The sequence below is a fragment of the Rana temporaria genome, chromosome 3, assembly GCF_905171775.1.
Source record: "Rana temporaria chromosome 3, aRanTem1.1, whole genome shotgun sequence".
NCBI lineage: Eukaryota > Metazoa > Chordata > Amphibia > Anura > Ranidae > Rana > Rana temporaria.
Genome location: NC_053491.1, coordinates 293031295 through 293175473, shown reverse-complemented (window position 1 = coordinate 293175473; position 144179 = coordinate 293031295). Strand labels below are relative to the sequence as shown.

The window sequence follows — 144179 nt, the reverse complement described above, 5'->3', positions numbered from 1 at the left end:
ACGTAGGAGACTTACGCGGCTCGTATCTTGGCCAAATTTATGCGTAACTGATTCTAAGAATCAGGCGCATAGATACGATGGGTCACATTCGGACTTATGACGGCGTACGTGGAGATACGCCGTTGTAAGTCCTTTGTGAATCTGGCCCATAGTCTTTAAGCTTATCTACAACAGCCCATTTCAGCGCCAAAAATTCAAGTTTGCGGGTGGGGTAGTTCTTTTCAGATGAAGTTAGACTCCTGTTCACATAGGCTACCAGGCGTAAATAACCACTGTGTTCTTGGTATAATACCCCTCCTAGTCCCTCTCTACGGGCATCCACGTGCAGCTCATAGGGCTTGGAGGTATCAGCAGTGGCCAATACAGGAGCAGTGGTTAGGTTCTTCCTGAGCTGAATGCATGCCTCTTCACACTTGGGATTCCACTGGTCACAAATAGACTTTTTGGACTTCCGAGGCCCCAGATTGACCTTCACTGGCTTCTCTGAGTCAAGAGCATCATCTTCATCTTCCGTCTTCAACAGTTCGTTTAAAGGCCTTGCGATCTTGGCAAACCCTTCCACAAACCTCCTGTAATAGGAGCAGGAACAACCGCAATTCCGTCACATTGGTGGGCCTGGGCCAAGAGGTCACTGCCTTCAACTTCTCCGGGTCGGTTGATATCCCTTGTGCAGAGACAATGTGGCCAAGGTAGTGGACCGATGGTTGGTAGAACTGACACTTTTCTCTGGAAATCTTGAGGCCTTCGTCAGGAAGCCGTTTTAGTACTTTCTCCAATCTCTGTTCATGTTCTTCCAGAGTCTTTCCGAACACAATAATGTCATCCAAATACACCAACACTTCGATCAGGTTCATGTCCCCAACTGTCTTCTCCATCAATCTCTTGAAAGTGGCTGGGACCCCTGACAGTCCCTGTGGCATCCGGTTGAACTCAAAGAAACCCACTGGGGTAATGAAGGCCGTCTTTTCCCTGTCTTCTGGGTGCATGGGAATTTGGTAATAACCACTCTTTAGGTCCATTACACTGAACCATTTGGCTTCTGACAGACTCTGTAAAGCATCCTCAATCCGAGGTGTGGTGTATTGGTCAGGTATGGTTCGCTTATTGAGGGTTCTGTAGTCAATGCATAACCTCAATGAGCCGTTCTTCTTCCTCACCACCACTATTGGAGAAGCATAAGGGCTCCTGGACTCTCTGATGGTCCCTTCCTCTTTAACTCTGCTAGTTGCTCTCTGAGGTCCAAATCCGTCAGAGGGACTCTCCGGACTCGCTCCCTGAAGGGTTTATCCTCCTTGAGTCGAATCCTGTGGGTGGCACTCTTCGCACATCCAACATCAAACTCAGTTTTTGAAAATATCTTCTGCCACCTGTCAAGTTGAGCTTTTGCCCTCTCCTCCCACTCTGGTGGGGGGCCGGTGCCATCAGGTTGGTAACCCTTCGTTAGGTCTTCAATCTTCTTTCTCTCCTCTAGGTCAGAGGGGGCGACTGGGGTGGCTTGGTGTACCCGGCCCAGTAGCATTCTGGCTGGCACCTCCAAAGGGCTGGCAGTAGCATTCCTAATGCTGACGGACACCCTTCCACGATTTCTCTCTAACACCTTCAACGGGATCACCTCAGGTATCACGTCCACTCCTTCCGAGAGTCCGGCAGGGTCAGGCTCAAGGACAAGAAACGGGCCTGGCTGAGACCAGGTAAGCTTTACCGAGACCTTCAAACAGGTCACTTCTCCTGGTTGTAAGATCTTCTCTGTCTTGTCCAGCCGCCAGATCTTACCCACTCCTTCTTTAGGGGCCTTCTTCTCCATCACTAACTGCTGGTAGACCCTCCGCAACATTGGGTGGACTTTTTGGGATGGGGTCTCTGCCGCTTCAGCCAAAGGGATCAAAAGTCTCCTGACCAAGTAGGTGTTTGTCCCTATAATGAGGGAGCTCTTGCGAGCCACTGGTGGCCGAGGGCAGACTACTGCTAAGGTGTCAAAGGTCTCTGCTGCACCTGCCACCGAAGGATCAAAGGTCAAACGGATTGGTAAGTACCCGTCGTAGGGGAAACTCTGAGTTCCAATCCCCCATATTTCCAGCTCTTCCAGTTTCTGTAGGGGCAAGTGAGAGAGGTATCGGTCATAAAAGTCTCTGTACAGGAGGGTCACTTGAGCTCCGGTAACCAGGAGGGCCTTTGTGTAGATCCCTTCCACTTGGATGGAGACCAATGGGGAAGGCCCCACTAAGTTTTCGGGAAACTTCTGTGGTGTTTATTTCCCTTTTTGCTCTGTGACCTGCACCCTCACTCCCTTCTTATTAGGGCTTTTTCTGGCTTCCACCCATCCATGCAGGTGAGGGGTATAAGGTGGCCTTGGATAAGGTTTTCCTTTCCTTTGCCTTGCCTCTCTGCTTCCTTTGTTACTTTGGAGTTGTCTACAGTAGGCGGGCACCCGGTTGACTCCCTCACAAGGGCGGATCCAGAGTCTAGTCTCGGGAGGGGCACTGCCAGAAAGTGTTGCTAACAGAAATCATTAGGTGTCCGCTGCAATGTTGCAGTACCGCTAAAAAATCAATGATCGCTGCCATTACTAGTAAAAAATATTTAAATATAAATGCCATAAATCTATCCCATAGTTTGTAGACGATTGTCAGGGACTGCAGACATGGTACAAGAGATGGTCAGAGACTGCAGACGTGGTACAAGAGATGGTCAGAGACTGCAGACATGGTACAAGAGATGATCAGAGACTGTAGACATGGTACAATAGATGGTCAGAGACTGCAGACATGGTACAAGAGATGGTCAGAGACTGCAGATATGGTACAAGAGATGGTCAGAGACTGCAGACATGGTACAAGAGATGGTCAGAGACTGCAGACATGGTACAAGGGATCGTCAGAGACTGCAGACATGGTACAAGGGATGGTCAGAGACTGCAGACGTGGTACAAGGGATGGTCATGGTACAAGGGATAGTCAGGGACTGGAGACATGGTACAAGAGATGATCAGAGACTGTAGACATGGTACAATAGATGGTCAGAGACTGCAGACATGGTACAAGAGATGGTCAGAGACTGCAGACATGGTACAAGAGATGGTCAGAGACTGCAGACATGGTACAAGAGATGGTCAGAGACTGCAGACATGGTACAAGGGATCGTCAGAGACTGCAGACATGGTACAAGGGATGGTCAGAGACTGCAGACGTGGTACAAGGGATGGTCATGGTACAAGGGATGGTCAGGGACTGGAGACATGGTACAAGAGATGGTCAGAGACTGAAGACATGGTACAGGAGATCAATGCAGCCTCATCAGTGCCCATCATTGCAGCCTCACTGTACATATGAACGCAGCCCCACTCTTGTATATTAATGCAGTCACACTTTTGTATATAAATGCAGTCCCACTTTTGTATATAAATGCAGCCCCACTTTTGTATATGAATGCAGCCCCACTTTTGTATATGAATGCAGCCCCACTTTTGTATATAAATTCAGTCCCACTTTTGTATATAAATTCAGTCCCACTTTTGTATATAAATTCAGTCCCACTTTTGTATATTAATGCAGTCCCACTTTTGTATATAAATGCAGCCCCACGTTTGTATATAAATGCAGCCCCACTTTTGTATATAAATACAGCCCCACTTTTGTATATAAATGCAGCCCCACTTTTGTATATAAATGCAGCCCCACTTTTGTATATGAATGCAGTCCCACTTTTGTCTATGAATGCAGCCCCATTTTGTCTATGAATGCAGTCCCACTTTTGTATATGAATGCAGCCCCACTTTTGTATATTAATGCAGCCCCACTTTTGTATATTAATGCAGCCCCACTGTTGTATATTAATGCAGCCCCACATTTGTATATTAAAGCTGCCCCACTTTTGTATATTAATGCAGCCCCACTTTTGTATATTAAAGCAGCCCCACTTTGTCTATGAATGCAGTCCCACTTTGTCTATGGATGCAGTCCCACTTTTGTCTATGAATGCAGTCCCACTTCTGTCTATGAATGCAGTCCCACTTTTGTCTATGAATGCAGTCCCACTTTGTATATGAATGCAGCCCCACTTTGTATATGAATGCAGCCCCACTTTGTATATTAATGCAGCCCCACTTTTGTATATGAATGAAGCCTCACTGTGCATGGCACTCACCATGGCATTGCCTCGATCACACACAGCAGGTATCTCCTCTCCCAAAGTGTGTCATGGAACAAACAGGAGCTGTAGGTCTGTGTTTGGCAGGGCAGTGTGCTCTAGCAAGGTCCCCCCCTAGACGGGCTTGTGTGATAGACAAAACACTGATTCAATCAGTGTTCCATCTACTATCACATGAGCAGGTCTAGCACAGGCAGCACAGCCGAACACAGACCCAGCTCTCACACACAGCAAGAGATGCCCGGTGTCATACACGCAGGAGAGAGGGGGAGCGCTGCAGTCAACTACAGCTCAAAGCAGCCTCAGGACAGGCAGCCTACCGTGCTGCGCCAGATCGGCCCTGGTGATGACAGAGAGAGTGAGAGACTCGGCAGCGGCAGCTGCAGGCACTGCAAAGCAGTTTTAAAAAAAAATTATAAAAAAAAAAAATGTGACATGATTGTCTCGGGGGGGGGGGGGGGGGAATTGCCCTGTTGCCCCCCCCTGGATCCGCCGTTGCTCCCTCACCGGGGCCCTCTGCAGTTTTCCGCCAGCTTGTACATCTGTTGACTAGCCTTAGCTGGGTTGGGACAAACTTCTCTTGTGTGTCCTACTCCTCTCAAGTTGAAACAGAATATGAATCTTTTTGGTCTCCTTGATTGATCACTCGGCCTATAGGCTGGCTTCTCCGGCTCTTCCCTTTTGGTTTGGTAAGGAAGAATCTCCGCTTGACTGGTCAAGGCAACCACCATTTCCATCATTTGGGACACTTGCGTCCTCAGAAGCTTGACTTGGGGGTCACTGTCCTCTGTGGCCACTACACAAACTCGCGCTGAGGGTTCCGGAGGTTGGTACCTATTCTTTTGATCCAGTAAGACCTCCTCCTGTCGGATCATCCGAATCAGGTCAGGGTATTTCAACACTCCGCCTCCTTGTTGGGTTCGTAACTGAAGGGCAATGAGATCCATGGGCTGGGCTCCCCTTATAACTTGTTGAGCTCTGATCTTATCCACTTGCCTTGGATCTATTCCCTTCTTCAGAAGGATCTGATGCAGGATTTTATCTAAGCGGTCGACAAATTCATATAACTTCTCCCCTTGTTTCTGAAAACAGTGCTCCAATTGATAGTGGAGTTCACTGGCGTTTTCAGTCCTTCCAAATACACTCTGGAAAACATCTAGATAGTCCTGTGCAGCACAGTCCCTTTTGCTGAGTTTAAGGTTACGTATGGCCTCTAATGCTGGTCCCCTAAAACTCTCCATAATCCTTTGCTTTTTATGCTTCTCGGGAACCAGCCATTCTTCAAATCCATCCTCTGAGGATGGCACTGGTTGTCTCCCTGAGAAGGTTCTGAGCTTCCTGTATCCTGTTATCAGGTAATCTGGGGAATCCTTCTTACACTGAGCCACACTTTCTCCCAAAACAGCACATAATTCTGGGCCAAGAGTTTTAAATGGTGTGGGGCCAGGCCCCTCTGTCTTTTGTTCTTTAGCCCCTTTTGGTGCCGATGCACTAGAAGAAGTAGAACCGTCTTGTTCTTCTGTAGGATGTATTAGAACAAGTTCTACACGATCTGGAGTGTTTACACTGGCTCCTTTAAAACAGTCTGGGAGTTCTTTTTTCCACTCACATAAGGCATAGGTGTGAGGGTTTGTACTATATGTCTGCATGTCTACTATCCATAGTTTCCTGCCTACGGACAAAGTTCTCAGGACTGGGAGCAACCTTTCCTCTTTCCAGACTTCTCCCTTAATTTCGACCACTAGGCCATTCTTCAAGGTAACATTTTCTTCTTTGCACCACTTGGATGTGGCAGCAGCATCCATGGCTGGTCTTGGCAAGTAAAGTTCAAAATTAGGGGAATTTTGATTTTTGAGAAGTAGAATCCCGGACGAGCCCTCACATGTAGTGCTACCCCCGCAGGAGCCGCTGGTTAGATTTGGGATCTACTCTCACTAATCTATCCACCCCCTTTAAGTGGCTCGAGCCCTCCCTTGGCACACCAAGCAAATTGCAAATATATTGCGAATCCCACGTGTAGCTATGGGACCCCAATAATACACAAATAAAATATCTATAGTGACATGCAGTATTGTTGTTACCTTTCCTTTGATTGCAGACTTCAGGAGCAAACACACCTCACAATAAATGCAGTTTAACCAAGAGTAACTTTACTTGGCATGTAAGAATAAAAAGAACAAACAATGATTTACACACACAAATATATATATATCTCTGCCTCTGAAAAGGGCCCTTTGCGAGAGTCAATAAAACAACAAAAGGAATGTTAACAGTATAAACTCTATAATTAACTTTAAATGATCTATGCTCACGAGCTCCCCTAGTGGGTAGTCTATTGAAGTGCAATTGCTACTAAATCTCAATCAGGCCTAGCCTGCTTCAGAAAGTTCCTCAGCGTCGAAGTCTATTTCTAGGCTTGTTGGTGCACTTTTTAATATATTTTTAAGCCACAGGGGTCTTTAAGCTCAGTCTAAGGTATAATCAACACAGGTATAATGTACCAATCCTCCAGTCAGCATCAGTCAACGTGGCCAGCGTGACTTTCAGATATTCCTTAACAGATCAATAAACAGTATGCCTTTCTGAGATGTGAGGCGCTGTAAGTCACAAAAGCTATTTGGGTATGGAAACTTGGGCAAGTGCCCTCTCACCCGGACAGGCCTAGTCCGCCTGAGCTTCTTGCTGAAGATAAACTGTTCAGTAGCACGCCACAGCACACAATCTCCAGTGTCCTGCTTTCTGCAGCTCCAGTCGTCAGTCAGTCAGTCTGTCCAATCTCCTGGAACACAAGCTGGATACACTTGATCTTGTCCCCTCCGGATGGTTGGTCTCCCGGTGGATCCAGGCCCAGGCTTCAGGCCTAAAAGCTCAGTTGTGGTGCTCTCCACAGCTCCACAGACGGAGAGATGCAGATCCCAAGAGAGCGAGTTCGACTCCACCCAGTCTTTAAATAACCTCCCCCATAAGTCTGTGCAGAGGTGTCATGTGTTCCAGGAAGACAAGGCATTGTGGGAACTGTAGTTTATTTGTACTAATTGTCAATGGAGTCCGTTTCTCCTGGTACCTCTAGTCCCACAATGCATTGGTTTCTTTAGAAAAAGATAAACAAACAAATATATACAGGTAACTGGAACTCCAGGGAAGGGATTTAGGTATGCAATATTACCACAAGTCTTTGATAATATGACCCCCGCTACACACACACATATATATATATATATATATATATATATATATATATATATGTGTATATAATTTATTATTACCAACAGTTTGTGCAGCACTTTACATCGGGGTATATATAATGAAAATTTGCCATCATGATATTTGTATATATGTATGGAAGAATAAATGTGCCATCATGCATTTGACCACTTTACAAGCTATGTGTCATGTGCTTTATTTAAAGTCCCAAACCCTTTCCTTTTAAATTTCAGATTCAGGAATGGAGGCGTATGACTATAATATGTCATGGGCCTCATTTAAAGTCCTAAAACCCCTCATATACCCACTTTTAGTGATGGACGAACATCGGACAGGACGGTTCGCGAACGCTAACCGCGAACTTTCGCAAATGTCCGTGAACAGAAAGTTTGTGGCGGGCCCCATTGACTTTAATAGCAGGCGAATATTAAAAACCTTCAGGTCATATTTGCAGCCACAAAATACTTACTAGCTGTGCACAAATAGTCCCACAACATGGACACTGACCTACCAGAAGTATTAAGTGAAAAACCGGACTTACATAAGTAAGTGCCGGCCATTACAAGCCCCAAAAATTAGCCGACAGGCGTTCACCTGACAGCAAACAACTTTGTATTCTGTGGCTGGTGGTACATTAGACATTCACCCGATACAGAAGTAAGTGTCGGCCATTACAGGCCCCAAAAATTAGCGCACGGCCACAGGCGTTCACCGGACAGCAAACAACTTTGTATTCTGTGGCTGGTGGTACATTAGGCATTCAACGGATACAGAAGTATATGTCGGCCATTACAGACCCCAAAAATTAGCCCACGGCCACAGGCGTTCACCGGACAGTAAACAACTTTGTATTCTGTAGCTGGTGGTACATTAGGCATTCAACGGATACAGAAGTAAGTGTCGGCCATTACAGGCCCCAAAAATTAGCCCACGGCCACAGGGGTTCACCGACAGCAAACAACTTTTTATTCTGTGGCTGGTGGTACATAAGCATTCACCGGATACAGAATAAAGTGTCAGCCAGTACAGACCCAAAAAATTAGCCCACAGGCGTTCACCAGAATTTGAATGAAACATGGTCTACTGGTCTACTGTTGAATTCCCCTGAGATCCATGCTTCATTCATTTTTATAAATGTGAGGTAGTCAACACTGTTGTGAGCTAGGCGAGTGCGCTTATCGGTCACGACCCCCCCTGCTGTGCTGAACGTCCTTTCGGACAGGACACTGGATGAGGGGCAAGCCAACAGTTCCATTGCAAATTGTGCAAGCTCTGGCCAGAGGTCAAGCCTGCCCACCCAGTATTCCAGGGGTTCATCACTTATCAGTGCATCCACATCGGCCGTTAACCCGATGTAGTCGGACACCTGTCGGTCTAGGCGTTCCCTGATGCTGGATCCGTCGGACAACTGTCGATGGGTCAGCTGAAAGAATGATCTCATATCATTAGTGACTAAGACATCTTCAAACCGCCCTCTTCTTGCAGGCGCTGTTGGATTGGTACCCAAAATTGTTTCTCTGTGAGTGGAAATTCCTCTGCCAGCGGACGCAAAAGCAGAATGCAGCATTTCTCGAAGCAAGGCCTGGAAGTGCTGCATTCTGATAGCCCTCTGTGATGGTGGTAACATTTCCGCCATGTTTTGTTTGTACCGAGGGTCTAAGTACGTTGCCACCCAGTACTGGTCCTTGTCCTTTATGCTTTTTATACGGGGGTCCCTCTTAAAACACCGGAGCATGAAGGCCCCCATTTGCACTAAACTGGAAGCGCTGTACTGGCCTGGCTCCTGCTCATCATCCAGGATAATGCAGTCCTTGTTCTCCTCCACCCATCCATGGACAACACCAGGGATCCCAGAAAGGTTTAAAGCATGCACTTTTTTTCATCCTTCTCCTCCGCCACGGCACCATCCTCCTCTGACTCCTCTTCAGACTCCCGTTGTAAACTTGTCTCAAGTGGAGTAGCCCACCCTGGGAATTCATCCAGCATTGCGACTTCCTCATCTTCCTGCTCCTGCTCCTCGACGGCTTGATCAATGACACGACGCAATGCACGCTCCAGAAAGAAGGCGTAAGGTACAATGTCACTGATAGCGCCCTGGCTGCGACTGACCAGTTTGCTGATCTCATTAAATGGCTGCAGAAGTCTGCATGAGTCGCACATGAGCAGCCACTGGTGCGGTGCAAAAAAAACAAGCTCCCAGAACCTGTCCTGCCGCAGAGTTCGTACAGGTAGTCATTAACTGCACGTTTCTGCTGGAGCAGCCTATCAAGCATATACAATGTTGAGTTCCATCGCGTCGGGCAGTCACAAATAAGACGTCTGATGGGCAGGTTGTGTCGCCGCTGAATGTCAGCAAGGCGAGCCATGGCCGTGTAAGATCTTTTGAAATGGGCCGAGATTTTCCTGGCCTGCCGCAAGTTGTCCTGGAGCCCAGGGTATTTGGCAACGACTCGCTGCACGACCAAGTTCAGGACGTGTGCCATGCATGGCACGTGTGTAATTTTGCCCTGTTTCAGCGCGCTCAGCAGATTGGCACCGTTGTAGAACACCACTTTACCAACTGTCAAATTGAGCGGTGTTAGCCACTGATCTGCCTGTGAACGCAAAGCTGAAAGGAGTGCAGGACTGTAACGCCATCAGCGTTATCTCTTGCAGACCGGGCGCAGCTGTACTTCTCTCGAACAGCTGCGCTCCATTTAGCATGACGTGCGCTCCAATCACTAAGACGTCCGCGTCACTTCGGGTGCGCGGACGTCTGCGGTTCACGCTGGAACGCGGAAGTGCGTCCCAGCGTGCGGCGCTCGGCATCCATCAGACCCGGGCTATTTAAACCCCCAGGTTCGGCGGCAGGGTGTTCGGTAATTCTCGTTGGACCCTGCCGCCACCTGGAACCCGGAACACGGACCCTGCACTGTAGGTTCTCTGGTGAACCTCTAACCTCCGGTCCCTGCTCTCTGCTCTCTGCTCCCTGCTTCCTGGGCTTTATTCCCCGCATTCTGGACTCAGCACCCCGGACCTCTCCTCTCTGGGCTCTCATCACCAGTGGACCTCACATTACCCCAACTTCAGGACTACGGGAACAGGATCATCATCCCTCCTTTTAAAGACAATCCGCTATAGTGGAAGCTCCTAACCGCAAGTATTACCTATGACAACGATATATATTGTTTATAGCTGATGCTAAACAAATTCAGGACTGTCTTGCCTATTAGTTTTAGTAGACTTACTAAAGAACTCTGCCTGTTTCATATATACGCAAGTAAGATTGGAATAACCTGCAGCAATACCAACACCAGCTTGATCTAATAGTAGATCTCAATTCAAACATAGCATTCTGTACTACAACTGTTACAGACTGTTCATTTGTTGCACTGTACGTCTAAGCTTATGAGTTAATAAGCTATCAATTATATGTTTTGTTCTCTCTGGAGGCTGTGATGACCTAACCCCAAACTCTCTATATACCTTGAGAGTGAACCGGTGGTTGAGACCTGAGAAGCCTCCTCAGCTGAGAACCAAACTTATAGTCCATAGTTCTGAATATTACAGAGTCGTAACAAGGACCAGTGTGGCTCTTGTCTTCCACACACAACAGACGCAGCACAGCATGACAACGTCTCACCTGGCATGTCGATTAGGTTCTGGGGATCTTGGGCGGCGCAGCGGAAGAGACGGCAGCATTGGAAAATGAGGAGTCAGCCGAGGAGGAGAGGGAGGATGGAGTAGGAGGAGGAGGAGAAGAAGAGGCAGGCCTGTATGTAATCCGTGGCAGTAAAACCAAATCTACATGGGTGCCACGGGTTACATGCTTGATGGCCGTCAGAAGGTTCACCCAGTGGGCAGTGAAAGTAATAAAACTTTCCCTGCCTGTGTTTGCTAGACCACGTGTCTGTGGTCAGATGTATCTTGGCACCGACACTGTGTGCCAGAGATACATTCACTTGCCACTGAACATGGCCATATAGCTCTGGGATGCCCTTCTGTGAAAAAAATTTCCTTCCTTGGACCTTCCATTGTGGTGTTCCAATGGCCACAAATTTTTGGGCAAGAGGGTTATCCGGCATCATCTTTTTTTTTACGATCAAACATTTGGGCCACTGAAGCATGCCTTTTTGCAGAAAAACGTGAGGAAGGCATGATGGAGGGTGGAGGACAATTGTGAGCATAGAGGGGAAGGAGAAGGAGATGGGAAAGAGGCTGGACGGTGAGAGCCTGGAGTGTGGCTTTGTGGGCTCGGTGATGGGAGGCTAGGTGCCTTCTTAAGGCAGTTGTCCCTAGGTGAGTGTTGGGCTTACCGCGACTTATGCGTTGACTGCAAAAGCTGCAGATGGCAACACTATTGTCTGCAGCAGACATGTTAAAAAAGCCCACACTGCGGAGCCATGGGCTGGCATCCTGGGAGCGCCAGATGTGACCGTACATGGTTGATGGCTCGCTCCTGATACATTAGGAGTCTGTTTTGTCCCTCCTGTGCAATGTAAGTTCGGCCTGCTTCTCCTTCCTATATGTTGGTCCATCTCTCCCTCTGAACTCCCCTTCTCTTCCTCTCTTGTGGGCACCCATGAGACGTCTGTAGACATGTCATCATCGACGTCACCTTCCCCATCACTAACAGTAGAGATCTCGGAGTAGGCAGCAACAGCGGGCACCAACCTCCTTGGGCTGATCTGAGTACTGTCGTCAGACTGCTGAGTGACGGCTGTTGCTACCTCCTCTTCCTGATCCAATGCCAAGAATGGCTGCGCATCCGAAATGTCTTCTGATGGATCAGAAAATAATTCCTGTGACTCAAGCGGAGGGTATATGGTGGTGGTGGTGTTGGTGGCGAGCCACTCAACCAAGTCTGGTGCGTCCTTTGATGTAATCAAACGAACATTGTACCACTTCCCACTTTGGCTCCAGCCTGGTGCTCCTGCCCTACCCCTACCACCCCTGTGGAAGTGCCTGCCTCCTCCTCTGCCTGTCATTTTTTAAATGACCCTATGACAAAAGTCTCTAGAGAGAGTATATGTGGAAGAAGGTATATAACAAAATCTGTCGTTTTGGGGGGCCACTGGTTTATTTCACCAGTTATGAAACTTTTTTTTCAGGATTTTTTTTTTAATGTGTGTAGCAGAGGAAACGCAGCGAAAGAGGCAAAAATCTAGCAGTAACCAAATACACCGCCAGTCACAATGCTGCACAATACAAATCCACCATAATATGCTTTCTATATTCGAAAGTATATTATAAGTATATATTACACCTATATACTGCAGTGCACAGCAAGTAGCACACCTATACCAATGCTTCAAAGGACTTTTGTGGACCTGTTAGGTAGCGATTTTTGGCGCTAAACGCTGTCCCTGCTGGAAACGCCAACCTTGCCCAACAGTGACAAAAAGTATATGAATGTATTACACACTATCATGTACTGCAGTGCAGACCGAGTAGCACACCTATACCCAGTGCTTGAAAGGACTTTTGTGGACCTGTTAGGTAGCGATTTTTGTCACTAAACGCTGTCCCTGCTGGAAACGCCAACCTCGCCCTACACTGACAAAAAGTATATGAATGTGTTAGACACCTATATAATAGAGCAAGTAGCACACCTATACCAGTCCTTAAAAGGACTTTTGTGGACCTTTTAGATAGCTATTTGAATGAATACAGCCTGTCCCTGCGTCAAACAGCAGCCTCTCCCTACACTGACAAAAAGTATATGAATGTGTTAGACACCTATATAATAGAGCAAGTAGCACACCTATACCAGTCCTTTAAAAGGACTTTTGTGGACCTTTAGATAGCTATTTGAAATAATACAGCCTGTCCCTGCTCCAAACACAGCACCCTTTCCCTACACTGACAAACAGCAGAATGTAAGATGGCCCCCAGATCAGGTCTATTTATAAGGTAGGGGGTATGTCGATGTGATGAAATGTCTCAATTGGCTGTCCTGCACCACCTGATGGATGTGTCATAGGTCAAAGTTCTTACCCATGTAACATTGCAGACCGCTGCGAACATCGGCAGATGTCCGACGGTTTGGCGGACCGCGGACAACGAAAGTTTGCCGCGAAACTACCGCCTGGCGAACCGGCAGGCCATCTCTACCCACTTTGCTATAGTTCTATATCAGATAATGCTTAACTTGGGCACAAATAGTCTGAACTTTATCTATAAGGACACCCATAATTAGGCAGCCATCTGAAAATTAATTATTAGCTAGCATCTGCCATATCTACAGCTCAAATACTTATGACTTTTGCATGCTGTGTACATTTAATCTACTATAAAATAACTAATTAAAATAATTGTATGATATTTAGATTCGTAGTTTATCTCAAATTTCACATTTTGGCTTGAAAGACTAAAACACTGCTTTGTGCTTGTATGCTTAGAACTTCCATCTATTTTCTTTTTGTTTTCTGCAGTCTTAAAGACAAAAAAAACTATAATTAAGCCTGTTTTAATTATAATTTACACAGCTGCTACTGTAAGCCATTTGATATGATCAACACAGAACTTGATAGTTCAATTGTTAATTTAATGTAATGCAAAATGATGGAGTTCTAGAAATGGGTGTGTTAAATACAGCCATTATCAGGTTTTGTGGCACAGCTGTGTATGCCTGGCATGCTCTGCTCATCCACAAAATCATATTTTTTGTTCTTTTTTTTAAAGAGACCTTTTATCATATTCACTGAGAAAGCTCTCCAGAAGAATACAGAAAGGTAAGATAACTTAATACATATGATGACAAAAGGAAACAAAGAGCTGGAACAGAAAAATGAAATCGCTACCAATGTGAATCAGTGGTAAGACAATGCGTGGCTGATTTGCCTGGCATTAGATAACCCTCAGTTGAATGGACCAGAGAGCAGAACAAGAAGTATATTATTTTCATTTGTGTGCTCGTAAAGACATTAAACATATTAGTAGGATAGTTTTTCATGTGCTATTCAAAATGGATAATGATGTAATTAAAGCGGAGAGGATGTATTTTACAGTGAGATCTGGCATAAAGAATGATTGCCCTGTGTTTTTATTCAGATATTAATATTAAAAAGTCAAAGCACAAAGTGCTACATATGAGTTCACCCCATGAATCAAAGCAATGGAGCAGTTTTGTTTTATTTTTAAGGTTTTTAAAAATGCTAAACTGTGCTAGTAACAGAAGAGTTGAAAAGTATGTAAGTCAAGGAAAGGTAATAATAAATGTACCTGACAGTAAACCTATATTAAGCATGAAAAAAAAAACATTGGATTGATTTAAAGCAAACTTGTGCTTTGCCCACTTAGGGCAAAGCAACAGGTTTCCATTATGCTCTAAACCCAAGTAGTTTATACTTGTCTTTTCTTCATGCCCCCTCTGATTTGTTACGTGTAGGAGCCAAGGGCAATACCTGGTACTTTCAGGTATGGAAGAGGTATGTGATTTACTATATGTGACTTCTGGGAAAATTTGTAAACCAATCGTATACACTCATTGGCCCGGATTCACAAAGCACTTACGCCGATGTATCTCCAGGTACGCCGCGTAAGTGTAAATATGCGCCGTCATATCTATGCGCCGGACTCTGAAACCAAGATACGCCTGAAAATACTGTAGGCTTCATCCGACCAACGTAACTTTCCTACGCCGGCGTATCTTGGGTGCATATTAACGCTGGCCTCAAGTGGCTCCCATTGATTTCCTATTCACATATGCTAATGAGGGAGATACGTCGATTCACGAACGTACATGCGCCGGCGCATAATATACGTGGTTTACGTAAGTCGTAAAGTTATTCCCCATATATGAGGCGCAACTCATGCAAACGTATGGACCAGGGAACACAGCCGTTGTATTTTACGTTGTTTATGTAGTACGTGAATAGGGCTGGGCGTAGGTTACGTTCACGTCGTAGACAGTGATCCGTCGTATCTTAGGGAGTAGTTTCAACGTGATTCTGAGCATGTGCACTGGGATACGTCCACGGGACGGCGCATGTGCCGTTAGTTTTAAGTACTTATATGACGCTTGGCCCATCATTTGCATGGGGTCACGCCTCATTAGCATGGCTCACGCCGAGGGAACCCAGCGCAGATTTGGCAGCACTGGCTTTGTGAATCCAGTGCTTGCCTCTCTGCGCTACGTCGGTGTAGCGTATATTAAATACGCTACGCCGGTATAAATATGCGCCGATGTATATGAATCCGGGCCTAGGTATTTAAGGGGGTGTTCCATACACCAGTAGTTTACAGAAAATTACAGTGCTGCAGATTAAAAAGGAAAGGTAATTTTTTAATAACATTCAATTACAATATGGCTTAAATAGCAATAGTATGCTGTATGCTTTTTTTAAATTTATTTTTAATTACTATTTTTCTCCCATGAAAGTGGTGTTAAGCCCTGTACACACGAACGGAATTTCCTATGGAAAAAGTCAGACCGTGTATATGCCCCATTGGAGAAATTCCATCGGAGTTTAAATATAGAACATGTTCTATTTTACTCTGATGGAATTCCGTTGGAATTACGATGTGCTTTTGGCTGGGCAAACCAGTCCACGGGAAGTATGTACTTGAACTTGGGAGAGTCTGGAGAAGGGCAGCAAAACTAATAAAGGGACTGGAGGGCATTAAACTTATCCTCTCTAGAGAGGGGACACTTGAGAAAAAATATGATCGTGATATACACATACCTTAATGGTGATTCTAGCGTAAAGGAGGAAACTATTCAATTGCAGCGAGTTTAGAAAGACGCGTCTATTTATTGAAACTGGAAGAGAAGCGATTTAAGTTTAAACTGCGTAGAGGGTTCTTTACTGTTGAAGTGGTAAGGATGTGGAACTCCCTTCCACAGGTTGTGGTGTCAGCGGGGAGTGTTGATAGTATAAAAAAATTATGACAACATACAGGGATATGGGAATTGTTAATGACAAACTCGTACAGGTTGAACTGGATGAACTAGTGTCTTTATTTAACCTTACCAACTATGTAACTATTTGCATATATCTTGTTTTTTTTTTTTTTTCATTTCTACTGCACCGGATTGGGCATTCAAAATAAATACAGGTTCACTTGATTACTAGGCCAAGTAAACTTTGGCATTGCAAAGTGAACATCCCCAAAAACTATTTTTTTACACATTACCATTTAAATTTTATCATCTCCAAATGAGTATTTCCAAATAAGTATGCAAGATAAATTTGTTACATAAAAACAATTGATACATCTCTTAAACAGTTTACATTATGAAAAATAGCATACATGTTTTTCCCAAACAATTGTGGATGCTAGTGTAGCCGGGTGCTACTGCAGCTGAAGAGTGGACTGTGAGCTCCAGTGCCTGTTCTCCCCATTACGATGTGAATGTGTGTGTGTGCAGAGCTGGAACTTGTGTGTGTATTTTATGCTCACCCCCTCCCACTGTTGGGGTCTGTGTGAAGAGCAGGCTGTGAATCGCTGTCCCCTGTTCACTCCTGCTGATAGGAGTGGCTCTGTGAAACCCCCCCACTCTTTCCTTTCCCCTCCCTTCTGACAGCCACTGACCTGAGCCAATCAGTGGCAGGGAGGGGATACAGAAGCCACATGGAACACTGGGATATGCAGCTCTGGACAAGCGCTGTACATTGCCAATGGACGGGCAACAGAACACATTAATTATGGATACCTGCAAACAGAGGAGGAGAGAGCAGGACATTTTTGCGAGCATTATAAAAGAGAACTAAATCTTGTCAGAGAGGAGACTTGGGAGTGCAGATTTGTAACTGGGGTTTCTGCACCTGCGTCTAATTGCCAAGAGACTGAACCTGTGCATGGATTGGGGTGCAATTGCAGTTATCCGTGAGTCCATAGAGCCTGAAGACTGAGCCAAAGCAAGGTTGTTTCTTGTCCAGGGACCAAAGTTGGAGGGACCCATCACCAAGTTTGCCTACAGCCAGGGAGAACCAAGAGAGTCTTACAACTAGAGGATCTGATCTATTGCTTACCAGGAGTAGAGCTGGGCCGTAGGACCCCCTGTTCGATCCGTGCTAGAGCTCTCAAACATGCCCAACAATAACGTCTATGGGACCCGAACTGGAAAAATCAAATGCCCATTTTGAAGGCTTATATGCAAGTTATTGGACATACAAAGGGTATGGGGGCCTGGTTCTGCCCTGGGGGACACGTATCAGTACAAAAAAGATCATTTTTAAATAAGCAGTGCTTTAATGATGCTTAAAGTGAAACAATAAAAATGAAAAGTTCCTTTAACCTCTTGACCACTGGGCACTTAAACCCCCTTCCTCACCAGACCAATTTTCAGCTTTCGGTGCTCTCACAATTTGAATGACAATTACTCAGTCATACAACATTGTGCCCATCTGAAATTTTTGTCCCTTTTTTCCCACAAATAGAGCTTTCTTTTGGTGGTATTTGATCACCTCGGCGATTTTTATTTTTTGCGCTATAAAAGAAAAAACACTGAAAATTCTGTAAAAAAAAATAAAAATAAATCTTGTTTCTGTCATATTAGCAGGTATTGCGGAGTATTGGGTGGTATTGCGGAGTATGGGGGGGATATTGCAGAGTATGGGGTGGTTATTGCAGAGCATGGGGGGGTTATTGCAGAGTATGGGGGGTTAATTGCAGAGTATGGGGGGTTAATTGCAGAGTATGGGGGGTTAATTGCAGAGTATGGGGGGTTAAATGCAGAGTATGGGGGGTTAATTGCAGAGTATGGGGGGTATGGGGGTATTGCAGAGTATGAGGGGTTAATTGCAGAGTATGGGGGGTATGGGGGTATTGCAGAGTATGAGGGGTTAATTGCAGAGTATTGCACAGGGAGGGAGGGAGGGATCTGTGACTGCATGTGTCACAGATCCATCCCACAGCAGCTGCTGCTGCTGCCGCTCTCCCCCCTCTCCTCTCACACTGTACCGATCGGTACAGAGAGGAGAGGGAGGAACCGGCGTCATGACATGACGCTGGTTTGTTTACAAGTGATCGCTCCGTCATTTGACGGAGCGATCACGTGGTAAACCGCCGCTATCAGCGGCGATTTACCGCGATCTGTGATGCGCCGGGTCTTCTAGACCCGGCGCTCACAGATGATTCCGGGAGCGCGCCCCAGGGGGCGCGCGAGTGAAGGATTCTGGGAGGACGTCCCAGGGACGTCGTCCCGGAATAACTCCACCGCGCTGTAGCAGTATTTTCGCTATGGTGCGGTGGGGTAGTAGTTAAATATAGTGCCTGGCGGGTCCCCATAGTCTGCATGTAAAGTGTAAACCTCAGAGTCAGAACCAACATCAGAATCAAGTAATGCCTGTGCATTGTCAAGGAACAAGTGCAGCATTATTTTATTTGATTAAAATACAAATTGTTGACAGTATAAGGTGCTTGTGCGGGTGGAAATTTCATAACTTTAAGACAGTATGCAAGCACTTGAAGAAGCAACAAATACAAAGAGACAAGTTTTATCTTGTAGTAATAAAAAAAAAGTACTCATGTTATTTTTATTTATTTATTATATTTTATTTTCTATCTATATTTTCTTATAAATTTATATTTTCTAAATAATCTGTCTGGTAAATAACCACTTGTTTAACCTCCTTGCTGGTATTCCCGAGTGAGGCTTGAGGTGAAATTTCAGTGCCATTAGCGGTAACCCAGAGCCACACCCGGGATTGCATCGCTGGATCCTGGAAGAGGTTACTAACCTTGTCCCGAGATAACGCAATGTACTACTATGTGCCCTGGCTTCCGTTCCCCGCGAGCATCACGACACAGGGAGGAGGAACCAGCAGAAAATTCAAATAGTATAAAACACAACACACGATACATTGTAATCCTATTGGCTTACATTACTAAATAAAATAAATTGACCTTAGTTTGCCCCCCAGTGCTGTGTCCAGTGCCCTTGTCTGCAGTTTTACTGTACTTTGTGATGGTTGGTGAACCACAAAGGGGTTAATATGGATTCTACTGCTGTTCCAAAATTCTGGAGTTCAGATAACAGCGTGCACGCAGGAATAACTCACTGATACAACCGTCTCAGTTGAACTATACCGTTATCTCTGTTTTATTGCAGGCAATACAAACTTCTGCATACAGCATGATATATCAGTATTATGTTAATGTAAACTAGAAAGCGCATCTGATTGTCTGAGATACAAGAATAATACAAAAATGGGATGTCAAGCTTAGCCGTCCCTCTGATGTGTCTTCACTTCTGCATTCCTAAATATGTGTGGGAGAGGAGGGTATCTGCCATCTTTGGTCTTCTCCAGGCTTCTCGGTGGGAAGGGGTATTATTAGGAGCTGATTTGAGTAAGGAAGGATTACAGCAGTGGTGTACATGAAAAAGCAATATAGACTTTATAGTACAGAAAAGATGCATAGAGAATAGACATTTTCTAATTTATCATTATGCTCATTGCATTCCTTCACACTTTCTGTGTGGAAACTGCAGAATGATCATGGCATCAAAAAAGCGTGCCTCTACCTCAAAAGTGGTTTATGACCTGCTGGAAAACAGCGATTTGTGGGTAAATTCGTCATCAGAAATCGATTTCAGCGATGATCCTGCGACTGTGCTCAGTGATGTGCGGACTTGGTACTCTATTGACTGCGGTATGGATCACGTAGCGCCCCCAAGATTTCCATTTACTGAAGCACCTGGTATCAAAGTGGAGGTTGAAGATGACAACCCCTTGGCATACCTCCAACTTTTTTTGACCGATGAGGTTATTGAAAAAATTGGTACCAGGAGCAACAAGCTGATACGTATCAGAGGTTTTCAAGGAGCATAAAGTGGGACATTTGGAAGTTTCTGGGACTAATAATTCTTCAGGGAGTTGTGCGGAAACCCCTGAAGAAGTGTAATTGGACAACCAATAAATTACTAGCCACTCCATTCCTTGGCGCGGTCATGTTGGAGTACAAATTTTTGCTGATAATGAAGTATTTGTACTTTAAAAATAATGAATAATTTGATTAGACTACTCATCCAGCACCAAAACTCAAAGATTTGGGAGGTATATCAAATGATTCAGAAGAATTTACAGCAGAACTATGTACTAGATAGAGACATCAGTATTGACGAAAGTCTAATGGCCTACAAAGGAAGACTCAGCTGGATACAATATTTGTCGTCAAAGAGAGCACAATTTGGCATAAAATCATTCATGCTATGTGAATTGAGCACTGGTTACATATGGAATTCGGTCCTATACACCAGGAAAGGAACCACATTCAATGACAGATTCAGTAATTATGGTAAGGCAACATCTTCAGTTCTTACTTTGATTAAGCCATTACTAACTCTGAGTTCCTTCTACAGAACAAGACGGATGCCTATGGGACAGTTAGGGCTAACCGGAGTGACATGCCACTAACCCTTGGCAATAAAAAGCTCAAGGCAGGAGAAATAATTGCATGGCAGAAAGGGAAATGATGGCACTGAGATGGCGTGACAAAAACGATGTGTGCCTAATGAGTACTATTCATAACACCTCTACTGTCATGGTACACACAAAAGGTGGAAAAGACATAATAAAACCACAAGTCGTAATAGACTACAACAAAACCATGAGAGGTGTGGACAGAACTGACCAGGCAATGAAATTTTATCCAGCGATGAGAAAACAACAACAAAAATATTACAAAAAAATCATCAGGCATCTTCTTGAACAGTGCCTGTGAAATGCCTTCATTCTGCTAAAAAAAAATAGTGACAAGCCTATGGTTCATGCTGACTTTGTTTGGAGAGTTGCCAAACTTATATTTCTGAAGCACCAAACACCAACGGCTGTAAATAGAGCTGGACGTCATGCTGCTGGCATTGTCAAACCGGAATGCCTGACTGGTCGTCACTTTATGGACCACATTCCTGCTGCTCTAAGCGTGATAACACTGGAAGGAAAATCAGAAAAGAAACTAGAATCTATTATCCTGATTGTGACGTCGGACTTTGTGCTGTCCCAAAATGTACCATATCCGGGATGTTTACTGAAGCAATATGACTAGTAATATTGCACCCTTGTTTGGCCAAAAAAAGAGGCAGTGTTTTTGATTATATTATATGATATGATTATATTATTAACTAAAATGTATTGAATACAAAGTATTATTATTATTATTATTATTATTATTATTATTGTTATTATTTATAGTTATTTATTATATTATCATTTATGATTTTGTGTTTCAAACTTTATCATACCCGAGATGTCTACTAGACTCTGGTTTGGACAGATTTAAGTGAGTTATTCTTAAGAATTACAGGCCTACAATATAAAATGCCAAATTTCCATGCAAAATAATTGTACCACCTTCAGCATCAAAAATTTGACCTAATCATACCGGCAGGGAGGTTAAAGGATTAGGAGGCATAATTCATGCCAACACGTATGCTGCACATTTCAGGGTTACTACTACCACAATCTGTAATCTCAATCAAGAAGCCAGCATAAGAAAACATGGATAACTGGTCTCCAGCCTACAAGACCTGCACAGCAAATTCGTAGGTAGTTTTAAGTCATGTCTGCTACATCTTTTATTTATGTTGCTTAATAACAAATTGAGATTTTAGAACGTAGGTGCAGCAAATTCCTTTTGTTTTTTAAATGCCCACTTTGGGATGTCTCACAAGCCTACTGTTTTGTTCATGCACTTTCAACATTGCAGCTACCTTCACTTCTTCAGATGAAACCTAAATCAGACCTCCACCACTAATTGTATGCCCAGGTGATCAGCAATGAAAAGTATAATCCTCCTCTAGGTTATTTTGGCCATCTATGTGTCTCTACTGCTTACTGTCTACAGTAAAACAGCACAGACAATGTGTTCACTACTGACTATACTGTAAGAAGTTGTTTGGTAACACTATGTGGAAATCTCTGAGCTAATCAATTTGTCTTTTCAATTAAATTTGCAGACTGTTTTTACAACTAGCTTTAGACTAGCTTTAAACGGGCCGCTACACTTTTGGGCAGCTAACCTGTGGTTTTTGTGTGGGTTAGCTGCACTTTCCTATATAACTTCTGTGAGGTCCTGTGGTTTTAGTGCAGTTTGGTGTGGTTTCAGGAAGCATACCTTTGGTGTGCTTTCTGAAACTGCTCCAAAACTGCAGGACATCATAAAAGTCTATGAGAAAGCACAGTTAACTCACAAGAAACCCATGGGTTAGCTACAATTTTTCCCAAAGCGCAGTGGGACTGCACCGGGGCAGTTTTTTGCCTTCCTCTGGATCAACTGGATCAACAAATATATATAGGGGTTCATATAGTGAACTTTGTGTTGAGTTATTCACTTTATGGTCAACACTGAGGACAAGGGGCAGTCTTTACGTCTAGAGGAAAAGAAATTTCACCTCCAAATACGGAAAGGTTTCTTCACAGTAAGAGCTGTGAAAATGTGGAATAGACTGGGGGTCTGTACTAATGGGGGGTTAATCCTTGGGGGTCTGTACTAATGGGGGGTTTGCCTGGGGGGTCTGCACTAATGGGGGGCTTGTCCTGAGGGGGTCTGCACTAATATTGGGTTTGTCCTGAGGGGGTCTGCACTAATGGGGGGTTTGTCCTGGGGTCTGTACTAATGGGAGGTTTGTCCTAGGGGGAATCTGTACTAATGGGTGGTTTGTCCTGGGGGGGAGTCTGTACTAATGGGGGGGGGGTTTGTCCTAGGGGGAATATGTACTAATGGGGGGGTTTGTCCTTGGGGGGGGTTGTCCTAGGGGGTCTGTACTAATGGGGGGTTTGTCCTGGGGATTCTGTACTAATGGGGGATTTGTCCTGGGGGGTCTGTATTAATGGGGGGTTGTCCTGGGGAGTCTGCACTAATAGAGGGGGATTGGTTTGTCCTGGGGGTCGGTACTAATGGAGGGGGGTTGGTCTGGGGCAGTCTTTATTAATGGAGGGGGTGGTTTGTCTTGGGGGGTCTGTACTAATAGAGGGGTTGGTTTGTCCTGACGGGGGTCTGTACTAATGGAGGGGGGTGGTTTGTCCTGGGGGGATCTGTACTAATGTAGGGGGTGGTTTGTCCTGGGGGTTCTGTACTGAGGAAGGGGTTTATACTTAGTGTGGAATCTGCACTGATGGAGGGGGTCTATACTTAGTAGAGGGGGTCTGTACTGAGGGTGCGACTATAGGTGGTGTCCTGCTCCACCAGAGGGAAAGCCACACAGCCTAGTGCCATCCCTGGCGGAGAAAGGAATGGAGTCATTGCCAGAATACAGATCTGGGCTCTAACCAGTGGAGTCGCTACGGGCAATTCAGAGTGAGCTGACACCTGACCAGAAGAACCATTGTTGCTGTATCGCTGGATCAGGTGAGAGGGCCGATCGGCCATTATCTACTTACGTCCATAGGAACTGCAGTCTCTGACCATCTCCTGTATTATATCTCCAGTCTCTGACTCCTGTAATATGTCTACACTCTCTGATCATCTCCTGTACTATGATTGCAGTCTGGCAATCTCTTGTTTCAAGTTTACAGTCTCTGACCATCTCCTGTACTATGTCTGGGGCACTTTCTAACAGACTCTCTAACAGAAGCCCTCTCTGTGTGCATCAGAGAGGTTCCCCTCCAGGTCTCATTAGTGTACGCTCTTTCTGTATTTTCTTTATTGTTAAAAGATCCTGGGAGGATCCCAGGGTAACAAGGACTTCTTAGGGGAGCATCTTTGTGTTTGAGTCATTGCCCTCAGAAACATTTGTAAATGGGAGCAGTTGGTAAGATGACCACGCCCATGTTGGGGCGCCAGAAATATTTCTGCACCCAGGCTTCTGTGACCCTAGGATAGGCCCTGGAAGGTCCCTCTATTATTTGTAGCTTAGACCCAAACGGAGCATGTTCACTTTCCTCCTGCCCAAACCCCTGGCAGATACACCCAGTCATGACGAGAGAGAGAGAGAGAGAGAGAGAGAGAGAGAGAGAGAGAGAGAGAGAGAGAGAGAGATCCTATTTATGCATTTAAAAGACCAGGTCCAGCTAGAGTTAAAAACATTAATTGTCCGGATGAACAGTTCTAAATGTGAAAATATAAGATTAATCCCTGTGCTAAAAAAAGAACATTCTAAGTATGTAGAATTTTATGAAAAAAGCAATTTTGGTTTTACAAATTTTCTGCTCTATGGACATGTATTTTTTAATACAGGTCCTGCACTGTGGGACCAAAGAGGAGGTTTATTGATGGTGGTTCCTTCCGATCTGCTTGAGAGGTGGGTGACCTGAATGCCTTGCGGACTGCTTTTACTTCCATGAAAGTTTAGTAAACCTTTTAATCATCTAAAGTAATGGAGATACTTATCTTTTAATGGGAGAAGCCTTTTTGTTATATGTGTATAATACCTCAATTTGCCCGTACAGTGCGTACCGACTACTTTTCGAGCTCCTCTGTTCCAGGACATCTCTCCAATACCGTGTAAGGAGAGGCTCCCTCCCAGCTCCTGAGCTCCTCCACGGAGGCCGTCACCCCTCCCAGATGGGGGTGGGCCTCCTGCTGCAGTCTAACACTCCACTTTACCCAGCTGACAACTCCCCTCCAGTGGGCTGGCCCTGAGTTTATGCAAGAGGTCTGCCCCCTGCCAATTCCAGTTGGGGATTGGTCAGGGCTCCTCAAATGAACTCCCTGTCACTCAAGTCCCTAGCCCTACACCTCTTCCAGAACATTCTCCCAGGAAGCAGGGGAGGCGCCCAAAAACTAAAGGACATGCGGTCACACCCACTGCTACACTAACCACTCCCTGCCCTCCAGATCAAAACAAGCAGGCCTAGCATACAGCATAGGTCTGCCTAAATGTACCTGCCTGGCAGCTATCACCCAAAACACCTTACCTCTAGCACCTACCTATGGTAGAGGATGCTACATCTGTTTTAATTCTGGTCTGAGCTGAAGAGTATTGGAGACAATCTGGAATTGCAGCTGAAGTAATACAGAAGAGGAATGGGAGACAGTGTGAAGTTCAGCTTTTACTCTATGGCCCGTACACACGAGAGGATCTATCCGCTGGAATTTATCCGTGGATCACTTTCAGCGGATAGATCCGCTGGTGTGTACAACCCAGCGGATATTTATCCACGGATATTTTTCGGGCCGATGGTTTTCCAGCGGATCAAAATTTCTTAGCATGCTAAGAAATCGATCTGCTGGAATCCAGTCCAGCGGATTGATCCGATGGTCTGTACAGACTCACCGGATCAATCCGTCCGAATCCATCCCTCGCATGCGTCGTAATGATTCGACGCATGAGTGGAAGTCCTTATATTACAGCGTTGCGCACGTCGCCGCGTCATCATCGCGGCGACGGCGTGACACGTCACCGCGGAGGGAATTCCGCGCGGATTTTGATCTCATGGTTAGTACAACGATGAGATCAAAATCCGCCAGAGGATTTATCCGCGGAAACGGTCCTCCGGACGTTTCCGCGGATAAATCCTCTCGTGTGTACTAGGCCTTAAAAAGAGCTTTGACTGAAGGGACTATACTGATGTCCTGCCAACTATATTAATCTGAAATAAGCATTTTACTAAACAAAATCCAATAAATGTTATCAATATGAAATATTGCATATGCAGTTTTGTAAATGTCTGGTAAGAAGTTTTTTTACTGAGCTGACCTTAGCTGTTTTGCTTAAAAATGCTGCCTATAGATCTCAATAGTTCAATAGCACAGTAGTGAAAATTTACACAAGAAATTAAATGGGGTTGATTTACAGTACTAAAGGAGTAGGCTATGTTTACTTATAAAAACACACTCTTCAATGTCAATGTTCATTTAACACTTTAACTTAAGTGAAGTTATATTTACTATGTGAAAGGAAATTTTGAAAAAGAATAGTTTTGTTTGCACATGATTAGATAATCAAAGTAAGCCCAGCTCCACTTTAATCACCAAGCTAAGTGCACATTTACTGTACTTTGGAAAGCAAATATTTCTATTTCTTTTGTAAAAAAAACTTCACTTAGCTGCAGAAGTTATTTATCCTGCTCTCCCTCCCTCCCTCCCTCCATCCCTCCCTGCCTCCATCCCTCCCTCCTGGGGTCTGTATGGAGAATCAGTTAAATAAAGATTTTATATGATTAGTAGAAAATATATAAAAGAGTATACACTAATAATATCAAAATAATACTGGCGCCAAAAATCATAATTTTACTAAAGGAGGCATAGCTAAAATTACTAGCCCCACATAGCATTAGGAATATTGGCTTTGAGATATACAACTTGAATTTGATTACACCTCTTTAGAATTTAGACATTCATTATTTTTGCAGAAGATAGCCCTCATGTCATTGTAATATTTAACACACCAATTTATGGAATGCTTTAAACTGCAGACATGTGATTTGCTTTGTCAAAACACTCCATGCTGTAGATTTTCCAGTTTACAGGACCACAGTCTCTATGTCAGCAGACTGAAAAGGATTGTAACTTGGGCAGGTTAACTGAGCTGTTAATCTCTGTCACAGTAGCCACCACATGTTTTAATGGTGCACCATTCATATCTTCTGCTGTTGCAATTCTGACCTTACCTGTGTTGCTCACTGCCACACTTAGACAGGCATGCATCAGAGTTTTAGACTAAGGTAGCAGAGGCAAAGTTCTTTATTTCTATTTATAGTGTTGAGCAATTCAGCCTAAATAATTTTAAAATATTTAAAAAAAAAATTGTGTTACATTCATTTAATGTCCAAAAAACAAATAAAGTCCATAAAGTGATATGATAAAATGTACAAGTGTCCTCCGTTTCTTATTAGGTGCAACACCCAGTGCTCCCCATAGGAAAAACAGGGCAAATATATCCTCTTACCAAATCAATAGACCTGCCAAGGTCGGTATTCGCATCTGTGAGCTTTACCCCTCACACTAAGTTCTGTGGAGGGTGTGGGACGAAAGTTTTTTTTTTTTTTCCAATGCCTATTTTAACTTTGCTGCTGTAAGTTGAATATTTTATTAAACTCCTAGGTTTTAATTAGACGCTGCGCAATGATTTTCTTCTCTTCTCATTGTTACACTGTATGACCGGGCTGAGGATTCCTTAAGGGTATACGTCTTTGGGAACTTCCATCATTGATTTCCACAAGTTGGCTGGAAAAGCAGAGGTGGCCTAAACCTAGTTACATAGTAGGCGAGGTTGAAAAAAACAAAAGTCTGTCAAGTCCAACCTCTGTGTGTGATTTTATGTCAGTATTACATTGTATACCCCTGTATGTTGTGGTCGTTCAGATGCTTATTAAATATTTTTTTTTTAAATTCTCAATGCTCCGAGGTAAAACCACTGCCTGTGGAAGAGAATTCCACATCCTAACTGCACTTAGTAAAGAACCCTCTACGCAGTTTAAGGTTAAACCGCTTTCTTCTAATTTTAGTGAATGGCCACGTATCTTATTAAATTCTCTTTCGCAGAAAGGTTTTATCCAAATTCTGGGGTCACCAGTACGGTATTTGTACATTGAAATCCTATCCACTCTCAAGCGTCTGCTCTCCAGAGAAAACAAGTTCAGTGCTTGTAACCTTTACTCATAACTAAAGTCCTCCAGTCCCTTTATTCATTTTTTTCCCCTCTCTAGACTCTCTCCAGTTCCAGCACCTCTTTCCTGAGGACTGGTGTCCAGAACTGGATAGCATACTGCAGGTGTGGCCAGACCAGAGTCTTGTAGAATGGGAGAATTATTGTTTTATCGCTGGAGTTAATCCCCTTTTTTTCCAAATAACTATTTTTATTGGTTATCTCAAAAGATCAACAGTACACAGATACATGTGAAGTTAGAGAAAGCAAATACAGGGATATGACAATGCACTGTATATACGCAAAAGCGTTGAGGAGGGAAAAACCTTCTTCGCAAGTTGTGCATTATATACCTGTATATCAACTTCACTAATAACATTGCTTATAAAAACAAACAAAATAAGCAGTATCTTAAGACCGAATTCACACATACCTGTAACTTTGCATAGATAGATTGCAGAACAAGAGAGAGAGAAAAAAATAGGGGAAAGAGGGGGGAAAAGAAAGTAGGAGAAACAAGATAGGAGAAAATGTTAGGTAAGGCCTCTTTCACATGGGGCGGATCAGTAATGATCCACCTCCATATGCTCCGTATGCTCAGCGGGGATCGCTCTGTTGATCCCCGCTGAGCCGGCGGATGACAGGGCGGTCCCCGCACAGTGTGCAGGGACCGCCCTGTCTTTTCCCTGCTCTCCCCTATGGGGGGATCGGATGAACACGGACCGTATATCTGTGTTCATCCGATCCGCAGACGGAAGGAAAAATAGGGTTTTCTTCCGTCTGCAGAATCGGATCATTGCGGAGGCGGACGAGATCGGGTGTCAGCGGATGTTAATCCGTTGACACCTGAAATCTCATTGGGATACATGTATGTACCTTTTCCATCCGCAAACAGATGGATGAAAAAGCGGACATACGGTCCGCACTTGTGAAAGGGGCCTTACCGCGATGGCTCTGTTACCGACTCATGACAAATCCTCCCAGAGATGCCACCTCTCCTAGACCCTCTTGTCGTCGTCCAGCATATCACGTATTCTGGCCGTCATTTTTTCCATAAGTTTAACATCTTTGACCCTGGAGTACAGGGCATCTTGGGTTGGGGGTGAATTTTTCTTCCCGTTTAGGGCAATTAGGCACTTTGCTGCTGTGAGAATGTGTCTGAGTAATGTATATGAGTAATTTCTTATATGGTTTGGCTATTTTCAGTTGAGACAGGCAGAACAGGAAGAATTTCCGTGTCATAGGTATTGGAACCTCAAAGAGGCATTGTTAATATGTTAATAATTGTTGTGTTGAGCTCCAGAAAGGCGCTATGAACATGACCAGTAAATGTGGAAGAGAGTACCTCTGTCTTGTTGGCAGCGCCAGATAATCCTCTTTTTAATGAATGCCACCAGGGATGGACTGGGCCGGCTTCAGTGACAGCTGACCGCCGTGCCCCTCTGCTCCTCTGGCTCTCCCTCCCCGCAGCGCTTGCCCCCTCTCCCTCCCTGCAGCGTTCACCTCCTCTCCCTCCCTGCAGCGTTCACCTCCTCTCTCTCCCAGCAGCACTCGCCTCCTCTCCCTCCCAGCAGCGTTAACCTCCTCTCCCTCCCCGCAAGGCTCGCCTCCTCTCCCTGGCTAGTTAACTTCACTGAATACAGACATGCTCCTCGGGAGTCGCACTGAGAAGCTCATCATACCATTCGGAAGGGCGGCGGCCACACACAGCTGTGACATAAGTTTCCTCGGCACTCATTCCGCTGGTCTTTCCTTCCTCCGCTTTCCAACATGTTTTCTGCTGCCACGGAGATTCTATATGGAGAGTGAGAGAAGGAAAGACCAGGAGAACCAGTGCAGAGGAAGCTTATGTCACAGCTGTGTGTGGCTGCCGTCCTTCTGGTTTGTCCGGCCGCCATGGGAGAGACCTGTCAAAGTGGGCCAGTCTGGATGAAGTCCAGGGCCACATTTTTGTTCCAGTCCAGCCCTGAATGCCACTATTGTGTTTGCTTTGCTTGCAGCAGCTTGGCATTGCCGGTCATCTACTTGGACCCCCAAGTCCTTTTCCATCCTAGATTCCCTCAGAGGTTCTCCCCCAAGTGAGTAGATTGCATTTATATTTTTGCCACCCAAATGCATTATTTTACATTATTTTACATTAAACCTCATGTGCAATGTAGTTGCCCACCCCATTAATTTATTCAGATCTTCTTGTAAGGTTTCCAAATCCTGCGGAGAAGTTATTGCCCTGATTAGCTTAGTATTATTTGCAAATACAGAGATTGAGCTTTTTATCCCATCCTTCAGGTCGTTTATAAATAGATTTTATTTGGATTGGTGCCAGGACAGAAACCTGGGGGACCCCACTTTCCACCCCGGACCATTCCGAGTACTCCCCATTTATCACTACTCTCTGAACTTGCCCCTGTAGCCATATTTCAATCCATGTACTCACCCTATGATCCATGCCAATGGACCTTACTTTGTACAGTAAATGTTTATGGGCAACTGTATCAAATGCTTTTGCAAAATCCAGATACACAGGCCTACAGGCCTTCCATTATCTAAGTGGCAGATCACCTCCTCATAGAGGGTTCATAGATTGGTTTGGCAAGAATGATTCTTTATGAATTCATGCTGATTATTTGCTAATAATACTGTTGTCATTACTAAAATATTGTATATAGTCCCTTATCATCCCCTCCATGAGCTTGCATACAATTGATGATGTTAGACTAACTGGTCTGTAATTCCCAGGGATGTATCTTGGCCCTGTTTTAAATATTGGTGCTACATTGGCTTTTCTCCAATCAGCTGTTTGTAAAAATTAGGAACAATGGGCCAAATTCTCAAAAGAGATACGCAGGCGGAACTGCTGTTCAGCCTGCGTATGTCTGTGCCTAACTTTGGAAACGATCCTCAAAAGGCTTTTTCCAAAGTTAGGCAGAAGATCTGACATGTGTAAGACACTGTCAGATCTTAGGATGCAGTACCGCATCCGCCGCTGGGGGCATTTCTCATTGAAATGCCGCTTTAAGTATGCAAATGAGGACTTAAGCAGATCCACAAAGCTTTTTAGCTTTGTGTTTTCTGCGTAAGTTACGTTTTGCATACGTAAAACTAGGGATGCTTTTACAAGGCCTAAACTGTTTAGACCTTGTAAAAACAAACCTTTTTTTCGATCGCCGCTTTTTTTTTAAAATTTCAAATTTTTTTTCCCGGCGCGTATTTTTTTTTTTACCCGACGCAACTTTATTGTCCCGTCGCGATCCACAAAGCCCGGCGTAAAGTACGTTCACGCGATGCACGTCGGGAAAAATGACTTTTAAGCATTGTGATTTCTGCGTAAGTTCCGATTTGCTTGCGCAAAACTAGGGCTGGTTTTACAATGTGGAAAGTTAGTAACACCATGTAAAAGCCCATTCAAGCGACGGCATTTGGTATGCATTCCTGAGGGAGAACTCCACGGCAATTTGTGAAATCAAAACCGGCATGGGTTCCCCCCCCAGGAGCATACCAGGCCCTTAGGTCTGGTATGGGTTGTAAGGAGACCCCCCCTACGCCCAAAAATTGATGTAGGGGGTCCCCCTACAATCCATACCAGACCCGTATCCAAAGCACGCTACCCGGCCGGCCAGGAATGGGAGTGGGGACGAGCGAGCGCCCCCCCCCTCCTGAGCCGTACCAGGCCGCATGCCCTCAACATGGGGGGGTTGGGTGCTCTGGGGCAGGGGGGCGCACTGCGGGCCCCCCCACCCCAGAGCATCCTGTCCCCATGTTGATGAGGACAGGACCTCTTCCCGACAACCCTGGCCGTTGGTTGTCGGGGTCTGCGGGCAGGGGGCTTATCGGAATCTGGGAGTCCCCTCAAATAAGGGGTACATCGTACCCCTACCCATTCACCTGGAGGCAAAGTGATAGTTATTAAACACACAACACAAGGGTTTTTAAAATCATTTATTAGTCTGCTCCGGAGGCCCCCCCTGTCTTCTTTAGCTCTAATACCAGGGGGGGCTTCTTCTTCCACCCTCCGGGGGTCTTCTCCGCTCTCCGGGGGTCTTCTTCTATCTTCGCCGCTCTCCGCTGTTGACTCGGCGCACCCCGGTTCTTCTCCAGCTGTCCGGTGCCTTGTGGGTACCACGTGGGTACCTACCGGAGCATGATGGGACGGTGAGGCCTATATAAATGGGATGCAAGGCGCTCTTCCATCATTGCAGTGAGAAGAGGCGTCGAGTCAACATCGGAAGAAGGGAGAAGAAGAGAAGAGAAGAAGATGACGTCAACACACGAAGATAGCAGGCAGCCAGCACTGAAGGAGAAGGCACCGGACAGCTGGAGAAGAACCGGGGTGCGCCGAGTCAACAGCGGAGAGCGGCGAAGATAGAAGAAGACCCCCGGAGAGCGGAGAAGACCCCCCGGAGAGCGGAGAAGACCCCCCCGGAGAGCGGAGAAGACCCCCGGAGAGCGGAAGAAGAAGCCCTCCCTGGTATTAGAGCTAAAGAAGACAGGGGGGGCCTCCGGAGCAGACTAATAAATGATTTTAAAAACCCTTGTGTTGTGTGTTTAATAACTATCACTTTGCCTCCAGGTGAATGGGTAGGGGTACGATGTACCCCATATCCATTCACTTAGGGTGGGGGGCCGGTATCTGGGGGCCCCCTTATTTGAGGGGACTCCCAGATTCCGATAAGCCCCCCGCCCGCAGACCCCGACAACCAACGGCCAGGGTTGTCGGGAAGAGGTCCTGTCCTCATCAACATGGGGACAGGGTGCTCTGGGGTGGGGGAGCCTGCAGTGCGCCCCCCTGCCCCAGAGCACCCAACCCCCCCATGTTGAGGGCATGCGGCCTGGTACGGCTCAGGAGGGGGGGGGCGCTCGCTCGTCCCCACTCCCATTTCTGGCCGGCCGGGTAGCGTGCTTTGGATACGGGTCTGGTATGGATTGTAGGGGGACCCCCTACGTCGATTTTTCGGCGTAGGGGGGGTCTCCTTACAACCCATACCAGACCTAAGGGCCTGGTATGCTCCTGGGGGGGGGGAACCCATGCCGTTTTTTTCTTTGAAAATTGGCATGGAGTTCTCCCTCTCAGGAATGCATGCCGAGCGACGCTGTCAATTTTTATTTTTTTTATTTGTTTTCCCGGCGCGTATTTTTTTTTTCACCCATCGCAACTTTATTGTCCCGTCGCAATCCACAAAGCCCGGCGTAAATTACGTTCGCGCGCTGCACGTCGGGAAAATTACGTCACACGCATGCGCAGTACGGCCGGCGCGGGAGCGCGCCTCGTTTAAATTGTAATCGCCCCCCGGAGAGGAGGACCGCCTTGCGACGGAGGCACTTAAGTTACACGGCGTGTAATTTCTAGGTAAGTGCTTTGAAGATCGGGCACTTAGGTAGAAATTTAACGCCTGTGTAACTTAACTGCTGAAAGTTAAGTTAGGCAGCTTTTTTGAGAATTTGGCCCAATGGTCTGGCAATTACCTGACTGAGTTCCTTAACCACTTAAGGACCGCTGCCTGTAAATATACGTCGGCAGAATGGCACGGCTGGGCAGATGGACGTACCAGCACGTCCCGTACATCTACCCAGCCGAAGCTCCGGGACCGGAACCGCGGGACCCGCGGACCCGATCGCTGCTGGGGTCCCGCTATCGGTCCCCGGAACTGAAGAACGGGGAGAGCCGCGTGTAAACACGGCTTTCCCGTGCTTCACTGTGGCGGCTGCATCGATCGTGTCATCACCTTTATAGGGAGACACAATCGATGATGTCACTCCTACAGCCACACCCCCCTACAGTTGTAAACACACACTAGGTGAAACATAACCCCGTCAGCGCCCCCTGTGGTTAACTCCCAAACTGCAACTGTCATTTCCACAATAAAGAATGCATTTTAAATGCATTTTTTGCTGTGAAATGACAATGGTCCCAAAAATGTGTCAAAATTGTGCGAAGTGTCCTCCATAATGTCGCAGTCATGAAAAAAATCACTGATCGCCGCCATTAGTAGTAAAAAATAAATAAATAATAAAAATGAAATAAAACTATCCCCTATTTTGTAAACGCTATAAATTTTGCGCAAACCAACCGATAAACGTTTATTGCGATTTTTTTTTACCAAAAATATGTAGAAGAATACGCATCGGCCTAAACTGAGGAAAAATTTTTTTTATAGATTTTTGGGGGATATTTATTATAGCAAAAAGTAAAAAATATTGAATTTTTTTCAAAATTTACGCTCTATTTTTGTTTATAGCACAAAAAATAAAAACCACAGAGGTGATCAAATACTACCAAAAGAAAGCTCTATTTGTGGAAAAAAAAGGACGCTAATTTTGTTTGGGAGCCACATTGCACGACCGCGTAATTGTCTGTTAAAGCGCCTCTGAAGAAATCCTGTTGGATGAAACATGTAAGGCTGACCTGACACATGTACGCTCTACTCCATGGAACCTTTACATTATTTGATGCCTGTTTACCCGTTATGTTTGTAAGTACAATAAATTGCGTGCTGCTTTCACATACGTGCTTCACTATTGTGTTTCTTCTCTGCATTTCTTGGTTCCCCCTTTTTTTGCTGATGAACGCAATATATACCTTTGGATCTTTTTGAGTTGTGGATGTCTTCCCACCTTTGATGCGATTTGTGGATTTTTTTACTTTCCGAGAGGAAGTGCGACTGCCATTGATCCCTGCATTATCTAATTCTACATGCCTATAATGATGTTGATCTGGTAAGCAGTTTGACTTCACAGGGTGTGGTGTGTTTTTATATCTGCACACTGAAATCTCGGTGGAGGTTCTTCGTTTTCAACACTTTGAATCTTTTGAAGATTGCATATACTTATTTGGACATTGTTTCATTCTATTAATAATTTTCACAGCGCTGCACTTTTGAATTTTTATTGTTATCTGCCTTATCCGCATATTGTGCTAGCAGCTTTCCACTTTATATTTAGGTTAGCGCAGATATTTTCACGTTTGTTTTCATATGCATTTTTACATCGGAGTTAAGCCACCTGGGACTTTTATTAGCACTTTTACATTTATTTCCCATTGGGATGCACTGGCTAATGCCCTTATCTAATATGCTCTTAAAGCATACCCATTTTTCCTATGTGTTCTTTGTTCCTAAGATTTTATCCCAATTAATATCTTCTAGCAAGGATCATAGTTTAGGGAAGTTGGCTCTTTTGAAATTCAGTGTCTTTGAATTCCCCTTATGTTTCCTATTTGTGTGCTTTATACTAAAACTAATTGACCTGTATTTTTGGTCATCAGTAGGTCTAGTAAAGAATTGATTCTAGTTGGTGCATTTACCATCTGACCTATGAAATTGTCCTGCAAGACATTTAGGAACTGGCCAGCCTTAGATGAATGTGTGGTTCCTTCCACCCAGTCTATGTCTGGATAATTAAAATCCCCCATTATAATGACATGCCCCATTCTTTTTTTTTATTATTACTCTATATTTAATGATGCGTTACAGGTACAATAAAAAGGAAACTTCTCAGAACAAGCAATCAATGCAAAACGTTTGAAGTACAACCATTACTCCATATTATATTATGAAATATAAAAACAAATAGTACAGGCAATAAGAATTACAAAACATTCTTAGCTTCATGTAGAAAACCCCTCAGGCAGGTCACATCGAGGGCGAGCCCGTCCGAGGGGGGAAACCTCTAGATTGCTATGGAAATCCGTCACATCATAGAAGGAAGTCTAAAATGGTGTAGAAAACGCTAAGCTGTAAACACCATATTTTCATTTATTGATTTGAAAAGAATTAGAAAAGAAACAGAAAAAAAAGTGAAGGGGTAGGAAAAGAGAAGAGAAAAAAAAGAGGGGGGGGGGTGGAGGGGTTGCCTCCCTGGGGATGGCATCAGCAGCGTCAGTCAGGCAGCAGAAACCTCCGCTAAAGGATCTTAATTAGGTATTTTGGAGGAACTTGTCCGAAAAGTGGAAGAGGTCCCAATGTATCCTTCTGGACTTGTGTTCCTCAGACATATCCTGCAATGCCGCTGTCAGATCTTCCATCTGACCATCTGACCCACCCTCGCAAACCACTGGGCTACCGTTGGGGCAGACTGTTGGTTCTACAAAGGCAAAATACAAGCCCGTGCCACATTAAGGAGATGTTTGAGAAGGGATTTGTGGTAATGTTTTCTCGACAGTGAGGTTAGGTTAAGCAGGACCGCAGCTGGGTTATCTTGCAGTGAGATTTCTGTGAGCTTATGTATAAGCTTAAGCACTGGTTGCCAGAAAGTGGCAAGTGTAGGACACTCCCAGAAAATATGCAGAAGGGTACCAGAATGGAGGCCACAATGCCAGCAATGGTCTATTTGCCTAAGGAAAATATTTTTGCCAAAACTGATGGGGTTCTGTACCAACGTGTCAAAATTTTGTACGTGGTTTCCTGGTACCTGCTGCATAGGGAGGATTTCTGAGCAAAAAAAAGTATTCTCTCCTTTTGAGATTCAGTAAAGGTAACTTGAAGGTCTCTCTCCCATTTGGCTAAGAACGGAGGGTCTCCTGTGGTGTGGGGATCCAACAAAGATTTGTATGAGGTTGATAAGGATCTCCGGATCGGACCCTCTCCCAGACAGAGCTCCTCAAAAGCGTGGAGCCGACGGGTAAAGAGAGCCAGGCTAGGCAATGATCTAAAGAAGTGCGATAACTGCAAGGTCCTCCAGTGATCCAGTTTAAGAGGGGCCCGACCAGAGAGCAATGTCTCCGGAGACATCCAACCGGATGGTTGCAATAGCTGCGAGGCCCTCAGAAGTCCCCTTGAGCCTTGCGATGAGAAAGCCGGATCGGTGAGACCAGGTAAAAACCCAGGGTGCACATGCCCCATTCTTGCCCCTAATCCAAATTGTGATAAGACGTCAGCCTCTGCCTCCTCTCTCTGGTTAGGGGGCCTATAGCATACTCCCAGTATTACTTTCCCCTTAGTAGCTCTACCCATAAGGATTCCACCTCCTCCCTTGCTCCCTTAGTGATGTCATCTCTCACATTCATTTGTACATCATTTTTGATATACAGGCATACCCTTCCCCCTTTTTTACCCTCTCTATCCCTGCAATATAGGGAATACCCTCGAATGGTTTCCAGCCAGTCATGAGAGCTGTCAAACCATGTCTCTGTAATTCCTACAAAATCGAAATCCTCCTTGTACAACAGTAGTTCTAGTTCTCCCACCTTGTCCGCCAGACTCCTGGCATTGGTGAATATGCCACGTAGTTTAGACCGGTTGCATACTATCTCCTTATTGGATGCTCTGGGGTTGCAAATCGGACTTGTTACTTGTAAAAAGGAAAGGAATTACTGCGCTGCTAGATAAAGTGTGACAGCTGTTAGCACAAAACAAACAGAATTTGTGTATAGAAATGAAAATAGAATGTGCAGTGCTAATGAAGTGAATGGAGTACCCGATGACCAGAGTACAATGTAGTAATACTGGAAAAATTAGGTTATCACAACATGAAGGCATATGAATGTGAAAACAGACAAGAGTTGAACAGTGAATAAATCACTTGCTATATAAGCAAAAACTGGTAATGTGACTAATCAGTGCAAATGAAACAAAAATCTGTATAAACCAAAAATGGTCATGTGTAGACATAAGAGAGGATTTTAAAGAGCCAGTCTCATATGAGTGAGTCCATATATATAGGAGAAGTCTCAAAGGGTGGGTTTAGCAATCTCCAAGCTGCATAAGAGGTGGGACACAGGGTAGTGAATACATCCTGATGACATGAAGGATAAGGACATGAGTAGCTTGAATCCAAACACAAAGGGTAAAGGTGGATACTCTTACCATGTGACGTGGACCAATGCACCATTCATGGGTGGGTCAAAACAGCAAAGGCAAGAGTGATGATGCCACAGCTCCCTCTGAGCTGTTTATATATGTCATAATTGATATGTATACACTGTTGGTATCACTATAACAATGTTTATTAAACTGATGGGTGTTGATATGGCCATCTAGTGCTCTCTGGTGGCTACTCACTCCCATCACACAACATATATATTTTTTGATACAGCTATATATAGCCTTATATTACTGGCTTATACAAATCACTGTTTGGTGCTTTAATAGGTTCCTATGTTTAGAGTCAGCGCAATTTATATTTTTCTCACATTTTTTCCTTTACTTATTGTTTACTTGTTTATCGCAGCTCTCAGAGTGAATAGGCCAATATTGGGCCGAATGTTTATTTTCCTTTTTTTCACTTCCTTTGGTTAATGGTATCTTAGCGCAGTGCTTCCCTTTTTTCTCTTTAAGATCATGTCTTATGTCTACACATGCCCATTTTTGGTCTATACTGATTTTTGTTTCATTTTCACTGATTAGTCACGTTACCAGTTTTTGCTTATATAGCGTAGTGATTTATTCACTGTTCAACTCTTGTCTGTTTTCACATTCATATATCTTCATGTTGTGATGACCTTATTTTTCCAGTATTACTACATTGTACTCTGGTCATCAGGTACTCCATTCACTGCATTAGCGCTGCACGTTCTATCTTCATTGTTACTATACTTACCTTGGGTTTATGTGCTTTAGTCAACCTACCACTAATGCCCCCAATAATACCCTCTGGATTATGTTCCTTGCGGACTATCTCTAGCTGGTAACCAACTGACAAGTTGCCCCAGTTCTCCAGGAACCCAAACCCCTTTTTTCTACACCAGCTTTTCAGTCACTTGCTTACTTCCCTAATCTCCCTCTGTCCTTCAGGTGTGACTCAAGATACTGGTAGTATTTCTGAGAATACTACCCCTAAAATCATTTTTAGGACACGCCATCTTTCTCTGACTTTGTCATTGGTGCCAATGTGCACCATGACAGCCCGGTCTTCCCCAGCCCCTCCCAGTAATCTGTCCACCAGATCCATTATATGTGCCAAACCCAAGCGCCCGGTAGACAACATACAGTTCAGTGCTTCAGGTCTTTGTGACAGATTGCCACCTTTGTCCTTCTAAGAATTGAGTGACTAGGGTGAGGGGAAAAGCTCACAGATGCGAATACAGACCTTGACAGGTCTATTGATCTGGTAAGAGGATATATTTGCCCTATTTTTCTTATGGGAGCACTGGGTGTTACACCTAATAAGAACCGGAGGTCACTTGCACATTTTATCATATCACTTTATGGACTTTATTTGTTTTTTGGACACTAAATTAATAATTTTCTGGACTTTTATATGATTCATCAAATAGCACGAATTGTGAAAATTGTTACACCAAGCACAGTTTTTATATATATATATATATATATATATATATATATATATATATATATATATATATATATATATATATACATACATACAGTACAGACCAAAAGTTTGGACACACCTTCTCATTCAAAGAGTTTTCTTTATTTTTATGACTATGAAAATTGTAGATTCACACTGAAGGCATCAAAACTATGAATTAACACATGTGGAATTATACATAACAAAAAAGTGTGAAACAACTGAAAATATATTTCATATTCTAGGTTCTTCAAAGTTTTGCTTTGATTACTGCTTGGCACACTCTTGGCATTCTCTTGATGAGCTTCAAGAGGTAGTCACCTGGCGCAGCACCCCATCACTCTCCTTCTTGGTCAAATAGCCCTAACACAGCCTGGAGGTGTGTTTGGGGTCATTGTCCTGTTGAAAAATAAATGATGGTTCAACTAAACGCAAACCGGATGGAATAGCATGCCGCTGCAAGATGCTGTGGTAGCCATGCTGGTTCAGTATGCCTTCAATTTTGATTAAATCTCCAACAGTGTCACCAGCAAAGCACCCCCACACCATCACACCTCCATGCTTCACGGTGGGAACCAGGCATGTAGAGTCCATCTGTTCACATTTTCTGCGTCGCACAAAGACACGGGGGTTGGAACCAAAGATCTCAAGTTTGGACTCATCACACCAAAGCACAGATTTCCACTGGTCTAATGTCCATTCCTTGTGTTCTTTAGCCCAAACAAGTCTCTTCTGCTTGTTGCCTTTCTTTAGCAGTGGTTTCCTAGCAGATATTCTAACATGAAGGCCTGATTCACACAGTCTCCTCTTAACAGTTCTAGAGATGTGTCTGCTGCAAAAGGTGGCTTCTTTGAAGAACCTAGAATATGAAATATATTTTCAGTTTGCCAATTTGGGTGATGATGTGGAGGTGGCAAACACAGAGGTGGCAGCCCTAGATGTTACTGCTACCCCTAACAGCCGGGAGAGCAACCCATCTAGTAGAGGTGGGGAGGGGAGTGCAGGTAGGCCTAGACAGTTGGTGGTAATAGGGGATTCTATAATCAGAAGGACTGATAGAATAATTTGTCGCCAGGATCGCTTCAACCGAATGGTTTGCTGTCTCCCTGGTGCCAGGGTTCGGCATGTGGTGGACCGGGTGGATAAATTACTGGGAGGGGCTGGGCATGACCCAGCTGTCTTGGTCCACGTTGGAACCAATGACAGTATACATGGAAGGTGGAGGCTCCTTAAGAATCAATTTAAAGAACTAGGCTGCAAGATGAAGGGAAGGACCTCCAAGGTGATATTCTCTGAAATATTGCCTGTGCCATGCGCAACACAGGAAAGGCAGGGGGAGATTATAGAGCTGAATGCATGGCTAAAGACCTGGTGTAGGAAGGAGGGATTTGGGTTTCTAGAGCACTGGGATGACTTTTCATTGGGGTGCAACCTATATGCTAAGGACGGTTTGCACTTGAATGGAAGGGGGTCTGCTGTGCTGGGGGAGAGGTTTATGGGAATGCTGGAGGAGTATTTAAACTAGGATTGAGGGGGGAGGGTGAACTAGAATTACATCGGGTACACAGGTCAGCTAGGGGTCAGAAATTAATGGAGAGTGGAATGGGGATAGATGGGGGGAGGGTTATGGCAGGTGACAAGAAAGTTCCCATGTTGCAAACAGCCATTGGAAATAATAGTGCCATTTGTACTACTATAAATTATATGAAAAACACTAGAGAAAAATGTAACAATACATTTAAGTGTTTGTTCACCAATGCCAGAAGTCTGCCAAGCAAAACAGGTGAGTTGGAAGCTCTGGTGCATGAGGAGAGCTATGATGTAATCGGTATTGCTGAAACTTGGCTTCAATCCTCACATGACTGGGCTATTAATATTCCTGGCTATGCTCTCTTTCGGAAAGACAGGGTAAAAAGGAAAGGTGGAGGGGTCTGTCTCTATGTGAGAAGTGACCTCAAAGCAAGCGTGAAAGAGAACCTGGTTGATGGAGAGTGTGATGAGGCTGAAGCATTATGGGTGGAACTGCATACAGATGTGCGTAGTTCAAAATTAATCATTGGAGTTTGTTATAAACCACCCAATGTTAATGAGGAGGTGGAGACTCAGCTCCTTGCACAGATGGAAAGGGCTGCAAGGGCTGGGACGGTGATAATAATGGGGGATTTTAACTACCCAGAAATTGACTGGATTAATGGCACTTCTGGGACAGTTAAAGGACAACAATTTAAAAACCTATTGCAGGACAATTTTATGGTGCAGTTTATTGAGGCCCCAACTAGGAATGATGCTCTGTTGGACCTGATAATCTCAAACCATGCAGAGCTTATTACTAATGTTCAGATAAAGGAACACCTGGGTAGCAGTGATCATAACATGATTTCATTTAATGTTAACTATAAGCAAGAAATACATACAGGAAATATTAAAACACTAAATTTTAAGAGAGCAAATTTTCCAAGGATGAGGGCCGCTCTCCAGGACTTGGACTGGGAGGGACTATTGACACAGATGAACACAGAACAGAAATGGGAATTTTTCAAAAAGACTGTGTGGAACCTCACTGCAAAGTATGTTCCCATGGGCAATAAGTTTAAAAGGCTAAAAATAAAACCTATGTGGCTCACGGGCAAAGTTAAAAAAGCTATAAACAATAAGAAAGTAGCTTTTAAAAAATATAAAAATGAAGGAACACTAGTGTTGTTTAAATGTTACAAAGAATATAACAGGATATGTAAAAAGGAAATCAAGGATGCAAAAATTCAAAACGAACGACAGATTGCAAAAGATAGTAGGACAAACCCCAAAAAATTCTTTAAATATATTAATAGTAAAAAGGTGAAGTCTGAGCATGTAGGCCCCTTACAAAATAATCTAGAGTGGGTGACTGGGGACAAAGAGAAGGCAAATTTATTAAATGCTTTCTTCAGCTCTGTGTATACAATGGAGCATGGGGGAGCTCATGTCCATAATGGGGGTGGGAGTGACACAGCCCCAAATCCACAATGGCTCAAAAGTGATATGGTCCAGAAATATTTAGACAGAATAAAGGTGGATAAAGCACCTGGACCTGATGGCATCCACCCACGGATCCTAGGTGAGTTGAGCTCTGTCATTTCAAAGCCACTGTATCTAATATTTAGGGACTCATTAATGACAGGAATAGTACCACTGGATTGGCGTAGAGCCAATGTGGTGCCTATATTTAAAAAGGGAACAAAGTCTTTACCAAGTAACTATAGACCTGTTAGTCTAACTTCTATAGTTGGGAAGATACTGGAACGTTTAATAAAAGACCATATGGATGAGTTCTTGCAGGAAAAAAAACTATTTAAGCAGCAGACAACATGGATTCATGAAAGACAGAAGTTGTCAGACAAACCTGATTTCCTTTTATGAAGAGGTAAGTAAAACCCTGGACAGAGGAGTGGCTGTGGACGTGATATATTTGGATTTTGCAAAAGCGTTCGATACAGTTCCGCACACACGGCTCATGTGTAAGGTAAGGTCTACAGGATTGGATATATCAGTTTGTAAATGGATAGAAAATTGGCTGAAAGACAGAATTCAGAGAGTGGTTAATGATTCTTACTCTGAATGGTCCAAGGTTATCAGTGGTGTACCCCAAGGTTCAGTGCTGGGACCCTTACTTTTCAATATATTTATAAATGATATTGGGTCTGGGATCAAAAGTAACATTTCTGTCTTTGCAGATGACACCAAGCTATGCAGTGGAATAACGTCCTTGCAGGATGTCGCCAATTTACAAGCCGACCTCAATGCTCTGTCTAATTGGGCGACTGAGTGGCAGATGAGGTTTAATGTTGATAAATGTAAAGTTATGCACTTGGGGGCTAAGAATATGCATGCATCATACATACTAGGGGGAGTACAACTGGGGGGATCTGTAGTGGAGAAGGATCTGGGGGTTTTAGTTGATCATAAGCTCAATAATGGCATGCAATGCCAAGCTGCGGTTTCCAAAGCGAGCAAAGTCCTTTCTTGTATTAAGAGAGGTATGGACTCCAGAGACAGAGATATAATTTTGCCCCTGTACAAATCATTAGTAAGACCTCATCTGGAATATGCAGTTCAGTTTTGGGCACCAGTTCTCAAAAAGGATATCGGAGAACTGGAGAAAGTGCAGAGAAGAGCAACCAAACTGATAAGAGGCATGGAGGAGCTCAGCTATGAGGAAAGATTAGAAGAACTAAATCTATTCACTCTTGAGAAGAGGAGAATTAGGGGGGATATGATCAACATGTACAAATATATAAGAGGTCCATACAGTGTACTTGGTGTTGAGTTATTCACTTTACGGTCAACACTGAGGACAAGGGGGCACTCTTTACGTCTAGAGGAAAAGAGATTTCACCTCCAAATACGGAAAGGTTTTTTCACAGTAAGAGCTGTGAAAATGTGGAACAGACTCCCTCCAGAGGTGGTTCTGGCCAGCTCAGTAGATTGCTTTAAGAAAGGCCTGGATTCTTTCCTAAATGTACATAAAATAACTGAGTACTAAGATTTGTAGGTAAAGTTGATCCAGGGTAAATCCGATTGCCTCTCGGGGGATCAGGAAGGAATTTTTTCCCCTGCTGTAGCAAATTGGATCATGCTCTGCTGGGGTTTTTTGCCTTCCTCTGGATCAACTGTGGGTATGGAGTTGGGTGTATGGGATTGTATTGTGTTTTTTATTTTGTTTGTTTATTTTTTTTGTGGTTGAACTGGATGGACTTGTGTCTTTTTTCAACCTGACTAACTATGTAACTATGTAAGTTGTTTCACACTTTTTTGTTATGTATAATTCCACATGTGTTAATTCATAGTTTTGATGCCTTCAGTGTGAATCTACAATTTTCATAGTCATGAAAATAAAGAAAAAACTCTTTGAATGAGAAGGTGTGTCCAAACTTTTGGTCTGTACTGTATATATATTTATATTGTTTTAAAGAAAAGAAAGGACAAATAGTACAAAAAATATTTACAGAAAAGATACTACAAAATAGATATGAGGAATCTTCTGGCCTTACTTATCATCACGGGCAGTGCCTAACTTTTTGCACCACAAAGCCAACAGTGTTGTGTCTCCCCCTGTTATCTTAATCCTCTAGCTAGTCTTAGCTCCTAACCTTGGTAAAAGATGTAGGTACACAGTACACTATTCCCCAAACAAAAGTGCATACATTGATTGCTCAGCAATATTTCATTGGAAGGCAGGAGAGAATTTTGGAATATTTAATCAAACGCAAATAGACATTGCTGACCATCAGAAGCATGATTTGTGGGAGCCCTGCCACCAAAGATCATGATCTATGTAGACCATGTGTAAATCCAGCCCAGTGCATTGGACACATTTAATACATTCATAGCAACTTAAAGAATGTATAGAATACTCAGTCCATTGCTCACCATTTTTTCCACATTGTTTCATGTTGTTTTCGCATGCATTGGAACATTGCTCTAAAAAAAGACACCATCAGAAACAATTACCAATATGTGTGCTTACCCCTACATACAGTTTATACCGTTTGCAGGGACACGAATGCTCTTGCACACACATGTTTAAAGTGTCAATTAGTTGGCCAGTACTCCTATTGCCTTTTTTCCTGACCCCTTGGCCGCTGACCTCTTCTTTTGTTTCTGATTGAGTTAATGCATTGGCTTGTTAACTCTCTGGTTTGTTCTTGTCACAAATTATATGACAATATCGGTTCAGTCCCTTATTATATCATACCCAGGTAGCCTGCATAAATTGAAAAGTCAATGAAAAAAAAACAGATTGAGCATTGCTATTGCAACCCCTTGATGAAACTTAGATATTTGTAGTTAAATAGTGAGCTCTTAGCCAGTGTAGACAGGTGAATATACTGGACATGAGTCCCAAAGGAGATTAGAGTCTACAAAGTCTGCAGTTGGAAAATGAGTGGTGGATCAGTCCACTGCTGATTACATGGGAATCTCTTTAGAGTGATCAGACCTTGAAGGCTCAAGACAGAAAGTAGCAAGACACAGGTGATGACAAAATGGTCTCTACTGTACTCTCTAGTACATAAACTATTAGGCTGAGATTCTAAACAGCACTAAGAAACTAGTAATAGATTGTAACACATTTGTTAGACCAACATTAAGTTAAAATAAAGAAACAAATACTGTTTTTCCCCATTTTATTTTAAAAATTAATAAGAATCCAGTCCAACATGCATTTTTCTACAAACTGAATGTATTTAAATAACCAGATAATTTATTCATACAATACAATACATATATAGATAATATACACATATTGATACAAACCTTTCTCATCATAGTTTATTTAAATATTATAAAACATTGATCTACCATCTAAAATCTTTAAAGAAGAACTATACCCAAAATGTGATACACTCAGAGGCGTATCTAGTGAAAATGGTGCCTATGGCAAGCACTGAAACTGCGCCCCTGTCAAAACGTTTGAAACCTTTCAGATAACCAGGGACAGGGAGGGATGCAGTGCGACGAGGACATAGAGGGACACTGGGAACCACTGGCAGCTGGTGCTAAATTTTTTTTGGGGGGGGGGGGGCGCAAACAAACTGAAAAAAAAAAATCAATTGCAGCCACTGTGCCATCAATGGCCAGTCATAGGCCGTCATGGGGGCACCTGTCACGCCCCTTCCCGGGCCAAGTAGCAATATTAGGAATTGCTGTGCCGGCGCCGTGCTTCAGCAGGCTGGCCGCGATGCCGGGAGCTACATTAGTGCGGGAGGCGGCCGCAGGAGGACGGGTGGGGGTTTTTCCGTGCAGGGGGTAGCTTTTTGCTGCCCCCCTCCCCATGGCGCCCATGGCACTTGCCATGGCTGCCATACCCTAGATACGCCACTGGATACACTACCATATCTTTATTGCTGTTAATGATGAGGATGAGCAAATTGATTCACATGGAAGGAGATTAGCAAACTGCCTAATCTTCAGAGAATCATTATAAATCACAATCACTTGGCTTTTGAATTGTTGAGTACTGGGCACATCAGACAGATCTGCATATAAAAGGATCAGGTGTATCAAAATTAAAATAAAACATTTGAATCCAGAAAGGATTATTACTTTCTGTGGTTCTCTGCAGATTGAATAAAACTGCACTAATACGTTTAAGCAAACTGAAATAAGTTGTTAACTTGTTTACGCTGTGCTCTATTCCAGGACTCATTCCTTGAGATTTTCCCTTGCAACTTCATTGGGTTTTGGAAGCGATGCCCCTGCCAACAAGAACAAAGACCTAATGGAAAACCTTACTTCTCATCCCAAAACTGCAAAATTTGTAGGTTACAATTTGCTTTAGGAAAGAGCATACATACTGTTTTATTTTCAGTGAAATACTTTCTATAAATCATTTACATGTAGCAATTGTGTATACAGAGTAATAATCTGTATACTACATACTCAGAGTTAATTTCTCTAATATGGGGTTCTGGATGCAGAGTGTTATAATAATTATGTACGTTATATGATATACTTAACAATAATTACACCATTTGATATTCTTGGATTCTAAGAAAAGTTATTACCCTTAAGTTGAAGTCACATTAATAATAAAAAGTGGCCCTATTAGGGAAATATATTGTATCCATATTTTCTCAAGTTTATACATTTTGTAAAATGTGCATGTTGAAGCACAGTGTAAAAAACAAACAAAAAAAAAAGTAAAAGTGGATTGGTTAAAAAAGGTAAAACAGTAAGAAGAGGTAATGCAAACCAAAGGTTAAGGGGCCAAATTCTCAAAAAAGCTGCCTAACTTAACTTTCAGCAGTTAAGTTACACAGGCGTTAAATTTCTACCTAAGTGCCCGATCCACAAAGCACTTACCTAGAAATTACACGCCGTGTAACCTAAGTGCCTCCGTCGCAAGGCGGTCGTCTGCTCGAGGGGGCGATTCCTATTCAAATGAGGCGCGCTCCCGCGCCGGACGTTCGGCGCATGCGTGTGACGTCATTTTTCCCGACGTGCATCGCGTGAACGTACTTTACGCCGGGCTTTGTGGATCGCGACGGGACAATAAAGTTGCGTCGGGTAAAAAAAAAAATACGCGCCGGGAAAAAAAAATTGAAATTTAAAAAAAAACTCGGCGATCGAAAAAAAGGTTTGTTTTTACAAGGTCTAAACAGTTTAGGCCTTGTAAAAGCATCCCTAATTTTATGTATGCAAAACGTAACTTACGCAGAAAACACAAAGCTAAAAAGCTTTGTGGATCTGCTTAAGTACTCATTTGCATACACAAAGCGGAATTTCAAATCGAAATGCCCCCAGCGGCGGATGCGGTACTGCATCCTAAGATCCGACAGTGTAAGTGTCTTACAGATGTCGGATCTTCTGACTATCTTTGGAAAAATCCTTCTGAGGATCGTTTCCAAAGATAGCCACAGGGATACGCAGGCTGAACAGCAGTTCCGCCTGCGTATCTCCTTTGAAGATTTGGCCCAAGGTTTGTATCTAATGGATTTAATCAGGTTTAGAGGAACAGTGATGTTTTCACTGCAAAAATTGGTAAGAAGTTCAAATATGAGTTGGGGAATTTTCTAGAACTGTTTAAAAAATGAGTGGCATTGTTGGAAATACATACTTTCCTTAAAAAGGAAGCAGTTTTGACCTTTTATAAACAGTGCCAATATTGAAAAACTTAAATTATAAAAACATAGAAAAAATAAATTAGATTAACAATTTTGATAATTTGCATTGTCAGGATCAGCTTGTTGATATGTCACCTACAATGTTAAAAGTTGATATAGAATATGGTTTTAAAATAGTATTATTCATTTATTTATTTATTTATTTTTTATAAAAATAGTTCTTTGATATGAGCAGTGCAAGTGGCAAAGTGCTTTTATCTCAAATGGGTCATATCACACATACAAAGCACTAAAGAAGCATTGTTATGATATTATAGGCATACAGCAAAAGTGTCCTGGTGAATAATTTAGAAGATTTTTTTTTTTTTTTTTACAGAATTAAATGAGACCATAGCTACTATGTACATTTCTATATTCTGGCTAGCTTTGACAGAATTAGGAGGATTCATAGATTAGATTTTTTTTTATTGGCTTAAAATATCTGCACATTTGCCTGATATTTGAAAATGTCATGGTTCAGGAAGCAATTGTGATGCATGAATTGTAGGATTCTATTCAGATAAGACAAAGCTATAAACGTGCATTCATTAGAAAAATGGCAATTTGCTAGTTGGTTGGATTGCCTCAATCAATCACTCATCGTTAACGCTATGTTTGATGGGGATTTCTGATGGTGGCTAATAGCCTTCTGATAAATGTATCAGAATACGATTATTACTGTTTGAAATGATAACTGAACACTTAAAAAAATAATTCATTTTATGTTTTTTTTTTCTTTTCTTTTCTTTTTTTTTTTAAAAAGGACAACGGTATATACAATAAAATTATAATGCCAAGGCAGAAGAATAAAAGTAGTTAAGTCCCTTATCTATGATTGTTTACTTGATGAACTTATAAAGCTCATAGGTACTGTTAATCTCTTTAACTCAAACACGCACAACTTCTCATATAAAATGACACAAAGGCTTTCCATTTTCAGAATTAGGTAGACAGTTAAATTCATGAGAATATGTAAAGTTATGAGTTTTAAGGGACTTTCATGCTACAAAACATAAAAATACACACCTCATAACAAGTGCTTAAATAGTCATAAATGTAGTCCCTATCTTAAAATTGGGAAAAAACTGTTGGTCTCCTTTTGACATTCTTCATATTGATTTGCTGTAGTCATTGCAGTACTGACTTAGTCTTCATAGACTCTGTACAGACAAAATGAAAAAAAATAATATATTAACATAAGCAACACATTGGTCTGCAAAATACAGAAAACTGATCTTCAAAGAAAACATAATTTTTTATTTTATTTTATATTAGAGGATTGTAAAATGTTAAGAAACATATGTGCTGTATTGTGAAAATTGTTATATCACAGCATAAACTGTGAACAGAAGCATAAAAAAATTCACATGTAAAATCTGACAAGCTGGCTGTACCCAAGTTGATCAAATGGATCAACTTGGGTACATTCAGTCTGCTCATATATAGTTTGAATCTAGCTCAGTCCCTGCTAAACCGACCAAGAATCGAACCATCTATGATCGGCTTTACTTGCAATAAAAGGTCTGAGCACATCATAATTTCATACTTTGTCAGATGGGTATACATAACTTAAAGCTGAACTTCAGGCACAAAAACTCTCATTTAAATATACAGTGTCTTGAAAAAGTATTCACACCTCTTGAAATTTTCCACATTTTGTCATGTTACAACCTTCAGCAGAGAAAGGGAAGTTGGTCAGAGTTGATGGGAATATGAATGGAGCCAAATACAGGGCAATCTTAGAAGAAAACCTGTTAAAATCTGCAAAAGACGTGAGACTGGGGCGGAGGTTCACCTCCCAGGAGGACAACGACCCTAAACATACAGCCAGCGCTACAATGGTATGGTTTAGATCAAAGCATATTCATGTGTTAGAATGGCCCAGTCAAAGTCCAGATCTAAATCCAATTGAGAATCTGTGGCAACACTTGAAAATTGCTGTTCACAGATGCTCTTCATTAGGGATTGGCCGATTTTTGCGTCAAATGTAAGTTCACAAGTTTGCCAAATAGCGAACATTATGGGGCATGTGTTGAAAACTTGAGCACTGCAGAATGCCCCATAATCCACTGCGAGATCGCAGTGCATTGATGTCTGTTGATTGGCCAAAGCATGCACCTGACCTACATGCTTTGGCCAATCATAGTGCACACCTGCTGTGAGAGCCATGATTGGCCAAAGGCAGGGTACCTTTAGCCAATCATAGCTCAGGTGGCTAAGTCCACGCCCCACACTATATAAGGCTGCTTACACGGCGGCCATATATAGTGTTATGATTGAGAGAACATTAGATGCAGGTTAGTTAGTGGTGTGCAGGCAGTTTTATATATATATATATATATATATATATATATATATATATATATATATATATATATATATATATATTTATATATATATATATCCCTCCCAGTCCATGACAGGCCCTTCGGGTCTAGTATGGATATAAAGGTAAACTCCACGCCAAAAAAACAGAGTGGGGTCCCCCCCCAAATCCATACCAGGCCCTTCGGTTGAATACCATTTATCATTTTCCTTCCACTTTACAATTATGTGCCACTTTGTGTTGCTCTATCACATAAAATTCCAATAAAACACATTTAAGTTTTTGGTTGTAACATGACAACATTTGAAAGATTTCAAAGAGTATGAATACTTTAAGGCACTGCACTCCTCAATAGCAGGATCACACATTCCAGAAGACTGCAGGACCATTCAGGAGGCACAGCGCAAAATGTGAAGTGGGCAGCCGACTGTGAAGTCGCAAGCTGTCACAGCTGGGTGCCCACAGTTGAAATGCCAGGGAAAGAAGCTCGTGGGAAGGGACAGCTCAGGTGAGCACATCTAGGACAGGGACAGGTTATTTTCTTGTTTGTTATTAAAAAATGAATATAAATAAAGATTATGGGCTAGATTCATAAAGACTTATGACGGGCATATCAGTAGATACGCCGTTGTAAGTCCAAATCCACGCCGTCGTATCTTTAAGCGTATGCTCATACTGAGATACGCTTGTCTGTTGCTAAGATACGACCGGCTTAAGTCTCCTACGCCGTCGTATCTTAACTGCATATTTACGCTGGCCGCTAGGGGCGTGTACGTTGATTTACGCCGAGAATATGCAAATGATCAAGATACGCCTATTCACAAACGTACGCACGCCCGTCGCATGTATGATACGCCGTTTACGTAAGGCGTTTTCAGGCGTAAAGATAAACCACCAAAAAGATGGCGCAGCCAATGTTAAGTATGGACGTCGGATCAGCGTTGAATATTTCACGTTTTACGTTGTTTGCGTAAGTCGTCCGTAAATTGGGCTGGACGTAAGTTACGTTCACGTCGAAAGCATTGAGTATTTGCGACGTGATACTATGCATGCGCGAGCATGCGCCATACTATTGGTGCTTCATTTACATGTATGGTAATGAATCGTGAATTCATTACCATACAACACGCCCCCTACCTGCCTATTTTGAATTAGGCGGAGTTACGCCGGGCCATTTGCGCTACGCCGACGTAACTTAGGAGGCAAGTGCTTTGTGAATACAGTACTTGCCTCACTATCTTACGTCGGCGTAGTGCAAAGGGGATGCGCTACGCCGACCTAAAGAAGCACCGCCGTACCTGAATCTAGCCCTATATATATAAAAAAGTCATCAGCTACAGTTTTTTTAATAAACACAAAAACAAGCTCCTCTTTAAGGAGGAGACAATTCAAAACCTGTACAAGGAGAGAGCATCAGTGACTGGTCTTAAAAACAAAGGAAGCTCTTGCACAGAGGCAAACGTTCAGACTGGACTCCTGCACAGATCAGGAACAATTACACATGGCACACCAAGATTCAAGTATGAATATGCAGGTCTCTTTTATTTAGACAATGCCTGCTTTCCTGGAGTTCAGCTTTAAAAATAAGGTTAGCAATATCAGTGCCTCTTTACACATATTCATTTCTACAATTAGTAAGTGGATAATTATAGTAGCTTTTTAAAACTAAGTTTCAAGAGTATTTAAAATGCCCTATTTATGTAGGATTTCTAAAGAGTGTTTCATCTGTAAATTATACCAATTTGTTGCATATTTATTTGAATGAAGGTATAATGAAATTAACATAATTTGACATTTACATAAAAGCCTGAACATGTAAATCCTGAGTCAGACTGTTTTTAAGGAAGATTATTTTTGGCAGGGGAAAAGTAACTATTAACCCCTTAATACTGTATGAAAATAATTGATCAAAGTGTATATTATACTACTTCATCAGAGTTTCCAGTAATATAATAATTTTAGCACTTTCCTTTTTCCTCATGTCCTTCTTTATTACAAAAAAATGTGTTTCACAAGAACAGGGTGGTTATAAACAAAACAGAAAACAAAAATTAAATGTTTCTGACAGTTAAAATTAACTTTTGAGGGATATATTAGAACTAAATGTCCAAAACTGTTGCCAGAACTAGATTCTGCCTAATAGTTTGACACCATCTTTGGGATGAATTACAACTTCAAAATATACTTAAATATGAGGCGACATAGATCAAATCCTGTGTGAATGAAAAGGCAAGAATTCTGTAGAATTTAAAAATGGACAAGGCTCCGGAACATAGAAGAGGTTCCAGTATATACTCCATTCAGAGGGTATATTTAGAAATCATGCTTCCTGATTTTTTTTTCCTGCATTGTCAGTTTGTAAACTCAACAATTAAACATCCAAGATGCAGCTCCATTGTTGTGTTGTGAAATTGGTTCGGATGGTCTTCTTTGTGACCAAATATCAATGAAAAACAAATGATAGGAATTATACATGAATAGTGGCCTTTTTTGGTCTAAAGAGACCAACATGCTTGGCAATACCTAAAGAAAACTGAGTGAACATAATAAGAAATTTGCCAAGATATTTTCAGAAGATGGCCACTGACATCAAGTACTGGTCTTAGTCTAAGATCAATACATAACCTTGTAATAAAAATATCTAGCTCTTTGCATGCCTCAAAATCCCCTACTTGTCCACCATGTTTTATTGATGTCAATAACACTGTACTATTGGTGCTACTCAATGATGATATAGCCATTCTTAAAGCATTGATACTCATAGATCCATGTCAGACAGTACTATTACTGCAGTGATTACTACTGGGGGTTCCACGTAGAGTGCCTCTGTTAAGGATAGATAGATAAGTAGTCCTGCCCTAAGCTCTACAACAGCTACATGAAAAAACCATAGTGGTTGTTCCAGCACAGCTTGACATTCTATAAAATCTATTAGATCTACTGCTAATAGAAAGCTGTCTATTTTAACTTTTTAAAATTTGGTTTAATGCAAAAGATCTAATGTTTTTTTGTGACTGGATGTGCAAATAATGTGGATTCTCTGGGGAAATTATTTACATGCGCACAGCTGGGGCTAAATGATGGACTGGCATATGCTTCTAAATAAAATAATTAGTATTAATTTTCTAGTCTAACTGGAACTTGCTGCCCTCAAGCAGAAAGTATGAAGTCTGCTGTAAGGTTCTATTAATAGATGTCAAATGCATCACATTATCGCATTCCTGACAAGGTTAGAATAGAAAGTGTCTGAGTAAAAGGATTTCAGTAACAAATCCAGTTATATTTCTTTTCTCTCCCTAGCCCTACATATAATAGATAACAGCAAAGTAAATGTTTTTCGATATATTCAGGTACATTAACATGATCTAGCTAAGCTAGGTATTTAATAGAAATCTGTCAGTACTGTCAATATATGGGTCTCATATAATTACTGCAGCATTGGTGTCAAGTCAAAAATGCAGTCTACAGACTCCAACTCCACAAGATTCCATTTTTATTTAAACATCACAAGCACACAATAGTAGATAGATGGACAGACATGTATTCGTGTTACAGACATCGAGATGTACAGGTTTATTTACTAAAAGCGGAGAGTGCAAAATCTGGTGCAGAAGTGATAGTAACATACAATATATATATAATCCCCACCAACATCTGCACAGATTGACTTCATATTTTAAAGCGCTACATAGTATTATCGGTCACTATTTTGGTTGATAATTGCTTGTTTAAAACTCTTTCTGGGCTTTGGTGAGGAGGCATAACCTGGTGATAGGCTATCTTACCTATTTATTGTTTGTGTCTTGTTTATCTTACATTCACTGCCCCCCTGATGGAGGCATCTTCTTGAGGCCTTGAAAAGTTGCGTCTCTATGTTTGTGACAATAATTTTTTTTGCCCTTTTGATTTACTATGGTTTGTTGGCAGGCATGTATCTGCCATGAGGCAAACAGGGTGTTTGCCTTTGGTGGCATTTTTCAAGGGGGGCCGCACAGCCCCCTCAGGCAGATGGACTGCTATGCATGGACTGCCGGTGCTTGCTCCTGAGACACATGACTCCCAGCCCCACAGCCGCCTCTAGAAAATCCAGTCTACGAGCGGCAAAAGTTGGAGCAATTACAACTCTTCCAGGGCTGCTCCAGTGTGAGCGAAGAGTATGGGCTCTGACAGGACCTTGGTTTCTGCTGTCACCCAGTCAGAGATCAGGGCGGAAGATTGTGCCGACTAGTAGGTCCTAGGAAGAAAGGTGAAAGCCGTGTGTGCATGTGTGTGTGTGTGTGTGTGGGGGGGGCTGTGAATAGGTGAGAGCTGTGAACAGTGGAATAGTGTGGGGGAGGGGGGCTGTGAATAGGTGGGACCTGTGAATAGTGTGGGGGGATGTGAATAGGTGAGAGCTGTGAACGGGGTGCTGTGAAGAAGTGAGAGCTGTGAAGAGGGGGGGGAGAGAATTTGTGAAGAGTGGGAGAAGGTTTGTGAAGAGGTGAGAGCTGTTAAGAGAAGGAGGGTGAGAGGGTTGTGAAGGGGTGAGAGCCGTCAAAAGTCGGGGAGTTTACAGATAAAGGGGTGTATCTTAAACAGGAAGAAGTGGGACACATTTAGATGGGGGGGAGCGCATGAATTTAGTCTTGCCTAGGGCAGCACAAAAACAAAATACACCACAGTTTGTTGGTGATGTATAGATATTAGAATACAGCTCAGCATATACAAATGAAACTCGCAAAAGTTCATTTATTTCACTAATGCAACTTAAAAGGTGAAACTAATATATGAGATAGACTCATTACATGCAAAGCAAGATAGTTTAAACCGTGATTTGTCATAATTGTGGCCTACAGCTCATGAAAATCCCAAATCCACAATCTCATAAAATTAGAATATTGTGAAAAGGTGCAATATTCTAGGCTCAAAGTGTTCCACTCTAATCAGCTAATTAGGCAATGACACCTGTAAAGGGTTCCTGAGCCTTTAAATGGTCTCTCAGTCTGGTTCAGTAGGAATCACAATCCTGGGAAAGACTGCTGACCTGACAGTTGTGCATCATTGACACCCTCCATAAGGAGGGAAAGCCTTTACAAAGGTAATTGTAAAAGAATTTGGATGTTCCCAAAGTGTTGTATCAAAGCACATTAATAGAAAGTTATGTGGAAGGGAAAAGTGTGGAAGAAAAAGGTGCACATGCAGCAGGGATGACCACAGCCTGGAGAGGATTGTCAGCAATGCTTAACTACTGCCTCACTATTAACAGCAGTGTTATTAGCTTACTGTGAAGCCTCGTACACACGGCCGAGGAACTCGACGTGCCAAACACATCGAGTTCCTCGGCCAGTTCAGCACTGAAGCCGCCGAGGAGCTCGGCGGGGCGAGAGCTCCCATAGAACAACGAGGAAATAGAGAACATGTTCTCTATTTCCTCGCCGAGCTCCTCGTCGGCTTCCTCGGCCGAAAGTGTACACACGGCCGGGTTTCTCGGCAGAATTCAGCCAGAAACTCGGTCGGAAGCTGAATTCTGCCGAGGAAACTGGTCGTGTGTACGAGGCCTTAGAGATGGATCAGTTGTCTGTTGGGCTTCCTGTCTGATCAAACTGATAGGTAGCCCAGTGAAAAACTGAAGTAGTATACATTAAGGCTTACAACACTGTAGTTAATTATGAGACATCTGATCAGCATTGTCAACCTATAGCAGGAAGTGCTTTTACTGGCAGGATCTCCAAGTGAAAACTTTGCAAACTATCCCCCATAATAATTTGATTAAGAAAAATGCATACAGTGAGGCATGTTGCCAAACATACTGAAAAATTTATTTTTGTTTTACATAGACTTTAAAATTCAAAGAGAAGGCACCTCAATATGCATGTGAATATGCAATGGCTAATATCTCCTGTGCCATTCTCAGATTTAGTTTTACTTTGTTAATGGGGACAATCTGGCTTTTAAAAACGTATGTATGGCTGACTATTTTATCACCTTTTCTTGTACCTAAGACATTTGAGTTGATTTACTTAACATGGTTGTAGACCTCATTCATGAAAATCTGACCTAAGCACATATCTGTAGTGTTTTCTTATATCTCTCCAAAGCTCTAAGTGCCATGTCTTTTTGCTGCTCCGTTCCTCTGTTATCAGCATGATAATTTCTGACAAGTTCTCCGAAAAAATTAGATAACAGCAGCTGAAAATTTGTGCCAAGGAGAGAGCTTAGAGGGAGATTAGCAGAGAGCTTGGCTATTCAGACTAAAGCACTGCATGTTCTTTCATTCCTCTGCCTATGTGGAGTGGGGATGTGTGGCTTTTCTCCAATCGGCTCTCACAAAGTGTAAGCCCAGACTCCCCATACACTGCTGAAAGAGGAAGAAAGATTTCTAATGCAATCTGCACTTTCCAACATTTTTAACATTTAGGTTGGGCAGAGCCCACCTTTATCAGACAATACAAATATGATGACTATTCTATGCCATCATTGTACATCAATATCCTTCATGCAAACCATGGCCCAGATTCACAAAGGAGATACGACGGAGTATCTCAGATACTCCGTCGTATCTCTCAGAGTATCTATGCGACTGATTCATAGAATCAGTTACGCATAGATAGCCCTAAGATCCGACAGGTGTAATTGTTTTACACTGTCGGATCTTAGGATGCAGTACCGCGGCCGCCGCTGGGGGAAGTTTGTGTCGTAAACCAGCGTCGGGTATGCAAATTAGGAGTTACGGCGATCCACAACGGTTTTTCGCGTTCGCTACGTCGCTGCTAGTCTAGTTTCCCGTCGCAAATTTAGTCAATGTTTTGGGTGCCCTAACTTTACACAGCACACGTATGTGCAGTATAAAGTATGGCTGTCGTTCCTGCGTCGAAAATTAAAAATTCACGTTGTTTGCGTAAGACGTCCGGGCATACGGAAGTACGCTACGCACGTCGCCGTTCGAAAAAATGACGTCAGTTCGCAAAAAGCACGACGGGAATTTCAGAATGGAGCATGCGCAGTAGGTCTGGCGCGGGAGCGCGCCTAATTTAAATGGCACACGCCCCTTCAAATTACGTGGGCTTACGCCGGAGGCCGCCAGCGTAGGTTTTTCATTGCAAGTGCTTTGTGAATCGGGCACTTGCGATGAAAACTTGCGGCGGTGTAACGTATCTACGATACGTTACGCCGCCGCACTTCTACGTGAATCTGGCCCCATGTGTTTATCAAGAATGATTTAATCTGATATAATTTTGGGATTTTACAATAGCTTTAAACTTGAAAACATTTGTTTTGAAGCATAAAACACGAATATCAACATTGCTACCTCTAAGGCACTTTTCTGGTATTTTTATTACAGTTGAAAATACATTAATCTTTATTCATGTACTTGTCATACCATATTTAAAGCATATTCAAAACAAGTTCTTTAGAATGTGTATAGATAAAACAAACTATACATGAAATATCTTGGTATTGTTTGATATTCATTTTATTACCCATACCTGCTCTTTTCTTTCCATATTGTGTACCATTTAAGGAACTTCTTAGTACTGTGTAGTTTAGGGTGCAAGCAATACTGTTGTCCTCTAAGTCGGGAAACATGCATGGTCACACTAAAAGAGAACAAAGAAATTTTAAGTGAAATAAATATGTGGTTAGGCTTTATTATTCATTATATTTTATATACAGTAAGTTGACAGCTTCGTACTATAGGAAGTCACAACGGTTTAAGTGGCAAAAAAACATGCAGTTTGTTAATATAATGTTAGACAGATATAAACAGACAGATATAAAATAAACAAACTAATACAGGTCTGTAAGCTTAAATACACCATTAAGGGCTTGTGTACACGATCAATGATGACCAGTTTTTCTTCTGCACTGGTAAACGCAAGTGACTACTAGGGTGTTATGTGCAGTATGGTAAGCTGTAAAAAAATGCAGCATGTCTGCATTTTTCCACAGTGCACTAAATGCTGCTTTGCAGTGATCTGAGTGAATGGATGTGACACTTCAAATGAAATTACAAAAAAAAAAAATTAAAGCAGTGTGATGCACTAAAACATGTAACTAGCTGTAAACACTTGGAGCCAGATCCACAGCCAGCCGCCGTAACTTAAAAATTCCCTTTTAAGTTACACTGCCGGAAAATTTCTACCTAAGTGCCCGATCCACAAAGCACTTACCTAGAAATTTTCGGCTGTGTAACTTAAATCCGGCCGGCGCAAGGCGTTCCTTTTCAAATGGGGCGAGTCCCATTTAAATTAGGCGCGCTCCCGCGCCGGACGTACTGCAAATGCTCCCGACGTCATTTTCCTGACGTGCTTTGCGCGGTTTTACGTTACGCCGAGTTTTGTGAATCGCGCCGGGTAAAAAAAGTTGCGTCGGAAAAAAAAAAAGTTATGGCGGGCAAAAAAAAACAAAAAAAACAGCGTCGCGAGAAAGAAGGGTCTACTTTTACAAGGTGTAAACAGTTTACACTTTGTAAAAGCAGCCCTAATTTTACACATGCAACTTAAAACTTACGGAGTAAAAACGAAGCTGAAAAGCTTTGTGGATCTCCGTAAGTGCTAATTTGCATACCCGAAGCGGCATTTCGACTCGAAATGCCCCCAGCGGCGGATGCGTTACTGCATCCTAAGATCCGGCAGTGTAAGTCCCTAAGGCCCCATACACACGAGAGGATTTATCCGCAGATACGGTCCAGCGGACCGTATCCGCGGATAAATCCTCTCGAGGATTTCAGCAGTACACACAATCGCATTGAAATCCGCGCTGAAATCCTCTGGCGATGACGTGTCGCGCCGTCGCCGCTATTATGACGCGGCGACGGGCGCGACGCTGTCATATAAGGAATTCCACGCATGCGTCAAATCATTACGACGCGTGCGGGGAATCCCTTTGGACGGATGGATCCGGTGAGTCTGTACAGACGAGCGGATCCATCTGTGGGATCCGATTCCAGCAGATAGATATTCTGTGCATGTCGACAAATATTTATCTGCTGGAATTCGGAAATATCCGCGGATAAATATCCGCCGGAGTGTACACACCATAGAATCTATCCGCAGAAACCCATTCGATGGGATTTATCTGCGGATAGATTCTATCGTGTGTACGGGGCCTTACACATGTCGGATCTTCTGCCTATCTATTGGAAACTGATTCTGTGGATCAGTTCCAAAGATAGAAACAGGGATACGCAGGCGGAACAGCAGATCTGCCTGCGTATCTCTTTTGAGGATCTGGCCCTTTGTTTTACTGTGCAGGCTAAATGCAAGAAGTGTAAGTACCAGAATCTGACCTGGTACCAGTCTCTTGCTGTTCCGGTTCAAAAAGACTGGAGAATAAGTGATAGAAGCAGTACAAGGTTGTTTTCTGATGAAGTTATACTGTACTCAAAAGCTGAAACTAAGCTGTGGTGATGTGAATGGACTGTCCTCTGGCCCCTCCCAAACACCACAAGCTTAAGAAGAGGAAGGGAACAGCCAGGAGCCAGCAAGGTTATCATGATCCAAACAAAAAGTATGTTTTTAACAAGGGGCAAAGCTTTTAAACTAAGTATAGCATGCTGGAACATCACTGTGCGCAATAACAAATATATATTCTGCTGTTTTAAACCTAACTCTGGGCACAAACACTTAATTTAAAGGGTTAGTTCACGTTTATCAAAAAGCCAACTATGCTGTCCTATATGGTCCGCAGTGTGTTAAACGTGTCTTTCAGCCAGGGCTCCTTTTAATTTGAAAGACTGTAGGCCAAAACCTTATAAAAAAAAAAGTGTTCCTAAAATCTTCTACAGCCTGTGATGGCCCTTTCTTGAGTTATTGGAGAGACAGAGAAGTCAGTGGGAAAAGCACCTTCTAGTGTCAGGGCAAAGAAGCGCCATCCTTTTATTTTGGGCTGCAAAGTACAGACTGTGTATGTGTTGGCACAAAACAGGACAGTGCTTGGAACTAATGCCGCGTACACACGTCCGGGTTCTAAAAAATTAAGTTTTTTTTAATGTCATTAAAAACGATCATGTGTGGGCTCCAGAGCATTTTTAACGATCTAAAAAATGGGCATTAAAAATTTCGAACATGCTCTTTTTTTTCACAACGTTTTTAACGTTGTCGTTTTTAAGGTTGTAAAAATGGTCGTGTAAGGCTTTAACGACATGAAAAAAATGTGCATGCTCAGAAGCAAGTTATGAGACGGGAGCGCTCGTTCTGGTAAAACTAGCGTTCGTAATGGAGTAAGCACATTCATCACGCTGGAACAGACTGAAAAGCGCAAATCGTCTTTTAGTAACACAAAATCAGCTAAAGCAGCCCAAAAGGTGGGGCCATCCGCATGGAACTTCCCCTTTATAGTGCCGTTGTATGTGTGGTATGTCACCGCGCTTTGCTAGAGCATTTTTTTTTCATGATCGTGTGTAGGCAAGGCCGTTTTAATGATCGGGTTGAAAAAAAGTTTTTTCTAGACCCTTAAAAACGTCATTTTTTAAGGGACACTGGTCTGAATGGCTGCTCAGTGCCTAAAATAACTTGGGATGGAGCCATCACAGGCTGTTGAAAATTTTAAGATTTCTTTTTAATACAGTTTTGGCATTAAAAAGAAGCTGGAAGCTGTCTGGAAGGTACCTACAGAAAGGTATCTACTTTTTTAGCACAATACTATACCTATATGGGACAGCACATTGTGCTTGTTGGTAAAGGCGAAATTGCACTTTTTTTATAATTATTATACAGGATTTATATAGCGCCAACAGTTTGCACAGCACTTTACAAAAAGGGGGAAACAGTACATGTCCAAAACAAGAGGAATCAGAGAGCCCTGCCTGTTGTTTATTAGTTAGAGATGGAACAGGCCTCTCTGAATAGTTGGGTTTTTATGAATTGCCTAACGGAAGGATAGAGTAGGAGATGGTTGGATGGATTAGGAGTTCCAGAGGATGGGAGAGGCTCTGGAGAAGTCTTTGAGGTGAGCATTGAAGGAGATGGAGAGCAGGAGGTCTCGGTTGGAGTGAAGAAAACTGTTTGGTTGGTAATTTAAGATGAGGTTGTTGATGTACCTGGGTGCAGAGTTGTGAATGGCTTTGTAGGCTGCTGTTAGTATTTTAAATTGTATTTGTTGTGTGAGCAGAAGCCAATGGAGAGAATGGCAGAGAAGGGTAGCAAACACTGAATGTTTGGTAAGGTGGATGAGCGCAGCATTCATGATTGACTGAAAGGGGATAGCCTATGTAATTATTAGGCCAACGAGAAGGGAGTTGCAATTGTCAAGGTGACAGATAACCATGGAGTGAAATAGTAGTTTTGTGGTGTTGGTTAAAAAGGGGGCATATTTTGGAGATGTTATGGTGGCAAGATTTGGACAGCTTAACTATGTTCCATAATAGCCACAAAGGATATAAATTCATCATTCATATAAATGTGCCAAATGTCATTGCAAACCAGTTATTCCCCTGTGACATCATCACTACACTACACATAGCCTGTACAGAAAGCAGAGCTGTGGGAGAAACCCATCAGAACCACCCACTACAGGCTTCCTGCAAAAACTACAGGGGTGGGGGGGGAGGCATACAACACCAGATACCCTGCTCAAGAACATAAGCAGCAGTTACCAGTCTTTATTACAGGAAGCTCAATTATGGAGGCAATGTTTTACATTGAATTACTGCACCATTCTTGAATAAGTACAAAAAGCACACCAAGATTCAAATATGAATATTCATGCCTATTCTCATTTGAAAAATGTTGCTTATCCCGGATTTCAGCTTTATAGGATAAGTTCAAGTTTAGTAATATGTTACGTTACACCCATGTTTAGGATATAATAGGTTACTAAATCATATGCCACCACCGGGATCCGATCCCCGATTGTGAGAGCAGATGGGAGATCCTCTCCCCGCACCCGCTGTCACAATTCAAAAACAGCATGCAGGGCTCTGCCCACACGACCATGTGATTCATTAACAGAGTACAACTACCGTCAGCCTTTGCTGCTGATGGCTTGTAGTTCTCAATGAACTGCCGGTGTTCATATTTCATTGATCTTTCTGGATTTCAGCAACTGCCTGCCTGTATCAGAGGTATTGGCAGACAGTGTACTGACAGTGTGCAGGATCCTGACATTACACCCACCCATCTGCTCAAAATGGGTGCAATGCTTTACAGGTTTCGAAAAAAAATGCACAACTTTTTACCTGCAAAAAAAAGGAGATTTTTTTTAATGTGAAATTACTGTATCCTTTAAAGTAGTAAATGTCACACATTTGCATGTCAGTCACTGAAAAGACTCTAAGCCAAAACATCGGCCTCAAAGGAACACGGCCTGCCCCTCTTCCAGCACGCAGCAGGCGACTCAGCCTCAGCTGTGTGTTTTTTTGAGCTTGTTGGGGAGTGAGGTTCCCTTCCATCCCCTGCAATCAGTTATCAGATTTCACTGAGCAATGTGCTCTAGCTCTGCAGTATGTGCAATGTCAGATCCCTGCCCCCTGCTTAGTGCTTCTGTGAAAAATCTTTGTGTGCTTTACTGTACAGCAGAATTGGCTGCAGACAAACAGGTACAATGTATGCAGGAGGATTTATTTCATCTCCTGAGGCTTGTTACCTCACTGGGTATATGTAATGGTTTACTACTAGTTTAGAGTAGTCAGTCTAATCAAAGAACAAGGAAAGTACAAAGAGAAGAAGAAGTTATCAGCTGACTAGATTTTTGGCAGAACAAACTAATTTTTGCATGCATCCAACAGATATAACAAAAGGCTTTCAATGGTATATTACAGGCTAAAGGGACTAGATAAGAGGTTCATTGTTAGGGCTTGGGTACACTTTAAAAAGTTGTATTTATAAGAAAAAACTCAAACCAAAGAGCCACGATAAAGCCACATAATTCGTACATTCATACCAATTTAAAAACATATGCATTAGGAATCAGAAAACATAACTTTTGGTACTTCAGAATACTTCACAGCACTCTTTTCAAATAGCTATACAGCCCAGGGTTGGCTACTTGAAAAAAGCTAAAATGGGATATTCTTTGAATTTTAGTAGGGCAATGAACCAAACACAATTTGCTGACACTAAAGGTGAAATGTCCCTCTCAGCAACACATCTCAGTTACAGAAGAACAATGAGGTAACATGTAAATGAGTGTAAACAGAGACATATCTGTGTAGATGCACAGACACGTGAATTCAGCTCAGCTGGCTTTTACAGCCAAATGTACCTTTTTTAACTTAAAAATCACATTCTTTATTAGACTGGGTTTCTTACAAAAGCCTGTATAAATACAAGGATGAGCTATTTTGTGATCATTCCCATCATTGAACTTTCTAAATAGTTAACAGATATGCATAAAATAAATATTTATTCAGCTTGTGTAAAAGGGTTTTAATGACATTCTTCCAATCCCAAAGATGAAGCCCTACCACCATTTGCCTGATAGAAGATCCCATGAGTGCAGAATACAGATGAAAGTAGGCAAACAACAGAGTTAAAGCACACACAGTACACAGAACATACACATTCAGAACACGCTTATAATTTACAATACCACCTGGCAGGGGCGGACTGACAACTCATGGGGCCCCCGGGCAATAGGAGATCCTGGGGCCCCCTGTCCCCGACCATGTGTTCCCACCCGTACTCAAGCCACACCCACACAAATCATATTGTACTGCCCACACTACATGCGTTCGTCACAGAATTTCTCTACACTATGTTCAAAATAAAATGGTAATTATAGAATATAAAGAAAAATAAACTTATATTAAAGAAAGTGCAACAACGATACATTTCCAAAATGAAAGTGATTGTAAAGGCTCTCTTTTTTTTAAAAAAAATAACAAACATGTCATACTTACCTCCACTGTTCAGTTCGTTTTGCACAGAATGGCCCTGAACCTGGTCTTCTGGGGTCCCCGCGTGGTTCTCACGGCTCCTCCCCCAATCAGATAACCCCCTAGGAGAAGCGCTCTCCCAGGGGTTACCTTGAGGGACATTCTTCCCACTGACCCCCAATGCAAGGAACATTCTTCTGGTGACCACCAATGCAAGGAAAATTCTTTCTGGTGACCACCAATGCAAGGAACATTATTCGCACAGACCACCAATGTAAGGAACATTCTTTCTGCTGACCCCCAATGTAAGGAACATTATTCGCACAGACCACCAATGCAAGGAACAATTTTTTCTGGTGACCCCCAATGTAAGAAACATTCTTTCTGCTGACCACCTATGTAAGAAACATTCTTTCTGGTGACCACCAATGTAAGAAACATTATTTCTGGTGACCACCAATGTAACGAACATTATTTGCACAGACCACCAATGCAAGGAACAATTTTTTCTGGTGACCACCAATGTAAGGAACATTCTTTCTGGGGACCACCAATGTAGGGAACATTATTCGCACAGACCACCAATGCAAGGAATATTCTTTCTGGTGACCACCAATGCAAGGAATATTCTTTCTGGTGACCACCAATGCAAGGAATATTCTTTCTGGTGACCACCAATGCAAGGAATATTCTTTCTGGTGACCACCAATGCAAGGAATATTCTTTCTGGTGACCACCAATGCAAGGAATATTCTTTCTGGTGACCACCAATGCAAGGAATATTCTTTCTGGTGACCACCAATGCAAGGAATATTCTTTCTGGTGACCACCAATGCAAGGAACATTCTTTCTGCTGACCACCAATGTAAGGAACATTCTTTCTGCTGACCACCAATGTAAGGAACATTCTTTCTGCTGACCACTAATGTAAGGAACATTCTTCTCACTGATGGTTCTTTTTGTCCAAGTGTACAGATATATCAGTGTTGTATACAAGGAAAAGCTCTCAATATACAGATATCAGTGTCAGGGAAAACACTCAGTGTATAGATGTCAGTTATACACCAAGTGCTATTCCTTATGTGTTACACTGACATCTATACACTGATTGTTTTCCCTGACACTGATATCTGTATATTGAGAGCTTTTCCTTGTATACAACACTGATATATCTGTACACTTGGACACTCAGTGTACAGATATCCGTGTGTCAGGGAATAGCTCCTGGTAGATGGGCACTGGGGAAGAAGGAACACTTAGCCTGGCTGATGATCACAGACACTAACCTGCTGCTGCAGACAACAAGGCAGGTCAGGTGACTGTCTCCGACATGATGACTGCACTGTGTCTTCCCTCTCCAGCCTCCAGCTCTCTCACTGGCTTTCCCCCGCGGCATGGATGTATACTGTGGCCCCGCCCCTCTGCTGAATTCCCTAGGAGGATAGGTGGCCAGAGCGCCTGTCACTGCAATAATCCTCATGGCTCCATGATCGCTCTGTAATCCTGGCCAGCATCTAGTCCTCTCATACAGCCTCATCATCTGCAGGCAGGGTTGACATCACTCACTACCTCTGCGGTGCACAAACTTAGCTAATCTTACATAATAAACTGTGGGCACATCCAGGGGCAGACTGAGCCAGCCCGGGCCCTCCCACCACCGGGGCCCTCGGGAACTGCCCGAATGACCGAATGGTCAGTCCGCCCCTGCCACCTGGTAATGTTGTGGTGAACATAGTTAGAGGACCTTGTTTGTAGGTTGTCGCCTTTTCTTCAAGCCAAAAACTCTAACACTTTAGCGGCCTGGGTCACCTTTGTGTGCCCCAAGGAGAGGGTTAATGCAGTGCGCAAAGCATGCCACACCTAACATTGGGTGCGGCCAAATTGCTCTTGCTGACATCATTGCTCTACCCCCAGTGATGCCGAACCTGCGCCCAAACAGCCACCTGCAGCTCCTAGACGGCAACAGATTTGTGTGTGACTATCTTGGTTATGTGGGGAGCCACAGCCCAGTCTGAATGAACTTGTGTCTTTTTTCAACCTGACTAACTATGAATAATCAGTTTGGGTTTCAGTCTGCCTCAAACCCGGACACACGATTCAAAACCTGGACTGTGAATCCCAGACAGGTGGCAACCCTACTTGTTTGCCACATGCTGGAATTTTTATTTCTGCTCTAAACATTGTACAGACTTGCATTCTATAATACTGTTGCAAGTACAGCGATCCTAATTTTAAAGCTTTAATATCCAATTGAACTTTCACTTTAAATCAGCTAAATACATTTCAGCTGCCCTAAAAGATGTGCCTACAGATTATTTTCTTTAGAGAAGCATGTACAGCCTGAATAGAAGAGCCAGCACCCTGTCAGCATGCTTTAGAGACAAACGTATGCTCTGTGTGGAAGCAGTGATCTCTAGACATGTGCACACTGAAATATTTTGTTTCAGAATTTTGTTTGAAAAATGTATTTATTTAGTTACTCCCAAAATTCGTTTTTATTTATTTAGTTTCCTTAAAAAATGCATTAGTTCGAAAATCCAAATTAATTAAGGTCGAATTTGTCATTTCCGGTCTAATGTTCCGCCTACAAGCTATAGAAGAATTCTAATGTTGTATGACACTAGCAATAATTATATTTATAAATTATTATTACTAGTCAACCAACATTCGAATTCTTCTATAGCCTATGGGCCGAACATTTAAGCAGAAATGTATTATTGCGGCGTTGTACATTTTAGCTGCTTGTCGAATCTTCTTAGAACTTTGGACAGACACCATAAGCCATCAATGACAGATTTGACATTTGTATGTTTTTCGCTGCTTCGTCGAATCTTCGTCTACCCCAACAATGGGCCAGATCCACGTAGACCGGGCGCAACTTAACTTTCCTGATTTAAGTTACACCGCCGCAATTTTTCCAAGTTAGTGCCCGATCCACAAAGCACTTACCTGGAAATTTGCAGCGGTGTAACTTAAATCCGTCCGGCGCAAGGCGGGCCCAATCGAATGGTGCGAGTCCCATTTAAATTAGGCGCGCTCCTGCGCCGGACATACTGCGCATGCTCCGTTGGGTAAATTACCCGACGTGCATTGCGCTAACTGACGTTGCACCGACGTCATTTGCTTAGACGTTAACGTAAATGGCGTCCAGCGCCATTCACGGACGTCTTACGCAAATGACAATGATGTTTAAATTTCGACGGAAACGATGGCCATACTTAACATGGTTTAAGAGAACTAGGGCTCAGCCCTAGTTTTACATGGCGTAACCCGACGGAAACTACGTAGATTTAGATCGACGGGCCGTTCGGGACGTTCGGGGATCGCCGTAAGTCTTCATTTGCATATTCTACGCCGGCCGCAATGGCCTCGCCACCTAGCGGCCGGCCTAGAATTGCATCCTTAAGATCCGACAGTGTAATTCAATTACACCTGTCGGATCTTAGGGCTAGCTATGCGTAACTGATTCTATGAATCAGTCGCATAGTTAGAAACAGAGATACGACGGCGTATCAGTAGATACGCCATCGTATCTCGTTTGTGGATCTGGCCAGGGCTGTCTTTTCCATTGGGCACGCTGGGAAGTTGCCCGGGGGCCCCACTTGCCTGGGGGGCCCCCATCGGCTGCCCAGCAACCCCAGTAAAAAATGGTGGAGAGCAGCGGGTCAGAACTGTAGAACTGTATCGTGTCTACAGTCTCTGAGGAAGAGTCTGAAGAGGAGTCAAGAGTGGGAGCGCCTCCAGGATGGGGGTCACGGGAGAAGTCAGACATGAGGAGACAGTAGGATAAAACCAGAGCAGCCATGCTGGAGCCATCTGTCTGAGCCGTGCATCTTGCACCTGAGAGGAGGTCAGTGATAGCGCCGCCAGGCCAGTCTAAGGGGCGGGTGGTTTCTGATGTAAGGGGGGAGTGAATACAAAAATATTAGTGACCCCCTCTTACCTTAGTGTATTTACTCTACGGAAGGTGGTCTCTGGTCACCAGAGTGCCCCACACATCAGAGTACCTGGTGTTCCCCTTTACATCAGAGTCTGCAGGATTCCCCCTTACAGTGCAAGGACCCTGATGTAAGTGGGAACTCTGATGTAAAGAGAAAGCAGTGAACTCTGATATAAGGTAGTCTCTGGTCACCAGAGTCCCCCTCCACATCAGAGTTCCCCCTTACATCATGATCTGCAGTGTTCCCCTTTACATAAAAGTTCCCTTTCACTGTAAGGGGGAATCCTGCAGACTCTGATGTAAGAGGAAACTCTGAGAAGGCTGAGTTATAGTAACCTAACCTTCATGTCAATGAAGAAATTTGTAAAACTGTAATTTTAGGTACTTTTTTTGCAGTGTCAGTAAAAAAAATGTGGTTCTGCCAGTAAATTTCATGATTTTTGTCAGTAAATTCTCGTGCACGATTGTGTAGACAGGGCCCCAGTGCACTGTATTGCCCGGGGGCCTATAATGCTCTTAAGATGCCACTGGATCTGGCCCAATGTCTCTATAATGTCGAATCTTTTCTCTCTATGTAGAATAATCTTGGACTAATAGAGTTAGGTTAGGCACATTCAACCACAGATTCGATAGACACAGTTTGCTATTGTCAGCGTCATGTCGAATCTCCTATCTATATCGAACTGTTGTAGCATTTTTTTATGTCAGATCTTTTGAATTTCCAATTATGCGCAGTCATTTTTGTTTGTTAAAATAAGGAAAATATTCAGACGAAAACGAATGCACATGTCTAGTGATCTCTCTCTTGAGGTCAAACACACAACCCTGCTTAGTCGGTGCTAGAGAGCTTCAATCAGTAGGGAACGTGAGCTTTGCTGATTGCAGAGCTATAGGCCTTACTAAGCAGGGGACTTGCAGAGATCTACTGCTTCCACACACAAAGCAAGGTTTCTTCTCTAAAGCATGCTGGCAGACTTCTACTCAAGTTGAAGCTGCTTTCTGTAAGACTTTGAACACCTTTTGATTTGATGCACTAGAAATGTATTTAGCTGATTAAGGCTCCATGCACACTGGGCTTAAAAAAAAAACGTTTGTTCTCTTGGGAGTAAAAAACCCTCATACACAGCATTTTTTGTATAAAGTCCGCCAAATTAGTTTTACGTTTTTTTCTGCCTCCAAGCTCCAATCAGAAACGCGAACCAGACGTTTTTTTTTTCCCCTGCCTCTAAACGTTGAGCTTAAAATATGCTTCTCATTGTCCTAATGTACATGGACATACTGTATGACATTGAGCTGCTTCTACAGGCAGAACACAAAACTCCTGTAGAAGCAATGGTTTTTATGCCAGTGTGCATGGAGCCTTAAACTGAAGTGTTAAAGAAAACCCAAGCATTTATTCCTCCAAATCAGCATTAAATAACATGTTTTACTGTGCAAAGGTTCTTATGCATTGTGTGAAAATGTACTCTTTAGGGTATGGTATTCAGGGCCAGAGTTTTCATTAGGCATCGCATGCATGTGCACATGGGCAGCAAAGAAAAAGAGGTGGCTTTTCCCTGTATAAATATTGATCACGCATTTTTTTCCCATTATGACTAGGAATGAACATGGCATGCAAGCATACATTCTAATCTAGATTAGGGTCAAGAAAACATAAAAATGTGTAATAAAAAGAAAAAAGTGATCCTAGCAGATAAGTTTTACTTTGAGCTCCAAAGGTTGTGCCTGCAGGCTCCAGTGTTGGAAATCAGACACTGGCTGTGTATAAAACTGTTGGCGCTATATAAATCCTGTATAATAATTATATATATAGCTGGTTTGCACTTCCTTTTAGTAATCATAAGAATCTAGCTTTGTCTCTAGTCATGCCCCAAATTTCCTAAACGTGGCAATGTGGTATGTTGATCGTAAATCTCTTTAGGTGGCTCTGTGTAATTACAGCTAACAAATACACATAAATGAACTTTGTTTGGGTTGAAGTGATTGTAAAATAAGCTTTTAAAAAATAAGAAACATGAGATACTTCCCTGCTTTGTCCCCTGCTGACACTACTGACTCCTCCTCGTCTGAGTGTGCAGGTACATGCTGACATCACACTGCCGAGTCCACGAGTCAGATCGGCTGCCTCTGGAGTGACCTTTTTGCATTTTTATATACTTTCTAGGGTTGTCCCGATACCACTTTTTTAGGACCGAGTACAAGTACCGATACTTTTTTCAAGTAGTCGCCGATACCGAATACCGATACTTTTTTTAAATGTCATGTGACCGTTTTCAAACCACAATACAGACTAAGGATATTTTCTTTAGAATTATGAAGAACTGGTACATCATGGTGTGGGGCTGTTTTTTAGCATACGGTACTGGAAAACTACATATCATTGAAGGAGTGATCACTGCCAGTGCAGCTCATCGGTGCCAGTGCCCAAAAGTGCAGCTAGCCAGTGCCACCTATCAGTGCAGATCAGTGCCCATTAGTGCATCAGTGCAGGGAGGCAGCTTATTAGTGCATCTCATCAGTGCCACCCAATCAATGCCAGTGCCACCTATCAGTGCCATCCATTTATGAGTGCCATTCAATCAATGCCAGTGCCACCTATCAGTGCCATCCAATGACACTGCTGCTGCCTGGACGTGTGGATTTATTATATAGCGGTCGTCCGCCGGCCGCCGGGCCCTGGTGAGAGAATTAAGTTTGGGCCTATATTATAATGGGGGCCTGGAGCTGCAGCTCCATCAGCCCCGCGGTTAATCCGGCCCTGCCTCTATGCACCGCTCGATGTCACAAAAAAAAAAAAAAAAGTATTCTATTTTGGTATCGGGAGTATTTGCACGAGTACGAGTACTGGCGCAAATACTCGGTATCGGTCCCGATACCGATACTGGTATCGGTATCGGGACAACCCTAATACTTTCCATGTGGATTTCTTATTGTATGTACCATTGCTCTTATTTTAATAAAATACTACACTATATATTTTTCTGCGTAGGCTCCATGGTGTGAGCGATACATGCAGACAAAGGATCACTGGCACCTGAGCTGTTGAAGTCTGAGATATCGGGCGATATATGGATTGCATGTGTATTTGCTTATACATTTCATCTATCTGGTCCGTGCATTGAAGAGGTGGTGGTGTGGTGCACTGTTGGTGACAACATGCATTAATTCTGAACTTAAGGAAAATGCATATGCATTTATTAGGGAGGAAGATTGCAATTCATCCTTGCACCTAATTTTGGGACTTTGCATTATTAGCAATTATTTTTATTTTTTTTAGGAAGGAAGATTAATATTCATCTTTACATTTGTTTGCACTTTGAGCCCTGGTCCACATTGATGCGATTCGGCATGCGATTTGACATGTAAAAATCTAAGATTTTCCGCCATCCATTTGCCTGAGTATAGGTATTCTGGTGGTAGTGTTTATATATGTGTATGTATACTTGTAGGTAAGCTAAACATCTCTCTTTGGTCGTGTGGTGTATGTACTTACTGTGACACAGGCATGTCCTCTTTACTTGTGAGGTTTTTCTGATTTGCCTTTGACTGGTCACATGCTCTTTACCCCTTTTCTTGCCTGACTACTTTGTCTGGTAGTGACTCTAGGCTATTCTCTAAGAAATGTTGTTGGTTTCCAACCATGACCTTTTATAACACGTTCTTGCTCAATTACTAGGTGTACCAGCCACTCCAACCTTGAACAATCCCCTGCTAGCCTTTACAGGCAGTAATTATATGCCTCTGGGGCACTTCTAACTTCTGTGTACCTGTTATAGTATTTACCTTTTAGAATGATTTTTCTAAGACTATTACTTGTATAATACAGATTCACTTTGAAGCCAGTATAACATATAACACTCCATGTTTGTGATTCTGTCAGTGTTGAGGATCTTCTTGTAAATAATGCTATACATGTAACCAAACAGACTGTTTGCCAATGATCTGCTGCAGAGAATATCTGTCTACCATGAAGACTTTCTCTGCTTGATTGTTAATTGAACAATTACTAACATGAGGCGCTCACTTGTGACCTTGCCCTAAACCAAAACAGCCGGCTCTATATAAATTGGCTTGTGACCACCTACATGGTTGGTCAGGAGATTGGCCCTGCTGTTCACCACTTCTGCCAAGCAACAGATTCTACCCATGTACTTAAAATATATTGCTTGTGCAGTATTAGGTAAAGCTCTCGCTTTGTAAAATTGGCTGACAATTTTAGCATTGTTTAGAAAAAATATTTAGTATCATTGGTTTATATGTTTACCCAGAAGCTCTCCTTGAAGAATATATTTGGCTCTAGTAAGACACGCATACCAGCTGTGCCTCACAAAATGTAGGTCATCTACAGTTAAACATTTGGGAGATCTGGCACAACTACAACAGAAAAAAAAACAATTTATTATGTAAACAGCCCTGTGATTAATTTTCCTCTGCAAGATGTGACAATGACTTTGCACTTTGCTAACCGATTTGTGGATTACCCACATAGGTATTTAATCCTACTGTAATTAAATGCCAGCTTGTATTTCCTATTCATTTTAGTCTACTAAATTGTGCATTCAACTTCGTATTTGATGTTTTTTTTCAAAGAACAGCTAATATTTGTTTATAAATAACATTCTGTTTTATGGTGTACTTACTTAATGCTTAGCCGATGTTCAAAAACAAAACCATTTATAGTACCATACTAAAAATCTGATTTATTCAGTTCCTCTGGGGACCACATGTCTGCCCTGACTGGTACATTGTTTCATATTAAAAAAACATGTGATTTTCTTTAGGATGCACAGAAATGCCTTTAAACATATGTGACAAAAATGTACAAAGTATATTTTTGCATGGAAGTGCAAAAATCACCTTTTGTTCCAGTTGTGAAATATATATGGGATACTGTACCCCCTGCTGCAAGTTATAGGGATATTAGGTTTCACCGAGTATTTCCGTGACCATGTAAATGCAAAAGTCTGCAGGCCATATCAAAAGGTCACTGAATTCCAGGAGGAATACTAACATTCTTGCAGAAGGTCAATTGTTCCTTTTGATACAATCTTTCAGACACTGACATACACAGATTAAAATATGACATGGATCATGAGAACTCACAGATTTGAACCAAAATCTTTTAAAAAGAGCATAATTTGCTTGTTTTGAAGAAGAAAATGCATAATCTGTCAAATTTTTCATTAATAGATTTTTTAAAGTGATTGTAAATGCTTATTTTTTTTAAAACTTTTATACTTGCCTGTTTTATGCAATAGTTGTGCACAGAGCATCCCTGATCAGTCTTTTCTCAGGTCCCTGTTGGCGCTCCTGGCTCCTCCGCACCACCGAGTGCCCGCCATAACCAAAGCCTGCTGTCGGATGAACGAACCTGGTCTAGGCTCTGAAAAGATCCCGACCATATCCCAACCCAGATGCCTGGATCAGCAGCTAGCTCAGCCTCTTGGAGAGACAATGAGAGCCCAAGCCAGCCCCTCCTACCCCCTCCATGATAGGGGCAGAGCATAGAGCCAGCGACTGACCGTCACCAGCTCTCTAAAGCCTGAAGACTGAGAGCTGAGCGATCAGCTGTGTTTTATCACTCAGTTCTTGGCTTGGATCCAGCAGAGAACAGATGCAACATGGGACCGATGCTGCATCCACCTAGGTGAGTATTATTTTATATTTTTCGTTACTTCCGTATATCTCTTTTAATGTAGAAAAAAATCCTTCTGCCTTTCGAACCACTTTAATCATTTTTGGTCATCAGACCTACTTAACCTGGGAGTTCCCAGAGGTATTTTTATCTTGTGTTGGTGTATGTCTGCCTTTCCCGGTCTGTGTTACTCAGTATTTACCACTTTATGTCAGTGCACCAAAGTATGTGTTCAACAGCGCTAATAAAGACTGGGAAAACCCCTCTGTGGATCTGTAAGAGTTTTTTTCACAGAGTTTCCTCACAGGAACGCAGTCTGCCATCGTATGTCATGATGAATATAAGAGGAGTCGCAGAAGGATCAGCTCCTGTTTTTTCCCCAGGTAGGTGTTTTTTTATTTATTCTTGTTTTAAAGCATAATGGTTTTACCTTTCTCTTTTTTCTCTTTTTCCTCTCTCCCCTTTTTTTTCTCCCCCTCTCCCCTTTTCCCTTGGCTTTTATTGTAGCTTTCTTTTAGGTTATCTAGCTTTTAAAACGTTTTACTAATGCTTTTAGGCTGGTCAATTTTACTGGGGACAGCGTTTTCTCTTGACATGCTGTCAGCACCTCTCCTGGTGTACATTGGGGGGCCGCGGGCGCATTTTTTCCCTTCTCCCTTGACCATCCCTGGTTTGAGTAGGGGAATGGTGCCAGTTGCGCATGCGTGATCTGGGGAAAGATTCGGATTATATCTGGTGAGGTATCCCTGTACTACTTGGCACTGTGCTTCTGCACATGCGTGGTTGCCTGACGAGCCGGCGGCCATCTTGGTTTCTGGAAAAAGGGCCAGATTAGTCCACCCACCTGGAATGCATATAAGGTCAATTTGTCAGGATACTGGCCATCAGAGTCTTTTCAACTGCGCCCTGCAAGGTCCTCTGACACAGTTCTGTGGTAGGTTGTTTCTAAAAAAAAAAAAAACTCCATAGCCTTTTCTCTATATCATTATATTTCTGCAGCTGATTCTTCTGCCCAACTCCTCAATGAGTCATTCATCTCGTAACAAAGAGCCTTACACTCTTATTAGGTATGAGACCAACTATACGTGAGTATATAAAAAAAAAAAGTGCGCTCACTGGTCTAACGTGGGGTTCTTACATCGTAGCCCTGCCCACTCCAAGAGGTCCAGAAAATCCTCAAGACACCATGATGATGACAGCCCAGACTGCAGGTCTCATTCTTCATGCCATCGGTCCTGCTCTTCAGTCCGCAGGTCCCATTCTTCACGCCATAGATTAGAAAGATCAAGATCCAGAGGACGAAATCGGTTCCCCTCTTAGATCTTATGCAGAGAAGAAATTTTGGACATATGGGGCTACACCGCTATCGGACAGACTGGTCTGTAAGGACTGTTTTAGGGACTATGCATCCTACCGCGAGCTGGAAAACCAGCAGGTTGTCGATCTGCTCAAGAAAACGATGAAGGATTCCTTCTCTGGGCTCACGATTAATTTTCCTGGTCCTTCAGCAGTCAGTACCCCTCTGCCACTGTCAGGCCGACCGGATAGAGATTTGCTACTCAAAGACCCCTCTGGGACTCTTTAGAGGTGTCAAAAACTTCTGGGTTCAGTTATTCCTTGGTGCAGCCATTCATCCAGGCAGTCAAGACTGCAATCGCCTGGGAAGACGCAGAAGAGCCTCCTCTAAAGTCTAATACCACGTACACACGATCATTTTTCGGGTTCTAAAAAACTACGTTTTCAGCCTCTAGAAAAAACAACGTTTTTTTCAACTTCATCATTAAAACGGTGTTGCCTACACACGATTGTTAACACGGTCGTTAACACAACGGCACTATAAAGGGGAAGTTCCATGCGGATGGCGCCACCCTTGGGGCTGCTTTAGCTGATTTTGTGTTAGTAAAAGACAATTTGCACTTTTCTGTCTGTTACAGCGTGATGAATGTGCTTACTCCATTACGATTGCTAGTTTTACCAGAACGAGCGCTCCCCTCTCATAACTTGCTTCTGAGCATGCGCAGATTTTTCACGTCGTTAAAGCCCACACACGATCATTTTTTACAACCCGAAAAACTACATTGTTTAAAACGTTGTTAAAAAATAGAGCATGTTTCGGAAACAAATTTGGCCTTTTCAAAACCCCCGAAAAATGCTCTGAAGCCCACACACGATCGTTTTAAATTACATTTTAAAAAAACTTCATTTTTTACAACCCGAAAAATGATCGTGTGTATGCGGCATAAGAGTTACTTCCCAATCCTCAAGAGGAAGCAGGTTCTCCCTCTGATGGGTGAGATTAGTCAAGTCATTCAGAATGAATGGTCAAAGACTGATAAAAAGGCTTCATTGGGCCAGTTCAATAAACTATATCCCTTACCAGAGTCGGAAACGCAGTCGCTAAACTCCATGCCAGTGGTAGATGCATCGGTAGTTCGTCTCGCAAAGAATATAACTCTTCCAATGGAGGACTCCGCTTTCTTCAAGGATCCTCTAGACAGGTGGATCGACCTGGACCTTAAGAGGAGCCACTTAGCTGCGGGAGCAGCGTGTAAGCCAGCTATCGCCCTCCCTCGGTTTCAAATGCCACCAGGGCCTGGACAGAAAATATTTAGACGGCTTTACGTCAGGATGTCCCCAAGGAGGATATAATTTAGGCCTTGGAAGAGCTTAGATTATCGGCAGACTTTGTCGGGGTAGCGGCCATTGACACGATTAGGTGCTCAGCTAGATCCATTCTGCACTCAGTAAAGGCAATGAGGGCCTTGTGGCTGAAACCCTGGACGGCTTACCTAACTTCCAAACAGAACTGGTGCAAGATCCCATTCAATGGGAAAGCATTATTCAGGGATACGTTGAATAAGGCTATCTACAGGGTGACAGGAGGAAAGTCTGGTATGCTTCCCCAAGACAGAAAGATGCGAAGATCCAGAGGCAGTTCTTCTAGGTTCTGCAAGTCGAACCCAAGGGATTATAGAAGACCAGAAGACCTCGGAAGGGCACTCGCGCATCCTTTTTGAACAGGAAGATTAAGGCCCTTCCGGCTCCACAGGAGCAGAAGCGGTCCTTTTTTATGCCAGATTAGCACAGACACTCCCAGTAGGAGCCAGACTAATGTCCTTTGTTCCAGTCTGGGCCGCCCGATGCCAGAATCCCTGGGTTCTGTCAACAATTCAGTGGGGGCACTTTTGGAATTTCTCTCATCCTCCACCTCTGTCTTCTTCCAAAAGAACAGAGATTCCATCCTCTCTGAAGGATGGCTGAAGGCTCAAGCTCTAAAACATTTCAAAACATCACTACAGCTTCAGGGGGCAGCTGTGTCAGTTCCCTTGGCAGAGCACTTCGCAGGCTTCTACTCCTCCATATTTCTGGTGCCAAAGAGGACAGGTGGGTGGAGGCCTGTGATAGATCTAAAAAGGCTCAACCGGTACATCTGCCCCAAAAGCTTCAAAATGGAATCCCTGCAAACAATTATTCATGCAGTCCAGCCAACGGATTGGATGATGTCAATTGATCTGCAGGATGCGTACCTACACGTTCCAATTCTACCTGCATTTCAAAAGTACCTGAGATTTGCAGTGGGACAGACCCACCTACAGTTTTAAGTCCTACCTTTCGGTCTGTGCACCTCCCCTGGGGTGTTCACCAAGATACTAATATCCGCTCTGGTTCCCTTGCGGGAGAGGGGCTTGAGGATATACCACTATTTAGACAACATCCTCCTCCTAGCGAGCAATCTAAATCAGTTGGTATATCACCGGGGGATTTTTCTACAGTCCCTAAGAGAGCTAGGGTGGCTGATAAACTCCGACAAGAGTCAACTCACACCGACACAGCAGATGATCTACCTGGGTGCAATGTTCGACACACAGAAGGGGATAGTGTCATTACCACCTCCGAAGGCAAAGATTGTCATCCAGAGAGTGATCAAAGTCATCCGGAGCCCATATCTGACGGCTTCACAATGCCTGAGCCTCATTGGCACAATGTCTTCCTGCATACCCCTGATTCCTTGGGCCCACTGGCACTTGAGGTATTTCCAGACAGGTTTCTTGGCACAGTGGAAGAAACAATGACTGTCTCAGACAATCCTGCTGATGGGAGTAATGCGCAGGAGTCTTCACTGGCAGACCGTTCCAGAGAACCTCTACAAGCCTCGTCACCTGGGCTCCCTCCCCTGGATCACTATTACATCCGATGCAAGCGGGAGCCCATTGCAGGGAAAACAAAATACAGGGAAGATGGTCCTGTTCCACCCAGGGAATGGTATCCAACTTCCTGGAGATGAGGGCAGCATTCTTGGCACTGACTTCTTTGGCATCCGAAATCAGAGGCCAGAGAATACTTCTATGCCTGGACAACAGGGCAGCTGTCGCATATCTGCAGAAGCAGGGAGGCACTCGCAGCAGGTCACTCCTCAAAGAGGTAGAGCCGATTATGCTGTGGGCAGAGAAGAACCTCCTGGACCTCAAAGCGATGTATCTTCCGGGCAGGTCGTGATCTGGGGCTTGGTCTGAGCTGGGTTTGAGGCCCCTCAAAGTGCAGGTAGCAGCAATCTCTGCTGCAACAAATAAGAGATGGGCGGAGGATCCACTATGCTCAGGGGAGTAGTAAAGATTCGCCCACCTATCAGACTATCATTTCCTAAGTGGTATTTGTCCTTAGTCCTTGAAGTTCTATCTGACCATCCCTTTGCTCCAGTGGAACAAGTAGCAATTTGGAACCTGACACTGAAGACGGCTTTCGTGCTAGCCATTACATCAGGCAGAAGGATTTCAGAACTTCACTCTTTAGGGATAGGTGATCATATCTCCTTCTTCCCGGACAGAGTGGAACTTCGAACCCCTTCGGGGGTTCACACCTATGGTCGCTACTCCAAGCCACCTGTTGGAACCCTGGGCACTACCAGTATTTACAGACACAGATTAAGAGTTTTGTCACAGGCTGGACATCTCCAGAGTGCTCAGGGCCTACCTAGAAGCCACTTCAGAAATTGAGAGACTTTTCATTGTACCATTCGGTAAATACAGAGGCAAAGAAGCTTCCATCAGAACTCTGGCATCTTGGGTTGTAAAGCTAATCCAGAAGGACTACAGGGTGAAGAATATGGAGCCTCCATCCCAAGTGAATGCTCATTCTACAAGGGCAGTCTCAGCTTCCTGGGCAGCAAGGGCTAATGTTTTGTTGGAGACGGTTTGCAGGGCCGCCACCTGGTCTTCTCACCATACATTCCTCAAACACTATCATATTGATCCAGGAGCTCTCACAACTTTTGAGTTCGGAAGGAGGGCAGTTCAGGCTGCAATGTCCTATTCTAATTAAACACTTATTATTAAGCATTATCCCACCCGTGTCAGCTAGTTATTTATCACCAGTATGCTGCCATGGAGGCACTAGGAAAATGGAAAATTGTATCATACTTACCGTAATTTTCCTTTTCTGGTGCGTATCCATGGCAGCATACGCTCCCACCCTCGGTATTCTATATTACGGAGAATGTTGGGGGAGGGACTATGCCTTTAATTTATGCTATTCACTAGTGCTGAGGGAGGAGTCGAGGTGGAGCTCTATCACCAGTATGCTGCCATGGATCGGCACCAGAAAAGGAACATTACAGTAAGTATGATATAATTTTCAGTTTTTGGCCACACACAGGTTTAATTTTTTTTTTTAATTACTCCAAATGTTCTTGTGTGCTTAGGTAAGTCATGAACAGAAAATGTTTGTAGTTCTCCTGAAAGGATATTAGGATTGGTTACAGTGGAGCTAAACTGGAAAAGAAAAGGATTAGCTATCTTATAGGGGACATCTACAAATGTTAATTGTGCCTATGCGGTACCCCAAAAGATGTACCATTTGTCTTTAATTCCTCCTGAGCAATTGTCAGTGCCGGCCCAAGACATTGTGCTGCCTGGTACCAAGAATGAAATGCTGACCGCCCCCCCCACCCCCCAAAAAAAATCACGCCCACCAAAATGCCCCCACATCCATTATTTTATATCATAACTAAAGTGGACCTGTCATGACTCTATACATGTATATAGGAGTATAAAGAGGACCTGTCATGGCTCTATACATGTATATAGATGTATAAAGAGGACCTGTCATGGCTCTATACATGTATATAGGAGTATACAGAGGACCTGTTATGGTTGTTTACATGTATAGGAGTATAAAGAGGACCTGTCATGGCTCTATACATATATATATAGAAGTATAAAGAGGACCTGTCATGGCTCTATACATGTAAAGGAGTATAAAGAGGACCTGTCATGGCTCTATACATATATATAGAAGTATAAAGAGGACCTGTCATGGCTCTATACATGTAAAGGAGTATAAAGAGGACCTGTCATGGCTCTATACATGTATAAAAGTATAAAGAGGACCTGTCATGGCCATGTACATGTATAAAAGTATAAAGAGGACCTGTCATGGCTCTATGCATGTATGTAGGAGTATAAAAAGGACCTGTCATGGCTCTATGCATGTATGTAGGAGTATAAAAAGGACCTGTCATGGCTCTATACATGTATATAGTAGTATAAAAGGACCTGTGCGTGGCCAGCGGCCGCAATGTCAGCCGGCCACCCGCGATCACTCCACAGAGAGCCAGAACGGTGATCTGTCAATGTAAACAGACATATCCCCTTTCTGACAGGGGAGGAGAGACAGATCTGCTATTCCTAGTGATTAGGAACAGAGATCTCTCTCCTCCTCCCCCCAGTTAGAAACACCTCCCAGGGAACATATTTAACCCCTTCCCTGACAGTGACATTTACACAGTAATCAGTGCATTTTTATAGCACAGATCGCTGTATAGATGTCAATGGTCCCAAAAATGTGTCAAAAGTGTCCGATGTGTCCACCGCAATGTTGCAGTCTCGCTAAAAATCACAGATTACTGCCATTACAAGTAAAAAAAATAAACATGCTTGAAGTGCATTATTTCTATTATTACATTGTTATATAAAATAAAAAAGTTCAACTCACCATAATGCAGAATCAGTGTGCTCCCCGAGCATGTCACTTTCCAATGTCACCTGTCACCAGATGCGAATTGTCACCTGCCACACATTGCAGATTGTCCCTTGCCATGATGTCACCTGCCACTTGCTGTGTCCCATAGTAAAGGCAGGCAGCAGAGAGATAATGTAATCTCTCTGCTGCCCGCACAGTGGGGGCGGAACTGCAGTGATGCAGGGCAGGCAGTGAGAGATGATGTCATCTCTCTGCTCCCCCGCCTGCTGATTGGCCAGCAAGCCTGATCACCTGCCAACTGTTCCGCCCGCTCCATTCACCTGGGCCTGGCGCGTGCGTGCAGAGGCCCCCCATTACATCAGAGTCCGCACAGAGGCCCCCCATTACATCAGAGTCCGCACATCGGCTCCCCATTACATCAGAGTCCGCACAGAGGCCCCCCATTACATCAGAGTCCGCACAGAGGCCCCCCATTACATCAGAGTCCGCACAGAGGCCCCCCATTACATCAGAGTCCGCACAGAGGCCCCCCCATTACATCAAAGTCTGCACAGAGGCCCCCCATTACATCAGAGTTCACACAGAAGCCCCCCATTACATCAGAGTCTGCACAGAGGCCCCCCATTACATCAGAGTCTGCACAGAGGCCCCCCATTACATCAGAGGCTGGCCAAACTACAGCAGTTCCTTCTCTCCTCTCCCCTCCTCTACAACGTGGGTTGAGAAGCGGGGGGGGGCTAGACAAATTACAGCAGTTCCTTCTCTCCTCCTCTACTACCACACGGGAAGAGAAAGGGGGGGTGCTAGCCAAACTACTGCAGTTCCTTCTCTCCTCTCACCTCCTCCACTACCATGCAGGTTAAGAACAGGGGGGGGGGTACTAGCCAAACTACTGCAGTTCCTTCTCTCCTTTCCCCTCCTCTACAATGTGGGTTGAGAAGCGGAGGGGCTAGACAAATTACAGCAGTTCCTTCTCTCCTCCTCTACTACCACACGGGAAGAGAAAGGGGGGGGGGCTGCTAGCCAAACTACTGCAGTTCCTTCTCTCCTCTCACCTCCTCCACTACCATGCAGGTTAAGAACAGGGGGGAGGGGGGGGTTGGCAAGACTACAGCAGTTCCGTTCCATTCCATCTCTCCTCTCTCCTCCTCTACACCGCGGATTGAGAAGTGGGGGGCTTAGTAGTTCCACACTGCATTTACACTGGCAATTAGCCTCACAGCGCAGCGGGCCAAACTTTGCCGCCCCCCTGATAGTGCCGCCTGGTACAATGGTACCATCATGTCCCATGGTAGGGCCGGCCCTGGCAATAGTCATGCACGGCCTACAGCCTCATATCTGTATAATTGCAGCTTGAGCCTAATTTACTGTGCCTATGTCTGTTCTTTTTAATTTGCATTGAGATTTGGTGATGTCACTACTGTCACTCACTGTATTTCTTGCTGGACAGAAAGTCAGTGCAAGGATCTCCTTGTTTCAGCTTCATTCATTACAATGTTTTAGGAACCCTTTAGGTGGGCTTTGGTGAAATATCAGGGGTCTTCACAGACCTCTAATGTCTCACTTTTGAGAAAGAGAAAGGGACTGAGGACAGATATTCCCCAGTCCCTTTATCTGCAGCCTCAGCTGCACTGGACAGTTAATGAATGGGAAGTACTCTGTGCTGAGAGGCTTCCTGTTCATTAACAAACTGAAGCATAGTAAACACAGTTTACTATGATCTAATTACGAAAAAGTGAGTGATCAGTACCAATCACTCACTGTTTATTCAGAAAGGGAAGTGGCTGGTAAATGACTTATCTATAGGCTCCTTCCCCCCTCTCCATCCTGGAACATCACCTGCAACATCCAGTGGGAGAGGAGAGGAGGGAAGCTGGCTCCACTGAAAGGAAGGAGGGGGGGGGGCACACTAGACCAGGTTAACGCACAGGGGGCCCGGGTAGCCAAAAGAAGTGATAGGATGGGTGGCAGGGATGTAATTTGATGTCACTTATCCCCTTTTCTTCCTACACCCACTGAATTTCAGCAGGAGGGAGAGGAGTGGAGTAGAGGTGGCTTTCAGTGGGTGTAGGAGGAAACAAGATCGGTGACAGTAAATCCAACTCCCACCACCCCTCTTGTCCCTGTTTCAGGGTTTGGCAAGGAAGTGGTTCAATCTACCCATCACCTACCCGCAATCAATGTGTAGATCACGGTCGACAGGTTGCTGACTCCCAGTGTTAACCACTTGCCGTCGCCGCACCGTCATAATACGTCCACAAGGTGGCTCTCCTAGGCGAGATCACGTATTATGACGTCCTGCCTTTTAGCCGCCACTAGGGGCGCACGCGCGCCGCCGGAGGCGCGCGCGCGCACCCCCCGCTCGCCCCTGACTCCCGTGCGTGTGCCCGGCGGGCGCGATCGCCGCCGGGCACACGCGATCGCTCGGTACAGAGCGGGGAACGGGAGCTGTGTGTGTAAACACACAGCTCTCGTTCCTGTCAGCAGGGGAAATGCTTTTCTTCGGTTCATACAATGTATGAACCGAGGATCAGTGTTTCCCCTAGTGAGGCCACCCCCCCCCCCACAGTAAGAACACACCCAGGCATACTTAACCCCTTCCCTGCCCCCTAGTGTTAACCCCTTCACTGCCAGTGGCATTTTTATAGTAATCTAATGCATTTTTATAGCACTGATCGCTATAAAAATGCCAATGGTCCCAAAAATGTGTCAAAAATGTCCGAAGTGTCCGCCATAATGTCGCAATACCGCAATCGCCGCCATTACTAGTAAAAAAAATATTAATAAAAATGCCATAAAAATACCCCCTATTTTGTAAACGCTATAACTTTTGCGCAAACCAATCAATAAACGCTTATTGCGATTTTTTTTTACGAAAAATATGTAGAAGAATACGTATCGGCCTAAACTGAGGAAAAAAAATGTTTTTTTATATATTTTTGGGGGATATTTATTACAGCAAAAAGTAAAAAATATTCATTTTTTTCAAAATTGTCGTTCTATTTTTGTTTATAGCGCAAAAAATAAAAAACGCAGAGGTGATCAAATACCACCAAAAGAAAGCTCTATTTGTGGGGAAAAAAGGACGCCAATTTTGTTTGGGAGCCACGTCGCACGACCGCGCAATTGTCTGTTAAAGCGACGCAGTCCCGAATCGCAAAAAGTACTCTGGTCTTTGGGCAGCAATATGGTCCGGGGGGTAAGTGGTTAACATGGCATGCTATGTCAATAATGGAAAACAAATTAGCTTCAGAAAGACCACATGCAATACTGATGCATAGTCTTTTGCCCTCTGCTTAAATTTTTTTGTGCTTGGCTTCCACAGTTAATGCCTATTGGATTTCTAAACGTTAAAGTGGGACTAAAGCAATCTATTTAAAAAGGCACCCGGCATGCTGGGATGCTAACTGTTTGATTGCTTGTGCTCTCAACCAAACTGTCAAACCACCAAATGGCTGGTGTCATAATGTCACATGTGCAGCACCATGGCAGTTTTCCAAACAGAGGCTAGGATAGCAACTTCCTTGGCTGGAAAGGATAGGAGGGTTTAGTTCCATTTTGCCTTCCTCTGGATCAACTGTGGGTATGGAGTTGGGTGAATGGGATTGTACTGTGTTTTTTATTTTGTTTGTTTATTTTTTTGTGGTTGAACTGGATGGACTTGTGTCTTTTTTCAACCTGACTAACTATGTAACTATGTAACTACATACTAAATAGTAGAATCCTAAGAATGTTAACAGAAAATATTTCATTAAACCTAATCCATTGATTACTGGCAGTTCATAAGACATAGCGATTGTGTTTTTTCAATATTTACATATACTGTATATCAAATAGCTGAAATGCAGTGTAGCACCCTCTAGTGTGCTACTAGAATAGTGCAGGCAAATTTATTTTACTTGTGGTGAGTGTGATTTTGGAATCTGGGTCAGGGTTTATCGCAGGTCATGTTGGTGCCTCCCCCTGGTTCTGGAAGCTTGAAAAAACGTCTAGAAGTTAGTGGGCAGAGGCCAGGAGGGTTGATCTGTTTACTTAGGGGAACTTTGCACGCACGCTGGAGTGAGAGCAATATTTTTTCTGTAACACTAAACTGATGACCTAAAGTGGGCTTTGAAAATGTTGCAAATGGAAAATATAGAGAGAGCACTAAAGTTTGTCGCCATTTCACGGGTGCACACACTATTTTATTCTTAAAGGGTGTCTGCTTTCAGAAAACATATAAAGTTTTGGGGGGTTTATGTAATCTTCAGATCTCAAATTATTTTTTTTATCATGCGTGCAAAAAGAAATATGCAAAAATGGCTCTGGCAGTGAAAGGGTTAAATATGGATGAGTCATGCTAGTAGGAGAGTTGGGTGGAAGATGGAGTGCTGAGGAGGCTGTTGGTGGCCTAGGAGGAGTCTTCTAGGTCTAGTGGAGACCCCAGACCCAGGCTAAGCTCGGGCTTGGTTAGGAGGATCCATACAGCAGAGCCGTTTGATTTGGAATCTTGCCTGAGAGCAGTGGAAGCAAGGAGGACAGAGTGAGTACATCAGCCTACGTAGGTATTTTCAAGGGGAGAGACTGCCACATGTAGCAAGCTTTCTAAAGGACAGTGTTGTGCTTAAACATTTTATCTGTGCCCTGAGAGACCTTCAGAGCAGCCAGGAGAGCTGGAAGTGACGGCAAGCAGTGTAGCTGTGAACACAAGGAGGAAATACACTCCTGCATGCAGTTTGCTTCATCTTTTTGTGCTATTTCCAAGAGGGGCTGAGAGATCCTAGTCTGCAATAGACTTTTGCTACTAATCTACGAAGGGCTGTGAGAAGAAAGGAAAGAAAGCAGTTCAGGATCTTTTTGTACAAAAGTGTGAAGTCCCCTTTTTATTATTCTTTGCTTCAAGTTGGTCATCCCATAAAACCTTTCACCCCATCAAAGTTGTTACCCCTATTACAACATCAAAAACAAAGCCAAGGGACTGACTTCTTGTGTTTGGATGCAAGTGAAGAATGCATGTTACCTGGCTATGCAGGAGTAGGAGCTTGTCGCCATCTAAACCCCCCCCCACCCCCCAAAAAAAAGGATTATGATCGTATGCTTGGATGTGTTACAGTGGTGCAGCCATTTTTCTTGTCTCCAGCAAAACTGGGAATGTTTCTCTTGAGTTCCAAAGTTCTGACCCATTAGATCTTACACATTTGGCAATATGCGTGTACAGCAACATTTATTATAGATGAGACAAAATACGTATTTTTTTAATGGGTGACTTTATTTACCTCCCTGGCGGTATGATTCTTTCAGATTTTTGGTGCTGAAAGCGGTACCATTATTTTGCATGCAAATTTTGCGATTTATATTGTAGGCCTGCAATTCTTAGGAATAACTCATTAAATCTGTCCAAACCAGAGTCTAGTAAACATCCCGGATATTATAAAGTTTGAAACACAAAATCATAAATTATAATATAATAAATAACTATAAATAATTATAACAAATGTAATTATATTAAAAATTAGTCAATAATGTAATCAAATCAAAAACACTGAAATTTGCTCAGTTGCAGAATTGTCGCTGTCATTACTTTCAGTGTTTGATGATGAATTTCCCCACAAATCGCTATAGCTCAATTCTGCAAATGATTCTAATTTATTATCGTTGTTTTCTAGCTGCTCTAAAACCACTTTTGACATAAAATGACACTTTTTGGTTGCTATGGACAATCTCCAGTTTCCAGGCAGAAAGAACAGTTTTTATAATATAAAACTGCATGCAGGACACTGGCCAGACAACTAGGGACAAAGGGGATGTGTAATTATTTGATACAGTACTGTAATCTGTAAGATTACAGTATACTGTATCTATATTGTGTTTTTCATTTTTGAATTTGGCGCCGAACTCCGCTCCCAAGCGTTGTGCCGCTCGGGAACGGAGTTCAGCACTCGGCAATCACCAGTGTGTGAATCGAGCGAGATGACAGCTCGCACACACAGTGGGGACACATCGCAGGATCCAGGGACAAGGTAAGTAACTTCCCCTGTATCCTGCAATGCAATCCCATGTCTGGCTCAGGGGTTACCGCTTTTGGTATATAAAATTCACCACGAGCCAGACTCGGGAATACCGCCAGGGAGGTTAATAGATGTTTACATAGCTGGCGCAAATCAAGAGCCCTTTAGTACATCCATAATTCGTTGCCCTATATTATGTACCTATTGGTACATTATTAATTTAGAACAGCAGTCTCCCCCCCAATCAGTCAGAAGTCGCATGACATTCCGGGGTCTCATGAGCTGACAATGAAAGGCGAATCACCACTGCTATACAGTTCACACAATGTATTGCACTGTATAATTTAGACTATGTTGACTATGTTAATGACACAAAGGGATATTTCAGATGGTTTGCATGGCAGTAATTCCACAGTTTTAAATAAAGTCATTGTAAAAACTGAAATAATTAAACATGAGGGCAGGTCAAAATTACTTTAATCTGTCAGGCATTTTAAACTTTTTGGAGTAAAAGTTCACATTAAAGCAAGGCAAAAAAAAAATGAATGCAGCACTGTGCAATGCATGCACTTTCCACATTCAGTAACCACTTGTTACTGATATATATGCAGTCTGCTCCTTAAAGCTGAAGTAAAGTTAAAAACAAAACAAATCCAGCCCCCCTGTAACTTAATGTTATAATGTGCTAATATGTATTGCATACTAGCACATTATGAAAGGCTTGCCTTTAAAATGAAGCCCTCCAGCACCGTCCTGTCACCTCTGACAGGGCTTCCATCTTCACCCGGTATATCCTCTGGGTTCCCGGGCTTCAGCGCATGGAAAACATGGCCGCGGCACAGAGCTCTGGACTGATGACACATTCAATGTGCCCTCAATTTAGAGCGCAGTGGGCATGAGCCGGTGACGTGCACGTTTAGGAAATATTCATTTTACCTACAGGTAAGCTTTATTATAAGCTTACCTGTAAGTAAATGTGACAAAGCGGCGTTTACCACCACTTTAAGTCCTGTTGTGGGCAAACAACACACAGCTTTTTCTGGCCTGCGAGTTCTCAGCCCTGCTCGGTGTCTTTTATCAAACTACTCAAGTACTCCATCTCTCACAGCATAAAGGCTAATCAGTCTGTAGTTCAAGATAAGAACTTTGAGATAACGCAGGAAGTTTGCAAAGGACACAGGTCAGCTCTGTATTTCTTGCCAGACTGTTTTTCTGGCACTTATCAAACAGATATAACAAAATACTTCCTTTAAGAACGGGCATCACAAAATGCCAACATCTTCTTTTGTGCATTGCTCTGATCTAGTTTTCACATTTCTTACTACCAGATCTTTACTTCCTAATGTATAGAGTAGTAGTCAAAGCTGGCCATATACTAGTATATTTTAAGAGCATATATAAGAAATTCTCAGGACATTTGATGACTTGAAGTATGTCATTTGCTTTTCACATTTGATTTTGTAATGGATGTAATTTCCTGAACGAAAATCACAGTGTGTTAGAAATTTGATTGTTCGACAAAAGATTTCCATCCTGTTCCTTCAAATTTTCTTCTCACTATGGTCTAAGATAAATGTCAATTTTACCCCATTTACAATTAGAAAATCAAATGAACATTCTGAAAAAATTTAAATTGCAAACAAAATTATACTAGTATATGGCCAGCTTAAAGTGGTTGTACATGTCAGACATGAAATGGGAACAAAGCATATCTTTCTATATTGTGTACTTGTCTCAAGGAAGAGCACTAAGTGTCACATTTGTTTGCCGTTTCATTCCTCTGCTGTTAGCAATAATCATTTCTAACAATTTTTCCTGACACCAAGAGAAAAATGGTGACAGAGGAGGGACATCCAGCTGATTGACAAACTCAGCTCTGTTCCTGTGTGCTGTGTGGAGCAGGGTGTGTCCCCTAATCCAATCAGCTATCAGATCTCTCTTCAATGAGCTCTGCAGAGTATGACTTGAGCTCTCTGCCCCCTTTTTTCTGAACTCTCAGACAAGCTTTATAATTCAGCACTTTCAATGGATGTAGAAAAGAGAGGGCTGCAGATAGACAGATACAACTTATGTGGAAGGATTTGTTTCATCTCTGTGTATCACCTGAGGCAAGTCACTTCACTGGGTATATGGATTGGGTTTACAACCACTTTAAGCTTCATCTATCCATCATCTCCTGTCGAACAAGTCTCAATGACCAATAAGGATATTCTCACTCAGCAGAGAAATGGTGTGCGGGCATTGCTTAGATGCATGGGCAAGGATTACTACTAAGGTTGAGCCATTAATTGTAATGTAAAGCCAAGTTTCGGGAGATCTTCTAGCTAACAAAGGTAATAACAAACAACCTATGTTGTCTAATTTTGGGTAAAACTTTTACTTTTATAAGTTTAACATGGTGTAAGATTCTTTTAGCAACATCATTTATAATGTATTGTGCTTCCCATTACAATAAAATATAATTTGTACTTGTATTAATGCCTCTCTATAGCAAGTGCTTACATATTTGACATCTAGAGCCATGTGTTCCCATTCCTTTCTCAGCACATGCACAGTTGGCAGAGAATGTGCACTGTAGGCATTGTAAATCTCGTTTGTTGATGTAATGCTATGGTAGCAGTGATGTGCTAGTGCCACTGCCCTGATAGCAACAAACCTCACAATACTCCTCCCTGGCATGCTGGCAGTGTCCACAGTGAAAATGTAGTACATACTGAGGATTCAAAGGTGCTTGTCTGAATTGGACAAGGCTGCAGTGATAGCCCTAAATATCATTTTAAACCTAAGTTTTTCTTGATGGTGCACTGCAAATAATGAAGGACATTATAATTCATTTTCATACATTCGCTGTAAATTATTATTAAATATAAACCAGGTTTTGAAAAAGCCTAAATAACTTTAAGGTTTAAAATGTGCACAGTTGGCTTTTGGTTCAGCTTAGGAAAGCTGGACGTTCAGTGCCTTTTTGTCTAATGTGGCAATTCACATGCAGCAATCAGCTAAATTAACATAGTTTCAAAGATATCAACTGACTATAAAGCCTCTGTTTATATATAAGTATTTTACATATGTACATGTAGCAAGGTCCCAGGCCTCCTTTAGTCTAATGAGAATCTCCAGAGCCAGGGACATTTGACATTGTTCTACATAGGAGTGGGTTGCAAGGCATAGTGGGTGTAATGCAAGGTAGAATCATGGGTGCCAGACACTTCTTGAATGCAAAGGGATTTATTTTCTCTTGAACACAACTGTGGGATAGAGGGTTTAGGGCCAGGACACCCTTAGGTAGTTGCAATGTTAATTGGCAGACTCTGAGACTTCTAAAGGTAGACAGCCATGCAAGGAAAGGCAACCAACAAGATACCACATATGCATGTGTAGGAGCGCTGTCTCCTATGGCAACAGTCTTAGAACAGTTCCTAACACAAGTTGTAACAAACTTCATTACTTTCTATACAATCACTTCTTGTAGATTCTCAGCCCACTGAGCTTCCAGTCTCTCTCACTAGACTTGCTGATTCACTGCCACTGAATCCCCTGAGCTCTTCTAATCTTCTCACTTTAGTATCTTCCTCAAGCATCCCCCCTGCTTCCCTGCTGGGTCCCTGGCTTGGCACTCCAGATACTCCTCAAGCGTCACCCCACTGGCTGGGTCCATGGCTTGGCACCTGCTTTCCAGATTCTTCCCCGTCCCCAGTTGGGGAGAATACCGCTCTGGTACTTTCTTCAGCTACTCACAGTGGTCCCTGGTAACAAGGTGGTTGGTCCCTTAGTGGCGACAGCTTCTCCTCTACATCTGACCACAAAAGGTTCTCTAGCTGGTAGAGCCATCACTCCTGGCTGGACTGCAAGCCGCAATCCCAAACTTTTTGCTCTAATCACAAAAAAAATCATTGGAATCCATGCATCCGACGCCCTACATGTAGATTAGGGAGCCGGATGCATTGGATAGAGGGGCAGCACCCGTGCGCCCCTAATGGATGGGCCGCCACTGGTTACATTGGTCCTAGCTGGGACAATGTAATTATGTGAAATATATCATACCTGTGATTTATCTTTATAGCTATATTAAGAATCAGACTGATGTTTTGCAAGCCCAACCTGGTAATCTGACAGCTCAAGTCTTTGTCAGAAAAGCTTGTGTGTCTGTAAGCATGTTTTTGAAGATTTTAACTCCTGTACAGTATGTGTTAAAAAATAGAAATTTTCTGCAGCCAATTGTTTTTGGTACACATTCTTTGCAGGTGTAAAGTAAAACCTAAATATATCAGTGTCCAGAAGACATACTTCATACACAAAATACAAAAAAAAGGTAGGTAATAACGTGGATTGTCATTTCCTCTGATATAATCAGCCAATCTTGGACTGTCAATCATGCTGTACAGTTCAGGGCCAAGGGCGAGGAAGACATTGACTAGTAGTTTTCTGCAGTACAGGGCTGGGGAGAGGCTTTGGAAAAAGTGTAGTTTTAAATGCTTGCAATATGTGCAGGCACTGTGTGCATTGACCCATACAACTGCCACCCTGATGTGGCAGTGCTGAGATTGGTGAAAACTGCATACTATCACAAGCAATAACTTACAAAGCCATCCACAACTTGGCCCCCAGCTACATCACTAACCTAGTGTCAAAATACCAACCAAATCGTTATCTTCATTCCTTTAAAGACCTCCTGCTCTCTAGTTCTATGTCACCTCCTGTCATGCTTGCCTCCAAGAATTCTCAGGAGCCTCTCTCGTCATTTGGAATTCCCTTAAACAATCTGTCCAACTATCTCCAACTCTATCTACTTTAAGACGATCCCTGAAACTTTTCTCCTATCCTGCCTCCACCTATCAACTGTACTTTTATTTTCTCCATCAGCTCATTGCCCACAGTCGTTACCTTTTGTGTCACTTTACCCTCCCTTTTAGATTGTAAACTCTAACCAGCAGAGCCCTCTGATTCCTCCTTATTGAATTGTGTTGTAACTGTACTATATGTCCTCACATTGTAAAGCACTCCGAAAAACTGTTGGGCTATATAAATCCTGCATATTGGTGACAATAATAATAATAATAATAATATTAATTAGTAGATCCTAAGAAATAGGCTGCATAATATATTATTTGGGGATGTAAATATTGACTTTACCTAAAATAGTTGCATGTTGCAACACTTTCTCTTACCTCACAACCCTCTAAATTTGTTGGTTTGGCCACCTATCACTTTACTTCCTGCACACTGGATCTATAACAGTGACTCAGATGTACTTTAAAGCAGTGGTCATCAACCCTGTCTAACAGGCCAGGTTTGCAAGATAACTGAAATACATCACAGGTTATATCATTTGCTGCTCAGTAGGGATGAGCCGAACTCCCCCCCGTTCGGTTCGCACCAGACCCTTCGAAAGGACCGACCGTTCGCCCGAACATTTAGAACCCAATTGACGTCTATGGGACTCGAACGTTCGAATTCAAAAGTGCTCACTTTAAAGCCTAATATGCAAGTTATTGTCGTAAAACATCTTTGAGAACCCGGGTCTTGTCCCAGGGAACATGTATCAATGAAAAAAAAAGTTTTAAAAACGGTTGTTTTTTCTGGAGCAGTGATTTTAATGATGCTTAAATAAAAAAATTAAAAATTCCTTTAAATATTGTACCTGCTGGGTGTCTATAGTATGCCTGTGAAGTGGCACGTGTTTAGAACTGTCCCTGCACAAAATGAGATTACTATAAGAAAAAAGTAATTTAAAACTGCTTGCGGCTTTAATGTAATGTCTAGTCCCTGCAATATGGACACACCACGTAGCTTTAGGTGCACACTGCAGAGGACACAGGCAATACACCACGTGAGAATACTGCAGCTAGCACAATCACCTGCCTGCCAGTAAATTAGGAAGAGCTGATCTAGCTAAACTATACAGTGTATAAATATATGTACAACACCTGGGATGCATATATATCCTCTACACACTGTAACTTTAACTGACTAGCCTGCCTGCCTGCTCTATCTACCTGCAATAAATGACACTCTCTCTGTCTCTCGCTGTTCTCTCTTAACCACCGCAACACACTACACAAGGCTGACCTGCAGGCAGCCTTTCACAGTGTGGGGCGTAGACTTAACCCCCTGAGACATAATTGGCCAAATCCACCCTGGCTTTGGCCAATTATGGCTCTCTGGTTTTTGAAAGCTGTGATTGGCCAAGCATGTGGGTCATAGTGCATGCTTGGCCAATCATCAGCCAGCAATGCACTGCGATGCCACAGTGAATTATGGGCTGTGAAATGTAACTCAAATTTGTCGCGAACGGCCCAAAACGTTCGTAATTCGATGAACGATCGAACATACGATGTTCAAGTCGAACATGAGTTCGACTCGAATACAAAGCTCATCCCTACTGCTAGGTGATTGCAGTATTCTAGTCTGCATCTCCCCAAGGTAATACATAAAATCTGGCCTGTTAGTGGGCACTGAGGACAGGGTTGATGACCACTGCTTTAAAGGGGTTGTAAAGGTTTGTCTTTTATTTTCTAAATTGGTTCCTTTAAGCTAGTGCATTGTTGGTTCACTTACCTTTTCCTTCAATTTCCCTTTTAAATGTTTTTTTTCTTTGTTTGAATTTCTAACTTCCTGTTTCTCCTCAATAAGCTTTCCACCATCATCCAAGCGGTGGTTAGTCAGCCAGAATAGCTTACTCAACAGCTTACTGAGGAGGAACAGGAAGTGAGAAATTCAGACAAAGAAAACAAAGAAAAAAAACATTTAGAAGGGAAATTGAAGGAAAAGGTAAGTGAACCAACAATGCACCAGCTCAGGGATAAGCAATTAGCGGACCTCCAGCTGTTGCAAAACTACAAGTCCCATCATGCCTCTGGGTGTCATGCTTGTGGCTGTCAGAGTCTTGCTATGCCTCATGGGACTTGACGTTCTGCAACAGCTGGAGGTCCGCTAATTGCATATCCCTGCACTAGCTTAAAGGAACCTATTTAGAAAATAAAAAAATGAACCTTTACAACCCCTTTAAAGTAAACCGGTCACAGGTCTGGTAAATTCAAACAGTGCCAAACTAGGTGAAAGCTGCATTTAAAAATGACTGGTAGATCCAGAAATATAAGCAGCTAAAGTTACATGAAATCTTAACTTCCCCTGTAAATGTAAAGCTTGGTCCCATCGTTATTACCTTCTGAGCTTCACTATTGGTCTTTCAATGTGAAAGACATCTATGTTGTCTGATAGGAAGTGGGCATGAGCAAGACCAAGCTCAACATTTACATAAAAGTGGTTATTTGAATATAAATTAAACTGCATCTCTTTGTATCTTTTGATGGCTTTGACATGCAGTTGAAAACCACCACTATCATTTTTCATAAAAGGCTTTGTCTTATTTGCCAAGGGTTTAGGACTTTACATAGGATTAGTCTGAACATATTTTGATCAAGATAAACAAAAACACGTCAATGGCAACACCTCATGAAGATGAATTAAGAACCTGCACTGTTTAGGGCTCATTCACACCAGATGTAGTGATCATGCAGGGATAATGCATGGATATGAGAAAATATACTCTTTTTAATTGGGACTGTTCCCATAAACGCCCTACGTGCTTGTTTTTTGATGTACTAACCTGTGTACAATTTCTGTCCAAAATAAAATGTACTGTAATACTTCAAAAATGCAGCTTTCCTGAAGACCACCTAAATGCACATCGTGTTACATAGATGTTCTAGTGACTACAAGCCCTAATGCCCCGTACACACGATCCGATTATCGGACAAATGATCATCCGTTTTATTTTGTATGCTAATCTCATGTTGAATCTGATGAGTTTACTAAAGTCACGAAAATTCTCGCAGAATAAAAAATCGGAAGTGATGTCATGTGTTGTAATACATTTTCGAACGACAGCTGTACTGATTATACGAAAATCGGACGATCTGGCATCGTACGAAAAAGATTTTCGTGCATGTCCGATAAATAAAATCGGATGAACTGTCCTGATCGGCTCTCGGAAGCTCTGTACTAATGATCCGATTATCGTACGATCGTTTCAAAAGCGGCATTTTCCGTACGATTTTCGGATCGTGTGTACGGGGGAATCGGTATGGAAACTCACTTGAAACTTTTCCACTGTTCCCCTCTTCTTGGATGGAACTAAAGTACTACAGCAGAAACCATGCACAGTGAAACTGTTTGCTATGCTGATTGTAAATAAATGTGAAAAAGAATGCTAAAGCTTTGAATAAACCACAATTCACTATTGTAAAATCTGTAAATCTTGCAATGTCCCTTTAATAAATATTCAGAAGGACTTGACCTTCATTAATCAAACCTGAGAACAGATAAAGGCAAACATATAGGTAACTAAAATTCTACATGTTATAGGGTCAGTTCACCCAAAGCTAATTATCCAGAGTACTGGAACAGAGCAGGCTGGCAAGAACGCTCAAAATACCACAGCTAGAAACTATGTTACACAAATCTTGCTGCTGTAGTTACTATGAGATAGGGAACACTGCAATTTTAACATTTGCATGCTGACCTCTGTGCTCTACAAAGAATAATGCAATTCAGGCAACCATGATTCATTACCAGATAATACCTACTATACTATTGAAAAATAAGTGGACTTATCGCTAAAAGAATACAGTTTCCCCATAGGAAAAATAAAGCTGTTAGTTTCCAAATTGAATAATGATCTAGCCTGGATCTGTCCTTTAGTTTAAGCAATCTTGTTGAACCTGTTTTAAATCTGCATGGAAATTAAAACAACACAAAGTAACACAAACATTCTTATGTTCACTATGTTTAGTAGAAAGCACTATATAGTTAACATTTCTAACTTTTAATTTTACATATTAAATAGATAAATACATACATAATCATCTTTTCCTCACAATACGGATGTCTTGGTTTGATTTCCAGTTTCTGAACATCTGTGAATCGAATTTTTGGACCCTTTCTAGAACACTTGCATTTTGACCCTGGGAGGAAAAAAAGATGAAGAAAGATGACAGAGGAAACTAACACACACACACACACACACATATTGTATATATTTAAATATTGTGTGTGTTATATTTATATCTGTGCCATGCTATCATTATTATTACTGTATGTGAATTTACATTAGTTTTCTAACATTTTATAAAATGTAATGCTTATTAATTCATTCCAGACTCAAGGCTACAGACCCTTGCTAAAATATAACATCATGTATAAGTCCTATACAGACTGCAAAAAGAGCATTGCTTTTCAGGGAATACATAACATAACAAGGTATGTCATACCTTGTCACTACATGTATACATCTAGCAGTTTCTAGAATGCAACTAGAAGACTATTCAGTATTTTTTTTTTTTTCTGAAATTAAATAACTGTATAAGAGAATTGGTATTAAAAAACAAATATAGTAACTTACCTTCCACTTGCAGTGTGTAGATTGCTAGAATGAGTAATAGGATTGCTGCATAAAGAGGTTTCATGTCCCAATTCCTATTCTGTTACTTATAATATGGAGATGAGCTTTAAACTGTGCTACCTGGAGGTCTGCCTGTGTGGAGTTCACAGAAGCTGCGGTCGCTCGCACTGTTTCTGTGCTGATGCCTTCACTGCCTGTTTTCCACCTTCACTCTGAGCTTCGCCTTGCTTGCTTGTCCTCTTTTAAAACAGATCCACAAGCCCAGGGTACAAAGTCATTAACATGCATAGCAACCAAACTACTCACTGCAATTTCTTCACTCTGTGGAGGGTGGAGATTTCTAGCTTACCCTATCCTGTTCAGCCTGAAAGGAATGACTGAAAAACACCACAGTCTGGGATTTGTAACCCACAGTGATTTTATTTTTCCCTCAAGTGAATTTTCAATAAATAAACTTCCTGATTTATTAAATGTATTTAATACTTTCTTCTTTAGCAGGAATTAATAGTTGTATACACCAGCATTGCTGTACTTTATTTTCTTTGATTTAGTTAGTTGTTTCTAAGGTTTGTGTTTATGTATATATATATATATATATATATATATATATATATATATATATATATATATATAATGTACCTTCTGTATTGAACTGTACTGTAATTGTGCTGTCTCCCCTCTACATTGTAAAGCTCTGCATAAACTATTGGCGCTATATGAATTGCGTATAATAGTTTTATATATATATATATATACACACACACACATACATATATAAACACACACACACTATGGCCCGGATTCAGATACATTTACGTATCTATCCGCGGGCGTAACATATCTCAGATACGTTACACCGCCGAAACTTAGGGCGCAAGTTCCATATTCATAAAGAACTTGCGCCCTAAGTTACGGCGGCGTAACGTATGTGCTCCGGCGTAAGCCCCGCCTAATTCAAATGTGGATGATGTGGGCATGTTTTATTTAAATTACACGTGACCCCGCGTATTTGACGTTTTTTACGCCGTTCGTGAAATAATCCCAGTGCGCATGCTCGAAATTACGCCGCAAATCGTCATTGCTTTAGACGTGAGTGTAACTTACGTACAGCCCTATTCGCGAACGACTTATGCAAACGCCGTCAAATTTTCAAAATTTGACGCGGGAACGACGTCCATACTTAACATAGGATACCCCTCATATAGCAGGGGTAACTTTACGCCGGAAAAAGCCGAACGTAAACTACGGAAAAAAATGCGCCGGGCGGACGTACGTTTCTGAATCGGCGTATCTACCTAATTTGCATATTCGATGCAGAAGTCTTGGGAAGCGCCCCTAGCGGTCAGCGTAAATATTGCACCCTAAGATACGACGGTGTAAGAGACTTACGCCGGTCGGATCTTAGGGAAATCTATGCGTAACTGATTCTACGAATCAGTCGCATACATACGACCCGGAACACTCAGAGTTACGACGGTGTATCCGGAGATACGCTGTCGTAACTCGTTTACTGAATCCGGGCCTATATAAATAAATATATATATATATATATATATATATATATATATATATATTTATTATCTTCCTATTTTGGCAGTAAGTTATTTTATATCAATAAAAGTTTTTGTTGGCATTGCTATAGTGTAAAAATGAGCTTCTGAATAATTTGTATGCCCTCTCCTACTGTATCTAATATATTTTACAAAGTAGGGATGGGGTTCATGTTTGCTGCCATCCAGGGGTCGCCCAAACTAAATCAGAGCTTTGCCTACAAACCACCAAAACAAACCCCTGACTGCAGCTAGAAGTCATTCATTTATTGCCGGTGTCCTGTCGAGAAATGCCCCCAAAAAAAGTCCGGGCCAAAACTGCGCATGCGCCGCACATGCGCAGAACAGAGCCTCAGCACAGCTGAGTTTACGATCAGCTGTTGTATCACGTTTCCGAGGCTCTTTCATGTAAGAGGGGGGTGGATATTTACATGAAGGGGGTGGTTATTTCAATGATGGACAGTACTGGGGGCGGAATTTTTATTGATGGCCAAACAAATTTGCTAAAGAAATGTTTATCTAAAATAGAAAAAAACACCCTTCAATTGACTAAACACGCCCCGCAAGTTTTCAAAATGAATAGCAGATTAAGGGGCAGATCCACATAGATCCGTATGTCAGATACGCTACGCCGCTGTAACTTACTTTGGCTTAGTTTGAATCCTCAACGAATTTGCGCCGTAAGTTACGGCGGCGTAGTGTATCTTGTTTTGAGCATTCAAAACAAAGATACGACGCCTGAATTTTGAAATTTCTTTGTGGATCTACCCCTAAGACTTTGCAGATTTCTTCGGCCATCGATAAAAATTCTGCCCCCAGCACTGTCCATCATTGAAAAATCCGCCCCTTCATGTAAATTTCCGCCCCTCACCTACATGAACGTGCCTCGGCCACGCGAGACAACAGCTGATTGTAAACTCAGCTGTTCTGCGGGACATGCGCAGTTCCACCGGAGCACTATTCGATAGCCGGGCACTTCTCGACAGAACATTACTGGTGGCACTAAATGACGACTTCCTACTGTAATCACATTTGGCTGTTAGGACGCACGTGGTTGCCTGCCTTCTAGCAACCAAGGATGCTGTGCAAGGCGGTTGCCTGTCCGATTATGTTACCTGTTGTTAGTACGCCGGCAGACATGCGGTTATTTATGGTTATGGTTATAAGAGTACTCTTATAGAGGTTCACACTGGGCTGCGGGAATAATGCCATGCGAGTTCAGCTGAACTCGTACGATTTCACTCCCGCTTGTCAGTCCCGATTTCGGCCATGATTACAGAGACATTTGTGCAGTTTCTGCACAGATATCAATGTAAATCGCGGGCCGAAATCGCAATAAGTAATACAGAAGCGACTTTTTGAAATAGGTGCAGTGCCTCAGATGCGCTATCTCATCGATTAGGACAGTTGTCATCACCGGCAATTGCCGCCAATTTGACATGCGACAGGTCAAATCGCATTTCAAAACGCACCAATGTGAACCAGGTTTTATTAAAAAAAACATGTCCAATGGAGTAAATCCTTCAATAACCATGTCATCCAGTGATATAGATCCACAGCAATCACAATAAAAGTTGATCCTGGCAACCTATATTTAGTCTGTGATGTCTCCTTTAGAAGTTGGTGTGTTTTGTTTTTCGATGGGTCCTTGGGATCTCAGCGTCATTGTGGTTGACATGGATCTACTCTACATCGCTAAAAATACATGATTTACAATGGATTCACACTGTGGGGCATTTTTTTAATAAAGGACTTTGCCAAATGCGCAATGTGTTTATTTACTACTAGCTGCCACCAATGATTTTAAATTATGCAATTTTTTTTTTTTTTTTTTTTTTTAAATGTCAGCAGCTACAAATACTGCAGCTGCTGACTTTTAAAATAAGGACACTTACCTGTCCAGGGCGCCCGCGATGTCGGCACCCGAAGTCGATCTATCCCTCTGCCTCTCAGGTGCTGCCGCCGCCATCTTCGGTAAGGAAATCAGGAAGTGAAGCCTTGTGGCTTCACTTCCTGGTTCCCTACTGCGCATGCGTGACACGCGCTGCGCAATCCCACCTGTGTGTCTCCCATAAGGCAGAGAGGGGACGAAGAAGGCGCCGGAAGTGGCGCAGATACTGTGGGTGGCTTGGGTATCTATGCCCGGAAGTGGGAGCAAAATACTTGTATTAGACAGGTACTGTGTCTGCTCCCCCCTCCCCTGAAAGGTGGTAAATGTGACACCGGAGGGGGAAAGAAGAGGAATCCAAAAAGCGGAAGTTCAATTTTTGGGTGGAACTCCACTATAATTATGCACAATTGTCATTCAGAGCGTCAATTTCTATTTAAGCAGTAATAAACCCAACCATTTATTATATGGCAGCTTATCGATTCCTAGATGTGTGATGGCTGCATTAGTTTTCTTTTTCTAAAAATTGGAGTTGTGGCGCTACAATATGGTAACGCATTGGTGGAAAAGTCCGCTGTGTAGGTTATGAGTCCTTGTTACAATGAAATAAAAAATATAATAAAAATGGATAAAAAATAATAAAAGTGAAAAAATTATCTAATTAAATAAAACCTGGGAATGATGAGTGATGAGGGAGGTGATGGAGGGAAAAACACTGTTCTGTGATAAGCTGATTGTCCCAAAACGCTGTCCAGGGGCAAGCCTTCCAAACGCAGGGGAGACCAGAGCAGGGACTCCAAACATGTACACAAAAGAAGAAAACAGAGGGCGCCTCCTGGTTAGACGTTATGAAGCTTTAATGGTACACAGATGCCAGTGTAGACTTACATTTTAAAATGATAAAATCCGGTGTGAAGATTCGATCAGTGGGTGCTGAGGGGGGTGAGACGTCTAGCTATGCTTGAGAAAGGAGCGTGCTTAGTCATTGGAAAGCGCCCGCTTCGAAACGTCGTCGCACCATTGTGACGTCACCGCAGCTCACGCTGCGCTCCGGGCCTCGTTTCCAACTAGTCCTCCGTACCAGCTGTTTTCGCCTTGCAATGGACGGTCCGACATAGGAGTTTCACCCGGGAGCACGATCGGCTCAACAACTAGCCCCGGCAAGACGTCTCACCCCCCTCAGCACCCACTGATCGAATCTTCACACCGGATTTTATCATTTTAAAATGTAAGTCTACACTGGCATCTGTGTACCATTAAAGCTTCATAACGTCTAACCAGAAGGCGCCCTCTGTTTTCTTCTTTTGTTTTCTTTTTCTAGGCTTTCTTTTGTATATTTTCATCTGGTGATCCAGCAAGCAATTCTGTTGATTTTCACAAACTGAAGCTCTCCAGCAGAATGTATTAGTTTACATGGATAAGACCAAACACTGGCAAGGGTGATTTAAATGGATCAGTTTTTATGTATTCATGCAAAACCTTTATACCAAAAGGGAAAAAAACTGTTTCCTGTAACTAATCATAAAGAGTGATCTGGATTTTGTCTTCAATTTGTTAGTGTAAGTAAATCTGCTAATACATTTAACACCCCCCCCCCCAGGCTGATGCTGCTGCTGTTGCCTGCTGTGCCTCCTATTCTCATTCCTCCAGACTTGTGTCGCACTAATACATGAAGTGTGTTACTGGCCAGATCACCAGGTGCAAACAGAGTGTAAAAAACAAAAAAAAACAAAAAAATGAAGCCATCACATCTAATGATTGATAAGCTGCAATATATTAAAAGTTTTGGGTTTAATATCATTTAAACTCTCCTTAAGGATTAAAGGAGTTGTAAAGGCAGAAGGTTTTTATTGCATCTCTATGCATTGAGATAAACACAACTTTTGTGTGTAGCAGCCTCCCCAACACCCCCCTAATTACTTACCTAAGCCCCTTCTCTCACCAACGATCCCCTCAGCCATCCAGGACACTCCTCCTGATTGGCTGAGACAGAGCAGCGGCGCCATTGGCTCCCGCAGCTGTCAAACAAAGTCAGTCAGCCAATCAGGGGAGAGAGAGAGCGGGGTCAGGGTTTTGTGTCTGAATGGATACACGGAGCTCTGATTTGGCTCGGGTACCCTCTGTAGCAAGCTGCTGACTGAGGGGCACTCAAAGGAGGGAGGAGCAGCAAAAAGGGACTTGAGAAGAGGAGGATCCAGGCTGTTCTGTGCAAAACCAACTGCACAGAGGAGGTAAGTATAACATGTTTGTTAAAAAAAAGAAAAAAAAAAACAAGCTTGTCAAAACGGCCTGTTGTGAACGCGGGCTTACTCCAAGAATGAAAATACTTTAGGGGAAAAGGCAGCTTGAAATTATCCAGCAACAAGATCATTTTAATCAAGGATATTAGGCCTAATGTTTGTATCTCTAACATTTTTTTATCTATGGCAATAGAGGTTATTTGGTGAATGCGGCCTGAGATGGTTTAGGTGCACAATGGTGTTGCATTTGTTTTTTTCAAATGATGTAGCAGTGTGTTGTGTACAAAAGCCAGCTCTAAGAACTCGTGGTCAAACATTTGTGAACGCTGCACTTTGAGCACCTCAAACTTAAAAAAGGTCACAACAAAAATACAACCCCTGAAAAATAAATAAATACATGAACACACTTTTTCACAGGGAAGTCTTATGCCACGTACACACGATTGGAAATTCCGACAAGAAAACCGTGGATTTTTTTCCGACGGAATTTTGGCTCAAACTTGTGTTGCACGCACACGGTCACACAAAAGTCCGACCGTCAAGAACGCGGTGACGTACAACACTACAACAAGCCGAGAAAAATTAAGTTCAATGATTCCGAGAATGCGTCAAATTGATTCCGAGCATGCATGTTTTTTTGCGCGTCGGAATTGCATACAGACGATCGGAATTTCCGACAAGAACTTATCTTGTCGGAAAATTTGAGAACCAGCTCTCAAATTTTTGCTTTCGGAAATTCCAACAGAATAAGTCCGATGGGACCTACACACGGTCGGAATTTTCAACCAAAAACTCACATTAAACTTTTCTTGACGGAAATTCTTGTCGGCATCTCTTATGCCGATCGTGTGTGTGCGGCATAAGAGAAAAAAAAAATGAAGCTTAATCTAAAAAAGAAGATCATATGAACATGCATTACAAACCAGTGTTGCCAACCCCCCGAAGTGAAATTTACTGGCAGAACGACAAAATTTACGAACAGCACCAATTTTTTTACTGGCAAAAAAGCATGAAATTTACTGACAGATCCACATTTTTTACTGGCACTGCAAAAAAGTACCTACAATTACTGTTTTTAGTGCTAAACAGTGCAAATATCAATATTTGAACTATAAACACATATCTAATGCTATTATCAATGTGATTAAGTTAAAAAAAAGCAAAAACACATATTTCTCAATTTACATGAAGGTTAGATTACTATAACCCGGCCAGCACAGAGTTCCCTCTTACATCAGAGTCTGCAGGATTCCCCCTTAGGCCTCATTCACACTTCGGGCCGTTCGGGTCCGTCTGTCATGGACCTGAACGGCCGCTCCATGCATCGCTATGGAGCGTCAGATGTCAGCGGAGACATGTCCGCTGACATCCGACCCGCTAAAAACAGACGTATGGAAGCCACGTCCCCATCCGTCCATGCGGATCGGATTGAGTAAGATCTGATGAAAACGGACATGCTGTCTGTTTTCATCAGATCGCTCCATAGGGAGACAGCGGTGCCCGACAAGCCCCTCCCCACTCAGTGAGCAGAGAGGAGCTTGTCATCCGCTGGCTCAGCGAAGATCTGCGGACTGATCTCCCGCTGAGCCGACGGTAGCAGGCAGACTCCGTAGCAACGGAGTCCGCCAAGTGTGAATGAGGCCTTACAGTGCAAGGGAACTCTTATGTAAAGGGGAAAGCTGCAGATTATGATGTAAGGGGAACTCTGATGTGGGGGGAGGGGCTCTGGTGAAAAGAGACCACCTTCTGCAGAGTGAATACACTAAGGAAAGGGAGGGTTACTAATATAGGGGGGAACCTTTATATCAGTGTCCCCTTACATTATTGTATTCACTCCCCTCCCTAGATCAGTGACCCCCCCCTCAGACTGGCCTGGCGGCACTGTCACTGGCCTCCTCTCAGGTGCACAGTGCGGGGCTCAGTCAGATGGCTCCAGCTTGGCGGCTCTGATCTCCTCTCCACAGTCCACACGTCAGATTCTACCTGTAACCCCCATCCCGGCGCTCCCACTCTTGACTCCTTTCTAGGATCCCCTCAGAGACTGCAGATATGATAAAAGACAGGAGATGGTCAGAGGCTGCGGACATACTGCAGGAGGGGGACAGAGGCTGCAGGTATACTGCAGGAGGGGGACAGAGGCTGCGGACATGACACAGGAGGGGGACAGAGGCTGCGGACATGACACAGGAGGGGGACAGAGGCTGCAGACATGACACAGGAGGGGGACAGAGGCTGTGGACATGACACAGGAAGGGGACAGAGGCTGTGGACATGATACAGGAGGGGGACAGAGGCTGCGGACATGACACAGGAAGGGGACAGAGGCTGCGGACATGATACAGGAGGGGGACAGAGGCTGCGGACATGATACAGGAGGGGGACAGAGGCTGCGGATATGACACAGGAAGGGGACAGAGGCTGCGGACATGATACAGGAGGGGGACAGAGGCTGCGGACATGACGCAGGAGGGGGACAGAGGCTGCGGACATGACACAGGAGGGGGACAGAGGCTGCAGACATGACACAGGAGGGGGACAGAGGCTGCGGACATGACACAGGAGGGGGACAAAGGCTGCAGACATACTGCAGGAGGGGGACAGAGGCTGCGGACATGATACAGAAGGGTGACAGAGGCTGCGGACATGACACAGGAGGGGGACAGAGGCTGCAAATATAATAGTGTCTTCCTCATCCCCTCACAGTAGCCCCCTCCTCTGTCCCCCATCATATTACTTCTCCACATCATCAGTATGCCGTGTCCTCCTCCTGTGCCCCTTTCACCTCTCCACAGGTCAGGGCAGATCTGACCTGTGGAGAGGTGAAAGGGGCACAGGAGGAGGTCGGAGGACACAGCATACCGATGATGTGGAGATATGATGGTGGACAGAGCACATCAGTCTCTGTCTCTCCCCTGCATGCCAGTGCCACAGCTTCACCCTCCGGGCTCCCAGTGATGTCCTCCTCGGCTCTCACTTGATATCCCCCCAGTTGTACTCTCCTCCTCCTCCTCACCCATGCTCGGCAGAGTCCTCGAGTGCACTGTCTGCAAGAGATGAGCCACTGAATAGCGGTGACCGTCATAGTGTCCCGACTCCCAAGTCCCGATCTATTAAAAAATGTCGCCATTACGTTACTGCGCATGCGCCGCCACCCGAACGCATACAAGCTTTCCCGAGCCCGACCGGCTTCCGAACGGCGCGTGTGCAGTTGCACGGTCGGCTCGCACCCATCTTTTTTACGAGCACCCTATGCCCATAACGGACAGCCCGAAAAGGGGATAAATTTACGGGCTGTCCGTAAATATACGTACGGTTGGCAACACTGTTACAAACCCATATACGCCAAGGATAAATAAGAAACCCCAAATAATACCCCCTGAAACAAAAGCCATCTTTTGGTTTTTAAGGGAAGCTTTGCTGCAAAAAAGCAGTTTAAAATCCCACTGACATAAAATGCAATCTGCTACTAAGAAGTTAAAGGGTTTGTAAAGGAATTTTTTTTTTATCTTAATAGCTTCCTTTACCTTAATGCAGTGCTGTTTTCATGTCCTCATTGTTTGTTTTTGCTCTCAAGTTGCTGTAATTCTTCTCTGATCTCCACACTTCCTGGTTGTCTGTTTCCTGATAACCACAGTACTGGGAGCTTTCTCTCTGTGGTCACTAATCAAGGAGGTGTGATTACTGTGTGTCTAAAACCCCTCAGCACCAATCAGTTTCGTTTTCCAAACCATCACTGTCCTATATTGGCTCTGTGACTCTGTACAGCAGAGAGGCAGGAAACAACATGCAAAAAAGAAACTAGAAACTACAGGTACATTATAGGATTGATTTTTATCTATTTTTAATCATTTTTAAAAGGAATCAGTTAACTATTATGTCTCTATACCCTGTAAACAGTCATTTCAGCAAAAATTCCTTTACAACTCCTTTAATGTCGCAAATTAGGGTATATTGACACTTAAAGCGGGGGTTCACCCTTAGAGGGCACTTTTCCCCCTTAGATTCCTGCTCGTTATTACTAGGGGAATCGGCTATTTATTTTAAAATATGTGCAGTACTTACCCGTTTACGAGACGCATCCTCTCCGTCGCTTCCGGGTATGGGCTTCGGGAATGGGCGTTCCTTCTTGATTGACAGGCTTCCGAGAGGCTTCCGACGGTCGCATCCATCGCGTCACGATTTTCCGAAAGAAGCCGAACGTCGGTGCGCAGGCGCAGTATAGAGCCGCACCGACGTTCGGCTTCTTTCGGCTACGAGTGACGCGATGGATGCGACCGTCGGAAGCCTCTCGGAAGAATGTCAATCAAGAAGGAACGCCCGCTCCCGAAGACCCATACCCGGAAGCGACGGAAGAAGATGCAGCTCGAAAATGGGTAAGTACTGCTCATATTTTAATATAAATAGCCGATTCCCCTAGACCGAACGAGCAGGAAGCTAAGGGGAGATTTTTTTTTTTTTTTTAAATGGGTGAACTCCCGCTTTAAAAAGAAGTTGAACCTAAAATAAAGACCCCATCAACATAAAATAATAAACAAAACACCTCCCAGAATGAAAATACAAAACTATCACAATGAGACAAAAAAGTGATCTGCAGCAGAACACTCCTATTGTGAGCTATTGCTGGCTGATTGCAGCCAACAGTAGATCACTATTGGAAGAGATCTGTTGATGCACATCTTCATGTGGTGTCGATTTCTCAATTCTTCACTGGTTGTATATAAACTCCCTTGCTGGAAAAAAAATTATAATAAAAAGTAAAAAAAATTACATGAAAAATGAGAAATTTGCATTTTAAAATATTTTTTTTAAAATGTAACAAATACCCTCCACAGATTAAAGCCTCTTACATCGGACTATCCGACGGGAATTGTGTGATGATAGGCTGCTGCCAGAAATTCCGACCATTTGTATGCTCCATCAGACAATTGTTATCGGATTTCCCGCAGACAAATGTTGGATGGAAGGCTTTAAAATTTTTCGTCGGACAAAGGTCTGTTGTCGGATTTTCCGATCGTGTGTACACAAGTCCGTCGGACAAAGCTCCAAAGTACAAACACGCATTCTCGGAAGCAATGCTCACCAAACACAACATTAGTAGAAGGTGCCCAAAGGGTGGTGCTAAAAAGCTGAAAAACCATGTAGTACGTAACTACGTTCGTATTTGTTGGCTGACAATTGTGTGCCATTTGTATGCAAGACAAGTTCCTGGCCAACGCCCTTCGGACAAAAGTCAGAGGCTTTGTCTGTGGAAAATCCGATCGTGTGTACGAGGCTTTAGTCTGGCTTCCTAACAATTACGTCTAGAGATTGGAGCTACAGTTGGTGAATGCAACATCATTCAGAGTTTTAGTGGTTGCAAACCTGTGAAAATAAATGCCAAATAAGTGCCAATTTGTGTCTTCACCAACCTGACTTGAGCCTCATACACACGATCGAATTTTCAGCGGACAAAGCGTAGGACTTTTGTCCGAAGGGCGTTGGCTGTGAACTTGTCTTGCATACAAACGACAAAGAATTGTCGGCCAACAAACACAAAACAATGTGGTGGTTTTTCAGCTCTTTAGCCCCACCCTTTGGGCAACTTCTGTTAATGTTTGCACTTTGGAGTTTTGTCCGGCGGACTTGTGTACACACGATCGGATAATCCGACATCACATATTTGTTGGCAGACTTTTTTAAAGCATGCTATCCCACATTTGTCTGCGGTGCTTGCTGCGTTTTTTGACGTGCGTTTTTACTGCATTTTTACCACGATTTGCGTTTTAATTTTTTTTTTACATCAATTAAAAAAATTTTTACATTTAAAAACCAGGTTAAAAAAAAAAAACTCAAATCGCGGGAAAAACATGTCAAAATCGTGGTAAAACGCGGTAAAAACGCGGTACTTGCGTTTTGGATGCGGGTCCATTGAATTCTATTACATGCAAAACGCTGCTTTTAGCGGGAAAAAAGTCCCCGACCCTTTCCAAAAACGCAGAGGCACAAAAAAGCATTAATGTGAACATGTTCCATAGGAACCCATGTTAAAAAATTTCCCTGCTTTTCTGCAAAATGCACCAAAAAACGAATCAGTGTGAATCGAGCCTTAAACAATGAATATTTCCAGGGCTGTGTGCAGCCATATAGAGAGCAGAGGACAGCCCAACCCACCAACCAGGAAAATAAAGTAATCACAGTAATACTGTTGCTGTGTAGCCTGGGAAAGGACCAAACCTTTTGGGAGTACCAAGGACGTGTGAGAGATGTAGTCCCCAGAGCGCTTTGGAACAACAGATTCCACCATTACCAGAGCCCTACAGCAGAGGAAAAGTAGGGGCTCTTCCTGAGCTTGAGGCAGTCATTGTTGGAAGGACACTGTACAGCACACGTCATGCAGCAATCTGATGATTTGTTTCAGTGTCGAGAAGGCCGAGTTGCTGACATCTTCTGGTCTGTTGGAACGCCACTGTCAAGTCTGGTGTTGCTGCCTGGTCAAGGGGAGGACAATATAGCAGCTGGCAATGCAGAGAGCAGAAGGAGAAGTATTCATCCTATGGGATGGTGAGTGGTCGCTGGCCGTACCCTCTGCACACTAGTTAATACTAAATCTTAATTTTTTTTTTTAAATAACATGTCATACTTACCTCCACAGTGGCCCCGATCCTTGTCTTCTGGGGTTCCTCACCGGCTGTCTCGGCTCCTCCCCGCTTCTGATAATCTGCTCTGGGAGGTGCTCTCCCAAGGGGGTTACCTTGTGGGCACTCTCCCAAGTCCTGTAGTCGGCGTCCATAGCCGCTGACTACAGGACTCGGCCCCGCCCCCTGGCCCTTGCGTCATTGGAGTTGATTGACAGCAGCGCGAGCCAATGGCTGCACTGCTATCAATCTATCCAATGAAGAGCCGAGAATAGCCGAGAATCCAGGGTCCACGATCGAGCGCGTTCGCGACGCGAGACTTTCAAGGGCTCAAGTAAGTAAACCGGGGGGCTGGGGGGCCAGTAATCATCAGATGTTTTTTCACCTTAATGCATAAGATGCATCAAGGTGAAAAAACATGAACCTTTACAACCCCTTTAAACTCAAGTTTGCGGGACTCACATTTGAAGGTTCCAACATGGGATTTGGTCCCCAATGCACTAGCCAGCAGGAGAGAGTTTTTCCAGAGACTGCTGGAGCACTATATTTGCATTGCCCCCTTGTTGGGTCCCTACTTAGTATAGGGATCAGTGACCAAGTCTTTGGTCCGCTTGTTATTTACTGTGTCACAGAATATTTGGTAACTCTTTCCGTATACTTGCTAAAGTGTTTATTACTGTTTGTTTAGTGTTTTACTGTGTGTCGCACAAATAAATATTGTCCCTTCAGCCTTGGTCTGTCAGAGGGCGTGGCAATGCTGAGAAGGTCATTGGCATTCAGAGTAAGGGGACCCAAATATCTGTGGTTCTTTTGGCGTAAAGCACTCCACCTATATGTCCTGAGAAATGTTGTGTGCTATGGTAGGGTAGACTACAGAAGCTTAAAGACATTAAGGTGTAGAAGAAACATCACTGAAACAAATGTTAATTCACACCCTTGTATATTTGTCTGGCAATTATAGGCATGGTGTGACAACGAATGTTGATTTAAAAAAAAAATTGTTATGCATTAGATCCAAGGCTGTATCCTGGCCTAGGCCAACAAGGCCCAGGCCTAGGGCAGCACTTTGAAGGGGGGCAGCACAAAAGGAGTCTCTGCCGGCTTGCGCTACACTGTTAAGCCCTGGACACACGATCAGATATCTGATGGAATCTAATCCGATGGATTTTTTCATCGGATATCCGATGAAGCTGACTTTCATCAGTCTTGCCTACACACCATCGGTCAAAAATCAGTTTGTGTCCAAACGCGGTGACGTACACCACGTACGACGGCACTATAAAGGGGAAGGTCAAATCCAACGGCGCCACCCTTTGGGCTGCTTTTGCTGATTTCGGGTTACCGCGTGTTAGTAAAAGTATGGTGAGAGCCGATTTGCGCTTTTTAGTCTTTGTGCTTGTCAGTCTGTTACAGCGTGACGAATGTGCTACCCCCATTATGAAAGCTAGTTTTACCAGAACGAGCGCTCCCGTCTCCTAATTCATTCTGAAAATACGTGGATTTTTGACCGATGGACTTACCCACAGACGATCGTTTTTTTCTATCGTTTTTTAATTCATAAGAAAAATTTAAAACAGGTTCTATTTTTTTTCACCAATGGATAAAAAAACGATGGGGCCCACACACGATCGGTTCATCTGATGAAAGTGGTCCATCGGTGTACAGGGCTTTAGTGTAGCGCCAGTCTTATGGGGCGGACTGGGCAAAGAGGCAAATTAGTCTAGTGCCCCCATTAAGCATCCGCATCTTCTTAGTCCTCTCCATAAAATTATCAGAAATTTGTGCTTAAAGTAGAACACAGTAGCAACACATTTTTTTTCATTTTTGGATAGAGTAAGGGAGGGTTATAGTCCCAATCAGTTAATTTTTTACCATCCCTGTCCCATTGCAGAGATTTCCCTTCACTTCCTGCCCCATGGCCAAACAGGAAGTGAGAGGAAATCTATGCAAATTAAGGGACTCCATCCCCCCCCAGGCCTCCAAAACTAGTGTCCCCACTCGAAATTTTCAGGGCGGGTCTTAAACAGCAAGGGGTGTGGCTTTGACAGGAAGGGGTGCACGAGTTTAGTCAGGCCTAAGACAGCACAAAACCTAAATACACTACTGATTAGATCCCTTGCTTCATTTTCCAGAATAGATTGGAGAATGAGGCTAATCTATACCTGACCTAATTTGATAAAAGTACTTTTTTTTTTCGTGCCTTATTCTTCCTTTTAATACAGTTATAGATCTAATGTGTATTTAATGAGTACAAGCTTTATTGTTAGTATTTATATAAAAATATAGAGCAGAGGTTTTTTTTTTTTTTATATATATATTTATTGAAAGAAGTTTCATACAGAGTATAAAAATGACAAAACATCCGTAAAACTTTTTTTCATCTGGGCCGGGGGCTTTAGATGGGGCAAGGTTCTTAATAACAGTGTGTATTTCAGAAGGGGAAATAGGAGCATTCAGAGCTTCCAGTTGGGATGGGGAGATTTGAGTGAGGGCCGTTTTCTAAAGAAAGTCAAGCGCAGTTTGGGGTCGGGAGCATAAAGGGAGGCATAGAAGTGAAGCATAGCGTCATTTATGTATTTTTGGGTGGTTTTAACGGTACCCGACGAGTCCCTGAGGGAGGTAATGTGGGTCGGGTGATTCGGGCCCTTACACAGTCTAGAGCAGTGGTTCTCAACCTGGGGGTCGAATGATGATTTGCCAGGGGTCACCAAATCCTGGGCTGTTCCTGAAGCCTGCACCGCTCTCCCAGCCTTTTTTGCAGCCACCCAGCAGGGCTGTTTTTGGAGCTCGCGGCTGCCCACTCAGCCTATTTGCAGCCGCCCATTCAGTTAATGGCATGGCTGGGGGCAGAGACTACAGGTCAGCTGACAGGTGAGGAATGTGAAGTGGGAGGGCCTGGAGGAGACCCTATCTCCTGATTTCGAGAGGTAGAGGTGTCACTGCTACGAGACACCACAAAGTCGGAGACACAGTGAAGCCGGAGACACAGTGGGTAACACTACCTGTGATTAGAGTTCCCATTAAAAGTCTAAGAACTCTCCCCAGCACTGCCACTCATACCATTACTCCCCCCCCCACCAAGAAGTAAGAGAAGGAATAAAAATAAAGAATACATGGAGGGGAGAGGAAAAAAAGGGGGAGGAACAAAGAAAAAGGAAGAGAAAGAATAAGAGAACAAACAAGAAAGATGACTAGAGAGAGGGATGGGGGGGCAAGAAATTAGGATAGAGAGAAATAAAAGGGAAAAAAAGAAGGACAATGAGAGAGGGTGGTGCATCCTAAAATGTACCATATGGGGTTTTAATATTGTACGAGTGGAAGAGACTCAGGGAGCGCTAAATGTCTGTGGGTTAGGGGCGCAAATTACTTGTCTTGCCTTGGGAGTTGACAACCCACGCTATGAAAATTATTTTACTGTTAGGGGTCCCCACAACTTGGGAAATGTTATCAAGGGGTCACGGCACTATACAGGTTGAGAACCACTGCTCTAGAGAGTAACTTGCCTGCTTTGTTGCCAAATTTGTGGAGAGTGGCATCCTAGTGTGCCTTTTTAGTCAGTTCGAGCGTTGCAGCCCACGTGTCAAAGGACTGCTTGGCCGTAAAACAAGCCTTTCTGTTGTCAGGAGAGTCGTCAGTAGACATGTGCAATTCGTTTAGTTTTTAATTAGTTTTTTAACGGAAATTCGGAAATTCGTTAATTTCGAATTTTCGTTTTCACAAATTTTTTATTTCCGAATTTTCGAAATTTTCAATTTTCTAATTTTCGAATTTTTTATTTTTCCAATTTACGAATTTTTTATTTTTAATTTATGAATTTTCGAAATTTATAATTCTCGAAATTCCGAATTTTCTAATTTTCGAAATTTCGCATTTTCGAATTTTTAATTTTCGAATTTTTGAAACTTTTCTTTTTTGAAATTTCAAATTTTTCATTTTCGAAATTTCAAATTTTGTAATTTTTCATTTTCGAAATTTCGAAAATGAAAAATTCGAAAAATTTACATTTTTCGAAATTGTGAAATTTTCGAAATTGTGGAATTTTTTCATTTCTGAAATTTTCCGAATTTTTAGAATTTCCGATAAAAAAAAAATGTTTTCTTTTCATTCGTTTTTTTCCGGAAATTTCTTTTTTTCTGTTTGATTCGTTTTTTGCTTTTTTCGGAGATCCGAAAATTCGGAATTCCGAATTTCCGAATTTTCGAATTTCCCGAATTTACAAATTTACGAAAAAAGCAAAAAAACGAATAAAACGTAAAAAGATTTTTTCCGATTTTCCCGAATTTACGAATTTCCGAAAAAATAAAAAAAACTAATGAAACAAAAACGATTTTTTTTTTTATTATTTTCCCGAATTTCCGAATTTCCGAAAAACTTTTTTGGCAGTGCACATGTCTAGTCGTCAGTGTAAAGGGAACGTTGGGCGAGGTGTAGTCAGTGAACTGACCAATTTATAGTTTCTGAGGATGTTTCTTTTGTAAGAGGCGGCAAAGGATATTATGCAGCCCCTTAGGAAAACTTTACCTGCTTCCCAGAATAAATTGGGGTTGTCAGAGTGTAAAGCATTAGTCGAGGTGTATTCCGACCATGCATTTTCCATATGTTGCTAGAAATCAGAGTTGTTGTAGAGGTTGAAAGGGAAACGCCATATTTTGGGATTCGTGTGTAAGTCAGGGTCATCAAGCATGGTCGTAACAGGGGCATGGTCAGATATCACAATGTCAAGAATGTCAGCGTCTGATAATAGTGGGATGAGAGCGTCTGAGCAAAACAAGTAGTCTATTCTTGTAAATACATTATGGGGGTTAGAGTAAAAAGTGAAGTCAGGGGCAGCATCTAGTAGAAGCGTGGTTGAATCAACGTCAATAAGGTGTGAGTCGTTGTTGGTCTGGACCAGAAGCCCTGAACCTTTTTGGAGAGTCTTTGCGTGGACATCTATGTTCAAGGGCACGGTTGGTGGGGGTTGACCTGGGAGAAGGGCTGAGCTGTGGGCCTGAATGTTGCGATCTCAGGAAGGCCCCTGCTTCGGACGGTTCGTGGAAAGAGAGTTGGTCACCGTTGGGGGCTTTAGGCCGGAGGGTAGCTGGGAATGCCAGAGTGAATTTGACTTGTAGTCGGTGAAGCTCTGAGCAGATCTGTTGGAATGCTTTTCTTTTCTTGGATATTTCTATGGAATAGTCCACAAAAATCAGGATCTTCATTCTGTCAATCTGTAGAGATCTGGACTGCCTGAATTTCTGTAGGATGAGAGCTTTGTCTGAGTAGTTGAGGTATTTGGCAATTATGGGGCGAGGTGATTTCCGATCGGAGTTAAAGGACACCATACGATGGGCGCGCTCGACCGTGCAAGGGCCTGGGAGGCCTAAAGCTTCAGGAATGCGACTCGAGCATAGATCCGTGAGTGCCGCAGGTTGTAGCGATTCTGGGATGCCCACGAAGCGCAGGTTGCTCCTTCTGGACCTATTTTCCAAATCGTCCAGCTTCTCAAGGATGTACCTGTTCGTCTTGTCTTGAGCCTGCTGTGTGGACTGGGCCTGGTACAGCCTCATTTAATATGGAGCCTGGAGCTAATGCATGCCTGCACTAATGGCCTTCTCCACAGAGGCCGCAATCATTGGGGACAGGAGAGCTGCGACTTCCTGGGCGGTGAGCTCTGTGTTTGGATCCCCTGCATGTGGAGGAGCTGGAGGAGCTGGGACAGCCTGAGAGGAGGGGGGGGGGCGAAGCACCGCTTACCTCCATCGCAGGAGCCGTTTCCGCGGAGGGTTCCGTGAAGGCCGAAGCCGGGGCCTCGATTTGCGGCTGTCCCGTTCGCGCCGTCATGGCCGTGTACGATCGTGGGCCGCTTTTTTCCACAAATCGGTCCATCATATGGCCGGGGGATGGTGCTGCCGGTGGTCGGGGAAGGGTCTGTCGGCTTTTTAAGCCAATTTGTGAGTCTGGCTGCGGGAGCTGAGGTGGGGACCAGCTACTCCATGCGGCGCCAGAACTGGAAGTAGAGCAGAGGTTTAAAAAGTATAATAGCGCTGTGTTAACCAGGTTGGATTTGATTTAACCACTTCAAAACCGCACACCGTCATATGACGTCCAAAAAGGGGGTCTCTTATCCCGGGTGGACGTCATATGAAGTCCTGTACTTTGTGCGGTGATATCTGAATGATGCCTGCACCTAGAGGCATCATTCAGATATCATTTTGTTCCGGCGGCGATCCTGCACACTTTAGAATGACCATAGCGGCGGTTCCGCTGCTTGATCGTTCTCATAGACGGGCGGGACGCCATCCGGTGCTTCTCCGGGCTCTCCCGTGCCATCGGGGGCCCGGAGAGATGATCGTCATCTCTATGACCGTCGGAGGCCCGGGCGCGATGTGATGACGTCACGCCCGGGTACCCGTAAGTAAACAAACCGCAATTACAGCTAGTAAGAATGAGATCTGTGAATTTTTTTTCTTAATCTCATTCTATCCAGCCTGGAGGAGAGATGTGGGGTCTTATTGACCCCGCATCTCTCCTTAAAGAGGACCGGTCACACACTTTTCCTATTACAAGGGATGTTTACATTCCTTGTAATAGGAATAAAAGCGATCGAAAAAAAAAATGTAAAAAATAAATAAATAAGTAAAATAAAAAATAAATAAATAATAAAAAAATTAAAACGCCCCTGTCACCGGTAGCTTGCGCTCAGAAGCGAACACACACGTAAGTCACGCCCACTTATGTAAACGTCGTTCAAACCACACATGTGAAGTGTCGCCGCGTACGCTAGAGCGTGTGCAACAATTCTAGCACTATACTTCCTCTGTAACTCTAAACTGGTAACCTTTAAAAAAAAATATTTTACTTTAATTTTAAAGCGTCGCCTAAAGCACTGTATTGAAGTGGTTAAATCATAATTTTTAAAGAGCACCTGTCATCTCTGTCCCGCAGCGGCTCCTCCTCGGACCTGCTGCTGACTCCCCGACAGTCTCATTCACTTTAATTGGACGGCTGATATTGCGGCACTAACACAAAAAGGTGAGGGGCTTGGCGGCAGCAGGTGAGTGGATGCCCTGCCAGGATCTGAAAGACAGGTGCTCTTTAAATGTAAGACTCATTCTTGCTGCTAGTTAGAATGTTTAAGATTTGCAAACAAAATTATGGTATCCTATTTAGAATAATAAGCTGTGAGGTTAGTAAATATTCCAAAACTGGGTCACTTTTACAGCCTGCTGCCATTTTGCTTCGTAAGGAAGGAGTAAAGCATTTTGTTATGTGCAGAAAGATCACTCGGTTTATAAGCTGCTTAGATGGTTTCACTTTCATTTTTACTGCTTGTCCTTCCTCCTCACACTTAGAGTCTGGTACAGATGCATTTCTCTTCAAACAATCCTACAGTTTGTAGTGTACATAGATTTGCAAAACAATGGGATAAAGGAATACCCCTGAACTTTGTTTTATCTCATGGTTACTGTGAAATTGTGTGAGTGCATCAATTCAGTGCATGTTATCTGAGCTTGCAGAGCTTGGATTCATTCAATGAGTTTACCAAAAATGTAAATATTGCAGAATATACAGACTCATGCTACATAACTAAGCTACAATTTATGCTGAATAAACTAAATTATTCTTGTATCTTAAGTAGAAAACTATCTTTAGATCCAAACGCATTTTATTAAAATAAATTTGATAAAAATCTAAAAACATCTGATTTAAATCAAAAACTTTTTTTTTTTTAAATCATCCATTTTATCCACTCTGGTGTTAACAATGAAACTGCAAAAACAGATGAATAAAACTTGTGATTTATAGCATTGCTATACTACATAATACCCGGTAGAATACATAGTGGAAATTGCAGATGCCAGCCGAGCAATGCTGTCATTAGCAGAAAATTGTTTGCATAGATTCAGTTCCGTTGCACAGTGGCAAATCATGTGCAATTATTTGCTTTGACTACTGATGACTTTATTGGCACTACAAAGTCACCTGTGTGAACAATCTTTGAGGCTCTTAAGGTCACACTGCATGTATACTGTATGTCTTATCTGGCTCTCCCATGTTCTTTACGCAAGTAAAATAAATAAAAAATAGGTATACAGCACATTCCTTAACATCAGATTACTGTACTTTTAACTCTGAAATGGGCAGTTAGTATAAGCCATTATCAAATTCCTTGCCTAAAATGGAACCGGTCATGTATTGTCAGTGGATAATATTCATTCTCGGTTATTACATTAAGGTTTTCCTGAAATGTGTATAATGTAATTATTCATGTTTGGTTTGTTTGTTGCTTCATGTGCTACCAGCCACCTAATATGCAAAACCACATTAGTGTTCTTTTTGTTTTTTGACATCTAAATGTCACACAGCACATCAATTGTTTTTTTTTTTTTTCTATTGTCTAAAAAAATAAAATATCGACATGGCCATGTACCATCAAATCTTGGGTAAGAACCTCCTTCCCTCAGCCAGGTTATTGAAAGTGGGTCGTGGATGGGTATTACAGGAGGACAATGACCCAAAACACACAACCAAGGCAACAGTTTCTCAAGAAGAAGCCCATTTAAGGTCCTGGAGTGGCCTAGCCAGTCTCCAGATTTCAGCCTTGAAACCTTAATGAGGATCTGCAAAGAGGAGTGGGACAAAATCCCTCCTGAGATGTGTGCAAACCTGGTGGCCAACTACAAGAAACGTCTGACCTCTGTGATTGCCAACAAGGGTTTTTCCACCAAGTACTAAGTCATCTTTTGCGAAGGTGTCATATATACTTATTTCACTCATTAAAATGCAAATCGATTTAGAACTTTTTTTAAATGTGTTTTTCTGGGTATTTTTGTTGTTATTCTGTGTCTCACTGTTAAAATAAACCTACCATTAAAATTATAGACTGATCATTTTTGTCAGTGGGAAACGGCGGAGGCTCTTTACCACGTGATCAGCCGTGTCCAATCAAGGCTTATCACAATGTAAACAGGAAGAGCTGCTGATCAGCTTTTCCTCACTCGCATCTGACAGACGTGAGTAGAGGAGAGCCGATCGGCTGCTCTTCTGACAGGGGGGGTATGTGCTGATAGTGAACTAGCCAGATGATCCAACAGCCTGGAGGTCCAAGCGGCAGCGTTCCTTGCGACGCATACTGATGCCAACGCAGGACCTAATGCGGCTGCATTGGCTTCCCATGCTCTACGGAGGGAGGTATTGGCCCGCCTATCCATGGCGTACCTCAAACTCCCTGCATCCTCAAAGGAGAGGTTGGACTGCCTAGAAACCTGGGCTAAAGATGCATCAAGGCAAGGTACTTTGGAAAAGGTATCCTCCACATCCTCCTTAAAGGGGCAGCGGCGTTTCCAGGTTTTAAACTTGGGAAGCCTTTTCTCTGGCTCAGCCCATTCCCTTTGGATAATATCTTTGAGGGATTGGTGCACTGGGATAGTTTTAGACTGGGGTTTAATCAAGCCTAAATACATCCTGTCCTGCGCTGACACCGGCTCAGTTGGATGCTGGATTTGCTCAGAGGCGTAAACAGCAGCAAGAAGGCCCTCCATATCATCGGCGGAAAATATTTATTTCCCGGATCTAGCATCCTCATCCTCCTCTTCCCCCTGGCTTTCTGCCAGACCCTCATCCTGAAGGGTAACCTCAGAATCCTCGGAATCAGAGGAAATATGCTTATTAGTTCGCTGGCGGGAATCAAGCTGCAAAGAAGAGGAGCCCTCCTGGGATGAGGGACCAGGCAAAGGAGGATCAGGATCCCTATTTTTAAAGGAGGAATGGAAATCCTTGAGAGTAGCAAGCATTTCTGTCTGAACTGAGAGAAAATCCTTCATAATTTGTGAAGTTTCTTTCCCAGTTAACTTAAGAATACATCTGGAGCAAAAGGGCTTATTGTATTCAGCTGGTAGTTTCTCACTGCAATTGCCACACTTCCTAACTCGATTAGGGGGCTTAGCAGATCTACTGGTTTCCCCCTGGGCAGTAGGGTCCTCTCCTAAAATATAAGCGCAAGGAGAAAAAGAAGGACCCATTAGCAACACCAAACCCGGAAAGGGGTCCCAGCCCAGCAATCCCTCAAACAACAAGGAGGACTCACCCCTGGTGGTCTCCTCTGCAGCCAAATCAAGCAACGGGCGATCCTCCTCCATGATGTGGGGATGCCGGGCCCTTCTCTCTCCCAGCTGCCGTGTTGCTCCTGCCACGCTGAGGGATCGAATGCGGCGTCTGCATCGGTGGAGGCCGCCATCTTGCCGAACGAGGGGGCGGAGCGACGTCATGACGCCGTGCGCGTCATCAAGCTGGGCCCAGCAAACGGCATTGCCCACGCCTCCACCATGCCTCTGCATCAGAGGATCCACAGGGGGGGAAAGCCTCCACCTGGCAAAGGTAGGGGGAAGGACGAGGGGAGAGAGGAAACGGCCTCTTCGGAGCATTAGGGCAGCCACTGTCCTAGGAGGATCCGGTGTCCAGGGGGGATCTCTTCATGTTGATAATCCATCTTCATCCCCCCTGGACAAGAAAGTAAGGGGATTCCCCCCCCCAGGCAGGCACACAGCACCTGACTGGACCCCAAGGCACCCAGTACCTGTAGTCCAGACTCCAGGGAGGGGGACCACCAGCCCCAGGCTTTAGGTCACTAGAAAAACAAAAAAACGTTTCGCTGTAGGGGAAACACAATCAGAACTGAGGCACACGGGAGGGGTGGGGCCTTTTAACCTCTTTTTTGATTGTGTTTTCTGTCAGGTGGGCCAGTCTACTCTCAGCGTGCCGTCCTGGAAGACGAGGGAGAAATGACGGATTCTGGGTTAACTGGTGCGAAAACAGTCCTGCTTCCAATGACAAATCTCTTCACCACTCTAACCAGAGTGGGTATAGTGCACCTGGATAGGCCTCTCTCACCAGCCTAGCAGCCAGAGTGTCAATTGGGAACTTTAGGGAGCTGCGGTGGCTCAACGCGATTGGCACTGCGCTGACAAGCCATTCACCTCTGCAGCTAGGGGTTCGGATCCCGGTCTCAGCTACATGTGAATTGAGTTTGGTGGTCTCAGCCCGGCTCCCTAAATCTTGGTCCAAAATCCCTCTCGACTGGATTCAGCACCCAGATCTCCTTCAAACAGCTTCAATTGCATCTATAACTGATAGGCGACCACCGTCCAGCCTCTCAGATACGGAGTGTCCTTCGATGAGCAGATAGGCCTCTCCTGCGACACCAGCCTCGTGCTCGGTGTCCTTCAGACAGGTTCTTCATCGACCGGCTTTCTCCACTTTGGACGGACAGCACAGGACCACTTGTAAATTTGTAGACTCAGTCTGCTTACTGAGCCTACTAGGTAGATTAAATGCCCTGGACCAACGTGGTCCCTGAGCCAGGAACACAGTAACAAACACACACACCCTGGCCAGGAGGGCCACACAGGGGGGTGGTGGGACGACTGCCAAGGTGGAAGGCGTGGGGCGGCAACGACCCGAACCAATGGTGTCTGCCCCTTAAATACCCCTCCCAGCATGCGCAGCGATTCGATCAACCCTCCTGATTGGCTGCCGAGGAGAATTATCCACACGACCCTGATTCTACTGCTGCCCCCTACCGTCTGGGGGAGACTGAAGTCCCCAGACAGGAGGATAGGCACACAGCACAGGCAGGGCTGGAACAGAGGCCTCAAATTTAGCCAAATTAACATGGTCAGAGCCAACTCTCTGACCCCCTTCTAAATTTACAATCGCACCTGCCATAAAAGTAGCCAGCCGCTACATTTATAACAGAAAAAAATAAAAACGTAATTTTTTTAAACATTTTCGGTCTTTGTGTTCATTGTGTCTTTTGATGCCGCGATACATGGACATTCTCAGTCCATCTCACGCTGGAGGTGGGGCTGGCGTGGCTTCACTTTGGCACTTGTGTGGCTCTCACTATCAACTCCTGTTCTCATTTGACATTGTGCATGACATTGGCCGGGGACCCGTCCCACACCCAGATTACATAAGCAGGTGAGCTTAATTGCCTTACTATTTCAGTATGTGTTTTACACCAAGGAGGTAGCACACACAGCCCCATTTTGGAAAGTAGACACCCCAAGCTATTTGCTGAGAGGCATGTCAAGTCCACAGAATATTTTATACTTTGACACAAGTTGCGGGAAGAATACACATTTTTTTTTGCACAAAGTTGTCACTAAATTATATATTGCTCAAACATTCCATGGGCATATGTGAAATGACACCACAAAATACATTCTGCTGCTTCTCCTGAGTACAGGGATACCACATGTGTCATAAACTGTCATAAACTAAAAGCTGTGTAAATTCCAGAAAATATACCCTAGTTTGTAGACGCTATAGCTTTTGCGCAAACATTTTGGCCTAAATGTATGACTAAAATTGAGTTTTATTGGATTTTTCTTATAACAAAAATTAGAAAATATATTTTTGTTCCAAATTTTTTTTTTCCATTTATATTGCAAAAAATAAAGATTGCAGTGGCAATCAAATACCATCGAAAGAAAGCTCTATTTGTGGAAAAAAAAGGGACGCAAATTTTGTTTGGATACAACATTGCATGGCCGCGCAATTACCAGTTAAAGCAGCTCAGTGGCAAATTGTAAAAAGTCTTATGGTCTTAGGGCAGCCTAAGTGTCTGAGGCTTAAGTGGTTAAATGTTACAAAGAATTTAACAGAATATATAAAAAGGAAATCAAGGATGCAAAAATTCAAATGAATGCAAAAGATAGGACAAACCCCAAAAATTTCTTCAAATATATTAATAGTAAAAAGGTCAAGTCTGAGCATGAAGGCCCTTTACAAAATAATCTAGAGTGGGTGACTGGGGACAAAGAGAATGCTAATTTATGCAACTACCTTGAACATTGTCAAAGACTGGCCCCAATTTGCCCCCCCGTTTCGGTCCCAGATCACTTACCAACTCCACATTGGCCCAAGTTGCAAAATATTTTTCTTGTCACTGATTGTTACATGTTGTCTTCTCCTTATTGCAATCCCAGGAAAATGACTAACCCCCATGTGAAAAGGGGTGAGAATGTCAGCATGGCAATGTTGACCATGGAGCGGAAATGGTATAATGAGTGATCGGCGTAGGCTAGGGCCTACACAATTAAAGGAGGGATTGCAAGGCTTGCTAGAGTTCCCCCATAATATCAATGCTTGTAGAGATGTATCATTTAACCCAGAGCCGTTAGGATTAATTACACAGAAGCTAGGAACAGCCTTGTCAAATGTTATTGTGTATGAGCAGAGAACAATAAGATAGATAAGGCATGCGGTAGAAACAAGGTTTAGTTGGTCACACAAAAAATAGATTGCTATGTTTTACACACATTGTATAAGTGTGACATATCGGTATTACTTGTATAACCTAATTACTTAAATACGATTGGATGAATCAAGGGTGTTCCTTTTCTTCTATGTTTTGACTAGATGCAGTGCGCACGAAAAATAAAGCCTAGTCTTTGCTTCACCTTACCCCTGCGTGTGTGTTTTGACTAACCTATGCATCAGAGAGCTCCATACATCCAGAAGTCCTAAAAGCCCGGGTCCAGTTGAACCACCAATCTCACAGACACGGGGGCATGCTCTGCTGTTTTTTTTGGCCTTCCTCTGGATCAACTGTGGGTATAGAATTGGGTATATGGGATCGTACGATTTTTTTTTAATGGTTGAACTGGATGGACTTGTGTCTTTTTTTAACCTAACTATGTAATATAAATAGACCTGAGATGTGGCTTTTGGTTGTCTGGTAGGTAAGCCAAGAAAATTGGCCATACCCAAGATAAGTAATGGATGATTGTGGAGGAGAATGTATTGAGAAATGCTGGAAAAGGGGGAATGGGAGGAAGGGTACTGCCTGGGGTCTAGGCCTAAGTTGAGCAGAAGGACCTTAACATGTTTAATAAACTGACTGCCACTCAGGGGTTGACTGGAAAAGGCAGTAAGGGGCTAGAGGTTCCACTGGTTGAGTAGGTGAGAGAGCAGACAGTCAAGAATCATAACTGGGCACCAGGAGACCACTGTGTGGGCTGTAAACACAGATGGCTTTCTGGGATTCTGTAAGGACAGCAAGTGCTGAACACCGGCTAGGTACATCCTGATAGTGTAATAAACGAGAGCCAGCTGTGTCTGGCAATATGATATAAAGGCTAGGACGTGAGTTACGTCATCTGCTGTGGTTCCGGGACAAGCGGCTAAGAACCAACAATAGGTGTTGCAAGCCATGCGACAAGCCTTTAGAGTGTTGCTAGACTGAGTGGTAGAGAAGCTGGGTAGTGCTGGCAAGGTGTGACTACAATCCATTGTTTTTTCCTTTTAAAGCGGAGTTCCACCCAAAATTGGAACTTTCGCTTATCCCACTCCTCACCCCCTTACATGCCACATTTGACATGTAATTTTTTTTAGGGGGGGAGTGGGGGCTTCAGGAGGAGTGGGACTTCCTGTCCCACTTCCTCCTTCCGCCGAGAGGCAGGTTAGGCGATTAAGCTTAATCGCCTACAGCAGCCCCTCCCTGTAGGCGATCGCCTAGGACACGTCACAGGTCCTAGGCGATCTCCTGTTCAATCAGACGGCGCAGCACCGGGCCGCGCGCGCATGCGCAGTGCCGCTCGCGCATGCGCAGTGGGTGCCTGGCCGTGAAGCCAAAAGCTCTCACGGCCGGTGCCCACAGTTGAAATGAAGACGCCGGCCGGGGAGGGGGGGGGAGAGGAGCGGAGCCCCGGCCGGCGTGTCCCTGGAACGCTGGAGCAGGTAAGTGTATGTTAAAAGCCAGCATCTACACTTTTTGTAGCTGCTGACTTTTAATAAACATAAAAATTGGCTGGAACACCCCTTTAAGATAGGATGACACATCAGTGAGTCTGGTTTTTATCTTTACTTACAATATGAACCTATATGCCGCTATGCCATGTCAATTATATGCTATAATTATGCGTACAATGTATCATATGTACTGTAACCATTGTGCTAGCATGCTACATGTGTGGTTCTTGGCGGCAATGAGCCCGCACGGTACCATGTTCTGTCATTACTATGTTATTAATATACAGTATGTGTAATAAATGTTATATTTTATATATTAGCTATATACTCTGCTATTATGCTACTTATACGGTTCTTGTTTACTATTTACTACCTAATACATGCACTTTTATATAATAAAAACTGTTCTTTCTGCCTGGAAACTGTAGATTGTCCATAGCAACCAAAAAGTGTACCTTTACAGCAAAAGTGGTTTTAGAGCAGCTAGAAAACAGCGATAATAAATTAGAATCACTTGCAGAATTAAGCGATAGCGATTTGTGGGGAAATTCGTCATCAAACAATAAAAGTAATGACAGCGACAATCCTGCAACTGAGCAAATTTCTGTGTTTTTGATTTGATTACATTATTGAATCATTTTTATTATAATTACATTATTATTTGTTATAATTATTTATAGTCATTTATTATATTCAGTGGCGGCCCGCCCATAGGGGGCGCCTGGGCGCCGCGCCCCCTCCTGTAGGCACATATATATATATATATATATATATATATATATATATATATATATATATATATTTTTTTTTTCAGTGGCCCCTTTAAGAAACTTAAAAAAAAAATCCTTTACTTAAAATTACATTGAGTGCCGGCCACTATTGCCCTATGAAGCACCACGTCAATGCAATCTTTAGATTGCATACATGGCGCTTCATTTGCGGGCTGTTATCCCGCCTATTGAGCGCATTTGAAAGCGCTGATAAGCTTCCCGTGCCAGTGCCATTATGGGCGCCTTACTTCCGGCCATTCGTCTTACAGACGAAAAACGGAAGTGATGTCTAGTGTTGAGCAGAATATGCCATATTCGATTTCGCGATATATCTCGAATATATATTCGAATATTCGAGATATATTCGCTAAATTCGAATATTCGTGATATTTTATCGAAATTAAATGATTGCGATTTTTCGCTATTGCGAATGCGAAAATAATTGCGATTTTTTGATAACTGCGGTAGGAGCACTCTGATTGGCTCAGAATATTCGTGATATTTTATCGAAATATCGCAACATGCGAATGCGATATTTATTGCGCAATTTCGACAAATGCTGTAGGAGCACTCTGATTGGCTCAGAATATTCGTGATATTTTACAATACAAAATAATTGCGAATATTCGGCAAATGCGGAAGGAGCACTCTGATTGGCTCAGAATATTCTTGATATTTTACAATACAAAATAATTGCGAATATTCGGCAAATGCAGAAGGAGCACTCTGATTGGCTCAGAATATTCTTGATATTTTACAATACAAAATAATTGCGAATATTCGGCAAATGCAGAAGGAGCACTCTGATTGGCTCAGAATATTCTTGATATTTTACAATACAAAATAATTGCGAATATTCGGCAAATGCGGAAGGAGCACTCTGATTGGCTCAGAATATTCGTGATATTTTACAATACAAAATAAAAAGTGTTTTGCATTGGTGGTGATTCTTTACTCTATCCATCTGTCACAGCCATTTGTCAATCAAACACCTTGAAGATTGAACACGTTCATGCTGCATGCTTTGGACTTTTTTTCACTTCACATATCAAAGACATTTTTATGAAAGATTATTTTTCTATTATTGGGACTATATTTCTTTATATATTTGTTTCACTGTGTATTTCACAAGTTATTTGCGCTTGCTTATTTTATAATTTGCCCACATGTCTTGTCAGTAGACATATTTTTTATTCTTGTAGAGCGACTCCATTTTCTGTCTTGTATTAATTTATGTTGTATAACATTTTTGAGTTGCTGCTGTATTCTCCCCTTTTTTAAGGTATGCGCAATTTTTTCCTTCTTACAAAAAATAATAATATCAAACATACAAATATTCATAACATACACATACACAAAGCCCCCCCCCCTTTTGCATCAGAGACAATCAGAGTTCTCCTACCACAGTTATCGAAAATTCGCAATCATTTTCGCATTCGCAATAGCGAAAAATCGCAATTTTTTTTTTTTCAATTTGGCAACATAAAAGGATCGCCTCAGCTTAGCTACTCGGCCCAGGGTCTCTAATCATACCAGCAATGCTTTTAGACGTCGATAGGATGTGATCTGTTTTAAAAATCAAATTGAAAAAATGCGAATATTCGGAATTGCGAATATTCACCGCGAAATTCGAAATATAGCGCGATTTCTCGAATATGCTTTATTCGAGTCGAATATTCGCAATGCGAATATTCGTGAGCAACACTAGTGATGTCACGCGGCAGCTCACAACTTTACACAGCCTGAGCGGAACGGAGCTGAGCGACTAGGTAAGCAGATGGAGAAAGAGAGAAAGCCTGAGGGAGATGTTGGTGGGATTAGATTTACAGACGTTTGATCCAGATACTTCTGTTGTGGGATGATATTGTCACATTTGTTACTTTGTGTATTTCTCAATGTTTTATAGCTGTTTGCAGGCGTGTTTATAGCTCAGCCAGCTGACAGGCTCACATTGACCAGCAACATTTACTGATAGAACTTTGGAGACGGTTGAAGTTTATATCAGCAGCTTCCACAGCACTAAATCACATCGGACTGACCATTCAATTGGATGGCTGCCTTATACCGATCACTCTGACCTGTTATTGTAGTTAAACTGCTGGGACTTGTAGTCATCTTCTCCTGGGGCTCATGGAGAAGATGGAGATTGGAGAACTACAAGTCCCAGCAGGTTTTACATACAATAAGGCTCTGAGGTGGATGGGTGTGGTGGATTGCATGCACCTATCAATCCCCGGGGGAGGGCAGGATCAGATAACACTGTTATCCGATCCTGCCCCCCCGGGATTGATAGGTGCATGCAATCCACACCCATCCACCTAAGAGCCTGTTATTGTAGTTAGACTACTGGGACTTGTAGTTCTCCAATCTCCATCTTCTCCATGAGCCCCAGGAGAAGATGGAGAACTATAAGTCCCAGTAGTCTAACTACAATAACAGGCTCTTAGGTGGATGGGTGGGGATCAGGCAGTGCACGGGCTGATGACTTTTACTGTGATTTATATGGAGGGAGTGTGATGAAAATCAGGACTAATGTAAAGGAAGGTGCTATAATGTATTTTAAAGGGGGGCTGAAAAGTAAAGGGGTGTCTGTGATGTAAAAGGGGGTGCTGTGATGTAAAGAAAGCTGTAATTTAGGAGGTGCGTGGGCGGAGCCTAGCGGAGCGGCAATGTCGGGCTAGAGCTCCGCTTCGTGAAGGAATTAAACCCGCAAATAACGGAAGGCAGAAGCGGGCAAATACCGGCAAAACATCGGGCACAGCTCACGGAAGGGTGAGAGACAATTTTTAAAGCACAATGGTGCTGAGCGGCTCAAAAGGAAGGGGGAAGTCTAATAGTAGCAGCGGCGCTCAGCATTCCAAGAGCGCCGCAGTGAAAAAGGCGCCAGCCCCCTCAGAGGGATTCTCCTCAGAGAAGCACAAAAAAGCCACAGCCAAAACTGTTAAACAGATGGCTTCCCTCAGGAACGCTGCCTCAGACAGTGATGAAGATGACACTCTGACTGACTCCACATCACTATGTCACTGCACAGCGGTACCCACTGGTCTTCTGAAACAATTTGAGAAAATGCTTCACAAAGCGCTGCAGAGCACCTCTGACCAGATTACAGCTAACTTAACCAAGGAAATTAGAGAGCTTGGTAGCCGCACAGAAGTACTTGAGACAAAAATGGATGACATAGAAACTTATACCCAGGAATGTATGTCAGAAATTGATACCCTGAAGGAGGAAAACTTGATTCTGCAAAATAAATTGGAGGAATTCGAGAACTGAGCCAGGAGGTCTAATTTGAGGTTCAGAGGGCTACCTGAATCTGTCATAGATCTACACGGTACAATGTTGGCACTGTGCCAAGAAATATTGCCCGGAGTACCAGCAGACAGATTGGAAATGGACAGAGTCCACCGAGCACTAACACCCAGGAAGACGGATGGTCCCCCCAGGGACATCATAGCAAAATTTCATTTCTATAGAACAAAGGAACTGATACTGCAGGCCACCAGGGATAAGAATAAATTATCCTTTCAGGGGAATGACTATCAAATTTTTGCTGACATATCGCAATTGACAATCAACAAAAGAAGAGAAATGAGACCTCTATTACAAGAGCTACAGCAACGCCAAATTAAGTACCAATGGGGCTTCCCCTTCTCCCTGCGTTTCACCTATCAAGGCACAAAGATTGTATGTAGAACACCAGACCAACTTCACCAAGCTCTAATAGACTTTAAAATAATAGACAGACCACCGTCGGTGACAACCGCTCGGAGAAGATCGGCATCCACCTCTCCTCGCAACAACTCGCCACAGCAAAACCACAACAATGGCATCCAGCAAATGCATAAGCGAGGCAGATTTGCGGAACAATCGCAGGATCAGGAAGACACGATGGACTGACTCCTCTATGCTAGCGATCTTTACCCACCTTCAGGCTATTTATCTTGAACCTAACCACAGTCGCATATGTCTATCAGAGCCATAGCTCTGAACTCTCACACTTCAATGTGTTCTTTTTTTTTCTTCCATTTTTTTTTATCTTCAACACTATTCCCAAACTCCCCATGGTCAGAGGCTAAGTAGCTTGCCTCTTACTCTGATAGTTACTCCATATCCCTTCACTTCATGATTGGCTCACCACCCCTCCCCTAGGGAGGATGAGTTAGCTCAGCCTTCGGGATGAATCCCGCCCTTTTTACCCCCATCCCTTCTTTTTTTTATCACTTATCGCGCCAGCTGCCAGCTGGGAGGTGGGTACTTAGATCAACCCTTTCAAGTCATCATCTGTCCAAAAACAGCACGTTATTACCCTAATTACCCAGTATTGGATGTGAGTATCCTCACATAATCCCTACCCAGTGTGGGGAATTCCAAAAAGTCCATACTCCCCCTTCTAAATTCACAAAATATCTTCCCCAGGCTGAACAGAACACCCAGATTGTTATGTGAAATACATAGAGTTATAAGCACACAGTATCCATTAGGGATACTTACAGGAAGTTTTTTAGGACGCGGGCCTCCGATATACGGAATCCACATGCACCACACACGGCTCCCCTCTGGTCCCCGCGGATACTTGCGTGGTTCAGACGTGGGCCCCTTTTCCCCTGACCGGGCACCTTCCCCGAGGTCACGGGCTAGTTTTGCAAGCTTATTGCACATATTTATGCACATCTGTTTACTTTTTCTTAATGAATTGTCCTTTTCTTTGAAGGTTATCGTTTTCAGGACTCCCCCCTCCCCTCCTCCTCCCCAGTCTGCACGGACTAGATCGGGAAATCGCTGCACAGGGCACCAAGGTAAGAGATACACGATGGTTTGGCTAGCATGGCTCTACTAAATGTATTGACACTGAATGTACAGGGCCTGAATATACCGCAAAAACGAGCTAAAGCTTTTAGATACTTCCAAGCCAAGAAAGCACACATTCTATGTCTACAGGAGACACACTTCACCCCAAGTACGACTCCTAAGTTCTTTCATGCCTCCTATCCGCAGGTGTACACCGCCTCAGCCCAATCCAAAAAAAGAGGCACCCTTGTAGCCTTTCATAGGTCTACGCCATTTACAGTTAAGTCGGAAATCATAGACCCAGAAGGCCGCTATATTATCTTAACTGGCCACATATTGGACAATGCGGTAACGGTGGTATCGTACTACGCTCCAAACCTAAATCCCCTTCCATTCATGTCGCATCTTCTACAAGTGGTAAACACACATAAATTCGGATCCCTCATCATTTGTGGGGATACTAACCAAGTTCTCCTCCCTTTCTTGGACAAAACGCCTTTCTACCCAGCGAAACAGGTCAAATGGACCCTCTCCAGCTTAATAGCTAAATTTAATCTAGTGGACTCTTGGAGGGAAACAAACCCCACCAAACGCAATTATATGTACTATTCGAATCCCCATAAGTCGTCTAGTCGCATTGACCATATATTCCTGACGATAGGCATGCTGCCGGAAGTGCTTGATTCTGTTATCATCCCTATCCCTTGGTCTGACCACAACGCGGTAATCGCCACTTTAGCCTCAACGATCCCCAAAAAACAGGACCCAACATGGTATCTACCAGATATAATCCTCAAACACCCCTCCTACAGGACAATAATTGAACAGGACTTAAGCGAATATATAACATTAAACAAGACTCCTGACATCTCCCCACTTACGCTGTGGGAGGCGCACAAGCCAGTGCTACGGGGGAAAATACAGAGACAAACCGGGATTCTTAAAAGGGAGCGAAAGCAGTTATCCAATAAATTAGAGAAGGAACACGACTTGGCTTTCGAGGCCTTCCAACTCGATCACACACCCAAAACGAAAGCCCGTCTAGACAAAGCTCGAACGGAATATGACCTATTCCTCACAGAATCGGCCGACAAAATGATACTTAGGTCCAAACACTTTTTCTACAAAAATGCAAATAAATCAGGTACTCTTCTTGCTAGATCGCTCAACTCCATAAATAAAGCATATAAACCTATACAATTAAAAACAGCTAACGGTAATACCTCTAGTAATCCAGTTAAAATCGTACAAAAATTCAGTACGCATCTTAAAAAATTATTCACAGAAACAAACGCATTTAGTAAGCAGGATGCTGACATCTTCTTTTCCGATTTGCAATTGCCTCAATTAAACGCGTCTCAATGTACGTTGTTGGACGAACCGATCACGCAGGAAGATGTCCTGAGTACCATTAAAGAACTAAAATTAAATAAGAGGCCGGGCCCGGACGGGTTCACCGCCCGCTACTACAGAACGTTCGGAGATCTACTCTCCCCCATGATGGCAGAGGCTTTCAACGATTTACTGAACCAGAAGTCCTTTAGACAAGAGTCACTTACAGCCACAATTTGCATGATACCCAAAGCGCACTCCGACACCACGGTATGCGACAACTATCGCCCAATATCCATGCTAAACTCTGACGTAAAATTGCTCGGTAAAATTTTGGCCAATAGATTGAACAAAATAATAGGATCTCTGGTGCACCGGGACCAAGTGGGTTTTATGCCCAATAGACAGGCAGGAGACAACATAAGGAGGGCAAGCTTACTGGCATGCATAGCCAAAAAGAGGAAAATCCCAGCCTGCTTTTTATCCCTGGATATCAGACGGGCCTTTGACTCAGTCTCATGGTCGTACATGGAATTCACGTTACTGAAATGGGGTTTCGGCCCTAACTTTATAAGATGGATCCTGCAACTATATCAAAACCCAAAAGCATATGTGAAATATGCAGGTTACAAATCAGATGCGTTCTATATACAAAGGGGAACAAGACAAGGCTGCCCACTTTCTCCTTTACTGTTTGCCCTCCTTATAGAACCCTTAGCCCAGAAGATTAGATTGGATCCTAGAGTACTTGGTATTGAGCTGGGAGGTGTTAATCACAAATTATGCCTCTATGCCGATGATATTTTGTTGTTTCTTTCATCTCCCCAAGTATCGGGCCCCAATTTACTCCCAATCCTACATCAATTTGCGTCAATTTCCGGCTTGGCCATTAACCCTAGGAAATGTTTAGCACTGAATATTTCTCTCTCCTACACGGAGCTGATGGCAGCAAAAGTGGGCCTCCCTTTCGAGTGGCCGACCAAAAGCATCCCATATTTGGGAATACATTTGACCGCAGATGCCACGGATCTTTATGCGTGCAATTACCCAGTCCTCCTAAAACAATTGACAAATTTATTAAAATCCTGGGCCCAACTCCCTCTTTCTTGGTTTGGAAGAATCTCGGCTGTAAAAATGACCTTACTTCCCAAGCTCCTATACCTCTTTAGAGTGCTCCCTATTACAGTACCGACCCACTACCTTAGGATAATCCAAACGGGTCTCCTCCTTCGTCTGGGGATCCTCCAGGCCAAGGATTAAACCACAAATCTTATATCTCCCAAAGACGTCAGGGAGGCTCGGTTACCCTAATTTCGTAAGATATTACCAAGCAGCACAACTGGCTGTACTAACTAAATATCATGCACGGCAAGAAGCACCGATATGGGTGTCTATCGAAGCGATGGAAAGTGACCCTATTTCAATCTCAAATCTATTATGGGTCTCTCCAAAACAGCGAAAACACATAACTAACCCCATCATGAAGCATTCGCTATCCCTATGGGACAAAGTTAAAAATAAGCATCTTTTGATGTCACCTCTGACCCCCCTGCTGTCTTTTACTAAAAATCCAGCATTTTACCCAGCCTGGGTCTCTCCTAAATCCTTTAAGGAATGGGTAGATCGAGGATGCACTCAAAAATATAAATTCTTTGACTCAACGACAATGACCCCTTTCCCATCTTTGAGCAAAGCTCACGGCATACCCTCTAAGGAAATCTTTCGATATCTACAGATTAAAAATTTCTTTCAACCCTCAGCTTGCTCGACAGTTGAACCGATCCAATTATCTGCCTTCGAAAATATATGCAATAACAACCCTCATGCTAGAAAATTAATATCCACCTTATACACCCAACTGCTTTCGCATTCAAGCACCGGGAAGTTACCTTATGTACACAAATGGGAAGAAGATTTAGGTATAGAAATGAGTTCGGTGGAATGGGGTCAAATATGGAGCAACACCAAGACGGTGTCCACCAATATACTAGCGGCAGAGACAAACTTCAAAGTACTTTCCAGATGGTACTTAGTCCCAACTAGGGTGGCCAAATTTTCACGAAATTACTCTGACTTATGTTTTAGAGATTGCTCAGGTAGGGGAACCTACATTCATACCTGGTGGTCGTGCCCAAAAGTGCAAAAGTTTTGGCTGGAAATTTTCAAAATCATTGAAATCCTCACAAATAAAACAGTCCCCTTGGACCCCAAAACAGCTCTACTTAATTTAAAGCCAGACAGTATTCCATACGCTCGCTTCACCTTAACAAAACAGCTTCTGACAGCTGCAAAGCAAACTATAGCGAAAGCCTGGACATCTCCAAATTTGAATTTAAATGAAACTATAAGCAGAATGAACACTGCTATGATGTACGCCAAGATGTTGGCAATAGAACTGGACATGATCACCAGGTTTGAGGGCGTTTGGGAGCCCTGGATGGAATATGTTACACATAAAGCACTTAATCGTGAAGTTTTGATGCCATGGTAGCCCAGCCATCACATAGGTGTCCTGTCAAGGACTTATCCACAGTCGGAAGATCCTCGATCTAGTCCTGCAGACCCCCTGACCCCATCCCCTCCCCATCTTCCCCCCTTTCTTTTGTATCCTTTATTTATTTTTTATTTTGTTTTCTTTCTCTCCCTCCGAATGTATTACTCCTTAATGTTCAGTTTTTTCCTAGCTACTAGCATTATAACGATAGCCACATATCATTTTGGTTGATTCAAAACTCTGAACAACCCAGGAATTCCTGTTGAAGCAACAATACGGAAATACAAGGACTATGGCACTTGGCCATTATACCAGGAACCTCAATGGATAGAGTATTGTATTGTTAGATCTTCATAACTTTACACTGTATGCAGTTAAACTCTGGAACCAAGAGTGATGTACTGGGCATAGCTACAGTGCCACCTTTTATTTTGTAAGTTCATTTGTGAGAACAGGAATTTCTCTCTGTTAGAGATAATTCTCATATTGTTAAATGATTGTATAATTGTCAAACAAGACTTACAATAAAGATATTTTGACAAGGAAAGCTGTAATTTAGAATGAGGGCTGTAATGTAAACAGTGGGACTGCAATATAAAGGAGGTCTGCCATGTAAAAGGGGGCAGTGTTGTATATTATGGTTGTATTGTAAAGGTGTACCATAATGTAAAGAGGAGCCCTGCATCTTGGGACTGGAAAGTTGCAGGATAAGTCGGACCCGATGAGAACCGTTCATATCTGTGCAACTTCAAGTCACAGCGACTTCGAAGTAGTCCCTGCATTACTTTTGTCCCACTTTGACTTGAGGTCCATAGACCTCCAGAATACACAGGCATTGCTTCAAGTCGCTGAAAAATCGCAGCAAAAAATTGTGGCAGAATCTTGCGACTTTTCAGGCTAATACAGTCTGAAAGTTTGATACGACTTAAAGCAATGCCTGTGTATTCTGGAGGTCTATGGACCTCAAGTTGCATCAAAGTGGGACCAAAGTAATGCAGGGACTACTTTGAAGTCACTGTGACTTGAAGTCGCACAGATATGAACGGTTCTCATTGGAAATCATGGGGTACGACTTGTCATGCAACGTTGAAGTCCCAAGTCGCAGGACAAGTAATGCAGTATGTCTGCAGTCTCTGGTAATCTTGTGCAGTATGACCGCAGTCTCTGGTAATCTCGTGCAGTATGTCCGCCGTCTCTGGTAATCTTGTGCAGTATGTCCGCAGTCTCTGGTAATTTCGTTCAGTATGTGCGCAGTCTCTGGTAATCTTGTGCAGTATGTGCGCAGTCTCTGGTAATCTTGTGCAGTATGTCCGCAGTCTCTGATAATCTCATGCCCATTTAGAGTCCTTCATAACTAACAGTGTAATTTTTTAGTTTGTTTGCGCCGATCTGTAAGGCTGCGCTGTATACCATGATTTGTGATGCTGGGGCTATATACTCTGTGTTGTGATGCTGAGCTGTATACTCCTGACACTATGAGTGGAAGCAAGTGGAATACAGGGGACGAAGTGGGTGTATTATATAGGGGGTGTGGCTTATGGGAAGAGGGAGGGACCAAATGTGGAGGGGCGGGGTCTTGTGCCCCCCCATCCTAAAACTTCACCAGCTGCCACTGATTATATTATAATTTATGATTTTGTTTTTCAAACTTTATCATACCCGGGATGTCTACTAGAATCTAGTTTGGACAGATTTAAGTGAGTTATTCCTAATAATTACAGGCCTACAATATAAAACGCCAAATTTCCATGCAAAATAATGGTACTGCTTTCAGCACCTAAAATCTGAAATAATCATACCGCCAGGGAGGTTAAGGGGAACCTCGCACCAAAAGTAAAAAAAATAGCGTGGGGTCCCCCCAAAAATCCATACCAGACCCTTATATGAGCATGCAACCTGGCAGGCCGCAGGAAAAGAGGGGGGGATGAGAGAGCTCCCCCCCCCTGAACCGTACCAGGCCACATGCCCTCAACATGGGGAGGATGTCCCGGTGGTTGTGGGGGACTGCGGACGGGGGGATTATCGTAATCTGGTAGCCCCCTTTAACAAAGGGGACCCCCAGATTCTGCCCCCTCCCCTATGTGAATTGGTAACAGGGTACATTGTACCTCTACCCCTACCGATCACATGCACGAGCGGCAGCATAGGGGTTTGTGTGTGTAAACACACAAATCCCTGTGCTGTCAGAGGAGAGAAGACAGATCGTGTGTTTCTACAAAGTAAAACCTGTGATCTGTCATCTCTCCTAGTTAGTACCACCCCCCCACAGTTAGAACAGACAAATAAGGAACACAGTTAACCCCTTGATTGACCCTACCGTTAACCCCTTTCCTCCCAGTGACATTTACATAGTAATAATCAGTGCATATTTATAGTACTGATCACTCTGTAAATGTCATTGGTCCCAAAAATTTGTCAAAAGTGTCTGACCTGTCCGCCACAATGTCACAATACAGCTATAAATCGCAGATCACCGCTATTACTAGTAAAAAAAAAAAACATGCCATATAAATGCCATAAATGTTTTGTTTGTAGACGCTATAACTTTTGCACAAACCAATCAATATACACTTATTGCGATTTTTTTTTAATGTAGAAGAATACATATTGACCTAAACTGAGGAAAAAATGGGATATTTACTATAGCAAAAAGTAAAAGATATTGTGTTTTTTTTTTTCAAAATTGTCGCTCTTCTTTTGCTTATAGCGCAAAAAATTCAAACCGTAAAAAAATGGCCTGGTCATTGAGCAGCCAAATCTTCCAGGGCTGAAGTGGTTCATGGTCCTACCCTCTTCCACCAGTGCTGCTATTTTTAATTGTCAGTACATGCACAGATGCACCAAAAGGCTTTGGGTCCTGGTGGGGCCCCTCGGCACAACTGTGCATGCGCTGGGAATTTTTTGTTCATTTGCAGACAATGAGCCAAAAGAAAAAAGAAAACCCAGCAAGAAAAAGAAAAAAAAAATCTGCATTAAAGGGTTTATAAACCCTTGTGTTTTTTCCCCTTAATGCATCCTATGCATTAAGGGGAAAAACATCTGGCAGTGACTGGCCCCCCAGCCCCCCTGTTTTACTTACCTGAGTGTGGTGTCCCTCTCTCCACGAGGTCCCGGCTCTTGATTGGATAGATTTATAGCAGCACAGTCATTGGCTCCCGCTGTTGTCAATCAAATACAATGACAAAATCAAATACAATGAAGCGGCGCCAAATGCCGGACTCAGGAGCGTGACCGCAATGTAACCCCCCGGGAGTAGTTGGTGTTCAGGGCCACTCTGTGGAAAACAAACTGCACCGTGGAGGTAAGTATGATATGTGTGTTATGTAAAAAAAAAAAAACATAGCTTTACAACTTCTTTAACGTAAAGTGCTCTCTGTTTGGATGAGGTGGCGAGGCTGGACCGTGACATCACACTCTTAACCTTGTCCAGTCGGAGTAAGCTTTGCATTCATTCAAAAAAGGAAAAAGCATTCTTTACACGTGACTGGGTATTCTCTGTAAAGTGAGATTTCACCACATTCAGTAAGCTCTGGGGCAAATGACCTTGCAAAGTGCAACTTCCCTTGATAAATGAACAACCTTTTTGCCGTTAGTAAATCAAACCCATGGAGTGAAAACAGGTGCTGATAACTATGTTATGCATAAGATCACTTGCTTCATTTTCCAGAATAGAACCTTACCGGCCTCATTTGATAACATAAAAATAGAATTTACAAACCTGCGCTATGGTGATGTGTCCAAACAATATCTAATAAGTAAATAAATTAAGGCTTTTGCTAAAGTATAAGATAAGTACCCCAAAAAATTAAACAAAAAATTAACTCAGCGCTGCACCTATAAAATACAATATATATAAAGTCTCTGTAAACAAACGTGCTCAGTGCCAATATAGTGCACAATAAATGCAATAAATATAGTCCATAAACTATAAAAGCTGGTGACAAATTCATATATTAAGGTGTCTTCCACTGCTTCCCTCCTGGGTCCCCACTCACCAGAAAGGAATGGTATACAGTATGTGCCTGTATTAGGATGGTGGTGTCTGTCCACGGATTATGCGGTTATAGTTGTCCTTGGAGTTCATTTTTTGTTTCATTTGATAACAGTCTTATTTTGACTTGCCTAATTTTCCCTTGACAAAAAGTTATATTGATGTTTTAAAATTTGCACTTATACGAGTGCAAATGTAATTAGTATTTATAAAATGTACAGTATACCAAATATGTTTGTGTACATATTAACTATTTGGTATTAACAGTCCAACTGAAAAAACATCTGAAACTTGTGATTTATAGCCTAACTATATACTACATAAAACCCTGTAGAGCACATAGTGGAAATTGCAGATGCTAAGCAATGCTGACATTGGCAGATTATTGTTTGCATAGATTCAATTCCATTGCACAGTGGCAAACGTGAAATGATTTGCTTTGACTACTGATTACTTTATTGCCACTACAAAGTCATCTGTGTGAACAATCTTTGAAGCTCTTAAGTTCATACTACATTTATATGTCTTATCTGGCTCTCTTATGTTCTTTACGTAAGTAAAAGAAATAAAAATGGTCTATATTAGGTTGAGCACATTCCTTAACATCAGATTGCTGTGCTTTTAACTCTGAAATGGACAGTTAGTATGAGCCGTTATTACATTACCTGTTATGTATTTTCAGTGAAAAACCACACAGTTATTACAGTAAAGTTTTCCCAAAATGTATATCATTTTTTTTTAATTATGCTTTTTGCTCCATATACTACACATCAAGCAGAAATGTTTTTGTGTTCTTTTTCCTTGCTATCTAAAAGGCAAAAAAATTGGCTGAACAACTCTTGTAAACCATATACAATTTAGCCACTTAGAGGCTGTTAAAAAATTGTTACCTTACTTGATTAGATTTAATAAAAGTCAACTGATCAAGCTCTGTCTATACACGCTTTTAAATTTCTGAAGCATGATTCCGCTACTGCAAATGGCTTGACTTATGTTGAATTATAATGGTGGTCAACAACAGCTTGGTTGTGTGATGCAGTCCTTCATTAGGCAGTTGGCTGCAGTTAAAACCTTTGTCAAGCTGTAAATGGCAGTTTGCACTGACTTTACTGGGCTGTCTGTTGTACCCTCTATTTGTTTTGACCCCCCCCCCCCCCCATTTAAGACCTGTCACTTCCCATTTACCATGGTGGACTGTGTATTATTAAAATAGCCTACCAGTTGCATCTTTTGAGAGCATAGTTTGCCTTTCAGATAGGCAAAAAGAGCTGTAAGAGCACATCCCCTATTGGCCAGCCTGAGCATTTTTACTTTTAAGAACTCTTTCCTTTCCTTTAACCTTTAGCTCAAAGTTGTCTACACTTGTGTCCTATCCCTTGGCATTGCAACCACCCATCTAGTTTTACCCTTGGCTTCACACTGAGGTTTTTTCCTTTTACATTTGTCCATTTGTCTTTGGTCTGTGTGGGTCTAAACTCAATTTGCGTACCACCACTGTTCCATACATAAAAAAACTTTGCAACTTTAAAGAGTATATGTACGGTTTTGATCTGAGCACTATTACATAATTCAGTTATAGTACCAGACTTAGCTCTGTAGCAGCAACACCAAAACCATATCATATTCACCCTATGTGCCTATTTAAAGTGTAACTCCACTTTTGTTGAGGTAAAAAAAACATTCCCCTCTTGGTGATTGATGTACATTGCAAAGATTAGAACAACCTTCGTTGAGGATTACTACCTTTTTGTTATTCTGAAGAAATCAATGTGTGTTTGTCCGTGCCTCTATACTGAGTGGGTCCAATGGGAGTGGTTTCATAATTGCAGGTGATCAGCTGCAGGGCACTAATGAGGAAATCTGCTGGGCCTGCATCCCTTTAGACGTGTTCCTTATGAAAGTATCTCTCCAAAAATTACATTTTTGTTGCAGGAGATGCCTGAAATTAGACTTGTATCTTAGGCAGACTTCTGGGAAAATTAGTGAGCCAATCACACAAGCAGGAAATTATTTTTCTGGGGAGTGGTCAGTACACACGCTGTGTACAGAACAACTCCAGGTAGCCATATTGCAATGCATTCTCAGAAAATTAAAGTGGCTGCGGATTGAAAATGAAAGGTAATTTTTAATATCATGCAATCACAATATGATTAGTGTCGCAATTATATGTTCTTCGTTATTTTTTATTTATTTGCTATTTTTTTGCCACAAAACTGGAGTTACCCTTTAAGTATAATATGCAGTGCAGTTATCATTTACATAGAAATTAAAAAGTGGAAGGAGGGAAGAATAGAGTTACTAATTTTTTATTGTTTTTCTAATTTATTTACACAATATGGTAATCAGTGTTGAGACAAGTACCTCTGGCATCCAAGGGGAGGATGCTGACGTGTATTCATTCCCCCCCCCCCCCCCCCCCCCATCGAACCCTTAAATTTGTCATTACAACAACCGAACACAAAATGTTAAATATTTATGTACAGACAGTAATAAAAAAAAGATAAAACAAGAGATTAAGGGAGTTAAATAACTTATATAATATAATTATATTAATAGATTTGAAAAAAAAATTATTACAAATTTTGTGGACTAAAAAATAGTTTTGATTAACTACAAATTTTAATGTGCAACGTGTCTCTTTTATATAGAACACTAGAATCAAGGTACTAAGCATTTTTTTTATTTTCTTCTACAAACATAAACAAAGAGAAATTTTAAATAGTTTGCATGTAAAGGATAAAAAGAAGAAGAAAAAAAAGCCAAAAAAGAAGAAGTTAATAAAAGTATTTAAGGTTCCCAAAAAATTAAGAAAGGACTACATTTTTTTTTGTATTATTATTATTATTTATGCATAACTGTTATTTATGTAACTTTCTTTCATAAATTAATGCATAGCAGGACCTGGAACAGTCAAACTGATAGCTCACTCCTGCAGATTACACAGGGAGAATGCAGCTCTGTATGTAATCTTTGAGCACTGCAATAGACAGGCACATTTTTACTAGAAGGACACTGATAGAGTGAGCAGCTGTCACACTGATTTCACAGTTTTCCGTGTGATCTGTAGGAATGAGCTATAAGTTTGAGTACATGTCTGTATGTGTAAGTGTGTGTAATATTATATATATATAGTGGCCCGGATGTGGCACAGTGGCACAGTGGCCCGGATTCAGAAAGGAGATACGACGGCATATCTCCGGATACGCCGTTGTAACTCTGAGTGTGGGGGGTCGTAACTATGCGACTGACTCATAGAATCAGTTACGCATAGATTTCCCTAAGATCCGACCGGCGTAAGTGTCTTACACCGTCGTATCTTAGGCTGCATATTTACGCTGGCCGCTAGGTGGCGCTTCCGTATATTTACGCGAGGAATATGCTAATTAGGTAGATACAGAAATGTACGTCCGCCCGGCGCATTTTTTTACGTCGTTTGCATTCGGCTTTTTCCGGCGTAAAGTTACCCCTGCTATATGAGGGGTATCCTATGTTAAGTATGGACGTCGTTTCCGCGTTGAATTTTGAAAATTTTACGCCGTTTGCGTAAGTCGTTCGCGAATAGGGCTGTACGTAAGTTACGTTCACGTCTAAAGCATTGACGATTTGCATGCGCACTGGGATTTTTTCACGAATGGCGCAACGAGCCGTAACGTATCTGCGATACGTTACGCCTGCCGATAGATAGACAATTCTATCTGAATCCGGGCCAGTGTGTACATATACACATATAGAGAGAGAGAGAGAGAAAGGAAGAGAGAGAGAGAGAGATGTTTTTGTGCATAATTAGTATTTTTCCTCTATAGATATACTAAGGTGTGAGACTCTTATTTCTAAAATGGTAGACTCAGCGGTTTTGCCAGCAGTGTTACAAAAAGGAATATATTGTCACTGCTATACATCTCATATTTTCTTTAGTCTCCTAATAGCTGACTTTTCTACATACATTTTTATGCTGAAGAAAGTAGAAGTTTGGCACATGTGATGTGCAGGAAAAGCTACTCTGACAATTTTTAAAGTTTGGAAATGATCACATTATAAAAGCAAAAGGAATTCCATATATGGTATATTTTTACAGCTACATTGGTCCAACTTGAATCAATGTAACTATGTTCTCTATATACCACAAACTTGGACCAATGTAACTATGTACAGGTGATACTCAAAAAATTTGAATATTGTGCAAAAGTTAATTTATTTCACTAATGCAACCTAAAATCATCACAACTATGACAAATCACGACTTGAACTATCTTGCTTTGCTCTTGCTTTGCATGTAATGAGTAATGTAATCTCATATATTAGTTTCACCTTTTAGGTTGCATTAGTGAAATAAATGAACTTTTGCACAATATTCAAATTTTTCGAGTATCTCCTGAATATGCACCATACCTGGCAGATACCCATGGAAGCTGGGAATCACTAAAATAAGACCCTGCTACTCCAGTGATCATCATTTGCTTCCAGGTCCTGTGCTGAGCAGTCGACCTGATGCATTCCTAATCCAGAAGGTCAGCTGCTCAGCATGGGCACCATTCAGAAAATGGAAAATTGAATACCTACCTTTCTGTAATTTTCCTTTCCTGGTGCCTACCCATGGCAGCATACCAATGGTCATGGCTCCGCCCCCACTGACCCACAGGACCACGTAACTCTCTCAATAAAAAAGAGCTCCCCCCCCTCAGATAGGCATTCTAGTTATTAGCCCTCAGACCGCAGAGCAGTCCATAAGGGAGGGTGTATGCTGCCATGGGTAGGCACCAGGAAAGGAAAATTACAGAAAGGTAGGTATTCAATTTTCCATTTTCCTGGTGCCTCCATGGCAGCATACCAATGGTCAAATAACTCGCTTCACAGGGAGGGTACTGCTAAAAAAAAAAAAATATATTTAATAATTATAGAGTAGAGCGTTCTAGCAATTTTCTCCCAAAGTCTCTCGATGTGAGGGCTGCCGGGTCAAGGCTATAGTGGGACATAAAGGTGCCGAATGAAGACCAGCTTGCTGCCCTGCAGATAGTTTCCGGGGAGACCCTTGCCAGGGCTGCCCAGGACGAGGCGACTCCTCTCGTTGAATGTGCGTTTATTGCCTTGGGAATAGGAAGACCACTAGCCCGATAGGTTTTTTGGATGAGTCCTACAATCCATCTTGCCACTGTTGCCTTGGAGGCTGCTTTTCCTTTCCTTGCCCCTTTTGGGATGATGAAGAGGCGTTGGTCCTTTCTGAATTCCTGTGTCACCTTAAGATAATGTTTTAAGGATCTGGCCACATCTAGCTCATGCAGGTTTGTGGATGCTTGCTCTCCTTCAAATGTTGGAAGTACCCATTCTTGATTGAAATGAAAGACCGAAGGTATTTTGGGAATGAACTGATGTATTGGCTGTAGTACTACCCTGTCTGGAAAGAATGTGATGTAAGGCTCTTGGGCTCCCAGGGCTTGGATTTCCGACACCCTGCGCCCCGATGTGATTGCAATCAGGAAGGCTGTCTTCCAGGTAATGTCCTCTAATGAGCAACCTTCTGTAGGAGCGAATGGGGAACGTGCTAGGGCTTCCAGCACAATTGTCAGATCCCATTTGGGGTATAGAGATTTCCTGGGCGGGCGAAGTCTCAGAACCGCCTTCAAAAATCTGTCCACCAGTGGATTAAGTGCCCATCTGACATCTGTTAAGGCTGAGATGGCCGACACCTGGACCTTTAGAGTGCTGTGTCCTAAACCTAGGTCTAGGCCTGACTGTAAAAATAACAAAATATTATGAACCTCCGGAAACAGTGGATTGAACTGGTTGGATTCCGCTAGGGTCACAAATTTCTTCCAAATTCTGTAGTAAGTGGTGTTCGTGGAAGACTTTCTTGCGAGCAAAAGGGTTCGGATGACCTCTTGTGAACACCCTATATCCCCCAGCCTCCTCCTTTCAATATCCAGACCCTCAAATCCAGGATCTCTGGATTCGGGTGGATGAAACTGCCCTGCGTCAGCAGGTTGTTCTTGAGAGGTAGAGATGTCGGATTGCCCAGGGATAGACTGACCAATAGCGGGAACCACGGCCTCCTTGGCCAATATGGAATGATCGCTAGGATGGTTACTTCTTCCTTTGTCAGACGCTGGAGGAATCTCAGAATCAAGGGAGTTGGGGGAAAGGCATATCCCAACTGGAATGTCCAAGGCTGGATCAGAGCATCTGTACCCACTGCTGTCGGACATGGTGCTCTTGAGAAGAACCGAGGAGTCTTTGCATTGAGCGGTGAGGCAAAAAGATCTAATTGGGGAGTCCCCCACTGTTGGCAGATCCTGTTGAAGACCTCTTGGTCTAGAGACCATTCGTTGTTGTTGCAGAACGACCTTGATAGGTGATCGGCTAACTGGTTCTTTGGACCCGGAATATAGCATGCCCGTATGTCGAACAGATTCTTCTCTGCCCACGAGATTATTGGAGTTACTTCGCTGAATAATGCCCTGCTGTGCGTGCCCCCTTGGTTCTGGACGTAGGCTACCGCCGCACGGTTGTCCATTTGAAGAAGGACCGGTTTGCCCCTGAGAAGAGGCGCTAGATGTAGAAACCCCATCCAGGCCGCTCTTAGTTCTAGTATATTGGATATTACTCCCTCCGCACTGAATGGCCACTTCCCTTGAACTAATTTGTGTTGGGTGTGTGCCCCCCAACCTAGTTGGCTGGCGTCTGAAGTAAGAATGGTCCATGTCATTGGACCTAGGAGTCGCGGAGTTAATAGATTGGAGGGTCTTGTCCACCACCATAGACTGGATTTCATCGAAGAGGACACAATTATCTTCTGCTTGAGATGTTCTTTCCCCCATTGGGCTAGGAACCCTAGCTGAAATTCCCGTAGGTGCCATTTGGCCCATTTTACCATTGGGATGCATGAAGCGAAGGAGCCTATGAGGCTCAGACACTCTGACGCTGACATGAAGCGGGAGCTCATTGCTCGTTTTACTTTTTGAACCAACATTGGAACCTTTTCCGGTGGAAGAGAGACTGATTTCTCCGGGGTGTTGAATAGGGCCCCTAAGTAACCCATTTTCTGTGTTGGCTTTAGCTGGCTTTTCGCTATGTTGATCAACCAACCGAACCTGGACAAGGTGCTTAGTACTGTTTGGGTGTGCTCCTCTAAGAGGTCTTTTTGCTGAGACAAGATTAGAATATCGTCCAAATAATATAGTACTCGTATCCCCTTTTCCCGCAGAGGCACTAGAATGGCCCCTAGTACTTTGGTAAACGTTCTGGGGGCTGATGAGATTCCAAACGGGAGGCATTGGAACTGTAGACATAGGCCGCCCACCTTGAACCGTAGAAAATGCTGGAACTGGCTGTTTATTGGAATGTGCAAATATGCATCCTGGAGATCTATGGAAACCATCCAGTCCCCGGGCTGGACTGATAAGATTACTGTGTTCAGGGACTCCATCTTGAAGCGCTCCAGTCTGATATACTTGTTCAGTCTTTTTAGATCCAGTACGGGTCTCCATCCTCCCGTCTTCTTGGGAATTAAGAAGACGGGAGAGTAGAATCCCGAGTTCGTCTCTGAAGCTGGGACTGGTAACACTGCCTTCTGCTGTAACAGTATTTGGATGTACTGAAATAATACTGCCCTTTTCTCTTTGGACGCCGGGATCTTGGTGTCTTGGAAAGAATATGGAGGAGGGCGAGATTTGAACCTCCAAAAATGTCCCCTGAGGATGGTGGACACCACCCATGGGTCGGTGCACCCTTCCACCCAGACCTGCGCATAGGCCTTGAGTCTTGCACCTACTAGGCTGGTCTGGGTGGCAGGGGAGTCAAAAAGACTTTTGGGAATCTCCCACAGAAGTTGTGGGTTTTGGTTTCCCCATCTTAAGAAAAGAAGCTTGAGACCCTTTCCAGCCCCTTCTATAACCCGGGCGATAGGATCTTGAGTCCCTTCCTCTCTGCTGAGCTCCAGGCCTGGGAAAAAATCTCTTCCTTCTGTTTCTATCTTGAGGGATCAGACCACTCTTTCCTCCTGTGACTCTTGAAATTGCCGAATCCATCTTCTC

General features: G+C 43.2%; 1 protein-coding gene across 1 annotated transcript; it reads right to left on the bottom strand.

The window, feature by feature from the left end:
* Positions 1–48414: 48414 nt before the first annotated feature.
* On the bottom strand, positions 48415–96075 carry CXCL14 (C-X-C motif chemokine ligand 14). Its single transcript, XM_040344747.1, has 4 exons — positions 95753–96075; positions 95210–95315; positions 57481–57591; positions 48415–48848 (listed from the first exon to the last, which is right to left on the bottom strand). Exons 1-4 carry the CDS (start codon positions 95814–95816, stop codon positions 48833–48835), a joined length of 297 nt encoding a protein of 98 aa, XP_040200681.1. The 5' UTR covers positions 95817–96075; the 3' UTR covers positions 48415–48832.
* Positions 96076–144179: the final 48104 nt, after the last annotated feature.

Bases quoted from the DNA above. Each gene is read 5' to 3' on its own strand.
- CXCL14 (XM_040344747.1), bottom strand. From the start codon at position 95,816: ATGAAACCTCTTTATGCAGCAATCCTATTACTCATTCTAGCAATCTAC. The intron at 95,316-95,752 runs GTAAGTTACTAT...TTTTCCTCCCAG, and splicing joins CTACACACTGCAAGTGGAAG to GGTCAAAATGCAAGTGTTCT. The intron at 57,592-95,209 runs GTATGTATTTAT...GTTCTCTTTTAG, and splicing joins TGTGAGGAAAAGATGATTAT to TGTGACCATGCATGTTTCCC.